Source organism: Cheilinus undulatus, linkage group 8 (genome assembly GCF_018320785.1).
Source record: "Cheilinus undulatus linkage group 8, ASM1832078v1, whole genome shotgun sequence".
Classification (NCBI taxonomy): Eukaryota; Metazoa; Chordata; class Actinopteri; order Labriformes; family Labridae; genus Cheilinus; species Cheilinus undulatus.
The window spans coordinates 5,860,386-6,004,564 of NC_054872.1; the positions used below are offsets into that span (position 1 = coordinate 5,860,386).

The 144,179-nt window shown below is 40.8% G+C and overlaps 1 protein-coding gene across 2 annotated transcripts; it reads right to left on the minus strand.

Moving 5' to 3' along the window:
- Positions 1–15,410: 15,410 nt before the first annotated feature.
- Positions 15,411–105,172, minus strand: gask1a (golgi associated kinase 1A). Of its 2 annotated transcripts, XM_041792752.1 has the most exons (6): positions 104,789–105,172; positions 55,462–56,589; positions 48,956–49,378; positions 24,534–24,656; positions 19,906–20,009; positions 15,411–16,701 (listed from the first exon to the last, which is right to left on the minus strand). In XM_041792752.1, the coding sequence occupies exons 1-6, from the start codon at positions 104,789–104,791 to the stop codon at positions 16,497–16,499; spliced, it is 1,986 nt and encodes a 661-aa protein (XP_041648686.1). In that variant the 5' UTR covers positions 104,792–105,172; the 3' UTR covers positions 15,411–16,496. The 2 variants fall into 2 exon arrangements, with proteins under 2 accessions (XP_041648686.1, XP_041648687.1); XM_041792753.1 differs by lacking the exon at positions 24,534–24,656.
- Between the last annotated feature and the right edge of the window lie 39,007 nt (positions 105,173–144,179).

Below are 144,179 nucleotides of genomic sequence, written 5' to 3' on the forward strand. Positions count from 1 at the left end.
GGTTCAGCTGCACAATATTAAATCATAAATCATATTTGGACCTTTAAGATTTAATGTTTAAAATTTTAACTCATATTTTGACCTTTAAACTCATTAATTTGAATTCAATGTAATATTCTAACTTTTAAAACACGACTCGCTTTCTATTTCATATATTTACCTTTTAAAAACATTATTTTGACTTTGTATCCCAGATTTTGAGCCTTTCAACTTCTTATTTTGATCCCTTTTAAATCTCAAAATCATTTATCATCAGTGCTGATTAAAGAAAAACCTTTTGAAAAGGAGGTTGACAGTATATGATTAAATGTTGACCTTGTAAGGCCCTCAGGTTAGACCATAAACCAGTCTGGCCCCTGCTGTGATTGAGTTTGACACCCCTGCATGAATGGATCACTTGTTTTCAAGTCTCACCCTCCTCCAGTGCACCTGTGGTGTATTCAGGTGTGAGGAGATGTTTTAAATCAGTTATCTCAGTATACAAGATCGACTGTCATGAAACGTGGCAAATGACTGGAGCGGGTAGAGCACTTTTACACCACAGGTCACACCCACCCAATCACTCCATGATCTGAACGCCATGTCCCTTGATGTTTTTAAAGCTGATCTCTGTTATGTTCTTTTGTCAATAGAATATGTACTATACTATACTCTGCTACTATCCTATTATACTATACTGTACTACTATACTTTACTATACTATACTATACTACTACTAGTACCTCAAGGTGTAGGATCCTCCAGAGGCTTGCAGTCATGTATAAACCTACTATTCAGCCACCCCTAACCAATGCTCACAAGCAGAAATGGTTGCAGTGGGCCCAGAAATACATGAAGACTCATTTTCAATGGTCTTGTTGACTGATGAGTGCCGTGCAACCCTGGATGGTCCAGATGGAGGAGTAGTGGATGGTTCTAGCAAGGCTGTGACATCAGCAAGGAGGAGGCGGAGTCATGTTTTGGGCCGGAATCATGGGGAGAGAGCTGGTAGGCCCCTTTACGGTCTCTGAAGGTGTGAAAATGACCTCGGCAAAGTATATAGAGTTTCTGACTGACCACTTTCTTCAATGGTATAAAGAGAAGAACCATGCCTTCTGTAGCAAAATTATCTTCATGCATGACAATGCACCATCTCATGCTGCAAAGACTCCCTCTGTGTCATTGGCTGCTATGGGCATAAAAGGAGAGAAACTCATGGTGTGGCCCCCATCCTCCCCTGACCTCAACCCTGTTGAGAACCTTTGGAGCATCCTCAAGCTAAAGATCTATGAGGGTGGGAGGCAGTTCACATCAAAACAGCAGCTCTGGGAGGATATTCTGACATCCTGCAAAGAAATTCAAGCAGAAACTCTCCAAAAACTCACCAGTTCAGTGGATGCAAGAATTGTGAAGGTGATATCAAAGAAGGGCTCCTATGTTAACATGGAACTTGGCCTGTTAAGGTGTTTTTGATTGAAATAGCTTTGATTTCAGTAAATATGACCTCCTAATGCTGCAACTTTAACAAATAACCATTTTCCGTTCTTTAAACCAATCCAGTTACCCAGCATGAATTTACTTTTCCCCAACTTTAGATTGCAAGGTCATACCATGCGTATAATACAATAAATACAAATGTTTGTGTGCTTGCATATCTTGTGCGACTAAATCAATAACTCACTGGTGCCCTGCATTAACTTTTATCATCCTGAAAGGTGTAAACTGTACAAAAGAGAAGACTGTAACATTCAGATAAGAACTTTGCTGTTAAAGCAGTTAATCAAAACTTGTTAGCCAGAGCCTTATCACATTGTCAGATTCTGCCAGAGGAGCCGTCATATTCAGAATCAGGGTTTAGTGCTGCATACGTGAGCTTAGAAAAGCTGAAAGGGGACAGATAAGAGAGTAGAAAGAGAGCAGATATGAGGGTGTAAAAGAAGAGAGAGAACAGCAGAGGCTTGAGGCATTGACCTATCTCTGATCCACTTTCCCCCGTGCTGTGGTTAGAAGTTGGAGAGCAGCTGAGCTCTCTGCTGCGCTCTTTATTTATGGCTGCCTGTCGCCTGCTGCGAGAACATCATTATTAGCTGATGGGCAGGAGCAGAAAGTGTGTAAATATTCTTTTAATCGCTGGCGGCTTGCAGCAGTCATCGCTACTGCAGAAAGTGTGATGCATGAATGGAGCAGTAATTGTGGAGACAGAGACTCGGGTTTGTATCAGGAGTAGCACACTGAATTCTCCATCCTGCAGCTTTACTAAAATATAAAGTTGAATAAAAGTTTCATACTGTTCTCTACTAGATGTGTTTATCTTTCTTTGTGGAAAAATCAACACGGTTAATAATTCAACTCAGAAAGTTCAAACACCAAGGCCTTTAAACATTCATTAGGAGAGGAAAGTTTGAAGAATAAAAGTATCTGAGTTGTTAAAGAGACAACAACAGTTTGTTTTTATAAGATGTCTCGCTCATTAAAGTACAAAATAAAAATACGATTCATACAACAGCACTCTAATTACAGTGACTGTCTGTAGTGTTGCTGTCATATATTTTACAGTCATGTATGGTGACAGAGTAACAGAGTAAAGGAGCCAAAAAGGAGAGTTTGACTCCCCTTAAAAGGGTGTTTTAATGAAGAGGTTTGATATTTAACCAATGATATTTTCACACCACATGGACTCGGTGTAGAAAAAGGCACATCAACATCTGTGCCTGCTTAGGAAACTCAGGGGTTCAGTGTTGAGAAGGACATTTTAACAGCTGTTCACAAATCATTCATAGAGTCATTTCCTTCAATATCACATCCTGGTTCGGTTTCATTTCCGTTAAAAAAAAATCAAAGCTTTCCCAGATCATTGACCAAGCAAGTAAAATAACTAGAGAAAGTCAAACTCAATTGTCAGAACTCCTTACCCAAGCATTTCAAAGGAAAGCCAACCATATCACAGCAGAGGCCACACACCCACTACAGGAATCTTTTCAGCTTTACCATCAGGTGGTTGCTATAGGGCAGTGGTTCTGAAATAGGGGTGTGTACCCCTGGTGGGGTATGTGAGATTTTAAAATATATGTAGGCTATTTAAAAAATAGCATTCATGCAGAAAAATGTGATAATAACTAAAAAAGTATTTCAATAAAATACCAGTTTAAAGACCTTTACACATTAAGGGCAATGCCAGTAAATGGCATGAAAATCATTGGAGCCTTTCTGTGCACATCAGCAGCCACGCGATGCTGCGAGTAAATTATGCCTATCTAAAAAAAACATTCACTCCTGTCCTCTGATGCAGTGGTTCTCAACCTGGGTCGAAACACTGAGAAGGGGGCCTTCAATGCCCTAGAAAAATTAGATTTTTTAAAATTACACTGTTGCCACTTTACAACAATTTTGTCAAATTTATACCCCTTTTCACACCAATTTTTACATTTTTACCATTTAAGACCTATTTTTGTCAGTTTTAAACTCTTTCTCGCTCTTCTGCCCCCTGCTTTGACATGACAATGTGATAGTTACGGGGAAAGGGTTAGTTGTCGTATATGGCTAATGAGTTGTTGTGTCCCAGCTAATGACTAGCTCAGTCCCGGCTGTCTTTAGCTGGGACTGAGCTGAGCAGTGCTTCTGTCTGAACCAGAAAACGTGTCTAAAGAGCAACACTGAAAGCTTTCTGTGAAAGAAAAAAATGTTCTCTCTCCACTCCCGGTCTGTTTCGGCATGGCTTTCTAGCTGTTAGCTTGGATGTCGCAGAAGGACTGCTGCTGTTTACTCTGACCTAGGCGCTGTTCTTGTTGAAATCAGGGCACAGCCACACCGACAGCCTGTCCTGTGCACAGGAGAGCTTTTTGCTCTTTTCCTGTAGTGTTGTCTTTCATTCGCGCAGTTAAAGCAAAGAATACAGAGAGCGTCAGAGTCGATGTGTGTGTGCGTTGAACCAATCAGATGCGGTAGAACAAAAGCAGGAGAGGAGGGGGACGCTGCTCAGGTTTCATCTCCTCACACACAGACGGAGCCAGACAGACAGAGAGAGAGGGCAACATGTAGCTTTTTACATTTTAGTAGCCACTTACTATACCTTTCGCTAAAAATAATAAACTACTAACAATCATGACATCACTCTGCCAGAGCACACATTTCAGTCAGGCATTTCAACAAGCATCCCAGATAGTTGTGGTCAGCCATATACGGTTTTTACCTCATCTTGTTAACATTTAAAATGTTTTTTTTTTTGGGGAAAAAAATCCAATATTTGAAATCTGAAAGTGTTTCTTAGTTACAAAGTTTGATAAAGTTACTTTGCCCTGGTTTGGGGGTGCGTGGCTGAAAAAATATTTTATTGAATGATCAATGAGCTTAAAAGTTTTTAATTTTCAGATTTTTGAAAAATACAGAACAAAAACAAACAAGAACAAAAAGAACAAAGGACTCATTTGGCTTATTTATATTTTGTGGGTTGGTAGACGCTGGGGACGCCCAAATAATGTGCAAAAAAAAAAAAAAAAACCCAACAAAAACCAAGTGGTAGGTTTTTCATGATATGCCCCTGTAATAGAAAGGATTGGCACATGAGCTGCACACAAAACTGAGCTTCAACTTGCACCTAACACATGCACCTAAATGTTAGAGGAAAAGTCTGCTTATTCACATGCCATTGCAGCTCAACGTCACTATAAATGAGGGACACCTCAGCCAGAATGGAGGCTTAGATAAACACTGATGATGATGATGATGATGATTGTTTGTTGAGAACAGGCTGACTTCCTGATAAAGAACAGTTGCTCAGCCATCAGGTGAACCCATCTACAGAGGAGTGTGTTTTTATAAACACTGTTACCTGCTGGAAAAATGTGTCCACAGTAAACCGACTGAAAACGACGCTGATGCAAAGTTTGATATCATCCTAATAAGGCAGGAAAAATGTCCTCATTACCTGGCTGTCCTCGCTGTCCCAGAGAGCCGGCCTGTGATTCACATGTTCACATCAGAGCCGGGGGCAGAACCAGACCTGTGGCTGCCTCTGCCTCTTATAATAGTCCATTCTTTCTGCTCTGCGCCAGATAATGACCTTCACCATACTGCTCCATGATGATAGCTATTACGGATGAGTCATGGGTGAGCTGCTGTTTATGTTTGCTATCTTTCTCCCTCTGTCTCCTCTGCTCCCTTCTCCCCTCTCTGACGTCTGCTCGCACTGAAAAATGTGCAAATTTATTCACAGAGTTTGGAGCATTTTTGGGGGGAACATTTGAGTTTTTGAAATAACATTTACCTTATGAGAACAACGTATTTCATACAACTGCAAACAGTTTCTCAAAGCCTCTGCTGTCACTTTTCAGAGAAAAACATCCCTTATAATTCAGATATAACACTACACAACAACAACTAATGCTGAAGGTCTAAGTTTCTCCATTGTCTGTAGATATCACTGTGAACACTGGAAATATTTTGGTATTTATTTTTAAGTTTGGTTGTTTGAAATACTTAGAGATAGTAGAGGCATTAGCCTACAGAGATTTTAGTGCAGGGGTGTCCAGACTTTCTGCACCAAGGGCCACAAACAGAAATATATGAGGATGGTGTGGCCACATTAATATCTACAAGGTGAAATTTTGTAAAACCAATTTAATGGAGGTTAAGATATGCTTAGTAAGTGAATATGTCTAAATGTCTACTTCAGTAAGAAAAAGCATGATTTTTGGTGCTGAATATTTCTTTATCAGCATTTATTGCTGTTATGTTTGGTGATGTGGTTGTGGCTGTTCCATGAGCCCGACAGGTACAGTGCACGTTCCTGCTCTTCCTATGCTGATAAGGAAAGCCTGAAGCAGGAAGAAGAGTGGCAAAAAGACCAGATCAAAGCAGACATCAATAACATCAGAATGACACTGATTAAGTCAGAAGCAGAAAGAATGAGGAGCTGGGGTGGAGGAGGGTTGCAAAAGCAGCTTGCAGAGAGAGCGACAGAGCGTGTCCAGGCAATAGCAGTTTGAATAAGGCAGCATTTCAGGCAAATCAAGTGGCCATCAGCTGATGAGGGCTTAAATTAGATCAGCTGATCTGGGCAGATCTTCTCATTTCAAGGTTTTTGGGGATGCCAGTCAGTTTTCAGGGGAAGCCATCTGGCTTTAGTTGCCACTGGCTCAGCCTCTGGAATATTATTGGCACTACTTTTTGCTGTTTAAACTCATCAGGGAGTTAGAAAACAAAATATTTTTATTTTGATTGCCAATATTTTACTATGCACAGTGTTCTCTCAGTTTAGCTAGAAAGAACACACCAGTAAATTCTTCTTGTTAAGATGTTTGTTTACAGAACTAGCATGGTAACACCATCTTGTACTGAAACAATGAAGTAGAGTACAGTCAAGCACAAGCTTCATGTTTGACTGGATTTTATTATCATTTTATTTCTAGAATTTGCAGCTGGCCAATCAACATTGGACTGCGGGCCCCCTGAGCAATAGGTAACCCTGTGAGTACACCTAAGGTGCACTCACACTAGGCCATCCGTACTGTGCCTTATTCTAACCGTGCTAAAGCCCATTTGACCCCTCCCCTGTACCCCCCTTTGGCCTGCACTCACACTGCTCAATGCATCCAGGCCTAGGCACGGATATGTCACGCGCCGACGTCATCTCACAAAGCTGTTCATAGCAGAGAATTATCGCCCACAGCATATAATCTGGAGCCGGCTCAGAGTTCTAAGCACTTCTGCTGAATGAAACCCGGACTTTTTAACTCGTATGAGCCCCTACAGTCATTCCTCTGCGTGTCTTTATACTATCTGAATCCTCTTGACATTCCTTCATGCGCCACAAACTGTGCCTTTTCTCAGCATAATCCTGGATGCCTGATGCACCAAACAAGCTCTCATGTGTCCAGAGCAGGATTAAATGTTCAGTTAAAAGTTTTTTTTTTACTGTGATAGCAATTTTAACCCTCTGATGAGAGCTGGAAGTGAAAACGCCTCAGGATTAATAAACGGTGCTCCGTTCAAATGTCAGCAATCAAGATCCCACTTTCACGGCATTATAAGTTTTTAATAAGAGAGGTTAAATCAGCCGTGTGATTAACCCCGGCACACACTTGTCTGTGTATTTGGCACTCTCCTTTACGCATGGAGGATGAAAGGTGTTTGTTATCCTGTGAGCTGCTGTTTGTGACTAAAACAAGGGAAGAAGCTTTATTTTACAAACCAAAAATCCTCTCACAGACAATACAGCCTGACTTTGCCAGAAACTGGTCAGAAATGTGGACTGGACTGGGATCCTGCTGTCTCTATCATGCAACTGCTGCCTGGTGGGCTCTCTGAGGCGGGTCCTCTTGTTGTTACTTCACGCTACGTCCCATTTCTGCGTTTGTGCTCCTTCATTTGCATACGTACCGTGCCTGGGCCCACCTCGTCCATCCGTGCCGGGGCCACGAAGCGTGCCATGCCCAAGCACAGAATGATTGCGCTCACACTGGCCAAACGTACCGGACTTTAGGCTGAAACGGGCCCAGGCACGGTGCGGATGGCCTAGTGTGAGTACACCCTTAGTGCGTTGCCCCTTTGAGCCTATAAAAAATCCAAGGGCCCACCAACAGGCTGGCAGATTTTTTTTTGTTGCAACTATTCAGTTATTTTTAACAAAATGTAAATAAGACAATTTAAACACCAGCAGAAAGCTCTGGTTCTCAGGATTCTCACCACGTAAACCATATCAGGATAAAACCACCACAGCAGTCACAGTTAGTGTTGTTGTTTTCAATAGTCCACTGTATTTACTGTTTTTATGTCTTTACTAGGGTGGTACCCTGTTATTCATTCATTCTGGTAAATAATTGTATTTATTAATATTAATATTTTCTATTGATTTTATAGATATTTTGATAATAATCAAACTCTAGCATTGAAAACCCAACAGGACAATTGTTCTGATTTGCAATCAACAAGTCATAAAAAAAACACAACAGAAGAAAAGTCAAACTTCTCTGTTGTTTTTAGCTGCATTAAAGCTAGCATTGCATGCATTACTCTAAGGGTGTATTCACACCTGGCTTGTTTGGGGCAGTTCTTCCGGAAGAGTAAGCCCCCCCCCCCCCAAAAAAAAAGTCCGGTTCGTTTGGACATATGTGAACACAGCAATCGCACTTCGATGTGGGACAAAACAAGCGGGTCGAGATCATCAAAATAGGGTGGTCTCGGCTCACTTCCATTCCAGCCCTGTAGCAGTTCCTATGCAGTGAGAACACAGTCACCTCAGAAACCGGCACAACTGACTCATAACTGTAGTACACACTGTAGTCGTGGGGGCAGTAATGCGCCCGGTTGCCAACCGTTCAGTTAAAACAATAGAAGAAGAAGGAGTAGAAGAATCAGCAACAGCAGAAGAAGAAGAGAAAGTGGAAGAACAACAGATCTGAGCGAAATGAGTCGTGGGCTCCGTGAGGCGGTACATCTTTGTTTTAACAAGTGCATCAGCACATTATTTTCCAGATGCAGTCTTGATTGTCGAAAAAAATGCATGTTTTGTTGATTTAGCGAACACTGGTACATTAGCCAGATGAACACTATAAAAACACTAGCCACATACGCTGCTGATGCTCCATGGTGTTTGTCTTTCCTGTGGAAAGCGGTTAAGAACCTGAATGAATGAATGAAGATAAGGAAACTCCCCCGCCTTCCGGGTAAGATTTCTAACCAATGAGAGATGAATTGGATTGCACGTTGCATTTGTTTACAACTTTGGACCGCAAGACTTTTGCCGTGTGAACACAAACGAACCAAGTGACAACTGAAACAAATGTATTGTTTTTGCCCCTGAATCAGAACAAAGCAAACGTGCCACAGGTGTGAATACACCCTAAGACAATGTTTCATTTGGCTTGCTGTGAAATATTCTCTAATCAAATGATGATTTAGAAAAGAAAAGAGAAATACGTCATTGTCTACTTTGCATGCAAAAACTGCCGAACAGAGAAGCAAGATTTGTCACTCCACAGGTCACGCTTCTACTGCTCTACACTTCAATGTTGGTGTGCTTTAAACCAGTGTTTCCCAACCATTTTTCCTTGGAGCCCCCCCTACACGTACCTATGAAAAGCAGAGCCCCCCCCCCAGGACCCAAGATAGGAGAAAAAAATGACACGCTGCTGCCAAAAATCAACATTGATTTTACATTTTTCCCTGATAAAACCCCCCCAAAAGGCATATGCATGCTTTTTCTTATCAAAATATCTTTGATTAAACTACTTAAAAACTGTTTTATCATGTTTTTAGTCAATATTTGCAAAACCAATTTTGGCAGCCTCAGAGATGTCAAAGCCTCGGGGTCCCCCTAAGATCTTTGGCGCCCCCCCTGGGGCGGTCCCGGACCCCAGGTTGGGAACCAATGCTTTACACCACTCCATCCGATGCTTGGTGATGTGAGGCTTGCATGCAGCAGCTCAGTCATGGAAAATCATTCATGAAGCTTCACTGCACAACTTTAGAGTTCGTATTAATGCCAGTGGAAGTTCAGAAGTCCTCATCCAAGCTTTGCAACTGTTTTTAATATAGGAGGGCAATGGATAGAGTCAGAAATAGGGATGAGGGAGTAGGGGGTTTTCCCTTAACCACTCTGAACCCACTGACCCAGCTCTGTGATTTTGCATTATCTGCTTCTTAGCTGAGTTGCTGTTGGTCCTGAACGCTTCCCAATAATATCTAATAATCTAATAATATCACTCACAATTAACTGTGGAGTTTCCAGCAGGGAGAAATTTTTATTAACCGTCTTATTGCAAAGGTGGCATCCATCACAATACCATGCTTGGAGCCACTGAGCTCTTCAGAACAATCCATTTAGGATCACAAATAGAAACTCCACGGCAAGGTGCTTGATTTTACACACCTGTGACAACAATCTGATTGAAACACCTGAATTAATTAATTAACAGGTGTGGCTAAATACTTTTGTCTACATTGTGTACTCTCTGCAGCAAGTACAAATGCAAGAGGACCAAGGAAGTTGCAGGAAGTCAACAGCCGGTAGTCAGGGCATTCATGGATGACCTTACCGTGACAACACCAACACACGTGCAGGCGGGATGGGTCGTGGCAGAACTGGATCATATGGCTACTTAAGGAAAGATGATCTTCAAGCCCAAGAAGTCAAGATGTCTGGTGATCCAAAAGGGCAAAACAACTGGAAAGTTCAAGGTACTAGTCCAAGGAGAAGAGATCCCAAACATCCTGGGGAACCCAATTAAATGCTTAGGCAAGTTGTATGACGATTCCCTATCAGACAAAAACAACATCCCCAACACTGGAAAACAAGTCAAACAATGGTTGAAGAAGGTTGATAGGTCTGGCCTGCTTGGGAAATACAAGTGCTGGATTTACCAGCATGGCCTGAAAGAATTATGTGGCTTCTTACTGTGTACGACATACCCAAAACATCAGTTGTAGGGATGGAGAGGAAGTTCAACAAGCACCATCGAAGATGGTTGGGAGTACCCCTGAGTTTTACATCCCTAGGGCTCTATAAGGTCAGGCCAGCTCCAGCTTCCCCTTTCATCAGTGGTGGAAGAGTTTAAAGTCGCCAAGTGCAGACTGTCCCTGATGTTTAGGGACTCTCATGACCAACTCACCAGGGAAGCAGGATTAACAACATGATCTGGCCGCTAGCACTGCTAGCACTGCTAGCACTGCAATCAACCAGGCAGAATCTTCACTCAGGACAAAAGACACCATTGGAAATCCTTGCATGGGAAGACAGGGTCTAGAAACATCTCATTCCCAGTAGTGGCCAAAGTCCACTCTCACTGAAAAGAGGACCATGGTCAAAGGTGAAGTCCAGAACCTTGAGGAAGAGGGAAGGTCAAGGTGCTTGGACCAGGTGGAACCTCCTGAAAAGAACCATTGCATGGAGTGAACTGTGGCGACTGGAGCCATTCTGCATTTCCTTTCTACTTTGAGCAGTGTACGACACCTTACCAACCTCTATAAACTTGCACAGATGGGGAAGGAGGGCGGTCCCATTGTGCAGGATGTGTGAGGGTAAAGGAACCATGGCGCACATTCTGGCTGGGTGCAAGGTCGCACTGACCCAGGGAAGATACAGATGGCTCCATGACAAAGTGTGGAGGAAGAAAAAGCCAGCCAAAATAAGACCGCTGCTGAGCTCCATCAACTTTACCTACTTTGTGAAGGAGGGCCAAAGACCAGCCCTCTACAGCAGAATCAAGCAGAGCCTCTGTGTTGTGGTTAAGGGTTGAAACACCCCATGAAAGTTGGGGACCACCTGATGACCTCTCTTCCAGGCCAAGGTTTCATCCAATAGAAAAGGATGTAGGTGAAGCATCGTTGATGTATACCATACTGTTGGTGTACCACCACCAGTCTTAGAAAATGGCTGACCAGTTCACACGGAATCGAAATATTCAAAATAACGATGGTGATTATTTAACCTAGGCCTACTTTTCTAAGCTTTTAACACAAATCCTGTTTTAAAGTGCTCAGCTTTGGCGGTGCAGCATGCAGACTTTTGAATGTATGTGTGGATGCATTAATCTCTTATAATCCAGATGGGGCTTAATGAGCCGGACCAAAAGGAGTAGAGGCAGAGAAATTATTCACCACTCCTGGTGTTTGACGCATGAAAAACATCAAACTGCTTGATGTAAGAGCGATGAAGAGAAGATAAAGACGCGATCACGTTTAAACCATTCCTCATTAATGCCATTTATTCAGCAGTGAAAGAGTGAGCTGCAGAACATGTCATTAATCCGTGAACTGCCAATAGAGCTGGAATTATGATTCAGAGCTGCTGAGGCATAAAACAGCTTCATGTGTTATCATCAGAGCTCCCCTCAAGAAGCAGAAACCAGAGGAATGTTTAGTGACAGTTCGGCTCAGAAATCTGTCTCTCAGCTCCGTCCGTCCCTAATGACTCGTGATTTTCATCCCTTCACTTTCATCTCCTGCTTCTGCTCTGCTGTGCATCAACAATGCACAAGGACAGTCTCTGCAAAAAGGAGAAGAAAAAAGACACACGCACGTGCACATACAAATATATGTGGTCCATTTTTATCAAAAGGCTTCCAGGACCCGGTCCAGAAGCTATTTGCTGACAGACATTTTTAATCCCTCGATTAAAAAGGAGGAAAGCTTATCTCCTAAAAACAGACATCCAACTGAATCAATCCCTCGATCTGCTGTTGGCTGGCTGTAAAATATTAAAATAGAAAAAGATAGAGCCTAAACTGTGTGTAGAAGCAGCAGCATCGTTTGTGTCACATTCCCGCTCTGTTAGGGACGTTTATTGAGAAGCTGAGATGAAAAACACGAGTGTGTTTGGAGTGACAAGCTTATCAACAGGGAGAGCTGCAGGGGCATTATTTCTTTAGAGCCGAGGATCAAACAATCAGCGTGAATGAGACACTTTGAACACAAGAGCCTGAATGCATTCGCTGCTGCATCACCTCAGTCCAAGAAACTCAGTGGTACTGTGTTTACCCTCAGGCTTGTGTTTGACTCCACAGCCGCTCTGTTTGTCCTCTGTGTGCACTCTCATGGTGGATGGAGATGTTTCAGTGACTCAGCTCTAATAGTCAGTCTTTATTTATTTCTTTTACATGGTAATGACCAGCTGGGAAGATGACTGCACATGTCTGAGTCCCCACTAGTTTCTAAAATACTCACAGCAGAATGAACTGATGCTGAATATCAATCAGTACCTCTTTATTTCAGAGTTTAATCTGAATGACTTCAGTAACTGCAGTAGTGAGCCTTATTTATAAATAAGGCCTAGAAAAGGCCTGTTCTTCCAGCTCACTCTCTGTCTCCAAAGGAGACAGTCCTTTTAATTATTTACATAAATGACATTAATCAAAATGTGTCTAATGCAAATTTTCACTTTTATGCTGATGACACCGTAATCTACTGCTCAGCCCTTACTCCAAATGAAGCTCTTTCTCAGCTACAACTTGCTTTTAATGCTGTTCAACAACATTTCTATGACCTGAAGCTCGTTTTAAATGCGGATAAAACAAAAGTCATGCTCTTACCAAATGCTGAATCTAAGCAATTGAGCCTGCCATCGACCTCCACCTCTCAGGGTTCACAGATGGAGTTTGTTTCATGTTATAGCTACCTAGACATTTTAATTGATGATTCCTTGTCTTTTCCTCACGTTCAGCAACTGGTTAAGAGGTTAAAGCTGAAACTGGGTTTTTATGTCAGGTTCAAATCCTGTCTTTCTTTTGAGTCCAAGAAAAGACTGGTTGATGCCACTTTTATGTCAGTGTTGGACTATGGAGATGTTTTGTACATGCATGCTCCGTCTCCGAGCTTACATTCTCTAGACACCATGTATCATGGAGCTCTGAGGTTCATCACTAGCTCTAAATGGGGGTTGGTCTTCTTTGTCTTTACGTAGATTTAAACACTGGTATATTCTTATCTATCAAGCTTTTCTTGGTCTTCTACCTTCCAACCTTCTGTCCAACATCAGTCCAAAGACCTCTAGAATTTATAATCTCCGATCTCAGGATCTTTTCTTACTGTCTATCCTCAGGGTCAGAACTGAGCTGGGAATAAAGGCCTTTAAATTTGCGGCTCCCTTTGCCTGGAATGACTTACAGAAAGACCTAAAACTTAGTGAACTGGTTTCATTGGAAGCTTTTAAGAGGAGGTTGGTTGACTTGGAGGCCATCAGATCTGTCTGCAAATGTTTTGAATGATGTGTTTGATTGTAGCTGGTTTTAAATCTTAAGAGCTCATTAAAAAGGAAGAAACTTCTGGAAATGTATCAATGAATCCTGCCAATTAGTGGGTGCTGCCACCTGGTGGTGGCCTCCATAACTACAGTGGTGTCGCCATAGTGGAGTCTCAAGTTGCTATGTCATCAGTCCACAATCCTTGAACCAGAAGTAGTGACCCGCCATCAGGGGTGTTGCTTGGGATTTTGGGCCCCCAGAAAGAATAAAACGCAACCCCCCCCTTAACTGGCTAGCCTAGCGACAAATGTTGAGTCCTTTTTACAGACATCTATGCATTTTAATGTATTTTTGAACCATAATTTCCCCTTTTATGAACAGTATTTTTACTATGGTTGAAATAAAATTACTTGCATTATTTCACAGCGCTGGACTACACCATTTTTTAAAATTCAGCCTTTATTTAACCAGGTTAGTCCCATTTCGATCAACAATCTCTTTTCAAGGGAGACCTGACCAAGACTGCCAGCAATACAAAGGTTTATCAAACAATACACTCAGACTCATACAACACATGACATGATAGAGAACAGATCACTGCAGATTAAAAACATTCAGAAACACCAAATTTTGCAGTTTAAATTCAGTCTGCAGATTCTTCCAAGCAACAGAAGCAGAAAACCTGGAAGCCTTCTTTCCCAATTCAGTTCAGACTTTGGGAAGAACAAACTGCACAAAGTTCAATGATCCCAGGTTGTGTACTCCATCTTTCAAGATTAAAAAGAGGAGAGATTTGGACATTTTTTAGGGAGGAGCAGGGGCTTCCTAGTTTTTCGTTCATACGCTTTTGATTTAATAATGACACTAATTACTAAGAATAAATAAATAAAACACACTTTTAATTGCAGGCTTCTCAAGGGCCCCTCCCTTCTATGGGCTGGGTAATCAGTTAAGTTTCCCCCTTGTGCTACACCCATGCCCGCTATCATAAGGCCGGCTCAGATTACACGAACTCAGCCCAACTGCATTGCCGCAGCTCATTCTCAAACATCAGTCCTGATCATCATCAATAACTTGTCCTGTAATCAGCCAGTCTGCCTATTTATAGGGTGAAAAGTAGTCACTGTGCTGTTTGGTATCATTGTGTGTACCACACTGAACATGGAGCACAGAAAGCTAAGGAGACAGTTGTCCCAGGAGATTAGAAAAACAATGACAGACCAGCATGTTAAAGGTAAAGGCTTTAGGCAATCTCCAGGCAGCTTGATGTTCCTGTGAATACAGCTGACAAGATTATTCAGGAGGATTAAGGTCCATGGGACTGTAGCCAACCTCCCTGGATGAAGAGACGGATAATACGATGGTAACCAAAGAGCCCAGAACAACTTTGGGCTGCTTTGCTGCATCTGGCATAAGGGGTCTGGAATCTGTGTGGAGTACAATGAACTCTCAAGACTATCAAGGCATTCTGGAGCCAGATGTGCTGCCGAGTGTCAGAGAGATTTCTCAGTCTCAGGTCATGGGTCCTCCAACAGAATAATGACCCCAAACACACAGAGCTAAAAACAGCTAAGAACGGCTAAGAAAAAAACACTGGAGTATTCTGAAGTGGCCTTCTATGAGCCCTAAATCCTGGTGAACATCTGTGGAAGGAGCTGAAACATTTAGTCTGGAGGAGGAACCCTTCAAACCTGAGACAGTTAGAGCAGTTTGATCATGAGGAGTGGGCCAAAATACCTGGGACAGGTACAGAAGTCTCACTGAGAGTTACAGAAATCTCCTGATTGCAGTGATTGTCTCAAAAGGTTGTGCAACAAAATTAAGTCAAGGGTAGCTTCAGTTTAGTCCAGAGCAGTTTCATTTGTCTGTTTTTTTTTTTGTTTATTCTGCTGTAAGTGTCTTAGAAGCTAGTTTTTTATTTATTACTTTGAAATAATTCCGTTATATCAGTGACCATTGTGGGTTTTTCTTTCTTTAATGGAAGGGTAACAACAACTTTGTCCATGTGAGTATTTTAGTCCAAATGACATATTATTGTATTAGTATTTGTATTTTTAAGCATCAACAGAGAGATCAGTCCCTTTCGCCTTTGGGCAACTAAAATATTTAAAAAAAATGCTTTTTTTATTTTTAGGCAAGGTAAAAATGGACACATGTCAACTTCTTGTCTTCCCCAATTATTGTTTCAGAAAGGGGCGACTAAGACCTGTAAGCCTTTCATACCAACCGCCCCTCTGAACTACAATATCATGACTATGTCGAAGACAGCAGATAAAACTCTTAAACCTCTAAAAATACCTGAAAATCCGTTTTCCTTCTTTAAAAAAATGACGTCGTTCAAATGATTTTTTTATTTGTGCTTTTACAATCACATCCATCGTCTTTAGAGCTGAATGTATCTGGTCTTCATTACACTGTACACTCAACACAGATATGTTTATTTACATTGCAGTTATCATAGCTGTTAAATCAGAAAACCATCATCCACCAGTGGAGATGGAAACTTTTGTTCAGACAGTCAGGATAAAACAAGGATCTACATAAAGTCTGTGTGCCTCTGACCATGTCGCTGCACATAAAAATGACAGAAATGAAATCTTTTAAGTCACTTCTGGAAATTTTATATCTGAAAGAAACATCAGTCATCCTTTAGAAACTTTAGTTTAAAACCAAAGTTTGTCACTGTGAATGTTATATTACTGTAAGCTCTGATAAAAGGGTTTCCTTTGACTTTCAAGCTTATCTGCTCTGCGTCAGAATGAGCTTATAAATGTCATCTTGATAATCAGAGTATTAACGTGAAGGAAGGGTGAAATTGTCTCTTTGGTCCCCTCTGCTCCATCACAGGTCCCTCTCCTGCTGCAGCCTCTGGTCCCTGATGTGTTGGAGGAGAATCTTCCCTCGCTGCTCTACAACTCGGATCAGGGGCCGGAGACCGCTGGCCCCTCCTTGGCTGTCCCAGAACTCCCGGTCCGTGTAAAGAGAGCGAAGAAGGAGACTCTCCAGACAGCCTGAGTGCAGCACAGACACTGCTCGCTCTGGGAACCTGAGGACAGAAACAGCATTTGATAGCAGACATGTTGGAAAAATTCACATATTATATTGTGTTGTAAAATGTACATAAATATAAGACACAGTCTGGTTTTGGGGAACTCCCAGATGGAGTAAAAGGTTCAACCATCTTTCTTGATGATTTCTAGTGCACTCAGTCCACATTTGAGCTCTCAGCCTGCTGTGAAAGTTGTTAATAGGGCTGGACAATTAATCAATAATTAGATTAAATCACAATATAGCCTGCTGCAGCTTGCAAATCACAGACTGCATTATTTCTTTAATGTGAGGTATCTCAAAATATCAGTTTAATACAATGTTTGGCAGTAGAGATTTTATGCTCTGCATTAATCTTTTCAGAATAGTTGACAAAAATCCAACTTTTTTGTTTTTGTATGTTTTTCTTAATCAATATGAGAATGACATAAAAAGTGATCATCCAAATTAGAAGTCTTATTAATATCAAGGTTGTGATAGGAGCCAAAATAATTGCAATCTTTTTTTTTTTTTTTTTTTTTTTTCCAAAATTTTACATCTCTAGTGTAATGTATATGATGTAGTGCTGGATAAAATATGGAATGATTAATTGCTTGTGTTTGTTGAGGAACCTTAAATGAATTGCACATTAAATTGCAATAGCAATACTGGGAATAAAAAGTGCAATTAGCTTGCAGATCGTTCAGCCCTAGTTGTAAAGTACAGACTCACTTTAGAGTGTCAAAAACCAGCCTGGTCCATGCCAACATAAATCTCAGCAGCTGTAATCAATACACACTGAACAGGGAGAAACTGTTTAAACACCACTGAGAGTGCAGAGAGTAATGGTGGGGCTCTACCTGTGGTCACGACAGTGCATGGTCAGGGTTTTAATTTGGCTGACTGATCGCGCTAGAATAAGCTTTTCATGACAGAAAACATTGTTTTTCTCATCTCCCAACCTGCTTCAACATGAGTTTGTGACAGTAGGGTAGGGTTTAGTTGTGAGTCAGTACTCAGCCAGCATGTCCACGTTGGCCCCATGTGGGTTATACGCAGGCTACAATATGTCTGTGGATTCCATGGTGGCTTCACCTGTGATTGCCCAGGTGAACTGCAAGTGTGCATATCAGAGCCATATAGGCCCCACCTAAATGTGTACCTTTGACATGTTCTAGTTTTCTGCATTAATTGGCATTAAATGTGATCTGACCTGTATGTAATAGGTCGTTTCCACCAAGCGGTCCGGTTCAGTTCAGTGCGGATCGGCACACTTTTTTTTTTTTGCGTTTCCATAGAGCAAAAATTGGAAAGGGTCCCAAAAAAAAAAAAACGACCCGTACCTTCCCACTTTTTGGTACCCTTCTGTAGAGGTACCAATCTTACCTATCTGTCTCAAAAAGGAGAAGCTACACACAACAATAGGAAGTTGCACTGACGTTACGTCAGCGTGCGACACAGCTGCCCGGCTCCAGGCTGCAAAACACGGAAATTGTTTAATGTGTATTCCCTTCTGACTTCTGTCACTCATCCTTTCTATAACTCTGCAGCTGGACCAGCTGACTCACGCTGACTGTGACTTCACATTAATAGCCTTTACAGCCCGCCCACCAAGTGAAAGCACGGGTGTCTGTGGAAACGCAAACTATTTGGGGGTTTAGCATACCAAACCGTACCGAATCAAACCGGACCCCCTGATGGAAATAGGGCTAAAGTAACAAGTATAGACAAACACAATGTGCTTAAATAATTATAATATTTCAAGTTTCTGTTCAACATAGCTATTAAACACTCAGAGCGCTGCTGGAAAAAGTAAGTAAACCCTTTTGCTAATGACTCCACAAAGAGCTAATTGAAGACAGGAGTTAGCACACCTGAAGTCCAATCAGTTAAACGAGATCTGAGCCAGATGTAGAGCTACTGTGACTTACAAAGACACTCCAACTTTTTGGAGTGTCAACTAGGGATCCTTGTGATTGCTCATGTTTACTACTAGTAGGATCTATCTTGGGTCTCTCGAGATGGGGCCTTTATGGGTCTCATATGGGCTGATCCACACCTGCTGTTCACATGGGCATTCATAGGTGGGGCCACCAAGGAATCCACGGACAAACCCACATGGGACCCATACTGTAGCCCACATGTAACCCATGCGGGACCCACAAGAACATGCTGGCTGGGTTATAAGGGCTGCTGGTGGAGCGATCCACCTGGATGTAGCCACAGTGGCAATATTATCCAAACTTGGCTACATTTCTTTATTCAAACTCAAACAAACAAATGCAGATGGCTTCACAGTTAGGGTCACGCCCGATGTGTACGGGCAGCCTGGGTTCAAGTCCGTCCTGAAGCTCCTGTCCTGCATGTCTCTCACCTACTCTCTCATCTCTGTGTCCAACTCTATCCAATGTCCTCCCCTCTAAAAATAAAGGCATTAATGGACACAAACCCTCAAGGTTTTATAATGATCATTAAAAATTCTAACTTGGCTGTTTATTTTCAGTTTTGCTACTAAATGCTTGGAATATCTTCTGCAACCTGCAGAGACTGCAGAGAACATCACAGTTGGTTTAAGTACTCAAAACATTTCCTTCAAGGAGAATCATCACTCTGAAGTTGTGCTTTAAAAGAATTCATCTGTCAGAGTCGATATCTTTGAGTGTTCACGTCCAAATGAACGTTCTTTAGATCTAATACAACAACTGAAAATGAGCTGAAGTAAAAAAAAATCTAGTAATTAGAGTGAAGGAAAACAAATGAAATGAGCAGCTCATCACTTCTGGAAAATAATAAATCATCATCTTATTTACTTTCATTCTTTTCAGATTTTAAATTCTGTTTCCATTTAGTTTCCACGCCAGTGTGAAGATATTTAAAGTATTTTTAGAGCAGCTCAGTAATCCTAAGTGACAGACAAATGGGAATTTCTCTCAGACCTGATTTATTCAGCATATTGAATAGCTGGCTAATTGAATACACACTAATCTAATCAGACAGACGTGGTAACAAAACCCTAACAAGCTCTGCAGTGGACGTTTCTGTGCTGCTGATTTGAAAGATGTTCACCAGGGAAATGTGTTGTTAGATGTGTTTTATTTTCTCTGAAACGTTTCCTGGCAGAGCTGTTTCTGCCCGCTGTGATTATTGGAGCCTGAGAGACGGGATGAAGCAGAGAAACAGAAACTAAAATCTACATGGTCCTAAAATAGAGCTGTGCACTCACTCATCGATGCCCTCCACCAGCCTGAAGTTCAGGTTGTCACTGGACTGCTCCGGACGGCCGGCATTATCTATGAACACCAGTCTGGAGGGGTCTGCCTTCCTCACCTATGGATGAAAATACACAAAAAGAGAGAAAGAGGCTGTCAGGACACAGAAGAACTGTTAATAATGTACTGTGAGCAGCACTGCAGGTACAACATGACTGTCACTGTTGGAGTGATTCACTGGGATGTTGCTTTGCAGCAGGTGTTTTTTTTTTTTTTAAGGTTTATTTTTGGGCTTTCATGTCTTTATTTGACAAAGGAAGGACAGTGGATAGAGTTGGAAATGGGAGATAGAGTTGGGAGAAGGCGGCAAAAGGCCACAGGCCAGATTCGAACTCCGGCCGCCCACATACATGGATAGCTCCTTAGACCGCCAGGCCATCTGTGCGCCCTGCAGCAGGATTTAACAGATCTGGACACCATGTCTTTATCAAAAGAGAAGCAAAGGACTGCACTGAGAGCTCTTTTGGTGCACAGGAAAAATCTGGAAAATTTCAGCCAGCTGATCTAACACATGACATCCTCAGCTGATGGTCAGCTGATTTGCTTGTAGCATGCTATTGGCCAATCGCTCTTGTGCTGCCTTATTTAAACTGCTCTTGCTATGCCTAGCTGCGTGGCCCTCAGTGGAAAAAGTTTGGACAGCCCTGTCATAGAGTAGATAATCATCGTTTAGAGTTAAAAAAAACAATTTTTAGAGGAAAAACAAATCCAAAAACATCCCTCTGCAAGCAGAGTAAGTACGTGATTTTGGGTGCTTACATTATTTTACTTTTCACACAGAAAAAAATTATTTCACTAAAATCAAAAACTACCAGGATCAAAATTATTAGCCCCTTTAGAACTGAGCTTTTGGTCGAGCCATGGCAAAAACACTGTTAGTCAATGATGTGCCTTAATTTTGCAATGCTCAAAGCTTGTAAAATCAAGTAAAAACCAAGAGTTATATTCCAGTTCACACACAGTGTAAAAGCCTCAGAAAGAGTCTGAGCTTCAGTTTAGACCTGAGTGAAAGAATTACTGATGCTCACAAAGCAGGAGGAGGATCTACAAGGTTAGCACAGTGTTTCCAAGAGCCAAGAACTGGAGTGGGAAGTAAAATCAAGAAATTCAAATAGAGCGACACAGTCCAGAACAAGCCTGGTAGAGGTAGGAAGACAAAGATTTTAAAGACCTTGGAAAGAAAACTAGTGTGAGATGTGTCCAAAGAGCCCAGAACAACTGCCAAGACTCTGGAGAAGGACTTAGCAAAGTCAGGAGTTGTAGTCTCAGAGAAGACCACCACTAGATCCCTGCACAGGAATGGAAAGAAAGAATGGAAGAAAAACTCAACTTCTGCAGAAGAGACACCTTCAAGCCAGACTGAAGTGTGCTGAGGAAAACCTGAAGAAGGATTATGAACACTGGAGGCGTGTCCTTTGCTCAGATGAAACTAAACTAGAGCTCTTTGGCCATAGAGATGTTGCTGATGTTTGGAGAAAGAAGGGAGAGATGTGTAACCAAAGAACACCCCCACAGTGAAACATGGTGGTGGGAGGATTATGCTGTGGAGAAGTTTCAGTGCATCTGGAACTGGAAACCTTGTCCAGGTGGAAGGAACCATGAAGAAAGATGAAGATGTGGAGATTTAGAAAGAAAACTTGAAGCAGTCAGCAACAAGACTGGGTCTGGATCATCGCTTGTTCTTTCAAAATGACAACGACCCAAAACATACGTCGCTCCTCGTGAAGAGCTACCTTCAGATGACGAAAGTGAGAGTTACTGAGGGGCCTGCACAAAGTCCTGACTTAAATCCCACTGAAAATCTGTGGGGTGAACTGGAGACGAAGGTCCATGCCAGGAGACAATCAAATCTGTAAGAGCTGGAGAGACTGGCCACAGAAGAATGGGCTGGGATTCCTCAGGGGACTTGATGAAAACTACAACAAACGACTGCAGGCTGTTATCCAGCAAAAAGGAGACACTTCTGACTATAAGCACCTGGGGGCTAATAATTTTGACCCTGGTAGTTTTCGGTTTTAAATGGAATATTTCATTTCTGTGTGCAAAGTAAAATAATGTAAGCATCCAAAATAAACTAGGATGTTTGGAAAGGCTGTGTTCAAAACTCTCTACTCTGCTTAACAGCACTTGAGAAATATTTGAGAATAAGAGTAATTGTCACAGGGGGGCTAATAATTTTGTACTTCAGTGTATTTCGGGGTAAAATTTTATGCGTGGAGAGGATGTTTTTACTCTCCTCCTGGCCTCGGCGTGAGTTTGATCCTCCAAAAACACTTAAAACTGACAGTTGCATTCATAATGAAGCCTGCTGGGAGATGTGCACCAAGGAGTGGCAGGCCAAGCTTTTCACTCGTGTTTTAATAAATGTCATCCATTTCTGCTTAAACTGCTACATCCAAGCAAACAGGTATAGGCAGCATGCATCTTTTCTGTCTTGAAAATCTTTCAGTGTGGCTTTTTGCTTTTTGTGAAAGTGGTCCAGTTCTGACAAACTGCCACTGTACTAACTCTATATTTGAGCTTCTCGCTGCACTAGCAGCAGCCACTGCTATCTGCTACAGTACAACTAAACCCTGCCGTTGGCTAACACGCCGTTCTTCTGAACTGACACTGATTTATCAGAACCACGTTTGGTTTGGCACAAATGTTGCAGATTGGAGCTTTCCAAGATGGATTTGCCTGATGACGGACATGGAGTCTGGCTGATCCATCTGCTCCTTCATTCACATCAACTGGGACTTTTCCATTACAAGGGGCGGCTCAGCTTGACTTAGTTTGACTCCGAAGGGCAGCCCAGCGCGGCAGGGGATTTGCTTTTCCACTTACAACTGAGCTACATGTTTGAGGATGTGTTTAGAGCCGATGATGCAGCGCTCCGAGCCCTCCTCAATCTCATCCAGTCTGATCTCTACAGTAACTTGACATCATTTTAAAGGAAAAATCAAACTGTAGACCGACAGCGCCGCGCGCTGCTCTTTTCCCATTCTAGGGTTAGGGTCTCTCTCTCTCTCTCTTTTTACAATCAATAAACAAACAATAATTCACGCTTATCATCAAAAGGAGAGAATTTTCCTGCATCTAAGTTGATGAACAGTCTTCTAAATATGGATTTATGGCTCTCTAGATAGCAGAAAATGAACAGAATCATATTTTTCGATTGCACAGTGAGAACGGCATGCTTTACTAGCGCCAGTTGATAAATTAAAGACAGACTATGCTGACATGTGCTAAATGCTTCAAACATCTCCAGCATTTTATTTTTTATTATCTAGAATGTATTTGTCTATAAGAAGGGAAAGAGTCAAACTTTTGTTATTAGTAGGTGCAGAAAAAGTTGTAATCCTCTGCCTGATTTCTCATCAGCGTGTGCAACACGTGGACAGAGCTCATAAATCTGGAGCTTGTGTTTTTTTTTTAAGTCGCACAGTGAATGCTGACATTAGACAACCACTATTAGGGAGGTGTAGTCGGCCCAAGCAGAGGCAGGGATAAAACTTCATTTTGAATCAGAGAGCGGGATATCAGGACCAGAAGTGGGGAAATCCCCCTGGAAAATCACACCCTGCGAACCGCTTTTACGTCAGCATGGCGCACTTGAAGGCGGGGCTGGCTTGCTCTGGCACGGCTCGGGTGGCCTGATGTGGCCAAACTGGAGATGGAAAGACAAATCAGCACGGCTTAGTTTGGCTCGGCACAGCCAAAAGTCACAGTGGAAAATCCCCATATGTGTCCTTGGGCACGATACTAAACTCCAGTTGGCTGCCACTGCTGCATCAGTGGCATAAACGCATATGAACGTTTATAAGTAGATATGGGTGGCTAGTATACATGTTAGCCTCTCAGTGTGGTGACTGTGGAGTGGGTGGATGTGAAAGGGTGAGTTTTACCTGTGGTGTAAAAAGCAGCTTGTGTAGTCAGACACCAGCCTGTTATTCTGGACAAACAGTTGCACATTTCCTCAGTCGTATTATTGCTTTAGTTTTATCTGTGACGTAAATTAGCTTAGTTTAGCACTGACGGCCATTACTGAAGAGTGTTCTTTATGTTAAAATGTTCTGGAAGTGTTAAAGCAGTTTGATGTTTTGAAAACTAAAAGCCTGTGTGAGTAATGGCAGACATCATTAATCTTGCTTTAAGTTGTTAATTCCTGTGCACTTGGTTAAATAGATAAACACATTTTTGAATGTGTTGTTTGTGAATATATATTGAAAGTTATTCTTTGACTTGCTGACTGAGGTTGTGTTATTCTCATCCTAGATTCACAACCGCAGTCTCACACACCATAAGGCAGCAGAGAGCTCATCCTCCGACTATTAAACATACACACATTAACACTGCTGGGATCATACTCCACACTTCTATTCTACCATTTAAATATAGATCCTTTCTCTGTGTTGCCATGGAAGAATGGCACCAACTTAAAGCTGTGCAACATGAACAAGCAGGGCAGCAGAGACGCATTTTCATTCTCCCAGAGCAGATGAAGAAAGACAAAAACAAAACATGCCCTCTGACTGAGAACAACTCCTGGTATGTTGTGGGAAAATAAGGAAAGTCTAGTTGTTGAGCTTGTGATCTGTACCAGGATGTGAACCAGCAACAGCTCCTTGGTGTGGGCACACTTGGTGTGCAGCAGATTCTCCACACAAAGCTCTGAGGGGTCAGGTGTGAAACCACAGCAGTACCTGTCCAGCCGGTCATTCACCTGGAAAAACACAAACATACACAGTCATCAGCTTTGAGTAAACCACTCTCAGGCAGGGAAAGCTCCGGCTTTGCAAGATTCAAGGTTATCTGAACGCTCGGGACAAACCAGAATCGTGACCAAGTTCAACTGCTTATTATTTCCATGCATACTTATACATACAACTACTGTATGCATGCATCTTCTGTGTTAAATTACCTACATACATATACTTATGTATGCTATCTCTGTGCAAAAATACATACATAACACCTCTGTATATGCAAATTCTGGGCTATGTGCAATCATATCAGTACTTTAAATAAACAGGGGAAAATGTGCAATACATCAGCACTATTTGCAAAAATACCATTCCCACAAAAGCTGTGGGGAACTGGGTCAAAGTTCATGTTTTGTGTCACAAGCCGCTAGGTGCCTCTGTTCTTTCTTACCAGCAGCTGGAAAAAAAATATGAGTTATCTGTTTTTGCAAATCTTCTTCTACTTATTATTTTTTAGATTTATTTAAACAGAATCTCCATGGGGACAGGCAGCTTAATAACTGCAGGAATGAAACATTAATCATAAAAACACCGCAAAACACAGATCAACCAATCCAGTCACGGATCAGAAAGTCATCAGTCAAAACATCTACATCCTGATGCATCTTCCTCCAATGCCTTCAATCTACCTTTAAAAAATTTAAAGAGACCAGCTCCCCTAGACAGACATTTTCCTGCAGAAGATTCCAGGCTGCAGGTGCAGCGTACCTGAAAATCCTTTCACCCATCTCAAGACTGAACTTGGGCAAAAATAGCCAAAGTAAATTTTGTGACTGAGTCACAGATCGAAGACCGTAGCTTCCAGAACTTTTCACATGAATAAAATCACACCAGTATGATGGAAGCAGGTTTAGTACAGCCTTATAACTGAGGAAATGCCAATGATTTAGACCAGTGGTTCTCAACTGGTGGGTTGGAACCCAAAAGTAGGTCACGGAGCAGTTTTCAGTGGGTCACGAAAAAAATGGTGGCAAAAGTCCAGAAGTCCTCATTGGACATGTATTGATACCTTCTACTTTACCCCATTTTACTGTGAAATTGGGTAAATCTAAATGTTTGATCAACTAATTTATCTCCTGTTCTTGCAATAAGTGGCTACTTTTCCAATGATAATAAAATAATTTCACAAGTTCTCTGGAAAATTGGCAACAATGACACATAATGATGGAGAAAGAGGGTAAAAAATCTTTTTAGAAACTTGGGTTGTGATCTGTCCTAAGACAGACTGGTGGGTCCTGAGGCTGGACCAGTTGAGAACCACTGATTTAGACTGTGTGTGGTCAAAGAAGGCCAACCAACTCAAACATACAAAATACAATGATGGGTTAAGGACTTCAAGTTTGTTATAAACTTCAGTGCACCATGGTACACAGTGCCCAAAGATTTAAGGCATTAAGAAGATGCATGCATGTAGAGAACATCACTGTAGTTAATCAGAGGAGTAAAAGTAGTTGCAACAAGCTTTCTCTTATGGCACTAAAGGAAAAACAAGACTTATTTCTAAAGTAAAAAGCAAGCTGAAGCTTTAACTTCTTTACGAGTTGCTTATACTTTTATTATGTGCTTGTTAAATGTACACTTTTATACATGAACCATAAACCTGGCAGGGATGCAATTTAGCCTATGGTTACAATCTGGCACATACATGTCCATGTTCACTGATATGCACTGTCCCTCACAATACATGAATAAATAAATAAACTCTGAGCCATGCACTGCAAGAACGTTAACTGGAAGACAGAATTTTCTGTTACTACAAATTTCTCCAAGAGGCAGCGGATGGCTCAGTGGTCATCTCCCTGTCAACACCTGCACAGGTTTGACTCCAGGGTGACCATGCAGCTGGTTTGACTGGAACTATCCTGCTATCCTGAGTCCCACTAACACTAATATGATCACAGACCTGTTTCACAACCCTGAGTCTGCTAACTCTGAATGATGGAAACTCTAAGAGACGGAGGAAACTCAAACCCAAGACCGAGAGGTAAGTCAATCCTGGTTCACAAGGGGAGGAAACTTCATCTCTGAGTCAGTTACTATGGTAACTGAGTCTGTGATGCTCACCTGGTCAGGGGCAGGTTTTTTCCTACCTCTTCTTTATGTAGTTGGTTCCTGTGTTGCCTGGATTGGTCTAGGTTATTCTGGGTTTTTATTCTTGTTTTTTACTTTTACTCTGGAATCTTACAAATCAGAGTTTTTATAATTTCTTGCTAACTTGACATCGTTTTTGTGTTTTTAAGGTTCTACTGGATTTATGATGTTGAGTTGCATTGCTGGCAGTCTTCCATGGGTTCTTCTGTTGCTGGGGTTTCGTCTTTCTTGTGATGTTCTGCTGTTGCTATTCTGCTTATTGTCAAAGCACTATGTAAACCTCTGTTTTTAAAGGTGCTATATAATTAAAGTTTATTATTATTATTATTATTATTATTATTGTTATTATTATTATTATTACTATCCTATAGAGCCAGAAACACAATTTCATATCTGCACTCTGAATGTAAAGGTACTAGACTGAATTCAACTTTTTTTTTTTAATCAAACAGGACTTGCTTTTGTAAAAGAGCATAGAAGAAAGAGCTGCAATACTTTATACTACTATTGGGCTGAATTAATGAACTAAACATAATAAAGGGTAAAGAGTAGGCTATGTACAGTATGTTAGAAACCAGAATAAAAACTAGGGCACAAAGTTGTACTAAAGTTGGAGACAATCTACTTTAAGCTTGGAGATTAAATTATAAGTTTAGGAGATAAATCGAGGTCTGAAACTCCCATTTCAAAACTATAACTCCGTCTCTGGTCGTTAAAGCCGAATATGATGGAAGGAAACATTCTGTTCCTGTTACGACATATTTAAGCGTTCCTGCTGATGTGGAATTAAAGACCACGTTTCATATCTGGGGATCTCATTAAAGCTCATGTGAACTGTGGCATAGATCTGTGTTATTTACATGAACATGAGTGACTTCTGAATGAATTACGTCTTTTTCTGTCTCTTTAAAAACTCTTTTGATTGCTTTTCAAAAAGAAAACATCTCAGTCCACCTCACCTGATGCTAAAACCATCATGCTATGTAAAGTGAAGCTGAGTTAGCAACAGACTAACAGGCTGCAGACAGAAACATGATTAAGTTGCTTCAGGTATGATCGTTCTTTCTTATATGAGTGTGAATGATGGAAACAGCCCTACAGTTACAGGGTTTTTAAGCCCCTCTGACCTCCTGCTTTTGATTGGACGGATTTTGACGGTAAATCATGTTGAAACAAGCAGCAGGCGTTGGCTCTGTGCACTGATGCTGGCTCTCACTCTGACAGTCTGCAGAAGTTCTCATGTGAAGGGGAGGAAATCCTCTCTGACATCTCACGCTGGTGTTAACACGAAATCACATTAAATCAAGTGAAACAAACAAACATGGATGTAATGACTTTAGATGAAGTGAAATCTGGAGCAGAGAGACGTACTGTATGCTCTTAAAAATCATAGATGATGAGTTATGAAAGAAACGTCTCAGGACGTGTCTGTGGTCGGGGAATCCCTGCCAACATGGCGTCTGTTTAAAAGATCACTGATTTATCAGTCTGATGTCTCACGGCTCAGTTTAGCATTAAATGGCTTCCTGCATCACTTCACTTCAAGCTGCGTTCACAGACTTCATCTTACTAGTTCAGCGGCTGCATTTTTCTGTACTCAATAATAAAAATGTGGAATAAGACACGATTAAGAATGAACTTATTTACTATAACTAAAGTCATATTTTAAGCATATATCAGATTCTAGATACAAAATTTATTCCAAAAAAGTTGGGGCGCTTTGTAAAATGTCAATAAAAGCAGAATGCAATGACTTTTAAATCTCATAAACCCTCATTTTAAATTTGATGGCAGCAACACATCTCAAAAAAGTAAGGTCAGGGCCATGTTTTCCATTGTGTAGCATCCCTTCTTTATGTAAAAATGTCTGGATCTTCTTTTCCTTTTATGATGCTCCAATTTCAGGCCAGTTCAGCTCCTGGACTCTCCTACTGCTGCAGTGATGGATGCAGTACGTGATTTAGCATTGTCTTGTTGAAATTTGCAATATTGTCTAAATAGGAGCATATGCTGCCCTCGAACCTCTCTCTTCTTTTCAGCATTGATAGTTTCTTTCCAGATGTGTAAGCTGCTCACACCATAGGCACTAATGCAACCCCATACCATCAGAAATGCAGGCTTTTGAACTGTGCACTGCTAACAAGCTGGATGGTCCCCCTCTTAGATATGGCGTCTGTGGTTTCCAAAAAGAATTTCAAATTTGATTCATCTGACCACAGAACAGTTTTCCATTTTGCCTCTGCCCATTTTAATGAGCTTTGACCCAGAGAAGACAGCACAATCCTTGATTGTGTCCACATTGGCTTATTCGCATGATACAGCTTTAACTGTGGATGGCATGACTGTTCAAAGACATTGTTTTCTGAAAGTGTTCCTGAGCTTTTGCAGTAATTTCCAGTATAAAATCTCGCCTGTTTTTAATGCAGTGCCAACAGATGACTTTCATCCCTGTCCCTTGTACACAGAGATTTCTTCAGATTTTCTCAATCTTTTGGTAATAATTTTGGACTGTAGATGGTGGAAAATTCAAAGTCTGCAATTTGCTGGTGTCAGGCCATATGAACTGAAAGTTATGCTAGAGTGCAAGTGCATTCTGGGACTGCTTCCAGCGTGAATGCAGAAGAGCACATTGAAGTGCAATTTTCACACATTATGAGAAATCTTTATAGACCTTATGAGGTGCCATTTTCATTGAACACAGTCCTCAATTCAAAACAAGAAGTAGTACTGGGATGGAGGCTGTGGAGCTGGGCAGCACTGGACGTCTGTACTCATCATATTGTCTTATTGTCCAAACTATGGTCCAGGGAAAAAATACCATCTGTGGTCCAGTTTTGATTGGCACACAGCAAATTCTAGAAATAGAATGAAGTATGGCCCACATTTGAATATTTGCATCAAAATAACATCTTGCTTTTAATTCCCTGATGAGTTTCGGCAGCAAATAGCAGTACCAATAATATTCCAGGGGCGGAGCCAGTGGCAGCTTTGACCTAGAAATGATTGTCTATTTGCCTTCTCAGTCATTAAACTGAGCGTTTAGCGTTAGCTCAGGTAGGCCAAGGAGTCAAGCTCTGCCCCAGTCAGCTGATCTAACACAAGCCTTCATCAGCTGACAGCCAGCTGATTCTCTCTAAGCATGCTATTGGCTGATCGCTCTCATGCTGCCTTAAGGCCGGCTCAGATTACATGAATTCAGCCAGATTTAAGCTCGACTGCAATGTCGCAGCTCATTGTCAAAACTCAGGCCCAATTTAGAGCGACAGGGACGACAAACGGTCCTGTAGTGTGACATCATTAACAACGCGTCCAAGATGATGTTCTCCTTTGGATACATCCATACTTATTATCCATGATCCAATCCATAATTACCTCCACCAAGGGGGTTATGTGATCGGCAGGGTTTGTTTGTTCGTTTGTAAGCAACATAACTCAAAAAGTTGTGGACAGGTTTTGATGAACTTTTCAGGACATGTCAGAAATGGCAAAAGGAAGAACTGATTAGATTTTGGGAGTGAGCTGGATCACCGTCTGGATGCAGGAATTTTTTGAAGGATTCTTCTCTATTGAGAGATAGGGCTAATGGTGGAGGTCTGCAACTCTCCGAGTGCTTTTCTAGTTATTTCTTATTTTCCTCTTTCTGAGCAAAAGACCACTACAATCACACAGAGCACTTCTGTTGACCTGCCCCCGACAACCTGTGAACTTGCACTCAGCCACGGAGACTGTGGTGACATCAGCATACGGTCTGGATCACTCTTGTAGTGTGGCCAGGCTGTTGGCCAAGACGGGACAAGATATTGGTTGCAGAGTCTGACATGGTGACATGTGAACGACCAAAAAAAAAAAAAAAAAAAAAAAAAAAAAATCGTAGTCTGAGCTGGCCTTTATTTAAACTGCTCTTGCCTGGCCATGCTCTGCTGCTCTCTCTGCAGGCTGCTCTTGCAACCCTCCTCCACCCCAGCGCCTCCTTTTTCTGCTTCTTACCTCATCCTATGGATATTACAGGCCTCTTTGTTCTTATTTATGTATGTATGTGGCCCTCAGTCAAAAACGTTTGGACACCCTTGTATTATTGTTTTGGTTGAGAGCCCCCTGCTGGCAAAATTTTACATATGTGAGTTTAACCTAAAGTAAACTTTCTTTTCTCCACATTTGGAAGAATCTGCATCCTAGTAGCAGCTGCTGTTACTATTATCTACAATTCAATCACAGAATGAAATCTGGTAAAAGTCCTGAGTCATTCCACTTTTTGTGCACCTTATTGCAAATGAATATTTTGGCTTCTTTTATAGCATGATTTTTTGCTGAATTCAGACCCTGAAGTGTCCACTTTAACCAACGTAACACTACCTGTCTCATTCGTTGCTCTACACCTTGGTGAAAAAGGGTGCAGGGTTGGTATTTGTGTTGCCGTATGAACCTGTGGTGAGCTCTGATATTCTGCAGCACATGAAATGATGAACAATAAGAGAGCGTCTCTTCAGAGTGAGAGCTGAGTGATTTTCTCTGCTGGTAAAGTGCGAGACTGACGCGGCGAGGAGCAAACACTTGATGAGATCTGCCCTCCGGTCCACTGCGGGGTTTTGTTTCGCATTTACTCAGCCTCTGTGTATATGCAGAGTGTGTGTATTGTGTGTCTTTTAACAAGTCTGTGCGATGCACACAACCTCCATGCCCTCAGGTCAGCAAAGTGAGTGTGCTGCTGAAGGTGTCTGTGTGTTTGCTGTGGTGTAACGCTGCACCTCCTCTTTTCCCTCTCACTTGTGTGCCGCTCTGGGGAGACTTCTCACCCTGACGCCACATTTCCATCCCACACTGGAGAACAAGGATTTTGAGTCTGGTCCAGCATCTTTGTGGAGACTGAGCCAATATTGACTTACAGAGCAGCAGCAGGCCGTGGGGAAAGGCGAGATGTGGTGCTCTGCCGTGGTCCGAGTCGACACAGAATTAAAGTGAGACCAAACTGTGAAGTGTTTTTCTCCATATTCAGCACAACTCTAATGATCAGGGCTTCAGTTGGACAGAAATGCTGTTAGCTTATCTCATTGTCTTCTCCTTCCTGCACACAACCGTTATCCTTCATTATCACTGATGTGTTTGTGTTCTCCTTGTTCCTCTGTTTGCTGCTGTTTCCTCTCACTCACTTTTCTCCACTCACCCTCACAGTGTGGGCAGTGTGTGCCGCCTTCAATTTCTTAAAGTTTTATTCTAATGAAATCTGACTTTGTGTGGGTGCTGCTCTTTTCTCTACTTCCAGCCTGGGGCTATTACACTGCCAAATTCAAACAAACTCACTCTTTAATATGTCTTAAATCTTTCACGGCGCGTGCTTGGACAGACCACAGTGGGTGCTGGAGAACCTGTCATTTTATATTTTACTCTTCCCTCCTTTAAAGAAATGAATCAGTGACGGAGATAGAGGAAGTACGTCTTATACAGTTAATCTGCTTTCTGTTTCATAATGGAAGTAATTAGTAATCTGTTAAAACCTTATCATTTTCATTGCATCTCAACAGTCATGGAGCTCATAATGCATCTGATGTTTTAAACTCCCACATTCAGGATTGTTCAGCAGTGCTGAGCAACACTGCCCTTCTAACTCCAGGCATGCATGTCTTCAATTATTTGTAAAATTTATGGCGGCCTGTCATGAATGAAGGAGGTTGTGTGTTTGGATTGGTGGCGAGGTTGGTCATTGGGATATTTCTGTCAAATAACCAGCATTTAAGCCTGCAGGGCAAAAAGAATTTAAGATAGAAGCAGCTCCCTGAGACCACAGCTTTAACCTTCTTTAAAAAATCACTTAAGGCCCTTTAAGGTCGCTGGATATATTTAAAAATATAACACTTTTTTTGGTTTTTTTTTTTTTTTTTGGTATTTAACTTCAGTCATCATCATGTATGGCAAATGTGAAATTATTTTCATAATTCAACCCCCTAAATGCCACTTTTTTACACAAAGAAATAATTATTCTCTATTTGGTGGATCCAAAGTTATTTTTTTAATGCTGGGATTATCAGTCTGGGATATGTCAATGCTAAGCAACAAAACTGATTTTGATAATCATTACTTTTGGTGCAATTACAAAAATATTTTAAAAAATCACCTTTTCCTCTTGCAGCCCTAAAAGGGATACCATGAATAAAAAGCCTTCATAAATAATAAAAAACGGTTTGAATTTTGAAATTAAATTGATTTCAAACTTGTAATTTTTTGTTTGTAGGCAGGCTTCTTAGTTCCCAAACTTTTAAAAGGTCACATATTATGCAAAATACATTTCAAAATATTTCTAGCAAAAATACACTTTATTGCCAAAAGTATTCGCTCACCTGCCTTGACTCAGATATGAACATAAGTGACACCATATTCTTAATCCATAGGGTTTAAAATGACCCTTTGCAGCTAAAACAGATTCAACTCTTCTGGGAAGGCTTTCCATAAGGTCTAGGAGTGTGTTTATGGGAATTTTTGACCATTCTTCTAGAAGTGCATTTGTGAGGTCACACATTGATGTTGGACGAGAAGGCCTGGCTCTCAGTCTCTGCTCTAATTCATCTCAAAGGTCTTCTGTCAGGTTGAGGTCAGGACTCTGTGCAGGCCAGTGAAGTTCATCCACACCAAACTCTCTCATCCATGTCTTTATGGACCTTGCTTTGTGCACTGGTGCACAGTCATGTTGGAACAGGAAGGGGCCATCCCCAAACTGTTCCCACAAAGTTGGGAGCATGGAATTGTCCAAAATCTCTTGGTATGCTGAAGCATTCAGAGTTCCTTTCACTGAAACTAAGGGGCCAAGCCCAGCTCCTGAAAAACTCGCAGTGTTTAGTGACCTACTTCTCTGATTATAATCTGATGAGTAGCGGAAACATTAAGTAGATATATTCATCTTCAACCTCTCATGATGGAGATGAGACGCTAAGGATCTAAAAATAGCTCATTGTCGTAAAAACTCCAGCGGAACTTAAGTTTCTGTTACGATACGAGACTGGATAAAAACAATAGCGCTGGACCATCATGCAGTGTTGGAAAGGTTTAATTTCTACATGAACTACTTCAAAGTTCAGTTCACAAATTTTAAAATGAACTAGTTCAGTTCTTAGTTCATAATTCAAAATTTTAAACTCACAGTTCCAAAAATGAACTAGTTCATTGTTCTGTTTTTTATTTTTTTTTATGTTGCTGTGAGATATTACCCTTACAGTACTGGCATTTCCCCATTGTTGCCACCCATTCAGTCACTTGTAAGTACCTTGAAAGGCTAGCCGGGTGCTTTAGTTCAATGTGCCGTTTCAGGTTTGCTGTTGACATTGATACACGGAGATGCTTCTTGAAACCTGGTGGGCCAAGTTTACTCAAAAAGGTAAGATTTTTCCCACCTGGATCATCACTGACCATTTCATAAAATCATTTTAAGTAATCATACGAAGATGCCGTATTAATCATGGAGGCAGAGTCTGAGATAGTGCTGCTGCCTTTATTTGTTTTTGCCTCCATGCTTGGCATTTTGATGATGCAAGCGGTGGTGCAACTCTGTGGTGGCTGTTGTTATTGTATTTTTTGTAATTGCATAAAATTAAAAAATGATTAAAATCAATGTTGTTGCTAATCACTGAAATACCCCAGACTAAAAATCACTGTAAAAGAATCTACTTTGCATAAATGTATGTAAATAAACTGGCATTTAGGGGGTCAGATAATAAAAATAAATTCACATTTGGTATACATGAAGCGGACTGAAGTTAATGACCCAAAAAAAAAAAAAAAAGTTTTTTGTCATGTTTAACATTTTTGAATGTATCCAGTGATCTTAAAGGGCCTTAAGGGGAAAAGTATGACTTTTTTTTTTAATGAAGACCTAAGGGTTAAACTGCTGTTGTCGCAGTGATTAACAGAAGCTCAATACTCACCAGAAAATATCAGCCAATATTTCTAGGATAGATAATGATTGAGATCAGGGAAGCTCCAAATGGAAGTTATAAAGTCAGGATTATTTTGACAAATAGTTGGTAGCCTGGACTTGGCACTTGATCACTGGGGGGCAAATCAGGCCAAAAATCATCTAGGCTGATTGTGAAGGCTGCCCCTGCGGGCACCGTTGTAACTTACAGCTAAAGCTAACGTTAGCAGGGTATCAGACTCTGCATGTTGTCTGACCATGATGACATTTTAACCTGATTTAATCCGAGTCCATCACAAACATGCTGATTGTGCTGCGTTCAGGTCGATTCTTCCTTTCAACGCTGGCAGGAACTGAGACTTAGCAGTGTGAAGCAGAGAGGCTTTTATTCTGAAAACCTGCACCAAAACTGTAACCTTATCCTCCGCTCCACCATGCTCCCCAGGGTGTCCTCCTCTGACTCTGTGTATTTGTGAGTCTACACAGCGTGTGACTGAGCGAGGCTGCGTCCTTCACTCTGCTCTTCTTCCTGCGCCTTTGGTGTTTGGTTCCTGCTATCGGAGCCCAGGGAGGTGTTAAGGGAGCAGGTAGGAACAAGTGTTCAGAGGCGTGCTCATCGGCTCTCAGCAGATCAATAGGAGGCTATTAGAGCTTGGCCCTGTTACAGGGATTGACTTCTGGCAGTGAGGGGGAGTGAGCTGCCTCATGGGTTATTCATATTCAGTCCCACACACACACACACTCGCTGCAGATGGTGTTAGATACACATTCACTCTCAGCGTTCGGACAGAACAAAGCAGGACAAAGTTACTCCAGGAGGTTGTAAAATCAACGGCGTGCTGCTGCCTCTGCAGTGGAAGTGGAGGATGTCAGAGTGAACACAGACAGTGAAAGTTCAACAATACTCCTGCTGAGAGACTGGACCTGACCTGAACACGTTTACAGTGTGTGATTATACGGCAGCTACACAACAGACATGAGTATCACTGTACACCTTCTTAGGGTTTGAACACTGCAGGTGCTTCTTAACCACATGGAACTTTTAGGTTCAGGGATTTCTCTTGGAGGAACTCATTAGTTTCTGCAGCCCACTGTTGTTGTCAAATCAGCTGATAAAAAAGAGAGGGTCAGTGCAAATGTCTTTAAAGTAGTTTTAAATTATTCTGCCAAAATTAACCTTTCATCCATGTACCTAATCAAACAAAACCAACACTACGTCCTGACTTCATGCAAGCCTCAGACATCGCATTGCATTGCACAGTGTTGCATGCTTTCCTTCCACTCTGCTTCTGCTGAATATCTAATTCTCTGCAAAGTAGATTGGAAGAGCAGGGCTTGGTATTTAGGATCTGTTGACAGCTTTAAATGTCTCCTTGTTCGAGCACTCAAACACATATGTAGCCTACTGTTAATTATTAATACACAGCTATGTGCACTTTGTAAAGTAAGCTATACTGAGTAAGAAGTGACAGAAAATCAAGGAAATATTCCTGTCACTATCTAACTCTCCTTGCGTCTTTGTCATCTTAACCCAACAACAGAGATGAAAATAGGAACAGAGCAAAAACGATTCTGTGCAACAGCCATGGACACAGACCGCTAAAAGCCCCCGGTTTATAATCATTAGTTAAAGTGACACAGCAATCTTATTTTAAATATTTAAAGGTATAAACTTGACTTTTAAAACAGAATTCATCTCTTATTAGCTGGTTTAAAAGACATCTTTGTACCCTTTATGGAGGGTGGAGGGGGAGGAATCACAGAGCGGTTTGAAACAACTGGGCCTAATGTGAATGCACCCTCATACTATAAATAAAAATGTGAATCAACCACCTTATTCCATGAGGAAGACAAGACTAAAGGTCTCTGACACTTCCTGTCTTTTATTTTTTGTGTCCAGAATTGCAGCGTGTTAAAAACCCCAAAAAACAATCATATGTAGGTATGGGTATCTTTGACATTTAAATCAATACCATACCAATGCCCGGTACCTGCATAATGGTACCTGTAAACAACAGTACCCATTTCCATTACTTCTGTGTGTTTAGATGTGATAATAAATGTTATTTTGTTTAAAAAAAAAATCTCAAAACTTCTGTTTTTTCATAATTTATTTCTTACTGTCAAAACGCTATCAAATATATCAAAACAACAGCAAACACTGTTTGTAATGTAACATCACAAGTGATTTTACAAATGACTCCAGCATAAAAAAACCTAAACAACTATAACTACACAGTATTTTTTTATATTGCACAAATCAAAACCCAGCCATGCTACCTCCTATTCCTCTCCTTTTCCCTCTTAGAAAATGTGTGTTAGGGTCCATGGAAAGTGAATGAGTTTAAAACAAATGAACAATAGAAATAAAGATAATTTACAAATTTAAGTATTTTACCCCTTTAAGACAAGTTTATATTGGTCTCAGAGGTCCCTAAACCATACCTGTGAAGTTTGTTGCTGAAAAAACACTCCAGTATTGAATTTTCCCCCGTCTAAAACCCCTCCATTTTATCACTGCTCGAGCCGTTTCTGTGCCTGTGGCTTTAAATGTTAACGAGCTGTCTGACTCCGCCCCTGACTACAACCTTCTCAGGAAATGGCTGTGGCTTAATGGATGTGTCTCTCCCGATCTTCTTCTCAGCTGCCAGCTGAAATGAAGAAACAGATTGGTGACCTGCCTTCCTGTTTCTCCTCCTCCTTTTGTTTGTGTTTCTTCTAGAATTTCTCTCCATTGTCTTGTTGAAATAATTCATATAGATGTAAAACTTCTAACAGGACATGGTGGGTCAACCCAGTAGATGGAGTCCAGTTTTACAAGGCCCAAACTCCTGATGATGCCAGGATAGACACTATTGATGGCTGAGTCCTGAAAGTTTAGTCCTAACTCATCCAGCACTGGACCAAAAGTAGACCACTTTCAACACAACATCAATGACATATATGTCCAAATAAATACCATCCATCCATCCATCCATCCATCCATCCATCCATCCATCAATCCATCCATCCATGTATGCATCCATCCACCCATCCATGCATCCATCAATCCATCCATCCATCCATGCATCCATCCATCCATCCATCCATCCATCCATCTGTCAATGCATTCTACCATCCATCCTTCCATCCATGGATCCTTCCATGCATCCATCTATGCATCCAACCATGCATCCATCCATTTATCCATGCATCCATCCATCCATGCATCCATCCATCCATTATGCATCCTTCCATGCATCCATCCATCCATCTATCCATGCATTCTACCATCCATCCATGCATCCATCCATCCATCCATGGATCCTTCCACGCATCCATCCATCCATCCATCCATCCATCCATCTATCCATGCATTCTACCATCCATCCATGCATCCATCCATCCATCCATGGATCCTTCCATGCATCCATCCATGCATCCATCTATGCATCCAACCATGCATCCATCCATTTATCCATGCATCCATGCATCCATCCATCCATCCATCCATCCATCCATCCATTCATCCTTCCATGCATCCATCCATGCATCCATCTATGCATCCAACCATGCATCCATCCATTTATCTATGCATCCATCCATCCATCCATCCTTCCATGCATCCATCCATCCATCCATCCATCCATCCATCCATCTATCCATGCATTCTACCATCCATCCATGCATCCATCCATCCATCCATGGATCCTTCCATGCATCCATCCATGCATCCATCCATCCATCCATCCATCCATCCATCTATCCATGCATTCTACCATCCATCCATGCATCCATCCATCCATCCATGGATCCTTCCATGCATCCATCCATGCATCCATCTATGCATCCAACCATGCATCCATCCATTTATCCATGCATCCATCCATCCATGCATCCATCCATCCATCCATCCATCCATCCATCCATCCATCCATGCATCCATCCATCCATCCATCCATCCATTCATCCTTCCATGCATCCATCCATGCATCCATCTATGCATCCAACCATGCATCCATCCATTTATCCATGCATCCATCCATCCATTCATCCATCCATCCATCCATCCTTCCATGCATCCATCCATGCATCCATCTATGCTTCCATCCATCCATCTATCCATTTTCCATACCGCTTTTCCTTTTGGGAGTTGCGTGCAACTCCGTATATGTCAAAATAAATTTTCAATGGCATGTACTGCCACCACCACTCTAAAACTCTGAATAGAAGAAAAAACATTCTCACTACCTGTTCCCCAATGTCAACCCTCCCCTCAGCAACTGCAGTACATGAGCGCTTTAAAGCCCCTGTGGCTGGCGTTACCACTTCCACATCAACTGCCATCGCTACCATTCTATTTCTGAACAATGGGTCCACCGCTCCTTCCTAAACTTTCTTTTCTGTCCAGTAACCACAGTGAATGTCTGGGTAATGTTGGGCTGGAGTTTCCTGAACGATGTGTGTGGCCTGTCCCTTTCCCTTGGCCCCCTCTACTTAATCATCTGGGCGGCAGCGCAGTCCTTGTATGACCTATCACGCAAATCAGGATGAAGATATAATACTGATATTTGTGTGCCAACCTATTAGTAAATCAAAACATTTCAAGCAGATGTTGTTTCAGTTTTTAAACACTTAATAGGAACAGGATTTAAGTCTGTGAGGTCAGTCCAGCTAGCTCTCAGACCGCAGAGATACTAGCTGGATCATAGAAACTCTAAGTTCCAAAACAAATAATAAGTGGTCTTCAAAAATCGGCAGTAAAATGATTTGGATTGTAAGCTGACACTTTTGTATTTCTTCGAGCAGAGCTCACACAGCTTTTCTCCTGGATCATCACACCAATATTTGCAGGGATGTAAATAGGATTATTGTGGGAGACTCTGAGTTTATGCTTTGAAGTAAAAAGCCTGTTATTGCCTCTCTTACAGCACTGGTGGCTTCATGGCGTGCCTGTAAACATACCAAGAAATGAAAAGATGACTGCAACTCCCATGACTCCACTAGCATAAATAAGATGAAAAGCATGTTCAAAGTAATCATATACAATATTTATGACCACAAGATGACATTCTAAGTACAGTGGGAAAGCTACAGTAAAAAATGGTTTGTTTTCTGAAGAGCAGACTCTAAAGCGTGTTTTTTCTAACGTGCTGTATGATGCAGCGCTTCCGCAGTGTTTTCATGCTGCTGCCTCTGCATCATCATCCATGTAGGAGAAGAAACTGAGCAAATCAGCCTGTAATAACTGATAAAATCAGTGGTGGGATATTTTGTCTCTGAGGAAATGCCTAACCCTAAAAGTTAACAAAACCTTTTTGGCCTAATTTCAATGGATGGTTCATCTTAACTCTCCTAAAAGCTTTCTAATGTCATTTCTTTGTTCTGAGCTCAAGGTCCTGCTGCTTTTTGAATCACTGGAGGATAAATAAATGGCTAATTCTTGTTGGTATCACAATAAATGGTTAGTTCTAGTGTCCTGAATGTACTTGTACTCAGCTTTTACAGCCTGGAAAACAAAACATTCAAAAACTAAAAAAGTAAAGCTACTTTATGAGCCCATGCAAATGCGTGCACAAATCTGCAAATGCGTGCACAGATCTGTAAATACATGCACAGAATTGCAAATAAGTGTACAGATCTGCAAATGCATGCAGGATTTTTAAATTTGCAACAAGTTCAACATATGTGACAACAAATCTGCAAATGTGTAGACCAATTTGAACGTGTGAACTTAGTTTATTTAGGTGAGGTTCACTTTTTTGCTTTAAGTTGTCAAAATTCTCAAGAAATCATTTGCAACTGAAATCTGTCTCTCAAATGGCTGTCATACACACATGACTTTTGTAAAACTTCTGCCGCGCACAACCTGCTAATGTGTACTCAGGCCTGTAAGTGTAAGCACTGGATTTGTTTCCCTCAGCGCAGGCTCACAGGCGAGGCAATTCTGTGCATGCATTTGCAGATTTGTGCAAACATTTGCAGAGCTGCACACACATTGGTGGATTTATGCATGCATTTGCAAATCGATCTGCACATTTGTGTACTGATCTTTGTACACATTTTCAGACAGTTTTGCAACAATAATAGCTCAATAGTCAGCCATGCAGTCCAGTTTTAATGTGATCCAAAAACCTTTCTCTAATTGTACCAAAATTATAAATAAAGTAAATCTTTAAGACTGTTAAAATGGTGCCTCAAACTGCAAACAGGAAGCCAGAAGTGTAAATATGAAGACATGGAGGAAAGTCTTTGTGCTGAGCTGAAACGGGTCGACAGACCCAGGAGAAAAACACATTAATCCACCTCAGTAAACATTCATGTCCAGTTAGATATTTCATGTAGAGCCTTTTATCATAGATTTCCATATTTTGGCTGCTTACATAAATAAATTGGGGTCACTTGACAAAACTCTTCAAAGACTTTGGCTGAATATAGAAGAACTTTCATGGTGAGTAATCTACTTCCAGTGGATGCTCTTCTGAGTGCTTTGTCTGGATGTTTACAGCTACTGCTTCTTAAAAGGAGAGTTAACTGTTCTTCTAGTTGGTATAAGGAAGGTCGAACTGGTCCGCAGCATATTGATGAGAGCTTTGAATTTGTTTTAGTCACACAGTTGGGATCTCTCTGATCTGTGGATACCGCTACCTCTCCAACTTCCCACATATAAATCAACAGCCTCAAACAAGCCGCTGTGTGAAGATGAATAGGCGGCGAGCTCGGACAACTGGCATGTTTCCCAGAGACTGGATCTTTTTGCTGTCAGCGGTGAGCTTGCTAATTGGGGCTAATATCTGTGTTTACTTTGGAACTCTGGAGGCAAGTGTTTGGGAGATTTCTGAGGTGGGGATGCTTCCTTCAAACGCAATTTCTCTCAGCAAAATAGGGTGGCAATGGTCACAGTAAAAGCAAAGTTTCCCCTTTAACTGTAGGTATATTTTGAAACCATCTACTATAGTGTGCATCCTCAATCATGCCAAATCAACTCCTTCATAGTGTTCAATAAAAATATATAGAGATATATATGTAAGGGGCTATCTATTACAAAATGAAAGACTGATTCCATAGCCCAAATACCAAAAAGTTGGGGTGCTGTGTAAAATGAAAGTGAATACAGAATGCAGTAGTTTATAAATCTCACAACCAAAGATTTTATTCACAAAAGAAGCCACATATCAGATGTTGAACCACAGACATTTTAGCTGTTCATGAAAAATATTAGCTCATATTGAATTTGATGGCAGCAACACATCCCACAAAAGGAGAGAGGCAGAGTCACTCAGAAGTAAAGATGGGTAGAAGTTCACCAATTTGAGAAAAACTGCGTCTACAAATTTTGGAACAACTTCAGAAAAAATATTTATTAATGTAAAAATAAGAATATCATAATATATTTTGACTATCCCAGCATCTACATGTCATAGTATCATCAAAAGATTTAGAATCTGGAGGATCTCTGTGTGCAGGAGACGAGGCTGAAGGTCAATATTGGATATTGTGATCTTAGATAGGGCTGTCAGAGCAGCATACACTCCATCCAGGCAGTGTTTCTTTGAGGAAGGCCTTGACCATGCTAAACCACATACCACATCCCAACAGCGTGGCTTCACAGTCGCAGAGTCCAGATACCGAACTGGCCTCTCTGCAGACCCAGGGCAGTTCAGCAGCTAGAATCTGACATCCTTTTTAATCACTGCTTTTTTGGGGGAAAGTACATTTTAGCGTTGTTTGCCATGCTTGTTATGCTTCTGCATGTGAACTGCAAGTGCGTCGCAGTTGTGTGCATGACGGTCACACAGATAGACGTCATAAACTAGGGTTTAGCATTTTTATTGTAAAATGTTGTATTCAGAATGTGGATTTTTTTTCTCAGTTTATCACAAATGGTACAATTTTGCCCACAAGTTCTCTGAAAGGCAGCGGTATTTCTGGAAGGAAACAGTACTCTGGGACACACTGATTGTGTGAAATGTTAGTGTTACTCCTCTGGTTTTATAAGCAAAAAGAATTATTGCGTTATCTCATTTGGAAGCAATTCTACCCGCGGTTAAAGATAAGTATATAATGGAAGCCACGTTTCTCCCGCAGGTCTTAAAGGGATACGAGGAGGAACTGTGATGCAGTTCTGATCATTGTCAGTAATATACTGCAACACTACAGTATGTGGTCCATTTATTGTTGCAGTAAGTCTATCTTTCTGTCAGTCCGTCAGTCTGTGCAGTCTAGGGTGGCCATATGCCCAGCTTTTGGCTGGACAGTCCATAATTTAAATGCCTTGTCTGGTGTCTGGTGCCGCCTCAATCTGGGTGCTTATTTGTCCTCTTTTTGGAGTCTGAAAGTAACGCAGCATATTGTCCAATGCTGTAACAAAGTCTAACGAAAGATTGGCCAACAAATATGATTGGCTGAAAGTGGTGTCAAATGATTATCTGATATACCACTGGTTGAAAAAGTAAACAAGCCCCCATGTGCTAGCTACCTACGTCATGTCATCACGTAAACAGAATGCTTGCATGCCGCAAAGACAGACCTCACTCAATCTAAAATGGTCAAAAGAACACTCATTTATTGCTAAATGCAGCAAAGATGACTTACATTCAAATCGTAGTCTTTATCATGTGATGTGGGCGTTAGTACCAAAGGAAAGGGGCCAGTGATAGGCATGCTAGCGCAGACCAATGTAAGAACAACAGATGAGCCACGGGTACCTCTTCCTTGAAGTCTTTTCGTGAGAAGCATCGCCCAAGATAACAAGATATCAGCTGCAGAGTTTAGTCTATCATGCAGTCAAACATCACCATAGTGTAGACTGTGGAGTGAAAGCTGACCCTGACATCTTCAGTGACTCATACTACATCATATCATAGATTAAATTGTCCTTCAATGAATAGAGTATCTCAGAACTATTGTATCATGATAGCATCGGTATCATGGACAAAATTGCATCGTAGCAGGAATACACTAGAGTCCTATTTGTTGCGATTATTCTTGCTTCACTAAGTGCTGCAGTGTCTTCTTTTTTGGTGCTGTGGAAATGGCCACCCTAGTCCCGGTGTAAAGGCTCTTTCTATTTCTCTCCTCTCTCCGCTCTGTCATTTAGCCCAGAAACAACTGTGGCACCATCATTAGGAGCTGACACCTTCCAAACGAGCTCCACTCAAAATGTAAATCCAAAGGCACACAGATACACGCTCATACTTGGAGAGACAATGCAGGCACGTGCGTATCCAGGCCAAAGCTGTATTGGATTTTTAATTGAACTGACATCACCACATCCATACCCACAGACACTGACACGTCAATACCCCCCAGAAACACACTCCTCCACTCTACACAAAAAAGCACCCATCTGCAGCTCATCTTCACAGGTATTTGCTCATTAAGTTGAATCTTTATAAAGAAAGAAGGCGACAGGTTTGGTCTGCTGTGACGTCTTTACCTTCCGCCAGTTGGAAATTAATGATCTGATCACTAATTATACTCAGAGACTCTGACTAAAGCTACTGTTCATTATCATGGAGAGATAAGCAGAGCTTCTGTGGCCTGTAAATATTTATTTTGTTTACATGGCTGATGTATGAATGCAAGGCTGACTGTTTTCATTCACAGAGGCACATTTTTATTCTGTAAAATGCCAGAATTATATTTTATGGCCTTGTTTTTACATATTCATGGGTATTTCAGTCAGATGACTCATACTGTAATCATTGAAATATTTATCAAAGCTGTTAAACACAGTTTGTGTTTGAAGAGTTGTGTTTGACAAGGCTCCAGTTTCATCAATTCCTTGCAAATTTATTTTGCATGATGACGGATGGATGCTGCACAGTAGTGGGGATAGAAGTGCGCACAAGATTGCAGTGGTAATGACGGAGAAGAGAGGTGGACCAGACATCATGCAGCTTAGATAGACTGCAGAATTGTCAGGGTACAACTGATAGGTTATTCTGAGAATGAAACATTATCAGCCTGGAAATTAACAGGATGAAAGAAGAATATGACGACCGTTTTAGCCTTGGTGCATGGCAGCTGCGTCATGGCTAAAATTTGATTTCCTAATGTATTTAGACAGTGAAAGACTTAGAAACTGCCTGGGTACACATCATGCCTGTAGGGAGATTTACAAAGGTAAAACTTGTGAGAAAAGACAGGGATGTGGCAGCAGCGATACGAAGCCAACATACAGCAGACATGCAGCGGGTATAAAGGTCAAGGCGTTGTAAGCCTGAGCTGAAACGAATCCATCACACAGCTTGCATGCACCCAGTCTGAAATAGGAGTCTCAGCTGTGTCATAGCCTCGTTTTCATTTGGTGTTCATGTAAACGAGTCAGAGAGAAAGGATATAGAAGCACCTTTTAACTCACTCTCTCACTCTTTGTATAACCACCAGTTTTTTGCCTTTTTTTTTTTTACATTTTTGCTTCTTTAAACCCATTTTTTTCAATTTTAAACCAATTTCACCTCTTTGTTTCTTCCTGTTTTTGCCACTTCTCAAACACCTCTTGCCTCTTTCTGCCTGTTGTTGCCTCGGTTGACCCACGGTTGCTACTGTTAACCCCTTATTACCTCTTTTAACACTCATTTTAACCACATTTGACTGTTTTTTAAGCCTCTTTTCTGCCCATTTCTGCCTATTTTTCTGCCTCAGTTAACCCTTTTTGCCAGCTTGAACTACTTTTTTCACTTTAAAATCCCTTTTACCAAATTGGCAACCAACTTTTACCACTTTAAATGAATTTCTGCCCCCTTTAAATCCCCTTTTACCACTTTGTATGCCCATTTGTGCCATTTTTTTCCAATATTTTGCCATTTCTTAATTTTTGCCTCTGTGAACCAATTTCTCCTACTTTTGAACTACCATTTCACCACCTTCTCCAGCATTTTTTGCATTTTTTAACACTATTTTAATTCTGTTTCAAAGAAAGGGGATTTACATTTTTAAGAAGGCTTTTTACTAAAGCATGAATGAATATATAAAAATATTTGTTGCTTTAATAAGATTGCTTATTATTCACATTACATATAAATTATGGATATCACAGCTTAACTTCATATTGGACCATGATTTTTCTGACTTCAATTGACCCCCAGGCCCTTGGCTGGGCCCCGAAAAGCTCTCCCCTTACCCATTTTTGCCAATTTAATCACATTTCACTATTTGTAATGCCTATTTTTTCCAGTTTAAACTAAATTTTCCAACTTTTTAATCCCATTTTACCATATTTTCCCCCATTTCTGCCACTTTTAAGCCACTATTGACACTTTGAACCCTTTTACCACTTTTGTTGCCTATTTTTCCCACCCTAATCCTTTTATGCCAATTTTTTTCCTATTTTTTGCTACTTTTGTTGAATTTTTGCCACTTTAACACATTTCTGTAATTTTAAAACCTTATTTCACCACCTTTTCCACCATTTTTTGGTCATTTTTAACCTGTTTTATTTCTGATTAATAAAAAGATTTACATTTTTAAGATGACTAAAAAATCCCTTGATAACAGCGGCTATTATTCAGGTAAAAAAGTTAAATGTGGTTATCACAGATTAATAGAGCAATAGACCATAATTTTGCTGCCTTCATGGCTCTCCCCTTTATCCCCCTTATGTACAGCCTTGTCTCCACATGACTATTCGTGTGCATGGCTGTGTTCAGCCACCTTCAGCTACAGTGGGGTCCCCGGTCTCTGGCACCTTTATTTTGGGGGTCGCGGGCTGAAAAGCTTGAGAACCCCTACTCTAGGAATCCTCCTCTGTCTTACCCTTACCTCTCTGTCCATATGGGAGCATAAATTTTTTTTCTCATGCACCTGGATCACGAGTAAAATTGTGCTGTATAATTAACATGATGTGAAAGTTGTTCAGTCTGCTACATGCTGGTAAAAGCATCGCTACAGGAGCTGTGGGTCTGAATGTGCTGAGCACAGAACATCTGTTGCACAACATGTCATCAAGCCTATTAGCTGCCATGACAACTGGACAAAACCTGCACACAACGCAATAAACTCCAGAGCTATAATCACATCGGTGGTTAGAGCAGCAGTGGAATTCATTCTGAGCCATGTTGCATTCAATGCCCACCTGGATTTAACACTGAGGAAGAAGAAAACTTAGTTTTACTCTCCTCCTGTCTTAAAATGAACAGTGGTCCACACAGGACATGAACTCCCCCCCAGCATTCATCTCATCTGCACATAAAGGAGGCTTTGCACACACATTTATTGATAATCAATGCTCTGAGCCTCATACATATTTAACATTCAATCCACCCTCTTAAACACACAACCTATAAAACACAGTTAAGAGTTTGCAGATAGTGCTGATGCTTTTATCAGTGTAGATTCATGGACAGGATGGTGTTTACTGCTGCACATGATAATTAGAGCCACATACTGTCTAGATGAACTGTAGATGATCTCTTGTGTAATCCTCGCAGGGACCAGGGAAACTTTCGGCAGTGTGGGAGGATTTCTACAAACAGCTTTATACTTCTAATGTGTGAGATCAGATGCCATCTTATCTCAATTACACTTAAAGCTGAATCTTTGATCACAGACTAAATTAAATGACTGGGCCAGCGAGGACATCTGCTGTGAGTTTATGTGAGAGAGAGCGTGAGCAGACGTGAGTCATTCCCATTCAGCCTCTTCCTGTTCTCTTGCCATTCACACAGCAAATCAAAGAACAGGAACTCGGAGCTTTTGTGTTTTGATGGTCTGAGTAAAATTCATGTCAAGTGTCAAGGCACAGACAGTTTCACTTATTTTGATGTGTTTGGATCAATAATGCTGCTGTTTGAGAGCTAAAGGGCAAGAAACCCTTCATCATTAATAACTGTAATTTTAACTCCAGTGTAAGTTCTGCTCACTGCCATTTCAAATCTGGAGGGCAGAGTGCTCCCATCATGCCCTAGGACAGTGTTTAGATGTGTTTGGATGTGTTTAAATGTGAACTTGTTGTACAGGGATTCCTATGCTCATGTTTCTGCTTAATTATTGTTGTTTCTTATGTTAGACATTCTGTCCCATGAGTGAAATTATCTCACTTCCTGTCTGTGGCGAAGCGTGGTCTGCAGAAAAAGGAGAGTGTGCTGGGGTTTTCCAGCTCTCTTTGCTCAGTCTTTACCAGAAAAAACCTGACTTTGCCACAGAACAACTACCTCTATTAACTATGAAAAGTGCATTGCAATAAGTTAATGGGGGTTGAAAAACTTTGATTGCAATTGTAGACATTATAAAAGAGACAGTATGAGCTCTGACAGTGTTAATTTCACTTTATAGATTTTGCTGGAGACTGGAGCATCAAACAGCATTATACCACGTTCCAAATTATTATGCAAATTAGATTTCAGTGTCATAAACATTCAATTTTTTGTGTTTCAGTGAAACTCATGGATAGTATCATGTCTCAAGGCTCTTTGGATCACTGAAATCAATCTCAGACACCTGTGATAATTAGTTTGCCAGGTGAGCCCAATTAAAGAAAACTAATTAAGAAGGACGTTCCACATTGTTAAGCAGGCCACAGATTTCAGCAATATGGGAAAGAAAAGGGATCTCTGCAGCAAAAAGCCTCAAATAGTGTAAGGCCTTAGACAAGGTATGAAAACATGAGATATTTAACAAAAAATTTAAGTGTGATCATCCTACTGTAAAGAAATTTGTGGCTGATTCAGAGCACAGATGGGTTGTGCAGATAAAGGCATAATGAGGAAGGTTTCTGCCAGACAAATTCATCGGATTAAGAGAGCAGATGCTAAAATGTCATTACAAGGCAGCAAACAGGTATTTGAAGCTGCTGGTGCCTCTGGAGTCCCACCAACCTCAAGGTGTAGGATCCTCCAGAGGCTTGCAGTCGTGCATAATCCCACTATTCAGCCACCCCTAACCAATGCTCACAAGCAGAAATGGTTGTAGTGGGCCCAGAAATACATGAAGACTAATTTTCAAACAGTGTTGTTGACTGACAAGTGCCATGCAACCCTGGATGGTCCAGATGGAGGAGTAGTGGATGGTTGGTGGATGGCCACAATGACAAGGCTACGATGTCAGCAAGGAGGAGGCAGAGTCATGTATCGGGCCAGAATTATGGGGAGAGAGCTGGTAGGCCCCTTTAGGGTCCCTGAAGGTGTGAAAATGACCTCGGCAAAGTATATAGAGTTTCTGACTGACCACTTTCTTTCATGGTACAAAAAGAAGAACTGTGCCTTCCGTAGCAAAATTATCTGCATGCATGACAATGCACCATCTCATGCTGCAAAGAACACATTTATGTGTACAAACTAAACTTACCTGCAGTAAGAAGTCGAAGAGAGCCAGTCCGCCCCACTCTGAATGCTGAACTCCCACACAGGGTGCTGATCTCAGGCCTTTTCCACTCCCACAGTGGGCCTTCAGCAGCTCCTGGTACTGAGTCCAGCTGAGTGGTATAGAGTTCTGGTCGTTGTCTCCATCAGAGAGGTGCTGAATGTCAGGATCCCACCAAACCACGGGCCTGGGGACGCCGCTGATGTAACGATACGGTAAGACCTCACTGTGGAAAGTCCTCAGGACTGCGGGGAGGCTTCTGTTTAGTCCCAGCACCCGATCCAGGTGGAAGGCAAAGACCTCGAACCAGTCATCGGTGCGTTTGATCAGGGAGCAGCGTCCTCGCTGGCATCGCTCATCGTGGGATTCTGGATGTCTGAGGGGAGCTCCTGGTTGAAGAGAATCCTCCTAATAGAGAAAGATAGATAATTATTAACGGTTTTATTACTCAGCTAATTTCATCTAAAAAGGATCAACTTGTTTCAGACGTCACCCTCAGTATTTAGAGCCTGGGGCTGCAGTCAGGAACATTTTGCTCCGCTAAGTTAATTATAGCAGCCGTTAAGCCAGCAGTAATTAATAACATCATTTATTTCATTCTCATTTTCACAGAAGGTGTGCTCTTTCTTGATTAAACCCTCATATCGGGATGATCAAAACCTCTTAAAGGACCTTATAATATGGAGAATGAGGCCTTAAACTACAAATAATGAACACTTTGTACACCATGTGGACACTTCATGATTTTTTTATCTTTTAATTTCTGCACAAATTAAAAAGAATCTGAAGAGCCTGTGATAAAAACCTCATACTGAGAAGAGAGAAGCATGTGTAATACCAACCACAGTGTGACTTCACATGAATCATTACATCTGAAATGTGCATTTAAGCAAAAAACTACTTTCTTTAATCCAATGTTGGCTTATGGCTAGCTTTAATGTGAATAGCTATTTACATTAGGGCTGGGGAATTAATGAAATTGCAATATGGACTAATGCAATTTTCAAATCACAGAAGTAGTGGTGTTTTTTCAACCTGAAATGTGTTTTCAAAATACAATTTATTACTTTTTTGCAGCATAGATGTCATGCTCTACACCAGTGGTTCTCAACTGAGGGGTTTGGACCCAAAAGTGGGTCGCGAAGCTCTTACTAGTGGGTAAAGGCGCGGCAGTAGCTCAGTCTGGAAGGACTTGGGTTACGAATCAGAGGGTTGCCATTCAAGTCCCAGTCAGACCTTATCTGGACATTGGCCTGGTAGCTGGAGAGGCACTGAACCCCCAACAGTTCACAGCAGCGCTCCAACAAGGGCGGCAAGGTCATCACTCTGACATCTCTCCATTAATGCATGTCCATGGGGATCTTGTTTGTGCATGTGTATTTGCATGTATTTCAGCCTATGTGTGTGCAGCATGTATAACAATAGAGTGTTAACTGTGAATTTCCCTTCAGGGATTAATAAAGTATGACTTAACTTAAGAATGTGTGCCAGGCAAAAAACAATGACAAAACTTTATCTACAGACCCATGACATTAAAATGATAATCCCCTTCAATAAAGCAATCGGTATCAAATTTGCAATCTGAGCACAAAAAACTAGTTAATTCTGTCTAATGTTGATGAAGCTTAGCATCAGTGCATACCCCCAGTCAGCTAATAGCCAGCTTCACCTCCCCCACCCCAGCTGCCTCCTTTATAGCTTAAAGCTTGTTGCACCCTCATACTCGGATTCATGTAACTATGGATTAATTCTGAAATAATTTCATTGTCTCCAATACACATTGTCATTTATGTATTCATCCATATGGGGGTTTCTTGCCATGCGCTCCCTGAAAAGTCAAAGCATAACCCAGGGAGTATCTTTAAAGCAGAGCATTCTCCACCAGGTAAACCTGTATATGCATTTGTCGATAAAATGGTTAAATGTACAAGTGTTCCTTACTAACTATAGGTTAGAATGTAGAAGGATTTGCAGCTTGAATTTGCTGAAAAATGCATGAAATGAGGAACCTAATAATAATCGCTTATCAAATATCAATATCAGGGGAAAAAAATCGCAATTAACTTATTTATGAAAATTGTTCAGACTTAATTATAAATGCAATAAATAATCAGTTATAACAATGACATTCAGAAAGTTTACATTCAAGAGACTTGACTAAAGATTTAAAACATTCATCGGCCCCGTGGCAGTTTTCCAAACCTATTTGTGAACCAGCTGGTGGGTCAAAACTGAAAGAAAAAAAAAAAAAAAAAAAAAAGGTCTAGAACCCAAAAAGTTGGTTCTTAGCTGCAACCCAAAAATAGCTGGTTCTTCCTAACAGACCATGACATCACCGGTGGGCGTGTCATTTTCTAGGTTGTGAAGACGAGTGGATAATGGAGAAGAAATGGTCTGCTGAGGAGATGGTGAAGGCAAGGTTCACCTGAACACCAGACCGAATAATCAACAAACTCAAGAAACTGAAGAAGGAATGGGACAGCAAGAAGAACTTGGGCAAAATTGGAGCTGGATGTGGCGATACATGTCCATCATGTCCTCCCACCTTGGTTCTGCTTAACCTGGTGTGAACGGAGGCTGGTTCGAGATAGCACCAAGAGCAGAGCCGGAGCTGGAGCCAGAACTAGAACCATCTCTCTCTCAGAGCACTATCAGAGTCAGATAACCTAAAAGCCTTCTGTACCACACAGTTCTGAACAAACAATATGAGGGTGTGCAATCCATTCTTTAATATAAAGATAGATAAAAAGAGAGGAAGATCAATCTCAGAGCTCCATGATACACGCTGTCATACACATGAAGTCTCTGAGCAGGAGCCTTCTGGTGCAAAACACCACCAAAGTCAAGGAAAGGTTAAAAAATGGACTCAACACGTCTCTTTTAGACATAGAAGGAAAGACAGGACTTTTTTCTGTAGCCAAATCCAAGCAAAACCTTTAAACAAACCAAAAGCACACTATAGATTTGCATTGTTATAAAGGACAAAATAGACTACAAATAAATACAACTTCCTGAAGACAGAAGATGTATTAGAGAAATAAGGTTTTGATCGGGTTTTTGTTGTAAGTTTTGTAAATCAAGGCAGCCATGTTTGAAAGTCCTCAGGAAAAGCTTGGTATTTGAGCTTTACAAACAAAATAATTTAACCTGACAGCACAGGGCAAATCTTGGGGATGCTTTGAGTCATAAATGACTTGTTGTGACACTTCTGATATCAAACAGCAGCTCAACAAACAGCTAAAGGTCAGCTCAGGCAGAGTTAGGGGAAATGCATTGCAAAAAATAAATGGTTAAGCTCTTTTTTTACTCATGCAATGTTGGATTTTCTCGTAAAATGTTAAGGTCAACCTACCCAGAAAAATGACTAACTTTCTTGCAAACAAGAAAAAAGTTTTCCTGCAGTTTGCCTGTCAGTCAGTGGAGGAGTGGAGGAGGAGAAATACCCGGATAAAATGAGGGTGAAAAACTCTGCTGTGTGAGTTCACATATGCAGCTCAACAAGGGAAATTTGGGACATTTTTAGGAGTTTCTTGGAAGCGTTAAATTGGTTTTAGAGTACTTAGATTATTTCTTTGAAGGAACGAGAGTACGGAACAAGAGAGTATTTACTTTGAGGTATTATCCTCATCATGTTGAGTTTCTGAACCAGTATTTTGCTTTGTGTACCAGGCTTAAGATGGCTAAAGCTTCTTTTATTTAATCATGAATAAACATGTTCAGTATTTATGATCAGAAATCCCGGGATGTTGATTTAACTTTCACAGCACTACACATCATGCAGACATTTTTCTAGAATATTTTGCAAAAAATTCCTACTTTCCTTATGTTTGAATTAGGCCTATTACTATGAACGCGTTAATGCTCGGGATTAATCTGGAAAGCCTAACGCGTGAAAAACAAACAAACAAACAAACAAACAAAAAAAAGAATTAAGGCAATTTAATCATATGACTAAGTTTGACCACAACTTCCTCTCGTAGTCCTTCTGTGCGGATGTTTACATCCCTGGGGTGAAAAGGTTAAAGGCGGGTCAAGCGCAGCCAGCGGTGACGAGTGAGGAGACAGACCCAGGTCTGCTTCACAACAAATTTAGATTTAAAAAGCTGCCTAATGGAAGTCTGGATGAAACAGAAGTTATGTGTACATACTGCGGCGATGAACTGTCTTTACACTGAAGTACAACAAGTCTGAAGTACCACAAATCTTTCCTATGTTAGCAAAGACGCTAACAACAACACGGGATCAAGCCATGAAAGCGTCTGTTGCTAATGGGATAAGCAGTATAGAAAATGGATGGATGTTCAACACCTGTGAGAAGGTGGGATGCCCTCTAGATTGGCCAAAGTAAAGGAACAAACTCAAACCTGCGATTTCCAAAAACTCATGTTAAATTGTACTGCAGAGAAAAATCACTTCCTGTCAGAGCAGTTCTATTGTCCTGGAGCCGCCACTCTGATGCACTCCATTGTGGATACACTGCAGGTCTATTTTCAGCACCGGCTGCTGCCATATCTGTCAATTTCCATCAATCAGAAAGCTCCAAGCAGGAAATCACAAGCATAGAGTATCTAGTACTTTCAAAATGAAACACAATGGATGGAATACAAATTGCAAATCATCACTATAACAACATTATGTCTCATCCTGCAGCAAGAGTAAAGGGTCACTGGGAGGTCAGATGGGTCACAGAGCTACAACAGCACCAATGGAGAGGAAAAAGTTAACTTTTGAGGGCATTTAGCCAAAGAATTTTATATAAAACCACAGATCCTTGAAGTAAACAAACTTTTAACTTCCTAATGTACTCACCCAATGGCTGAAGTAATAATGTCATGGACTCATGCCGGAATGGATGATAAATTAACCCAAAATGGTACAACAATCCTCTCTTGACATACTATTCCTGCGTGAACTTGCAGTTCTTCCATGAACTCTGCCCGCTGCGTGCTGTTGCGCAGCACTCTAGACACTCTTCCAGTGGGCGAAGGTTTTCACCTTTGGTCAGAGCAAAAGCATGGTGCTGTGGATCATGATGCAGCTGTTGTATGTGGAAATTGTGGGTAAGCCAGGCAATGCTCTGCTTAAAAGATGTTAGATTCAACAGTCATGAAGTGATAGACTCAGTGGATAACTTCACTCTCACATAAAAAATAACATTCCATCAAGAACACGAGCAAAGGAATCCTAGAAGAGATCACTGACAACAATCAGCATCTAAACACATGTAAACATTCTGCCAAAAAGCATGATGGGAAAGCCTCCGACATATCCCCTCCATCTCTCTCTTCAATTACATTATTCTAGCTAATACTGAAATTAGAGGGACCATTGCTTCATCTTTTAACATCACACTTAAACTGCTGTGAAAAACTATTTTCCCTGTTTCTGATTCTTGACTTTTTTGCATATTTATCACACTTAAATGTTTTGGATCATCAAACCAATTTTAAATATTTCACAAAGACAACCTAAGTAAATGCAAAATGCAGTAATTATTTAATTTCTTAAGAGGGGAAAAAAGATCCAAACATATCTGGCCCTAACTGAAAAAATAATTGCCCCCCCCCCGTTTCCCCTATTAAATAAAATCATCATTTAGAAACTGCATTTTCCATTTACTTAGGTTGTCTTTGTGAGATATTAAAATTGGTTTGATTATCCAAAAATTTAAATGTGATAAATATGCAAAAAAGTCAGGAATCAGAAAGGGGGCAAATAGTTTTTTAGGGCACTGTAGATCTCTAACCATTACTAGAGCAGTTTAATTGAATTCAAGTGCAATACTACTTCACTGCTAGATTTTTGTTGTTGATGTCAAATTAACATTGTTTTTTATTATAACATCAATAGTTAATGTTGGTGTATTATAATAGGCCATAACAGACAGTACATCTAGACCTGCCCTCTTTGTAAAGGGTCTTGAGATAACTTCGGTTATGAATCGGCGCTATAGAAACTGAGTCAGTGGGCGGAGCTTTGGTCAGTTGATTCTACAGGGTTGAACTTACACTGGTGGATCAAATAACTCCAACACTGAAGGCCATTTAATTCTGAGTAGAGTTAAAATTACACTTTCTGAAGTTTTAACACTCCAGTTTTTACTGCAGGAAACAAAATGGCTGAAGGAGGAGGTGCAACAAGCCCAGCATGGTACAGCAGTAAATGCAAAGCATCAAATCTGATGGATCTCAGGACTGAAGGACCAACATGGCAACAGCGTGAGTGTTTGTACAAGAGGAGCTGGATTGGAACTGCTGCCTAGGTATGAAGCAGGTATCAGGTTTGTAGCAGGAGTTTTTGCGTTTAAAAATCAGTTAAGATTTTAAAAATCTTTCCCTGTCTGCCAGGCTTCACAAATTATGTTTTAATGGTAGTATTATTGTAAAGTAACCAGTTATTTTAAAGTATCATTACCAAACACAGAGCTCATAGGGTTACATTGATTTAAAAATGTTGAAATGCCCCTTTATTAACACAGTTGGAGTATGTACCTTCTGGTGTGCAGGAGGCTCCAGTGCCACCTGCATCACCTGTCCATGTGCGGGTACCCGGGCTTTACTGACCACCTCTCCTTCAGCCAGGAGCTCCATCTTCTGGACGTCATCCTCACTGAACCAGAGGAGAGGTCGTAGACCTGAACTAATCCTGATTCTCCTGTGGTCGCTGGGTGGGAAGTCCTGCTCTGTAAAGCTCTGACACCAGCTGCTGTCATCTTTCTTCATGGCTGCCTCGGGTTTGGACAGAGCCTCTCTGCGCTCCGATGACCCAGGATTCTTCTTTGCTTGGGAGGAATCCTCTGAGAGATTATGGTGTTTCTTCAGATCTCTGGAGGGCTTTTTCACAGCCTGCTGCTCCTTATTGACTCTGTCAGTTTTCCCAGAGAGCTGTCTGTGTGTTTTCAGAGCCTGGTGATGTTCTGATTGCTCTGCAGTTGCATGGCTGCCATGTTTTGGTGTCTCTGCATTTGTGTTTGTTTGATTTTCCTCCCATCTGTCTGTCTGTCTGTTTGCAGCTCGTCTGTCACTTACTCTGGAGTCTGCAGGAGCAGATATATGTGCGGCTGTGGATTTCCTCTCTTCCACATGAATGTATGTCTGTGCAGCCGGCTTTACCACAGAGCTGTGGTTGCTTGGCTTAATTCTATGCTTTGGGCCTGTAAATGCTGGGAGATGTGGATGCTGATGACTGGCTGAATGCTGGCTGGCGCCTTTTCTTTTAGATGCAATGCCTTTGCTTTTGTGTTTATTTCTGAGTGAGTCTGCGTGACTTCTCTCTCTGATGCTGCTTCCGTCATTGCCAGCAGCGTCTCTGAAACGTTTAGGTGCTGCTGAATGTTTACGCGCCCCTTTTTCAGAGCTAGATTTCCAGGCCCCGCTGTGGATGTGAGTAAGCGGCTGCTGGAAGGCAACGGCGGGGGGAAGCTCCACATTTCTGGACTTAGATCTGAACTCTCCAGCAGAGCTGAGGGCTCGGGACGCCCGCCGGTCCATGTCGGTGGTCGGCAAAGGAAGAGGGAGAGTCATCGTCATGACAGCGATTGTGAGGAAGAGGAGGAGGAGCGGGGACAGGAGGAGAAGCCATTTTTGACCACAGCAGACTTTTGACCACACTCGCCAGGCCTGGAAAGAAATAAAAAAACACAAGTTAAAGGATGATCCAAGAACTATAATTATACAGAGTGGCTCTGTAATTCTCAACTGTAGCTTTTTTGCACTGAAGAGCGTGGGGCGCTCTGAACTCTGAGAGGTTAACTTCAGGCTACGCTGAACTCTCTTGGCTCCAGGCATGAGAAAACAAACGTGTTCGTGATTCACACTCTGAGAGGGGAAGGGAGCAGAAAAACAAACAGTGTTCTGGCACGTTCTGCTGTTCTCTTCTGTGATATCACAATAGTGATGTGTGACCTTTTCACTGTTTATTTCCCAAAATGGAAATGAAAGAGAAAAGCAGGGATCCAGAGGCAGAGAAGGAGCAGAGCTGTTTATGCTGCACAAATCTGAATATGTAAGCAGCAGAATATGAAGCGTGTTTCAGCCCCCTCTGTTTCCAGTAGCTTTCAGCAGAATTGGACTTATCCAGCTGAGACCAATATGATTTTGGCATGCCCATAATTCAGCGCTGCCTCCTGCACGCAATGCACAGGAAAAGAAAAAGCTATATTTCACATAATACTCTGCTGCTGCCTCAGTATGGCTTAGAGTTCTCTAATCTAAGGCTTTGAACGGATTCTGCTGTGCGCTGCTCCTTTATTTAGAATCAGGCTGTGGATCTGAACTTCTTTATTTGATGCCTTCAAACAAAGCTGGCTTTGATTTTAATGAACTCACATCCAGATCATGAAACCAAATGAAGATTTCTTCACTATTTCATGGTTGGTGTCAGGAGCAGAAACTGCAAATAAAGATGATAAACACTGGATTGTTGACTTTTTACTTAAAGTCTTAAATTTGGACTTATGGTTTTGGATTCTCTTTAAACTTAACATAGAAAAGCATGCAGACCCCTATGCTTTGAGAATAATTTCCTACTGGTGGTGTACTGACAATGATTTAATTGCAGGGGTGTCCAAACTTTTTCCACTGAGGGCCACATCCAGAAATACAGTATATCAGGACATTTTGGCCTTTAATATCCACAGGACGAGATGTACAGTATGACATTGATTAAGTCCAAAACTGGAAAAAGGAGGAGCTGGGGTGGAGGAGGGTTGTGGGAGCAGTGCACAGAGAGAGCAGCAGAGTGTAGCCAGGCAACAGCAGCATGAGAGCGAGTAGCCAAAAGTGCTTAGAACAATTCAGCTGGCCATCAGCTGATGCATTAGATCAGCTGACTAGGGCAGAGCTTGGAAATCACGTCCTGCCTGACCTGAAGCTAAATGCTCAATTTAATGGCTTACAAGGCAAAAAGACAGTCATTTCCAGGTTTTAGTGAATGCCAGTCAGATTTCAAGATATTATTATTATGATTGCCAATATTCAAATGTGGGCCATATTTAATTTTATTTCTAAAATTTGTTTCTGACCAACCAAAATTGGACCCTGGTCACATTTGGCCCCTGGGCCAAAGTTTGGACACCCTTAAAATACAGTGTCACAGTAACTTTGTTACTTTTTATGGTAACTAGTGGTGTGACGCCTTTCCTTTTTTTTTTAAAGATTTATTTTTGGCCTTTTTGTGCCTTTATTAGATAGAGGAAGGACAGTGGATAGACTCAGAAACAGGGAAGAGAGTGGGGAGAGACCTGCGCTAAAGGGCCTCAGGCCAGATTTGAACCCAGGCAACCTGCAGACATGGGTAGCACCTTAATCCACTTGACCATCTGCGCGCCCGCCGCGTTTCTTTTTAAAATCATCAACGGCGTTACAATTAGAGATATTTTAAATCACTCCTTCCTCCTTTCCACCACCAAAAATAGTTACTCTAACCTCACGAAGTATCGAGTTAAACACGCTTCAGTTAAACTAGTTCCCAGACGCTAAAACCGCTAACCCAGGTACAGCTCACGTTAGCTCAGACCAAGGAAGAGCCAATCCAAACAACCAAGGCTGGCCGAGAAATAATGAGAAAACAGATCTCTCGTAAGAGGAGAGATAGGACTGCCATGCAGACCGACATTTAGAGAGCAGCTGGGATTTAATCTGTACTCTGTAAGTGGAGTGTATCTATTTTAGACTTCTTCATTAGTGTAAAATGCTTTAACAGTGTCAAAAATTGAGAAGCATTTCTACTGTCTTCTATTGTTTCGCCACTTTCTAACAATATAATGTTCTATAAAATTAGAGTTATTTCCTCTCACACTGCCACAACAACACAAATGAATGTGATTTGTACAACAATGAGAACTGAAGCAAAAAAGTAATGCTTGAATCACTTTTCAAAGTAACTAGTTACTTTTACAACGCAGTAACTAGTAACTGTAACTAGTTACTATTTTATAACTTGCCCAGCTCTTATATATAAACAGATATCTGCATAAATGGCGCTCATTTCATATGGATCTGCTCATCTATAGGGCACAACTAAAAAGGTTGCATGTTGACTTTATATAAATCTGATCATTAACTACAATTAAAATTGTATTTATAGCAAATAATGTAATACAATCTAAGTCAGGGGTGTCCAAACTATGGCCCGTGGGCCAAATGCAGCCCACGGTCAAATTTTGATTAGCCTGCAGCAAGTTCTAGAAATAAAGTGAAATATAGCCCCATTTTGAACATGAAGCTTGAATGTACGCTACTTCAAGGCAGCACTACCATGCTAATTCTGTAAACAAACATCCTGACAAGAATGATTTATTGATGTATTATTGTGACTAAACTGAGACAACACTGTGTATAGGCAATCAAAACAATAATATCTTGATGAGACCCCTAATGAGGTTCAGCAGCAAATAGCAGCACCAATAATGTTCCAGGGGCGGAGCCAGTGGTAGCTAGGGCCAAACAGCACCCCCTGAAATTCGATTGGCATCCCCAGAAACCTGTAAATGATCGTCTATTTGCCTTCTCAGCCATTAAATCCGTTTAGCGTTAGCTCAGGCAAGCCATGGAGTCAAGCTCTGCCCAGATCTAACACAAGACTGACCTGGCTATGCTCTGCTGCTCTCTCTGCATGCTGCTTTTGCAACCCTCCTCCACCCCAGCTCCTCCCTTATTCTGCCTCTGACTAAATCCATGTCATTCTGTTGTCATGTTCTGGTGTTTTCCCTGCTACTCTCCCTGCCTTAGGCTTTCTTTACCCGCATAGGAAGAACAGGAACATGTGCTGTTCCTGCTTGATACTTTCCATGTAGGCCCATTGGAGGATGAGGGCATCCCAGAACAGCCACACTCCCAAACATAAATAACAGCAATAAGTGCTAAATAATAATTGCTGATGAAGAAATAGTTATAAAGCACAAATCATGTGTTTCCTGACTGAGCGAGCTATTTAGGCATACTCTGTCACTGAGCAAATCTAAACCTACATTATATTGGTTTAAAAAACTTTCATAAACCTCACCTTGTGGATATTAAAGGTCCTGTGAAGTGAAATCTAAAGTTTTTGTCTTAACACACTTGATACACAATATTGCCAAAAGTATTCGCTCACCCGCCTTGACTCGCATATAAACTCAAGTGACATCCCATTCTTAATCCATAGGGTTTAATATGATGTCAGTCCACCCTTTGCAGCTATAACAGCTTCAACTCTTCTGGGAAGGCTTTCCACAAGGTTTAGGAGTGTGTTTATGGGAATTTTTCACCATTCTTCCAGAAGCACATTTGTGAGGTCACACACTGATGTTGGACAAGAAGGCCTGGCTCTCAGTCTCCGCTCTAATTCATCCCAAAGGTGTTCTGTCGGGCTGAGGTCAGGACTCTGTGCAGGCCAGTCAAGTTCATCCACACCAAACTCTCTCATCCATGTCTTTATGGACCTTGCTTTGTGCACTGGTGCACAGTCATGTTGGAACAGGAAGGGGCCATCCCCAAACTGTTCCCGCAAAGTTAGGAGCATGAAATTGTCCAAAATCTCTTGGTATGCTGAAGCATTCAGAGTTCCTTTCACTGGAACTAAGGGGCCAAGCCCAGCTCCTGAAAAACAAGCCCACACCATAATCCCCCCTCCACCAAACTTTACACTTGGCACAATGCAGTCAGACAAGTACCGTTCTCCTGGCAACCACCAAACCCAGACTCATCCATCAGATTACCAGATGGAGAAGCGCAATTTGTCACTCCAGAGAACGTGTCTCCACTGCTCTAGAGTCCAGTGGCGGCGTGCTTTACACCACTGCATCCAACGCTTTGCGTAGCACTTGGTGATATGTGGCTTGGATGCAGCTCCTCGGCCATGGAGACCCTTTCCATGAAGCTCTCTACACACTGTTCTTGAGCTAATCTGAAGGCCACATGAAGTTTGGAGGTCTGTAGCAAATGACTCCGCCGAAAGTTGGCGAACTCTGCGCACTATGCGCCTCAGCATCCTCTGACCCCACTCTGTCATTTTCCGTGGCCTACTACTACATGGCTGAGTTGCTGTCATTCCCAATGGCTTCCACTTTGTTATAATACCACTGACAGTTGACTGTGGAATATTTAGGAGTGAGGAAATTTCACCACTGGACTTGTTGCACAGGCGGCATCCTATCACAGAACCACACTGGAATTCACTGAGCTCCTGAGAGCGACCCATTCTTTCACAAATGTTTGTAGAAACAGTCTGCATGCCTAGGTGCTTGATTTTATACACCTGTGGACATGGAAGTGATTGGAACACCTGATTTCAATGATTTGGATGGGTGAGTGAAAACTTTTGGCAATGAAGTTTATGTTGGAATATGGTTGCTGTAAATGTGTAAACACTGAGATCTATGTGTGACTGAATTCTGGATTTAGACTGTTTTCACCCCTTTCCTGGCTAGGTTTAATGTGGGCGGGGCTAATATGTGGGCTGATGATGTCACAAGCCCACAGTGGGGAATAACCCCACCCCTCTAACTCTACAATATAAAATCACTGATTCACAGTTCATCTCAGTACAGTCTGTTGTTAGTATACTTATAATAAGTTATAATGCATTATAGAGAGTTACTGCAGTTTTTTATAGCCATAATAAAATTACTTCTAAATCAACATTTGGTCTCATATGTTGATTTCTTTACATGGTTGTGTTACAAGCCTAATTTTGTGTAGTAAATTTGTTGTGTTATAACTAACTGTTTAGAGGATAATGGCCCTTAAATACAGTCTATGGTCAGAAACATTAAAACATTTATTTGTCATTAAAGCAACAATCAGCAGTCAGAGTCAGATCACCTACAGAGTGGGTGGTCTTCTTCTCCTGCTCAGTGGAAAGACAAACATCACAGCTGTAAGCTCAGACCATCTCTCCTAATAAAGAGGCTGTCTTTCATTCCCAAATATTGGAATAATGCCCAGAAGACATGAGCACCTGAAACCTGAGCTGAATGCCAACGACTCCCTTCAGTCTCACCTATAGGTGCAGATATAGGTGAAAGGCTGCTGTTTTTATTTCTCTGCAGGTTGACCCAGATATCTGCCTTCTCTCCTCTCTCACCGCTCCCTCTCTCTCTCCTTCTATCCATCCTCTTCATTTCCCTGAGCGGAGGAATGTTTCAGACCCTTGGGACGTCTTCACCATGTGAGAGCCGTTAACGACATTCCCAGATCCCTCCACCTGTGAAAGGATCCCATTATTCCTCGCCTGGACTGGAATGCCCTGAACTCGGCTCACACTGAGGAGTCTGACATATTACACAGACTTTATATAAGCGGTGGGACCCCAGTGTGACCACCATTGTGTGTTTTTACTCTAACACCATCATATTTAAAGTTTTAAACAGCAGCAGGGATACAGTAGCACCCATGCTATGAAATCTGAACAGAAGCAACAGGATGAATACAAATCAGTCTAGCATCGACCTCAAAGCTGCACAGAGAAATATAAAGTCACTGAAAAGACTCGGGGTGAGACTGTTAAATCACTAAATAAATGTAATCACCGCTGAGACTCTACTGACCTCTGACTGGATCTGATATTTCACACCTCTAGGTTAGATATCACAGCAATCTGCAAAATTATCCACCTCTGCCTCACTGCGCTGGCACAAAAGACTTACTTAAAGTCAAATTCAATACATGAAAAGCTTCGCATAGCACTTTTAAAAAGCTACTTACAGGCCAGTGTCAACACAGGCTCATTCAAGCTCACTTCCCTTCATATATAACAAAAGATCCTTGAAATTCAAAACACATAGTTGCCCTTATATCTACAACCAGGCCAGCCCACAGAGATGGCCTAAAAAACCCAGACAATGGGCCGTCCCTAAGTTTTGATGTACTGAGGATATCAATGGACGTGGGTTGGATCAGTAGCATTGGCGCTAGCATCATGGCTAACAGTTTCTTCATTTTGGAACTAAAGAGGGTGTCAAACCATTACTGAGTTCTAGCACTGAAGGACCTCCTTTCATTACTGTTTCTGTCCATTTTTTTGTCAGTGTTAACACATTTTTGCAACTCTTTAACCTCTTTTCATCGTTTTTCCCACTCATTTTTTGACATTCGTAACCTTTTTTTTCTGCTGTTATTCCATTTCTGTCTCTTTTAATCAAACTTCTGCCACTTTCTACTGCTTTTTGCAATTTTCCTTGTTTTGACCCTCTTGTCTCTTTAAATCTATTTTTTGCTGTTGTTGGCCCCCTTTTTTTTTTTTTTTTAGCCATTTTAAACCTTTTTTTTCACTCATCAAATTCTTATCATCATTGTTTTCCATTCATTTTTTTTTTTACTTTTTAGCCCATTTTTTGCTGCTCGTATTCCATTTTGTCTCTTTTAGTCAATTATCTGCCACTTCACACAACTTTTCCCCTCCCTTTTTAACCTTTTGTTACCTCTCTTAGCCCTTTTTTGCTGTTGGACCATTTTGCAACTTTTAACCCATTTGAGTCACTCTGTAACAACTTTTCAACTATTTTTCTGCCAATTTTTTTGCCACTTTTAAGTCATTCTTTTGAATGTTCCCACAGATTTTCCCCCTTTCACAATTGTCAAATTAAATATTTCCAAATTATTTGGTTCAACGTGCCCATCCACGTGCTTAACAAATGTATTAGACCACCCTAACCCTAACCAAAGTAAGATTTATGCCACATCTGCCCTAAATTAACAGCATTGTTAATGACCAAAATCATTTTTTAGGTTTCTGCAATGGTTAATACACCAGTATGTAGAAGCTCTTTAACCCAAATGATATTTTTAATACTAAAATATTATTATTATTGTTATCCATGAATTTTCAAATTTACTGATTTACAAAAAAACTGAAAAAAATAGTAAAGCACATTAATATTTCTTGATTCATATGTCAAATTATAGTTATTTACTTGCATTCCTGAACAGAAAAATGAGTTTTAGTGGTTGAATGTTATGCTCAATTAATTTCTGACTTCTCAGAGAAGCCCAGTAAGCTGGCTCAAATTTGGGTGAATTCAGTTTGAAATTCCTCATTCCTGTTCAATTGGTAAAACGTGGAGAGCTCACTGAAAATGAAAGAGTCCGCATTAAAGCACTTCATGATGCTGGATGGTCTTTGAGACAAAATTGACAAGTGGTCTAATAAATTTGTTAAGCACTGTATATATATATATATATATATATATATATATATATATATATATATATATATATATAGTGTATACTGTACTACAGCATAAATCTACAGCATTAATAAATCAAATAATTAAAATTCATTTAATTAAAAATAAAATATGGATATCACAGCTTAACTTTATAATGGACCATTACATTCCTGACCCCATGGGCCCCCCATTTGGCTGGGCCTCAGAAAGCTCTTCCCTTTATCCCCCCTTATCTGTGGCCTTATCTTCAATCCCACTTTCAAAAAAGTAGGGGCTGGAAAGTGATTAGTACTATTAATAAAAAAAAAACAGCTGGAACATTTTGCAACTAATTAGGGGAACTTGTGACAAGTCAGTAACATGACTGGGTGTAAAAGAAGCATTTCAGAGAGGCAGAGTGTCTCAGAGGTAAAGATTGGCAGAGGTTCACCTATCTGTAAAAAACCAACTCTGCAAATCATGCAACAATTTCAGATAGATTTTACTCAATATAAAATTGTGAATACTCTGAATATCCCACCATCAACAGTCCATGATATCATCAAAAGATTCAGAGAATCTGGAGAAATCTCTGTAAGCAAAGGCTGAGGCCAAAGGTCCAAATTGGATTTTCGTGATCTTCAGGCCCTCAGGCGTCACTGCATTAAAAACAGCCATGATTATCTTGTGGAAATCACTGCATGAGCTCAGGAACACTTCCAGATGTCATCGTCTGGCCATGCCATCCACAAGTACAACTTAAACTGTACCATGCCAAGTAGAAGAGATATGAATGTGATACTGAAAGGCTGTTGGCTTCTCTGTGCCAAAACTCAGTTAAAATAGACTGAGGCTAAATGGAAAATTGTTCTTTGGTCAGATGTATCAAAAATTTTTAATTCTTTTTGCAGGGTACTATGAGCAACATATGCTCACACCCAGACATCTCTTTCAGGAAAGGCCTTGCATATTTCAGCAAGACAATGCTAAACATACTACATCCATCACAACAGCATGGCTTCACAGTAGAAGAGTCCGGGTGCTGAACTGGCCTGCCTGCTGTCCAGACCTTTCACCAACAGAAAACATTTAGATCATCATAAAAGAAAAAAAAAATCCTTCAAAGAAGATCTGGGACTCCTCAGTAGCAGAATCAGGCGAGAATGGGACAACATTCCTCATCCAAGACTCCAACAACTGGTCTCCTGACTTCCCCACATCTACAGACTAGAGGAAATAGGAGAGGAGATGCTACACAATGGTAAACATGGCCCTGTCCCAACTTTTTTGAGATGTGTTGCTGCCATCAAATTCAACATGAGCTCATATTTTTAATGAAATGGCAAAACGTCTGAATAAAATATGGGTTTATGAGTTTTGACAATCATTGCTTCCTGTTTAGACAGTGCCCAAACCTTTTTGGAGCTAGGGTCTTATTATAGAAGCAGATGAAACAGGTCACATTTCACTAAAGCAACGATGAATAAAAAATGCATTTGCTGCTCAAATTCAGGCTAAAAATAGGATTTAACATAAACATTGGATGGACCATAATTGTACTAACTTCTATCGGCCCCTTCATAAGAGCAGGACCCCAGAAAGCCTCCCCCTTTCCCTCCTTATGGCTGGCTTTGACTGTAGATGCAGAGCCAGTCTAATCACCTGGCTGCCGTGTATTTAGCTCCACACTGTTAGTTTCCCCTAGCTCTGAGGCTCACAAAGATTCATCATTAATAAAATTCACATTCAAACACTGGAACATAAACCATCATGCTGAGACCTGACATGCAGAAAATGCTGCTATTGTTTATAAAAAGGTAGACTGTCACAGCATGTTAACGTGTTTGCTCACGCCTTCTTAGCCTGCGTGAGCCGTCTCTTCCTTTAAACCCACATCTCCCTGTTCATTAACACTTGTTTTGGCAGAGCATCGCTAATTAGCGTCCAAGGGCTGTGACTCAGTGCTGCTTGGTGTGAAAGTGTCAACAGGAGTGTGGGCTGATGATACTCTGTTGGGTTTTCACACACTTGTGCAGCGTGCACACACAGAAAGGCCACAACAAAGGTCAGAGAGAGGAGAAGGATGGGGAAACACAGGGTGACTTTACATTACTGTAGGTTTTTTACTACCCTGTCACACACCTGAAGACTAACACTGTAAACCCCCATGGAATACCTGTTTTTAAAGGATTAATGCAACAGAACCAGAGCAATCACACAAATACGCAGGAACACCCACGCCCGGCTTTGTGCTGTGCCAGCTTGTTCCCACTTTTAACTCGTCAAGTGTGGCAGTTTGTTGGCCGAAATTCAGTTCAGTAATGTTCCCCTCTGGCTGCAGTTTAAACATGCAATGTCAAAAAAAGGAATCATGCAGTTATTAGACTTTCAAAATAAAAGCTTAACACAGTGTTAATTTTTCTCATTTGAAATACAAGTATATTATTGTATTTTAAATATAATCTGTGTCTCCAGATTAAAAGTCCTTTTAGTTGTTTTTTTGTCATTTTCGATCTCGAAAGAGCCCTTGTTATTTCCATCGACTACAACTCTGCCAAAAATGTTTGTTGACAGCCTTTTCTCCATGGCAAAAACCAGACTAAAACTAAAACTTACCAAACAGAGATCTGTGATGACTAACAAGAACAAAAATGTAATTTAGTTTTCATCAAGATGACTAAAACTAGACTAAAATGTAATTTAGTTTTCATCTGACATTCAAAATCAATGATAATTCTCTACTGCGGGTAACCTTGCAAAGCAGATGGATGCACCTGTTTCCGTGTTTCTCACTGGCGAATCCATCTTGCAAAGCTCCCGTCTGAACCATTTGAGCCCGGTTAGAAAGTGACAGGACCAATCAGTGACGTGGGGCAGTGCTTTTGGGCGTGGCAGATTTGCGACGTAAGCAAGCAACAACAAGAGGCTGGTGCAATTATGGCAGAAGACATTAGCGTGGATGCTGCAAAAGCATACATTTAATCCAAACACTTCTTCTTTGAAAGACGCACAAAGAACAGCAGTGAGCTGTTTTCTTTTCAGAAATGACAAAAGTTGTGTACTTACATGTCCACAATGGTTCGCGTTATGCAGTTCTCTATGGAGTTTACTCCACGGTAGTGGCTACGTCACGTGTTTTGTTGCTCTGATTGGCCCGTAAAGGTGTGACAGACAGAACATTCATCCAATCACCCTCTGAGTTTTTTCAAACTCTCTTTCCTTTCCCAAATGCTGTGTAGAGAAGGTTCCCAGATGGATTTGTAAGAAAAAAATTCATCTGGCGTGTCAGGTTACACTGTGGGTAAACCAGTCAAAATACACTGCATTTAACCAGGCATGTCAGATGGATGTGTGTGAAACACACTCATAGACAGTTGTTGGGAAAGGGCAGAGCCTTTGAAAAAAACTCGGAGGGTGATTGGATGGAACTTCTGTCTGTCAAGTCTTTATGGGCCAATCAGAGCAACAAAACATGTGAAGCAGCTGCTACCGAGCTGCGTGCCTGCACCCCTACCAAAGGAGTAAACTTTATAACACCACGAACCATGGCGACTGTAGACATGTCCGTAGACGACTTTTGTCGTTTCTGAAAAGCAAACAACTCACTGCTGTTCTTTGTTCTTTCTTCCATGCTAAAGTCTTCCACCATATTTGCACCAGCCTCTTCTCGCTGCTTGAATACGTCACGACTTAGCCGAGCCTGAGAGTACAGCTCCTTGATGCTGATTGGTCCTGTCACTTTCTAACCAGGCCCAAATGGTTCAGATGGGAGCTATGCAAGACGGATTCACCAGTGAGAAACACAGACACAGGTGTATCATCTGCTTTGCAAGGTTACCTACGGCATGGGTCTATGCTGCGTGAGCTCTATGGGTTAAGTAAAAGTACAATTATTGGTTTTAAAACCCACTTATAAAAGTATAAATACACAAAAAAGCTAGTCAGTTACAGTAACATGAAAATGTAGTTTATTACTTTCCACCTCTGTGTTAAAGAGGCTGTAAATATCTAAAGACAGAGAATAATGTTTGACTGATTTATGGAGTTAGACCAGTGGATCCCAAGTTGGGGCCCGTGGCCCCAGGAGGGCCCTTAGGCTAATACAGATGGGCTCAACAAGACCACATAAAAACAATGCATTCTGTTTTGCACTTTGATTAAGGTTGGCAAAAAAATTCAGGAAATGAAAAGCTAGGAATGTATCAATGCAGATGTCATGACTACTAAAACAAAAACTAGAAATTTGGATGAGTCATACCTCACCACTGGCTTCACCTGTGAAAAGGTGGGCAGTAAAGAGAGCAACACACTTTTTCTCACTGCCAAAAGGGGCCCAAAGGAGAAAGTCTGGGAACTATGAAATTAGACTACGAGCAGCACAGGGAGTTATAATTAAGAATACGCACCAATATCGGATGTCTTGGTAGCAGGCAACCAAAATCAGAAGGGTGCTTTCACATTAGGCCCAGTTGTTTCGAACCACGCCACAGCGCGATTCCTCCCCCTCCTTCTTCCCCCCACTGGTTTGCTTACTAGCAACATCGAACCGTGCCCGGGCCCACTTGCATATTTACTCAGTCTGAAACAACAGGTGGCGGTATGCACTTAGCTGGTTTACAACCCCGACAAGGAGGAGAAAGAAGAAGAAGCTACCATGGCAACCACTGGGGTCATGTCCTGAGTGAAGACTGTTTTTGTTTTGATCCGGCAAAAAGTCCATCCTGCAGCCATGGATGATTAAAATCACTTTTAGGATGCCAGCAACTTCGCTCTTCGTATCTGCACATCTACTAGAGCTCAGAGGATTAAATGGGCTTGCACCGTGCAGATACAGCGGTTTTTGAGGTGACAGGAGACTTTTATTGCCTTTGCATCTCCTCTCACTGACTCCAACTTGCGTTCATCTGTTAGGTGAGTCACAACAGACCGTTTACTGGATTCTGATGATTTCCGCTTTTCATTGGGGAAAAATGGGAAAAGCTTAGCTTTGACGCTGACGTCATAGAGCTGATTCAACTCTCTGTCCCGTATCCAGGCGCGGTTGCATTCACATCTCATCCAGAGTCCACTTGAATCACGCCCGAGACTACCTCCCCAAGTGGGCCCGGGCCCAGTGCCTGGGTGTGGTTTGTTTGCATTCACACTACCCAAATAAACCGGCCTTTGGGCTCAAGTGCACTTGGATCTGGGATCAGGCCCCTAATGTGAAAGCACCCTAATTCTTTGTTCTACTTTTTTTCATCAGGCCCATAATCCCAGTCAGACACTTGATTCAAACTGTAATCCAGCAGCCACTAGTAGCCACTTCTGTTAGCCTTAATAGCTACTACCTTGCTGCCACAATGTTATCAAATCTGATGTAAACAGCTACTTACTGATAGCATTGGTAGCATCTTGTGGAAAAGGCCTGTTTTAGCACTATTCTGACCTAAAAATGTGGTAAAGTTTTATGTAGGCTGTTTCAGATTATTCTCACATTGAAGTGAAGCATAAAGTGACGATATTTCTTTATCTATCTTTTTCTATGGTGTATCTCGTCCTACTTTCTCTGCGAACACCCGTGGGCCACCAGCTCCTTACTCACATACCGGTACGTATGAAACATATTCACATGTCTTCCTCTAATAACCTCCAGCCTGCTCTGACAAGCCAGCTGTCTGACTGTCTGACAGCGTCTCCCCTTTTTCTGTCCTTTCTCTTTTAATTCTGTCTCCTTTTCTTCTCTTCCAGCTGAGGCTGCAGGTGAGCTCTGCAGCACGAGGTCAGGACGCTCAACAGGTGCTGCAGCCTCAGGAGAGGATACAGAGGAGGAGGAGGAGGGGGGAGAATGTCTGGGGCGAACACTCGCCTCATTACACTGTCTCATCTATGAGACCTGAAGTGTAGGAGGACAGAGGATCCTTTGTTAAAACTAAAACCACACTCTAAAATATTCATACGAGGGGAAACTAGATGAAAATCTAATTCAAGGTCCAAAAGTAGATGTGTGAAATATCATAACTTTTAAACAAGGCATATGTTTTGTTTGTCAAAAAATAAGTAAGACAGGTAAATGTTGTGAGCAGCTGAACCATAGGAACAATAAAAGAGATAAATACATTTATTTCTTCCTTATAAATTAACATGATTATGTCGAAAAATTGGTATGAAATCATGCATTGCCACCGCATCCTTTCATTCAGAACTGAAATTTCAAAACTGCTCTTCTACAGACATGCAGAAGTACAACTCCTATTCCAAAAAAGTTGGGGCGCTGTGTAAAATGTAAATAAAAACAGAAAGCAATGATTGTCAGGTCTCATATTTTATTCAGAATAGATCGTAAACAACATATCAGATGTTCAAACTGAGACATTTTAACACATCAATAAAAATATGAGCTGCTTTTTCATTTGATGGCACCAACATATCTCAAAAAAGTAGGGACAGGGCCATGTTTACCACAATGTAGCATCTTCTCTTAATTTAATAATAGTCTGTAAATGCCTGGCAGGAGAGGAGACCAGTTGCTGAAGTTTTGGGAGAGGAATGTTGTCCCATTCTTGTCTGATGTAGGGTTTTTCTGCTCAGAAGTCCTTGGTCTTGTCCAGGATTTTTGTTTTTTGATGCTCTGAATATTTTCTGTTGGTGAATGGTCTGGACCGCAGCCAGGCCGGTTCAGCACCCGGACTCTTCTCCTGTGAAGCCATGCTGTTGTGTGGTTTAACATTTTCTTGCTGAAATATGCAACGCCTTTCCTGAAAGAGACGTCATCTGGATTAGGGCATATGTTGCTCCAAATCCTCTCTCCACTTTCCAGCATCAATAGTTCCTTTTCAGATGTGTAAGCTGACTATGCCAGCGGCACTAATGCAACCCCACACCATCAGAGATGCAGGCTTCTAAACTGTGGGCTGATAGAAAGCTTGATGGTCCCTCTCCTATTTAGACCACAGGACACAGCGTCAGTAGTTTCCAAAAATATTTTCAAATTCCGATTCATCTGAGGGCTGCAGGGGTTAGCACTGTTGCCTCAGAGCTAGAAGGTTCCTGCTCCGGTTCCCTGTCAGGACCTTTCTGTGCGGAGTTTGCATGTTCTCCCCGTTCTACCTGGGTTTCTCTCCAGGGAATTCCAGCTTCCTCCCACCACCAAAGACATGCTTGTTAGCTTAGTTGGTGACTGTCAGCCCTGTGATTGATTGGCGGCCAGTCCAGGATGTATCCTGCCCCCGCCAAATGACAGCTGGGATAGGCGACCCCCAATGCAGTGTTAATTTTAGCAGCTATTTTTAATTTTATTCTCAGTCTTAGTCTTTAGATGAAATTTCTTTTAGTTTTAGTCACTTAGTCATTTCTAATCTTTTTAGCGTTAATCTAGTTTTAGTCAACAAAAACTCAAAAACATTTAAGTCGAGTTTTCATCTATAAAAAGTCCTCATGTTTTAGTCTTTACTTTTAGTCCAAGCATTTATTCTCTTGCCTAAATCTGGTACCAGATCATGGTAGTGTGTTCTCTGCATCCTGCCAAACCTGGGGTCCCTGTTTTCTACAGCTGAGAGGCAGAATAGATACAGCTGCATTGTTTTTGACAGATTTACCCACAGTGGAGAAATTTAATGGACACCAACAGGCTAAGTGGTGTAGAAAATGGATGGATTCATCTGACCACAGAACAGTTTTCCATTTAGCCTCAGTCCATTTTAAATGATCTTTGGCCCAGAGGAGACAGCTGCATTTATGATTTTTCCTTTGCATGATACAGCTTTAACTGTGTTGACAGACAATGATTTCTGAAAGTGTTCCTGAGCCCACGCAGCGCTTTCCAGTACAGAATCATGCCTTTTTTAACACAGTGCTGCCTGAGGGCCTAAAGATCACAAGAATCCAGTACTGATCTTCAGCCTTGTTCATTGCGCAGAGATTTCTCCAGATTCTCTGAATCTTTTCATGATATTATGGACTGTAGATGGTGGGATATTCAAAGTCTTTGTGATTTTATGTTTAGGAACATTTTTCTCTGCCCATCTTTACTTCTGAGAGACTCCGCCTCTGCTCCCCTCATAACCATGTAAAGAGAACCACATTCTTGTCAAAGCCTTTGATGCCATGTCCCAACTTTTTTGAGATTTGTTGCCACCATCAAATTCAAAATGAGCCAATATTGTGGTAAAATGTCCCAGTTTCAACAGCTGATATGTTGTTAATGTTCAATTGTGAAGAAAAATGGGTTTATGAAAATGAAAACCATTACACACAGTGCCCAAACTTTTTTGGAATTGGGGTTTTCTGACAAATTTTTCATGGTAAAAAAATACAGGCTTTTCAGATAATTAATGACTCATTTATATGGGAGAGAACTTGTACGTCCATCCCAACCTTGGACAGATGTGGGGTGCTTCATTTGAGTAGAATTTCTCAATTCCAAGTGTTTTGTTCTGCAGTCTGTAACTCTAAACATGAACACAGTATAAACAATAAAATGTTAAAGAGTTAAATGGTTTAGTGATGAACACATACACATGCTATGAGAGCTTTAACAGCGAGTGGATGATGAGATGTTGATGTGACGACCACAGGGAGTTGTTGTTACACACGGCAATTTGAATGGGAATGGTTTAATAGAGCCATCAAAGCTGCAATGATGTTTGAAATTTATGAGGTCAGAAGGTCTCTGTCTGCACTCGTTTCAATTAGCCAGCAAACACATACGCATGAATACAGAAATAAGACTCACTAACAAACACAGCCACTGCATGAGCGCTGAATCTCCCCAACTGGATCAAAGAGGACTCACAGACTCTGAATAATCAGTTAACACAGTTTGGCTTAATTCAATCTGAGAGATACTCAATCCCCTGAGAGAGAGAAATCATGCATGTGTTAATGGGCATCAACTGTTCACTAATGGGCATGCTTCAATGCGGAGGATACTGATGGATCCGTGTTTGTGGGAGATTATCTGAGAGTGTAACAGAGACATAAAGAGGAAGACATCAACCATAGATGTTTAAGACTTAAATCTAGTTAACTAGGTTTGTTTGAGAAGACTGAACACGTCCACTCAGAGCAGAGAAATCTCCTTTGGTAATTTTTAGCAGCTGTGAACTGTCCTGACAGGGCTGCTCTTTAAAAGACGAGATCTGGAAAGTCCTAAATAAAAGAGTGAACATACCACATTGATGTCAAGCTTCACTGATGATCACATAATTTATGAGAAGCCAAGATAAATGAGCTTTTAGAACCCTTTATGACCCAAAACAGCCAGCTACGGCTAGTAACAGCAACAGGCTACCTTATATCTGAAGATGCTAATGATAAGCTAAGTGCTGCTGTTGTTTGTGTAAACCTTGGCATACATTAAAACAAAGACAAACAAGAGACAGTCTTTAAGTCATTTCTAAGGTCCGGTCATGTGTAGTATTTGAGGACAACAATTGCTCAGGTTTACTATCGGCTCAGTTTCTACTGTCTCCGTTTTGGGTCAGGTTTGGAAAGAAAAAAGTGTCCCCAGTTCTGTTTTAGCGCTGCATTGAAGCCAGAGATGGGCACTCGAGTCTGCGACTTGGACTTGAGTCACACTTAAGTTGCACACATCAGTGACTTGAGACTTAACTCGGACTTGTGCGCAAAAGACTTGAGACTTCACTCGGACTCGTGATTTGGGAATCTTCGGTTTATAATTTTTCCATCATGATCTCTTGTCCCCGTTATTTTTTGCCTCTTTCCTCCCTTTACGTTTGATGGTTTGTGCGTCTTTTACGCAGCACCAACAGCCGCTCTCCTCTCTTCCTCATCTTCGTTCATGCTGCATATGACACACGACCACGACTTTCACGCACACACCTACGCTGAAACGTACGCTGACATGTTGGTAGACTGCAGACTTCAGACTTCAGTCTGTTGAGGGTAAAAGTTTCAGAATACCTAAACTCTTTTCTCCTGCATTAAAGCTCCCCTCTGACCTCTGAGGATCAGTGTCAGTGCTGTGTGTGTGTGTGCAATCCAGTTGTGTGTGTCTCTGTGTCGCCCGCGTGAGCCATGGGTGTGTGCAATGTTAATATATGATTTGGTTAATAATTCCCTTAATATCATGTGATTAATGTTAGAATCTCTGCATTGCTGCTTATTGATAATGAACGGACATAAAAGACGACAAGAACATTAAAACTTTAGATACGGTTCATGGAGGCAGTGAGAAACAGACAGACGGATAAGAGGCTGTAACAGAAAAATCAGTAACTAAGGAGTCCAGGAGATTTCAGCTGAATAAAGTCAAATTTAGCCTGATTTTAACCAAATAAAGAAATTTACACCATAGATGATGATAGAAGTTTCTTAAGGTGGAGTGAAAAAAGTTAATGTCAAGCTCTGTTCATATGTAAGTGGACACATGCACATACCACGGCGAGCGGGCCACAGACAATACCCCACCCTACTGATGGTGATAAACCTACAGGATTTAAATTCCTCAGATAGAAAAATGCAGTGGTCTAAGCAGACTGGCAGATTATAGAACGCTCATTACAACCATCAGAGACTTGAGACTTGACTTGGACTCATGACCAAAGACTTGAGACCTGACTTGGACTTGCAAAAAATAACTTGTGTGCATCTCTGATTGAAGCTGTATCAGAGTTTCACATTTAAGCGTTTTGCTGCTGTTAAATGCAGCAAGACAATGTTAAAGCAAATGTCCTTTTTGACCAGAGACAAAAAAGTCTAGCGGAAATTCTGGCTCACTGTACAACTAACCCGTCCATAGCCAGTGTTACCAGATACAGCTGATAGTTTCCAGCCCAAAACCTGTCCAAAAAACACCAAAATGCACAAAAAAATGTCCAATAATCAACACATGGTGCTTTCTTTTTCTTTTCGGCAAACGTGCGATACTCAATAAAAGTCCACTGACAGCTTAAGCACACCAAAAATATCTCCTATAATGACAAGCAACAACAACAGTTCACCATCACAGCACACTGATTTCAGGTGCATGACCACTACCTACATCTATATTCCTCCACGTTCAGAGAGATAAATAAGCTTGTTATCACAATTATTAAAATTTACAGGTAACAGACAAGATTGTATTTGATATCTCACCTTTGGATTTTGGGGTTGCTCATTTAACACACCGCTGAAGAGCACAGAAACAACTGATCATAACAAATTAAGTTAAAACAACATTATGTGGATTTAAATGAATCATTTAATATAAATGATCCATATTAAAATAATAACTGATAGTGAAAAGTAAAAGCAGAATCTGCTTGCTTGTATTTTCTCAGTTGAATTAAAAGATGTACTCCATGAATTAAAATAAATCATTTTTTATATAATACAGTTTCATATATGTATAGATATTTTTTTATTTTTAATTCAAATATTTATATATATACAAATCTGATTGAGCTTTTTATTCAGAAAACTTGCACAATCCTCATCTACTGTATTGAATGACGTGGCAGATTTGCCTCTGGCAATATGGCGGCGACATCGGCGTCCAGCCAGCCAGCCAATCTCCCGTCACATATTATGTCTGTGCTCAGTGATACGTGAATTTGGACCATAAATCAATTTATTAAAATTAATGTTATGTAATCTATGTTCTTGTTAGTCTTAAGCTCACTTATTTTTGTCTACTTGTATTTCCTTAGGTGGCAGACCTAAGGAATATACTACCTATATTAGTACGAGGGTAACACACGAAGAAAACAACAAAGACGACATTCAGTTCAAGTGACTTGGATTATTATTAGGAGACGAGATATGGCGGCGCTTATCCGACTTTCGGTGTGAAGTGGAGGTCCTCGGCTGCATCCAGGTCCCTCTCCATTTTACTGTCAAATATGGGACGATTACGTATTTTAAAGGACGGGTGGCAACCTTACACACATAAAATCACACCCATCTCACCCATCTCTCTCTCTCGCATGCTGTTGCACTCTCTCCCAATCACAACACGGCTCCCTCTATTGAACTCTACAGGATACTCAGAGTGACTGACAGGCTTCAGGAGCGCTACTGTCAGTTTGATACGTTCACTGACATCAAGGAGAACTCCCTCACTGTCATAACTGCCATTTCACTTAACTAAAAAAACACTTAAGAATGTAAACAAGTCTGTCAGTTCATAAACTCACCAGGAGACCGCCATGTTTTGATCCCCGTCACGTTAGTGTGACGTCACGGTTCCGCAGCGCTCCTCTCCGTTGCTAAGCGTAACCATTTTTCAGACAGTTTTGTTGCTGCCATGAGTTTGCTGCATGTTGGTTTTGTCTCCCTGCTGTCAAAGCTCCGTCATTCTTCTATGTTTTACATCAGCAAAGCTCACTACAAGTGACTGAATTCAGTGTATAGTGGAAGCGTGCCGAGAGCTTTTCAAAATAAAAGTATTATGTATAAACGAATAGAGCTTCTCCAAAGAAATGCTACAGTGGACTTTTACTTTGAAAGGTGCAATCCGGAAGTCCTTTTGTTCTGTGTTTATCTTTACCTGAACCGTGTGGAAACAGAAAGCTTGATAAAGAGTTTTGGGAACAACTTTATTAAACAGATGCATTTTAGCTCGTGGCCTTCATCTGGTTCATCAAGAAACAGATTTCAAACTTTTTCTACCTATGTGGACGTAAATATTTGCTACAAGGTAAATATGGCTCTGTATTCATCATTTTCCTGTCTAGATGGACAGATAACCGCTCATGGTGCAAATATAAAATAGAAGAGACCTCAAATTTTAGAATCCACCATGTGTGAGACGTGCTGTGTTTCTGAGATGCAGCCCTAACACTGGCTGTCAGTCTGAAACAGGTTACTGCATAGGAACGGTGAGGATCACACCACGGAACTGTGATGTCACGGCGCCAGCGCCGACCAAAACATGGCGGTCTCCTGGTGAATTTATAAACTCAAATGACTCAAAATACAGATATCTTGTGAGTTTTTCAGTTCAATAAGTATATGAGGCATACAAATATCTATCCAACAAGATGAACTTGTCCGATCGTGCAGGGTCGGGTTCCTTTTAAGGGAAACCAGCCCAAATTATATCAACCCGCCCAAGCCAATTTTTAACTGCACAACAAGTTGTAAAACTGTCCAATCTGGCAACACTGCCCATAGCTGCCACCTCATTCTCTTCAAATGACGCCGGTAAGTATGAACCGTTTTTCAGTTTAACGTGAAGTTCAAACTTTGCAAGATGGATTCCTCTGACTCCAGTCTGGTAAATTCATCTGCTTTTGCATGGTTAAGAAAATAATGCCGCACCTATAAATTAGTTCACAAACCCCTTTAATAAAAGCCTTTGTTGATTTTTTAAAACACCTGAAGCATTTTTTAAAAGGATTGAATGTAAAGCATGTAGAAACACACTGATCACTGTGCTTGAACATGCATGCCAGCAAGAGCTTGATGAAACCTGCTCCTTGTACTGTATTATGTGTTTTTTAAAAAAAAACTGGCAGTATTCCGCAGGAACGTTTTGGGAAGATTTAATGGAATTAAAAAAGGTGACCACCAAATCTCAACGTAACAGAACTGAGTTTAAGTCTAGCCTGGCCCCAAAAATGGTTTGAAATATGTGGAGAGAAAAAGATCGACAGTTTTGCTTTATTGTTACTTTTGTGTGGCGTCACAAGGATACCACAGAGAATATTCCAGTACTTTAAATAATGAAAGAAATGAGGAAAACTAAAGAACAGCCAAATATGAAGAAATGCTAATTTAATGTTGTTCCTCTCACAGTAAACTGGGCTTATCTTCAGAGAAAAAAACTCTGAATTTCATTGACTTTCAGTCAGCACACAACTGAGAGGTGTTTATTTTTCTACAAACAAATACGAGACTGGAGCGAAGGGTTCAAGAGGAGAGAGATGAGAGGAAACGAGGGCAAGGAACATGGAAGGAGATTCAGAGAGAAAAATGGAGCATGTGTGTCCCTCAGCTGTCAACGCTACCCTGTCAGCTGAGAGTGGACCGTAATGAAAGCAGTCAGATCCTCTCTCTCTCTCTCTCTCTTTCTCTCTCTCTCTCTCTCTCTCAGTGCGGCACAGGAGAAAGGCTGAGAGAGATTAAAGAAATGCAAAAGCAAACTGCTGTTGTGAGATGTAGAATAGATTCAGTCACTGGTTGGTTTCCTCTCAGCTCCAGTCGGGATGATGACAACACATGAAAGATGAAAAATAAATGAGCGGAGCCTCTCTGTTCAATGTTTCTTCACAGAAAGAAACAGGAGCAAGGATAAAGGAACACGAAGATTATACATCTGCTCTAACTCTATTTTACATGTTTTTATTTCAGTTTAGGCTCTGCAGAAATGAGGGGAATGGGTTTAGTATGCCAGGCAATCATTCCTTAAAGCTCAGATAAAAAATGGTATTATGAATTATTTCTCCTTTTTAACATTTTGAATATTTTATAGATCAGTCAGCTGGCGAATACTAAAACTGATCCACCATAATTTCCCACAATGCTATGGGTGATTCTGGAGCTCTTGAGATGTAAATATAGAGTATATTTTGTGTCAGATAGAACCGATTCCACCTGGAACCAACTCAATTAAATATCAGGGCCCAGGAATTTAAGGTGGGACTGTAAAACTTACAAGTTTTCAAATTAATTCTAATAGTTAGAAATGACTATCCACATTTCTAAAGATGTGGAAATATTTGGGAGTTTTTGCATTTTGAAGCACTAATTTTAACACCTGCTAGAGTTCTGTTGATTAGTTGGTCAATGAGCTATAGTCTCACTAAAATCTTATTGGTTCAGCAATCACAGAGAGAGAGTGGGTGAGTGCTGTGTATTATAAACAAAGCTGTGAAATAGAAGTCGATGTTTAAAAATCTTTTATTTGAAATTTGTATCAAATTACCAGTTCAAAACTGTTTTTGCAGCAGAGAAGTTTTGCATTACATATCATGCAATAATTCTAGTGGCATATTTTTAGCATAGTGTACAAAAGAATCCTATTTCTTCATTTTGTATGTTTTTCTTTTATTATATCTATTAGAATTATATTAAAATTATAATTCCCTGTAATACAACAGTTCATATCCAATTTGCAAAATGTGTCAAAATCATCACAATTATATATTTTTTAAAAATTGTCCGGCCCTAGTTTAATTTACTACTGTTGGTTATAGTATAGAATGAATAACTGCTTGTCTTTTTTTGAAAATACATGAATACATGGGAAACTTAAGATATAATCACATTTTAAATCACAAGCACAATATTGGGTTAAAAAAATCGCAATTAGATTATTTTTCCAAATTGTTTAGCCCTAGTTTTAACCTTGCAATTGGGTTTAATATGCAATTATTTTCAGCTTCCTAGTTTTATATATTTTTCAATCAATACAAGCAACAAATCATTCTATGTTGTAATTTACACAATGATAGAATATACTGGGGCAAAATGATTTAAAACAAATATCCAGCCAATTATGATTATTTTGGCTCATATTGCAAATTTGATATCAATTGCTATAGTAAAAGGGATGATCATTTTTATGTTAATTTTATTTATTTATTTATTTTAATGTCATTTGTAAAGCAGAATTTTTATTCTACAAAACTTGAATGTTTGAATAATGTGCATAAAATCTCTGCTGCAGAAAAGTATAAAACTGGTATTTTGACACATGTAGGGTTAAAGAAATGTTGGAACTATTGCAATATGTAAATTTCATGAAGCTATATTGCGATTTCATCTAATTTGTGATAAAATGCCCAGCCCTAGTTTAAAGTATGTTAAATCAACTTTATACATGTTTGTGATGTACTTCTTTATTAGAAGATGACCAACCAGTACTAAACCCTTCACAATTCTATAGAAACTTTTGAAGGTGTGTTTTAAAAAAAAAAAAATCAAATATAAATTGAGAATTTTTAACTCCCCACAAATCCCCTTACATTCCTGTGTTTGGACTGTGACAAAGACTACAGTGTCATTTTTCATTCGTATTGTTCTCACTCCTAACAGCTCTGCCTTTTTCCCGGTGCAGAGATGAACCTCGAAGTCTGAAAGCCTTTAGTAGGTTTCAGGAAATATGCATCAGTGCGAGCTAATCATCAGTCTGAGAAAGCTAAGTACACGGTGCAGAAGCAGATAGTTAGCCTGCATCACTTTGGAGAATCCTGTTCTGTCCCACCCCTGTACTTACAGCTTAATTATGATTCAGCCACTGAATTCCCAAAGAGTGGCCTTTTTCTTCTGTCCATTAGTATGAACTAAACACATGCAGCTTTAAGCTATCAGAAATGTTAATGTGCTCTTCAAACAAACAGAATGTATACTCTCCAGGCCAAATCTGAATGCAGACCTTTAACTGCAGAGGGGAGAACAATGAAGTGAAGTTTGCATTTTAACTGATTAACTGGCTGTGAAGCTTTGAAAAAGTCAGATTCATAAACATAATCTCTTGAACACTTTCATTCTCAGCTAACGTATGGAATCAAATAAAGAATCTAATGAACTTAAAAACAGACCTGGTGACAGGAACAACATCATTTCTACAAAGGAAAAGGCTCCAGCTACTGCCTGGCTGTTTTACCCCTGAAACATTTACAACTGTCAGGCAGTCAGAGAACAGTGGAGCCTCAAGGTGGTTTCTGTGGTCATGTGATTTGTAGAATTTAGAATCAAGAGCTAACCTTGAGGCTGCAGAGTTTTGACCTTTGACTTTTGACCTCCACAATGTATTTGGTTCAGCCTTGAGTCAGAGTCGAAATGAGTGCAAAGTCTGCAGAAAATATCTCAAGAGCTCTTGAGTCCACACAAGCAAAAGATGTGCTTCATAACCTTGACCATTGACCTATGACCTTAAAAATCTAATCTGTTTATCTTTGAGCCAGGATAAATGTGATAAACCTAAAATATAGGAGACCACTGGCCTGAAGACGGGTTTATATTAATTTTCATGTTATGATCATGAGAAAGCACGATCAAGATCAGTCAGCCAGAGACCACAAACCTACCTGTTAAATTATTATTATTATTATTATTATTATTATTATTATTTATTACAGTGATAATAATAATCATACTGATAATAATAATGATAATAATAATAAAAATAATAATAATTAGAAAAGCACTCATAGAGCACAGACCTCCACCATTAGCCCTACCTCCTAATAGTGAAGAATCCTTTAAAAAAATTCTTGGATCATCCCCATGTGCCCCCCACCACGGCATTCGCCGAGTCGCACGGCATTACTCCCTCCTCAGTGGGATGGAAACACGGTGAGGCAAAGCACTGGCTTTCATGGCATATATTGGCTCTCATGGTGGAAGCGTTGCCTGCTGGTCCCAACAGATGCACTGACAGTCTCACCCATGGTCTCACTGGACGACTGGAAGTCATGGCAGAGGGTGAATATTCCTCTGTTCCTCCCAGCATTGTGAGTATTCTCACTACAATTCGCTGTCTTTCTCTCTGTTACGCTCCGACTTGTCTCCTCGACTGGGCTTGTATTTTTCAAACTCTATAAACTCCAAGACGTTGAATAGAAACACACCCACAAATGCTGCTGGGATTGAAGTTACTCATCTCCTGGCGTAAAGTGGTAACAGCGCAGACCTCCACCATTAGCCCTATCTCCCAATAGTACAGAATCCTTAAAAAAACCCTGAATCCAAACGGTGATGCTGACAAACAAACTAACAAATAAACAAACCCACCTGATCACATAACCTCCTTGGCGGAGGTAATGATGAAAATAAAGACAAAAAAAAAACAATATTATTATTTTTAAAATAATTATTATAATATTATTATTATCATTATGATTATGATGATGACAATGATAATTATTATGATAATTATAATACTAAAAATAATACTAGCAATAATAACAATATTATTATTATTATAATCTTCATATTTAATTGATACATCCATTATCTACACTTCCTATCCCGTATGCCGTAGCTTACATTAGGCGGGATACACCCTGGACTGGTCGCCAGTCAATCACAGGGCCGACATACAGAGACAGACAACCAGGCACACTCCCACTCACACCTATGGCCACTTGAGAGTCACCACTGAACCTAATGAGCAAGTCTTTGGTGGTGGGGGGGAAGCCTCAGTACCTGAAGAGAACCCACACATGCACAGGAGAAAATGCAAACTCTGGAACCTTTAAACTGTGAGGCAAAAGCACTGACTCCTGCACTGCTGTGCAGCCCATAATAATAATAATAATAATAATAATAATAATAATAATAATAATAATAAAATAATAATAATAATATAACTGTCATGTATTCATATTTACTAAAAATTTATACAAAATGTGTTGATCTGTTACAGAGTTATTGAGATATCATGTTCACAATAATGTCCCAGATAGATGGATGAAGGATGGATTGACAACAAAAGGACTTGTGCCTCTGGCCTCAGCTATCGCTGCAAAGGCATGAAACTATCACATTTTTATGCCTTGTCTCATTTGCATGTAAACTCCAGTGGATCAGCTCATAACTTTTTCAGCCATGAAATACAAGAAAATGTGACTTTAAAAGTAAGATTGTGTGCAGAAAGGATGGAAGTAAGCAATAATGTAGAAGCCCATTGCCTCATGCCTGAGGCAGCTGAATAGATACATGCATAACTGAGTACAGCTGAAATCATATGAAGAAATAAATGCTCACAGCTGGAAATGATGCTTGTGGGAGGTTACATGCGTGGACAAGCTAGTGCATCAGAGAGCTTACAGTATAAAAGCCAACATTATATCCTCAGGTGTGAATGTGAATCAAGATTTTATTTGCCCGTATAGGGCACACTGATTTATGCATTCAATGCTGCCCTGGGGGAGGGATGTGTAATGATTTTATAGCAAGAAACTGTACAGCTCCATGAACCATGAAACGTGAGCTGTTTTAGAGCTCCACACTAGCAATAGCAAGAGGCTACAGGTATCACGTTTCCATGATGTCTGTCTGTGTTCAGTGTCCAAAAATCAGTGTGTTAATCCAAGCCCTGTTTGTTAATGAGATATATCAAGAACACTTTACATTAAATTCTACAAACTTTACACAGCTCATTATTCTAACTCATTAATGAGCTGATTTGAATTTGGATATTTCAGGTCAAAGGTCAAAAACCACCTCAGCCTTTCCTCTTGACCCACCACTGTGCTTTCACAGGAGCCAGGCAGTAGTTTAGTGAAAGACAGTTAAATGTTTATTATGACAGACAATCTTTAAAACAGGAGCTAAATCTTTCAGAGAAAAAGTCATCTTTGCACAAAATTAGATTAGACGAGACAGGAAGTTTATTTCCACTGTATGAAATCTAAAGGAGCAGGAAAAAAGCAATTATCATCATGATGTTAAATGAATTTACTGCTGCTAATCCCTGTGCAATCTCAGTGGAGAAACAGTACCACAACAGTCTGCAGTGAAAGTAGGAAGACAATCCAGTCGTTCAAAAATATATTCAGAAAAGCTTCTCAACAGGAGAAGCAAGCAGCAACAAATATTAAATGTCCTCACCTCTGACTGGTGTCAGCCTGTCACTGCCAGCTTGTGTCTGACATGATGAGCTCCACTGTATATGTCAGAAAAACCTGCTTCCTGTAGTCTTCTCACCACAGATTCCATAAGCTGGATCAGCATTTCAATGCCTTTCACAATACTAATAACTTCTTTAAAATTATGAAATGTAAAATAAGTGACTGCATGAATATTCGACCCCTTTGAGTCATAGAGTCACCTTTGGCTGCAATCACAGCACTGTGTCTGTGTGGATAGGTCTCAATCAGGCTCGCATATCTGGAAACTGGAATTTTACTTTATTCTTCTTTGCATAACTGCTCAAGCTGTGTCAGGTTGCATGGGGATCAGACATGAACAGGGTCAGTCCAGACCCTAATTCTCTATTGAACTGAGGTCTGGGCTTTGAGTTGCCACTCCAAAACATTCACCTTGTTGTATTTGACAATTTGTGTAGCTTGCTAGACAATGAATCTTCTAAGCCATACTTCTCTTGCAGACTGAATAAGATTGTCCTCCAGGATTTTCCTATATTTTGCTGGATTAATTTTATCTTCTCTCTTTACAAGCCTCCCAGGGCCAGCTGCCGAGAAACATCCCCACGGCATGATGCTGTCACCACCATGCTTCTCAGTAGGGATGGTGTGTTGTGGTAATGTGCAGTGTAAAGCGTCTTGTCCATGGAGTCTCTCTCAACTCCAGAGGAGATTTAATATGAGCTTCCTTCAACAGTGTCTTTCTCTCTCTGCCACTCTCCCATAAAGCTCTGACTGGTGAAGAACCCGGCCAACAGTTGTTGTCTGCAGAATCTCTCCATCTCAGGTGCTGAAACTTGGAACTCCTTCAGAGTCGTCAAAGGTGTCTGGGTGGACTCTCACTAGTCTCCTTCTTGCATGCTCACTCAGATGTGAGGTCTGATTTAGGCAGTTTTATACATGTGCTATATTACATCCATCTCCTGACTTATACTTTTCAATAACCTTTTCTCTGAGTTGCTTGGAGTGTTCTTTTGTTTTCATGGAGTAATGGTAGCCAGGAATACTGATAAAGCAGTGACTGGACCTTTCAGACACTGGTGTCTTTACTAATTTTAATTTTGGACTGGGCTTTGGGGCCTCAGCTGGAGGATAACTGGAGAGACTGGGCATTGACACATTTAACGTCCAGCACGGCAAATGCTTTATAAGAATCATTCTGAATATCGCCGATGTCTGAAGTTGGTGAATTTGCACTAATAAATGTTGCTAAATGTCATATTGGGCCCTGTTGGTGACATTTGGGATATCTCAGACCCCTGTATTAGAGTTAATAACCAAATAAAATCAATGAAATGAAAATAAAAGTTACTTCAATTTTATTTTCAGTTGATTCAGATGGGACGGAGCCTGCTAGCAGGAGAATTTGTTCAACCCTGCAACAGAAATCCAAGGAGTTCAGGGTTTGAAAATGGTCAGTGCATCCCTCTCCTCATCCTCACTGGAGTGTATCCGTGTATTTATTGATGTGCTAATGTTTATATCAAAGCTGATGTCATATCCTGATGGATCTGGCGCACCTGGGCCAATCGTAAAAGCAACTTTTTCTCCCCCTCCATCTCAGCCAGGCTGTTTTCTGAACCACTGCATTTCTTTGTTAGCTCGCTCTTCAGCTCCTCTCACCACACTAAGCTCTCACACTCACAAACATAAACAACAGTGATCATACAGACCAAACACTTCTCTTAATCATTATTTTAATAACTATTTTTTGTAAAACGTTATCAAATTATTCTTAGCAGCTCCTTATTCCCTCTAACTTTTTGTCATAGCCCATGAGTAAGGTTGTTTGACTTTTCTCTGTTCATCTCACTGAGTCTGTATTTGTGATGCATCTTAATCAGCTGTTTTAACATCAATTAAAAAATTCAAATATTTACAAATTTCTAAATCTTACAAATTCTGTATTCTGTTGTTGTAAACTTAAATGGTTATAGATCTTTGAGCCTTTTTAAGATATAAATCATGGCCCATATAAATTGACTTTTTGACAAAAAGCACCAACAAAATATAATGAAAATAGATTTCTACAGAGTAATGACAAGTGAATAAAAGTATGTAATGTAGAATAAGTGACTTCATAAATATTCACCCCTGATAAAGTGACTGACCTCATTCAGCAGTGCCAATTGGTGCAAGTAGTCTCACAATTAGTGAAAAGGGGATCACCTGAGTGCAATGAACGTGTCCCAATTTATTGTAGTATAAAGACACCTGTGTCTGGAAGGTCTAGTCACAGGTAAATCAGTATTCCTGGCTACCATTACACCATGAAAACAAAAGAACACTCAGAGAACCACCTCAGAGAAAAGGTTATTGAAACGTACAAGTCGGGATGGGAAGTAAAATCCATCTTCAAGGCATGGAAGAGTTATGGCACATGTGTAAATGTGCCTGGATCAGGCACATTTACAAACTGAGTGAGCATGCAAGAAGGAGACTAGTGAGAGGCCACCAGGACACCTATGACTACTCTGAAGGAGTTCCAAGCTTCAGCAGCTGAGATGGGAGAGACTCTGCAGACAACAACTGCTGGCTGGGTTCTTCACCAGTCAGAGCTTTATGGGACAGAGGCAAAGATAAAGTCCCAGTTGAAGAAAACTCAGATTCAGTCTGGACTAGAGTTCACTAAAAGGCATGTGGGAGACTCCATGGTCAAATGGAAGAAGGTTCTTTGGTCTGATGAGACCAAAATTGAGCTTTTTTTGACAGGCTGGCAGACACCAAACACCAAACATCACCATAAACACACCATTCCCACTGCGAAGCACAGTGGTGGCAGCATCATGCTGCAGGGATGTTTCTTGGCAGCCAGCCCTGGGAGGCTTGTAAAGGTAGAGTGTAAAATGAATGCGGTAAAATAAAAAGAACTCCTGGAGGACGATCGTATTCAGTCTGCATTAGAAGTATGGCTTAGGAGAAGGCTCATTTTCCAGCAAGACAATGACCAGAGGCATACAGCGAAAGCTACACAGAAATAGTTTAAAGACAAAAGGTGAATGTTTTGGAGTGGTCAAGTCAAAGCACAGACCTGAATCCAACAGAAGATTTGTGGATGGACTTCAAAAGAATCTACTATAAACAACTTCAAGGGGGTAAATATTTATGTAGTGACTTATTTTACATCACGTTTTCATTTAATTGACCACTTTATAGAAATCGGTTTTGACTTTGACATTAAGATGTTTTTTTTTATTGTTGAAAAAGCCAAATTATATCAGCCATGACTGATTCAAAAAAATCAATAAAGGGTTCAAACATTTCTTCAAGCATAAAAAGAATAAAAATAGGTGACAGAGCCTGTGAGACTCAAAGGTAGTATTATTAAGCAAACACTGTTAATTTGTGGGTCTTGTGGTGCGGCCACCACCATGTTGTTGGGATGCTTCTTGGTGGGTAGATGGTCAAATGAATGTGGCAAAAATACAGAACTAGGATTTAACTAACTGGGTTTTGACCTTTACCCCTAAACACAACTACACCTTCATCTCACAGAATTTCACACAATTTTTCCTCACGTCTGCTGCACTTATAACGCAGGCCAGCAGAGTATTTCTATTCTGTTTGCTCTTCCTCTGATGTCACATGAGATTCTGAGACCTTGTGTGTGTGGGATTTGTATTGTAAGATTGTTCCTACAAACAGCGGGTTTGTGGTCTCATGGTCTGGGTGCCTCAATTTGTGTTCATGATTCTAAGATGAAAATGTATTTTTAACTGTCATGTTTTCTAAGATTACACGTGAGCATGTGTGACCAGCCTTAAGTTACAGTGACACACATGCATCCACTAAATGAGCAGTGTATGTTTTTATCAGAGCTTCAAGGGGGAAAAAAATGAAGAATAAAATATAAAAAGACTACAAAAATATTTCCAGCCTTTTATGAAATTCTGTGCTGATTTATCTTCAACTTTGGCCTGCTTCTTTATTTCTTTTGGGGACCATTTTTTGGTTATTTCAAACATGTTCTCCAATAAAAAATACAATCTATCACTTTTCTCTGGCCTCGGCTCTTTCCAATTTTGCGAAAGCTAGCTCATAATAAAAAATGCATCATAGACAGCCAGAAAAATGTCTTTGAGTTCAGAGAGCTGAACCAATCTCACCTTGGAATGAAACGGTTTTGTTAAACAGCTTTGTTGTGGGTGAACCGACTTGATGTTATTTCTTCTTTGGCAAAGGGATAAAGGATTCAAAGCTTTATGTTCCTCATCACTGCCTGTAGAATGAGACCCAGACATCAGGTCACAGCTCTGAAAGTCATTACTTTGTAGCAGAAAAATGCTCGCTCCATATGGCTGCAAAAGGAAGCATGTGTGGCTGAATCTGTTTCCTATTCCACATTCTTTCTCTTTAGAGGAAGGTAAGCATGAGAGGGGAGACGACCAGGCCGACATTTCAGGACCAGTGGCTAACAAACGAGGAACAAAGGCTGGCCAAATGCTCAGGAGCTTCTTCTGTTGCTATAGTAATCAACATCCAGATCCGTTCTTGCTTTTTCTGTTGTGTTTTCACATTTATCACTCCAAAAGACAACATGCAGAGCTCCACCTGCCTCTCCACAGCTCCATATTTACCATGCGGTATGGGTTGTGCTGTTTTTCAGTGTTTGTGCTGCTAATCAATCTTTTACTGGGGACACCTGCAGAGAACTGAATGGACTGTTAGGTGTGGATTTTACCTTCAGTTTTGGTACAAAGTTTAATGCTGTGACACTTTTCACAAGATTTCTGTGTTGAGTGCGAAGATGCAAGGCCCCGGTGATATTCTTTATAATATCCAAAAAAAAAAAAAAAAAAAAAAAGAATATGGCAGCAGAAGCATGATCTTAATACACAAAAAACATAACAAAATGTCCAAGTGTCTGTTACATTTTGTTTTTTACAGATTGGCTATATGATGACTCAGGATGTGCATTCAAAGGGTCACTGGGCCTGATTCAACAATATCTACCTGAGATTTTCTTAAATTTGGCCTTCAGAAAGTCTCTAAGAGCAACCTACCTTGTCTGTGTTCTCAAGTTAAAGCATGTGCACACTTTTCCTAATTAGCAGACAGGAATGCTCCTTGTATACCCATATAAGGACATGAGACTGCAGGGTAGTGTGCAAACACAGAAGGCTCACTGCAGTGAGGAGAAGAAGTGAGATATCAGTTCTGTCCACATTAAAATAAACTGTAAAAAAGACGTCAATAGTTCTGAGGTGGCTGTAGTGCTGCTCCAAACGACACATGAAGGCCACATGAAGTTTGGAGGTCTGTAGAGATAGGCTCTGCAGAAAGTTGGTTACCTCTGCGCACTATGCCCCCTTTAGCATCTGCTGACCCCGCTCCATCATTTTACGTGGCCTACCACTTCATGGCTGAGTTGCTGTCGTTCCCAGTTGCTTCCACTTTGTTATAATACCACTGACAGTTGACTGTGGAATATTTAGGAGTGAGGAAATTTCACCACTGGACTTGTTGCACAGGCGGCATCCTATTACAGTACCACAGTGGAATTCACTGAGCCCCTGAAAGCGACCCATTCTTTCACAGATGTTTGCAGAAACAGTCTGCATGCCTAGGTGCTTGATTTTATACACCTGTGGCCATGGAAGTGATTGGAACACCTGATTTCAATTATTTGGATGGGTGAGTGAATACTTTTGGCAATATAGTGTATTTCTGATACTAGTATGGGAATCGGAACAACTTTAAGGAAAACTGATGACAAATTGAACAGATGGATTTCAGGAATGGTAATCAAAAAGCACAGAACAACTTCCAACGAGATTACAGGTCAACTCCAAGGTCAAGGTGCATCAGAGTCAGAACGTACCATCCATTGTTGTTTGTGCCAAAGTGGATTTAAGTCTCTGCTGCTCTGCCCATTCATGGTCTGTTCTTGACAATGTAACAATAGATTATTTTGCCTTTCTGGGTTTGATTTGTCATTCTTTTCAATATGATTTTATAATATTTTTCTTCCACCATGGATGAGTACTTTATAAAGCTAAAAAAAATTATGTTTGCTAAAGGATGTGTGTTTTCATATAAAATTCTGTGGCTTCCCATCTCATAAGTCAATTTATCCTCATCAGTGGCGGTGGAGTAGCTCTGTGTCCAACTGAAGCTTAGCTCTGTGACCTCCTGATGACCTTTTTGTGCAACATAATGAGATGAAATGTTCATACCATTTGGGAGTCTGTGCATTGTGTTGTATTTTGAAGTTGATTTGAAACTTTGCAGATTTAACAGCTGATTGGATCGACCTGCTCTCCCTGGATTTAACGTGGTTCAGAACTGAGAACAGATCCGGCACATATCTCTGGCAGAGCGGAGCGCTTCTGGGACACGCTGGAGACAGACTGAAGCAAGTGCAGTGGAATCACAAAGATTTGACTAGAAAGGGACAGTTTGCTCTGCAGCGGGCTTCACCATCAGATCACAGCGCTGGTGGAGTATGTGGAAATTAGAGGTGAGGAAGAAAACCTCAGTTTTCATGCATGCCTAAACGTGGACTAGATGTGCACAGCTTCTTTCTTTTTTTCATGCCCTATCATCATCATGTCTGCAAAGTTGACAGAAGATTCTAATAAATTCTGAACATTTTAACACTGGTTCGTCATAAAAGGCTTTATTTTATGCTATTTTGATGCATTGATTATAGACATGGTTTGGTTTGGATGGCCAAGAAAATCAAAACGCCTTCAGCCTCAGCTATCACCAGCCCAAAAGCATAAAAGGTTTTTAAAAATGACTGATGAATAGACTCGTTCCTTCTCTTTACAGCAATTAAGGAAACTAATTAGCTCACTCTCGAGCACTGACGTCCAAACTATTTGATTTTAAAGGCATCTCAAACATGTTTCCTCCCACTGTTTCTTTTCTATTTGTTCCGTTTTGGCTCTCTTTCTTTGGCTCCACTCCCCATAACTCCTCTCTGTCCTCCTTTGACTTTCTCGAGATTCATTGCCACAAAACCACCTGCAGAAACAAACCCTTACTGATGTAATTTTTATGATGTGGCATCCAACCTAGCAGTTTCATTTTAAAAGCGAGCCGTGGGGATCTACCTGCGCGCAGAAACCCAGTAAGTGCCGTGTGTGTGCCCGAGAGGAAGATGGATGGATAGTGTGAAGAGAGAGAGTGACACTGTTACTCAGCAGTGTTTTTTAAAGACTACCTCGCCTTGTCTAACTGCTCTGAGGAAGAACACAGCCAGTGAAAACCCATCAGGGATCATAAAGTAAATGTCTTTCAGCACTGAGCTGTGTAAGACCTCCAGAATAAAAACCACAGCAGCCTATAAACAGCGCTGTGTTTCCATACTTACTCCAGCCTTTATGTGTCACTCTGTTTATTCCCTGTTAACACCCCCCTCTCTACATTCCCCTTACCTCTGTCTGTCTTCCTCTTTCACCACCCACTACTCGGTTTACTTAAACAAGTCACACCGCACATCATGAGTGTTCAAAGATACACAAGCCGCCTCCTCGCAGAGACGAGCAGCAGATGGTTGTTTGGACAGCGTCCCTCCTGGAGTTGTACTCACAGCAGACTGAGTGGGAGGTAAAGTGTCTCTGAAACACTGTCACTGCACTAAAATCCCTCCTATTGTTCTCTGTCCAGTTGATCTTTACCGTACAAAGACACAAAGCTTCATTCATTCTGCACCACCACTCATACTCCGTTAAGGCCACAGGTTATAGAAGAGCATGTTTACATCGTCAGTCCTCTGCTGCTTCGCCCTTCTTCCACGCTGTTCCTTATTCACTCTGCACATTTGCATATCCTGTAGAAGAGTGATGAGACAGATGGTTTCATATTACAGCTTTCAATCACAACTGTGATGTGTGCACGTGCAATAGTTTCACAATGTTAGTCACATGACCTGCAGTACAATATGCCTAAGCTTCAGAGTCCTTTAAATCCCAATCTGGCAGTTTTCTTGTTTCTATAATGTGAATAAAAGTCTGTCTCATATCACCATCAGAGGTCAGAGGACTGAGCACTACAGAGTCTGAATCCCTTACATGAAGACGAACTCTAAAACGATAAAATATAGTAGAAAAAGTTTTTTTTTTTTTGTGATTTAATCATAGACTGTAGAAAAAACTGGACAAAGCCTGTGTGACATCAACCGCCTGCAATAGACGAACTCAAACAGCTCTTGAAGCCAATCTGCGGCGGCTTCCATATTGAGGTTGCTGTCTCAACCGAACTTTGGATCAATCTTATGGCCCGTCCTCTAAGCTTGACTTCCCGTCAGCTAGCTAGCTAGCATCCTAGTTGACAGAAGCGTAGCTTTTGTCTGTCAGTCAAATGAGACGCGCCAATCAGTCCGCAGTGAGGTTTTTTCTAAATATCATCTAAACCATTGTGGTACAAAAAAATTCACCCCCCTACAGTGAGAGCACATGAAGACATTAGCTAATGAGACACGTTTGGTTTTCTGAACCAGGCTGTAAACGGCTTTTAACATGTTTTCAGATGGGACTTCCTGTGTTTTGCAGCCAGCCTCAAGTGGACACTCGCTGTATTGCAATATTTTTACTTCCACATTGGCTTCATTTTTCAGGACTGGAGGTTGCCACTTGGATTTAATTAAAGAAGTTCAACTTGCATGTATTCTAGGTTTATTACACACAAAGTGACTTGATGATTATGCCTTACAGTTCACAAAAATAATGATAAAACTGTGTATCATGATAATAGAATATGTGAAAAGGGCTCTAATCAGCGAATGAACTCAGAACACCTGCAGAGGTTTCCTGAGCCTCCAGTCTCTCACCCCTGTTCTTTACACACAACCACAACCATAAAGAAGACTGTTAACTTGACTTTTGTTTAGAACAGGAGTTCTCAACTTTTTCAGCCTGTGACCCCCAAAATAAAGCTGCCAGAGACTGGGGACCCCCACTGTACCTGAAGGTGGTTGAACACAGCCATGCACAGTCAATAATGGGGGGGGTTCTGGGACCCAGCCAAAGTTGGAGCCAGCAAAATCATGGTCCATTGTAAAGTTAAGCTGCGGTATTTATATTTATCCTGAATAATAACAACTCTTATCAAAGAAACACATTTTAATTCATTTGTGTAGTAAGTAGCCCTCTTTAAAAAATGTAAATCCCTTTGTTGAAAACAGAGTTAAAATAAATTTAAAAATAGCTAAAATGGGATAATAATGGCAAGAAATGGTGGGAAAAGTGGTGAAATTGGATTTTAAAAGTAGCAGAAATGGGTTAGAAATTGCCAAAAAAGAAAAGATAAAAGTGGCAAAATAACAACCAAAAAAAAGGCAAAAATGGGTTGAAGTGGCAAAAATGGGCATATTAAGTGGTAAAAGGGGATTCAAAAGTAGCAGAAATGGTGCTAAAGTAGCAAAAATAGTTGGAAATTAGGTGAAATGGGATGAAAATTGATATAAACTGGCAAAAAAAAGGCTTTGCTAATGCAGAAAAAGTCAGAGACTGGCAAAAATGGGCATAACAAATTGTGAAATGTGGCTTAAAAAGTGGTAAAAGGGGTTAATAGTGGCAATAATGTGCCAACAGAGCCAACAATAGTCAGAGAGTTGCAAGATTTGGTTCAGAAGTGGCAAAAAACAGGCAGAAAAATAGTGGTGGAAAGGGTTTAAAATTCACAAAAAGTGGGTTTTAAGTTGAAAAAATTTGCTAAAATTTATAAAATTGGTGGGAAAAGTGATGAAAACAGGTTAAAATTTAGTAAAATTGATGCAAGTGGCAACAGTGTAATTTAAAGGTTCTTAGTCTTTTTAAGCCATCTTGGAGACCCCCTCTCAGTGTCTTGTGACCCCAAATGGGGTCCCAACCCAAACATTGAGAACCCCTGGTCTAAAAGACAATCACTGACACCCCCCATAAGAAGGGCAAGCCACAGAAGGTCATTGCTGAAAGGGAAGGCTGTTTTTGTAGCTAAGAGAGAAAGAACTGGATCATTGCTCAAATCAAGGTCCCAGAGTCCTCAAGGTTACAACACGGCTACACTGAATTCATCCAAGCCATGTGAGCAGCATGCATGTGCCCTCCACTGCCTGCTAGCTCTATGAAACACATGGTCTTTTAATAGAGACTGCACTTAAAACACCTCAGCTACTTCAATGCAGACCACTCTTTCTGGATGACTTTTATAAAATGAGTTAGAGCAGTTGTCTTAAAAGTGATGACCTCATCCAGCTACAGACCACAAGTGAATCAAAAAGCATTCTGGGTACTCCTGAAGCATAAAGCTAGTTAACTGTAGCTTTTCTCCCTCAGAATGACTAATTCATCCACGAAACATAGATGGTGGTTTCCTGTTTTCATTATGAAAATGAGAAACTATTCATGTTTCAATGTAATATTTTCTTATGAACTGTGTTTAAGGAACTTTGGGTATTTCATGGCTGTAATGAACAACTTGAATGCAAATGAGTGCAGTCCGGTCACATCAGTTTGTCTCAGAGCCCTATTGTTGTACATTCATGCTCCAGGGATCACTTACTGAGACTGAGTCATCATTAGTGTCATTAATTACCCATGTGCCTCTGCTGCTGTGACACACTTAAACGTCTGCTGTGGAAAATCTCTATCAGGTCTGGAAAAACGTCAGACATCCCTGCAGATACTGACCGTGATCTTTGATTATGAATTTGAGCTAGATTTGTTGATTCTTATAATTCTTACAGACCCACTGACAACGTGGAATAGAGTTTCAGGTTAACAATAATTACAGATGTATTCTGCTGGTGGCAGCATGTCCTAAACAGATGAAGAGCTCCAATCAGCTGTTTCTGATCAGCTGTTGTCAGGCTGATCTCATCAGGTCATCCAGCAGCAGCTGTCCACTTATTCTGCTGCCAAATGAGAGAGTGAAAACACTTTCTACCCATGTCATTAAAGCATTAATGTTATAAATGCAACTACATAGAAAACTTTAAGTCATCCTGCAGCTAACACTCAGTACAGAACAACGCACAAACACAGTAAGGCAGGAAAGACAATCAGAGGCCGGAGAAGATGCCTTTTCTAATTTATTCAGACATTTAGGAGGAAAATGATAGCTCTTAATTGTCTTTGCTAATATTAATAATCCCAAGTAAAAAATGACAATTCTAAAAAAAACAAAATCAAATTAAATTAATTTGAAATGTTGACAACACTTTGAGCTCAATAACTTTTATAGAAGACTTTAATACCTATTATTCATCACAACAGATGGCTGTGATTTTATACATATGAAACCATGTTACCAGTACAAAACCCTGAGCAGAGCTGGAACCCACTGCAGACAACCTCACATGACTGAAACTTACAGCAGGGGTGTCAAACTTGAGGCCCGAGGGCCAAATCTGGCCCTTATACAGTTACAGATCATATCATATCATATTTTCATTATTACTGGCCCACCGGTATCAGGTCTGCAGATTTCCTCCAGTATAAAAATGTAAACTAGCCATGAAGATTTAAAATATCCTTGATGATTCATAAAAATGAGAAAAGTAAAGAGTAAATAAGATAAAAAGTCAGGGATGTAGGAAAAGGAATCTGTGTTTTCATATTTTCAATTGAGCATCTCACAATAATGACTTAAAGTTATGGTTTTGACTTTTGTTTCATATTTTGACCTTTCAGAGTCACAGTTTTAAATCTAAAGTCATATTTGACCTTTAAAATGCATTATTTTAAATTTTATCTCAGTTTTTTTACCTTTTAAACTCATGATTTGGACTTTTACTTCATATGTTATTCCTGCCAACTCCTAACTTTAACTTTTATCAGAAATGGATGGATGGATGGATGAATGATGGATGGATGAGGGATGGATGGATGGATGGATGGATCCATAATGGATGCATGGATGGATGCATGGATGGATGGATGGATGGATGCTTGGATGAATGATGGATGGATGAATGAGGGATGGATGGGGGATGGATGGATGGATGGATCCATAATGGATGCATGGATGGATGCATGGATGGATGCATGGTTGGATGGATGGATGGATGCATGGATGGATGCATGGATGGATGCATGGATGGCTGGATGGATGGATGGATGGTTGGATACATGGATGGATGCATTGATGGCTGGATGGATGGATGGATGGATGCATGGATGGATGGTGTTAAAATAGAACCAGTTTAAGTAAGACAGCTGGGGTATAATGATCTCGGTTTAAAATGGGGAACAAAATATATTTTTACATGCAGATTTAAAAACTACATGGTGATCTTTAGACAGATTAGCTGAAGGAAGACACTCTAAACAAAATACTGGCATACAGAAAAACAACGGATCTAATATAAACAAAGTTTTTCCATGTTTATTCTATTTCACAACCATCACTGATGAACCAGGCTGATGTGAACCTTCAGGCTTAAACCCAGGTCTACATAGCATCAGGAAACTTGATCTCTGACTACAGTTTCAAAGGTCCACTGTGTCTTTCAGATCTCTGTCTACTCCAAATATCCCTAATTTAGGTGGATATGGTGAGGTTTCTCCTATTTTCATCTGCTTCCCATGGGGAAGACATTTCCAAGTCCTGCAAAACAGTCTTGTTACAGACTGAGTGATGTCAGTGCATTCCCTCTATTTTTGGTGCAATTATGAATCATCAATACAAGCTGTAAGCTCCGGAGAGGACTGGAAACGGTACTGGCAGCCGGTGGGCTACAAAAAAATCCAGATTTGCCAAAGAGAAGAATTTAGAAGTGGCAGTACTGCATGCAGAGCGTACCAGCCCACTTAAAGCTCTGATTTAGGCAACGGTTTATGGTGGAATTCAGTCATGGAGAGAAAAATAAAGTAATTTATTATTATTAACAAAACTGTTTCAGTTATTTCATGCAAAAGCTCCTTCTGTTGCATGATTTAATCAGTTATTTTCACACGGCCATTTTGAAATTATGTGGTTTAATGAGAAGGAAAATTGTATGGGTTAATGGTGTTGCTGATTTAATCATTAAAGAACATTTTTGAGAGAGATGAATGAGAGACAAGGAGTTTTATTTTCATGTTTATGTTGCAAAGAGAAATTCTGTTCTAAAAATACTTCACTTTACCTTAATGCACTGTTGAAATAAATCTTAAAACTTGCAGGAAAAGCAGGTCAAAATTTGTTGGTCATGAATTTATTAAGTCAGCAACCGGAGAAAAGAAGGTTGCAGAAATGAAGTAAGCAGTCAGCTGTTTGGCTGGTCTGTGTGCAAACCTTGATTCAGTCATTATTTTATATTTTTATCATAGATTTATGTGAATAACTTCACATTCCTCTTATAACATACTTAGCTCTTGATCATACTCTCTAATGTATACATAAGGCCAATGCCCTCTAGCCTGTGTGCGTCCCATAAATCCCAGCAGTGACTGTGTTAGGGTCACGGCTCTAAAGTAAATCTGCTTGAGAGTCTTTCTGCAGGACTCTGCAGATTTTCAGGGGACACACGCTGAGATTTCATGAGTCATTCATAATGTAAGAAGGCCAGGAGTGCTGAGCCCTGGGTCAGAGTAGATCCAGGCTGTAGATGTGGAGAGTCTGCTCATGTATTATGGTTGTCTCAAGTCTATGTGCTGCCTTGGGCAGAATTGTTAATTATAGCCCTAAACCTGAGTCAATAACTAGGCTGACACTTCCTGTGATGTAGCTTGGTTTATGTAACTGGAATGAATGTCGGTATGATTGCTTTTGCACAGATAATTTCCAGAATAAATAACGATGCAGCTGCTGGCAGCCTCTGTGTGATTGTTCAGAGTAATTTCAGGTATTAATCAACTCAATCAGAAGCCTCTAGAATCACAAATCCACTGTATTTCTAACCATGTTCATGTAGTAAACATCTTCTGAATACCAGAATACCTTCCTTTACATTCCAATGCAAAGATTCACACAGCGTAGCACTCTAGCTAATATTAATGAGGTCATTTTCATCTGTTGTCCTTGCTCGTTGTGAAATGTGTGGCTTTGTCACCTCCCTGTGCGTGATGGTGTTCATTCATGAGAATATGTCTGTGTCTGTGAATCAGTGTGAATCTGTGAATCAGTCTGATTAGATGATTCAGACGGAGCTAGATCTGGACCAGGACTGACGTCAGAACTTTTAAATCTCTGCTAACAACAGAACAAACATCAGTCTGTGGATCTGAGCATCAGAGTCTTTAGTTACCTGTTTAGACCAGACGTTGGATTGTGGGTGTGTTTATTTAGTTACGTCAGTTACATACATAGAGAGCATCTTTGTAAGCTAAGCCAGACTGAGAATCAGAGTTTGTATATTCCCTTTCATGGGGAGATCAGTGTCTTAACATCAGGGCTTAAAAAAGATTAAAAAGTTTCATCCTGATTAATCTCAGGATTTCTGTAGTTAATTGTAATTGATGCACCCTTTTTAGACCCTTTAAAAATTCCACTTTTGCATTTAAAAGTGGGTTGTGTAATTTTGACTTTTCTACTGTATTAAATTTAGGGTTTGGATGCAGGCCTGCTTTTATAGGGAGAGTAAGATTTAGGCTGAATCCCAATTCTCCCCTAAACCCTCAATCTTAACCCTCAGTCTCAAAATGCAGGTTTTCCTGAGAGTTGAGTTAAGGGGCGAGTTTGAGGGCTCTATCTCCCTCAGTTTTGAGATGTTCCTGGAGCTTCCTTGGTATTGAGGGTTATCGCTCAAAGAAAGATGGCGGGGAACGCGGGGCAGAAATCGAGCTACAAATGTAAATTCTTTAACAGAGATCTAAAAATTACGAAAACCACTCCAATATCTTAGTTAAATGTTATTTTATGGATTATTTGCCTTTTTGTAGCGTAACATTTACTTTTATTTTATGATCGTAAGCCGGTAACCATGCTGTCGTGGACAAGCCTACGAGTTACAACTGCTGTTTTGCATCAGCTACTGGCCGTGTTATACGGTGACTTTCAGCTGAATATGTCGTGGTTGTGGTGTTTATACATTATTTGGTTGAATATTAACATGCTCTCATTCTTCTTCTTCCTCTGAATTGACAGACTAAGCAGCTTTGGTACATTACTGCCCTCTACAATCTGAAATGGTAACTGCTATTAAGGGGTGTCCCATTTCTAAGTCACGAGATGGTCCTTACACTTGGTTTTGAGGGACGAGTTAAGACTGAGGGCTGAGCTTGAGGGTAAGATTGAGAGTTAAGGGGAGAATTGGGATTCAGCCTTAATGTGTGATTATTATTAGGTCCCTCATCTTATGTATTTTTCAAATTTAAGCAATAAACCTTTCTATATTATAACCTACAATCAGTCAGGAACACTGTCATCATAAATTCACCATTTTAGTGGTTAATGGATGTTCAGTTTTACTTGCTAGTGAAGGCTCTGCTCATAAGATGCTCTCTGGGTTGGTCAAGCAGATACATGTGTGAATATGTGTACTGAAAACATTGAAATTATTTCAAAAGCAATTACTCCATAGTAGTAGTGGGGGGGGGGGGGTGGTTTCCATATTCTAATGCTAAGCTTCATCAATATTCGATAGAATTAACAAGGGCAGGTCATTAAAAAAACAACTTAATGCAGTTATTTTTGGTCATATTGTAAATTTGTTATCAGATGCTATATTGAAGGAGATTCTAATTTTTATGTCTCTTAGTTTGATTAAAAAAACCTACATAAAACACAAAAGGAGGATTTTTGTAAACCATTCTATAAAAACAGACACTTGAATGTTTGCATAGTGTGCATAAAATCTCTGCTGCTGCTGCTGCTGCAAAAAAGTATTAAAGTGGAATTTTCACTCATTTCAAGTTAATGAAATATTGCATCTTCTGTGGTTTGTAAACTGCAGCAGGCCATACTGCGATTTAATCTAATTTGCAATTAATTGCCCAGCCCTATTATGGACTAAAAAGGATATAAGTGAACAGTAAAAAGGTAAATGTTTGAAAACAGATGTTTCAGATGGCTTTTGTCTCATCCACTAGGTTCTATGTGAGTTTTAAAGTGGAATAAGACATTAAAGAGCTGTGGTGGACTTATTTTACATCACTGTGTCTGCAGGGAGACGCTGCCAACGCCAATATGACGTTCTTTCAGAACTGAGACTTTTCTCACACGTGCATTACCCTTCCAGTGAATTGATAATTACTGTGCTTAATTACAATGTGAGTCTCTTTAGATTTTTTACCAGTGATGCACAATAAGTCTTTTTTCCATTAGTCTTTCAGACATGCTCTACGTGTGCACTACAAGACGATGCACACATTTAAAGCAGTGATGATGGTGCAAAATTCAGCTGGTTGTGGATTACAATGCCAAGATTTTTTTGAGTCTGTCCAACAGATGATGACTTCTACCCTGTAGAACACGGGTGTCAAACTCAAGGCCCTTTAATTAGTGCTAGTTTCTTTTCCCAACAATTTATTACTAGCAAAAATGAGGTTAATAGTTTGGTTAGGCCCTCAGGTTAGACCCTGATTCAGAATCCGGCCCCTGCTGCGATTGAGTTTGACACCCCTGCTGTAGAAAAGCTCTTTTGGACCAGTAGTTAGGCGTACCAGGTGCCAACATGAACTCACTGACACCTCAGGTAAACACTGCTAACAACTGGTTCATGCTACAATCTCTGCTTCTGTCAGAGCAGATACTGACTGATACCAAAGTTGGTGCATCCCTAATTTTTCTGAACAGTGTTATGTAAACGCAGCCTTAGTGAGTAGATGTATAAAAGAGAAGAGAGATAAAGGAAACCAAACAATCTTATAAAACTTGAGGCGGTGTGTAGAGGCACCTGGTACAGATTCAGTGAATCCACTCAGTGAAAGCACCTCTACCCTCTGCACACAGATGTAGACGTGCAGGAACAGAAACGTCCAGCTGAAAACACAATGAGTGGCAGATGGGCAGCAGAAAGACCAGCTATGTGAAAGCTGTGTGTGCTGAATTCCAGCATGGACCTGTAACTGAGGAGGGAGATAAACCTGAGCTGTGCTTTGCTGGAGTGGTTATGAGTTAAACAAATGATCCACAGTTAAAGTGGATGTGCAAACAACTGTAGAGCTCCTGTCTTTGTCACCCTCACACATTACAGTTTCCAACAACAGTCTAAATCAGTGCAGTCATATGTTTTTCATTTCAATTAGCCTCCACAGGAAGTGAAGAACATTCAGCAGCTTTTTAGAAATGTCCCAAAACTAAGTTTCAGCATGACAAAGAAGAAAAAAAGAAGAGCAACTGGAGAGGAAGTAGAAAAAAGAGAAGACAAGGAGACAAAAATAAGGAGAAGTGAAGAAAAAGAGAGGAATGGGCAGAGTTTTTCTCCATGTGGCAGTTCAAACCGGCACTCTGTCTGCTCTGCATATGGAACCAATTTGAAACGTGAGACTGCAGACGGCATGAAAGACGGACCATCGGCAGATAGGAAGCACTGTTTTTACTTTAAAGCACAACATTTCTGAAAGTTTACTTCATCAAGGAAAAAGAAAACCTGGAAGAATGCATAAATTAGCATGGACTGAGCTGTTAGTTAAGGATCAGATTTCTACGTTGTTAGTGAAGAGTCACATTGTGGTCGCATTTTCTTCTTCTCTGTGTTTCTATTTATTCCCTGGATAATTGCACTCTGCAGACCAACAGACTGACAGATGGATGTTTGTATATTTTTATCTGTTAAACTCCTAGAAATTCAGTTCTTTGGTATTTTCAAACATAACTTCTTAAATTAATCATTTTAACATAAAATGAACACAGCTATGATGATTTACAAACAGGAATTTTCAAAATAAAAAAAATATCATTGGGCTTCTATGGCCCTAGCTGAGATTTATCAGTACTGCAAACAGATATCCATCCATCCATCCATCCATCCATCCAGCATCCATCCATCCATCCTGGTCACCGGTCAGTGCAGCCAGGACTGACATAGAGAGACAAACAACCAGTGATACTCACACCAACAGACAATTTAGACAAACCAATCCACAAAACAAGCATGTCTTGTTTTATAGAGAGAGCCAAATCATGCACCTGGAAAACCATAGACTGTAGAAAGAATTGGACAAAGCCTGTGTGATGTCAGCCGTCTGCTTACAACAGGTGGACTCAAACAACTTTTGAAGCCAATCCCATATTAAAATCGCCGTCTCAACTGAATTTTGGATCAACCTAACGGCAGACAAGAGACCAACCACTGAGCTAGACTTCCTGTCGGCTAAGCCAGCACTAAAGCTAGCCTAGTGGTAGCGTCTGCCTGCCTAGCTACCTGTCAATTAAATAAGACACGCCAGCATGCAGTTAGATTTGTCCTAAATATGATTTTTAAACCCCGCTGTAAACCAGTTTATCTCTAGTGTAAAAAACTGCTTTTTAACATGTGTTGTGTAGGGGACTTCAGGGGTTTCTGCAGCCAGCTTCAAGTGGACACTTGTGGTATTGCAATTCACATCTGCAAAAGCCCACTCTAAACCAGGAACCTTCTTGTTAGCTGACAGTAGGGCTGCAACAACGATAAAATCGATAAAAATTGATAATTTAAACAGGAGAAAAGAGGAAAAGCTTGAGCTGCAGTCACATGGCGACAGGAGCTGTTGGGTGTGTGTGTCTGTGTATGTGTGACAGAGAGAGTTTGTGTGACCGTCCATGAGTGTGGGTCGGTCTGACAACAGGCATCGACGAACTAACGGTAGCTTGTTGAATACGAGAGTGATAAATGTTTATAAGTTATCATAATATCGATAACTTTAAGAGGCTAAGGCTTACCCGTGGCTTCTCTGAGATAAATAACTGCAGGAGGACGTAATAAAAGCAGAATCCCACTATAAGAGTCTGTCATTCTAATCATATCCTCAGGCTGTTGTCATTAGTATGATCTTAAAGTGTTTATGTATGTTTGTAAGGAGGGAGGCAAAGTTTTATCATTTTAATTTTTAAAAATAATTTAGTCTATTTTTTGTGTTTATTCTGTGGATGTATGTTAATGTTGTGCTTTGACATCTGGCTTCTTTTCACTTCGGTTGAGTATTTAAATGTAAATTGAACCCTTGACAGCTTAGGTACCAATTCATTTCCTTTTATTGCTTGAAAAGCTGTCATACCGAGCTGCTCCTACTTCATGCTAACTGCCAACTAGTGGTGGACGTATCGATCCCAAAGTATCAATATATCAATATTTACAAAGTACTAACTGTCCACAAAAATGCAAAGGTGAGTCACCATTTCCAGTGTTGAACATCTTTTCATCTGAAAGTTATAAAAAACTGATAAAAGGAGAGGATGTTATATTCATGTCTAATCTGCACCGCTCACTTTCCATCTAAAGACATTTTTCATTGAGCTAAAGACACAGCTACCGCTGTTAGTCATTAAAACCAGGAAAGAAATGAGTTCAGTATCTGACTCTGATGCATGTGCGATTTATTTTGATTTACTTTGAGAGTGTACTTCTAAATCTGTTCCCCTTCATTTCTGTTTACTAGTTTTTCACCAATAATTTGACTGCCTTTTCCAAAAATGTAGATTGTTGCTTGTAGCATTTTCCAAACCACACGTTGAATAGTACACAGATTAATTCACTAATTTAAAAGTCCAACCATTAGGTACAGTGGGGAAACAAAATAGATAAAAACAAGTCCCATATTACTAAAAAATATATATAAATTAAGTTAAAATCCTGCTTTGACATGTTTTACTCTGGGTACTTAGTTAATACTTAAAGATAGCTCAAAAAAAAAATTAGTTTGATTCATTAAGACTGATACATAAATGATACATTATGTTTTCTGAGTTTTTATTGGCCTTATTTATATCAATTAAATAATAATGTGTACTGCTGCTTTTATAAGTAAAAAGTATCATATGGAGTATCGGTGATACTGCTCCTGTCTTTACTTGGTATCAGATTTAAATTTTGCAGTATCCCCCACCATTACTGCTAACCCTCTCATACTGAGTTTCCGTTAGCCGCCATTTGCCGGTCATTGGCCGGTTTCAAGAGCAGATGTCCGCCAGATAAAAATATAACCGGTCAAAATGTCTGGCAGAAAACATGCCAATGACCAGATAAGTAAATACTGACTGCTTGCATATTATATTTTGTGTAACCTAGAAGATATGTTGCGAGAATCCTTTAATATAAACTAAAACTAGCCTAATCTTACTACATCTACTGTCCTGCAGTGCTGGGGTTGTCTATCTCCTCAAACAGCAAACACATGGCTAATTACGTTGTGTATGTATGCAAGATGACGTGAATGACATCAAACCAAGCCTATCTCTGAGCGTGCTCAGTACTGCTGGAGGCTATGCAGGGAAAATTTGACCAGAGCTTTCTCGTAATGTAAGTGAGATTTTCCTGGTTAACCAAAGGCTTAAAACCATCAGCGGCATGGAAGGATTATGAGTTAGTCATCGCTGCGAGTAATGGAGAGGCTGAAACAAAGGGAACTGAATAGCAGAGCGTCGTAAACACCGATGCAGCAGCAGAGAGAGAGAAAGAGGCCTACGTCAAGCAGAGCTGTAGTGGACTTCGATAAACTACCTCTGACCAATCCTCAGATAAAGTTGGATTGTAGTCAACACAGAATCACATTGTGCAGAACGGCATGGACCGCTCTATCTCTCTTCCCTGTAGCTGGTTGTTAATGCTACATAAGACAAACTTTACACTTCATGCATAGTACAATCAAATACAAAATTATTCTTTTGCTTCTCTTAATAGAAAATACTTTCCAGAAACTACATAGTACACTTCTAAAGACAAGTTTAGAGTTTACTCTTTAGACCCAGGAGTGAAATTCAGATCAATTTGTTGAGTGTGACTTATACACAGCCACAGACAGACAGATAATAATTGTTATGATGCTGACAGGCTACAGTTAAGAGAAAATAAGATTTATAATAAACAGAATAAAAACATGATTTGAGACAGTTTGTGAACCTTGTCTGAGAACTTCACAGGTAGCAGTCTATTTTTAGTTAATATTATCTTAACATGCTGGACTTGTTGATTTGAAGCTCACACCTATGATAGGTCATTTATAACAGCAGCAGCAGCACTAACAGCTGTAGGAGAAAGACTCTTTGTTCTAATTGCCTAGGATAGAAAATAAACTCCTCCAGTTTGACTCATAAGTGAACTCAGTCCTTCTGCTGACTCAGCACTCTGCGGAGCTCCAACTTTTCTCTCAGCGAGGATGAAACGGTAACACGACAAAGACTCACCATCCGCGGTCGAGTTCATTCCTCAGCAGCCTCCCAGAATCCGACCTTTATCTCACAAACATCCTGAAGTTTGATGGATCTCCACGCGGACAGCCGGTGGTCCTGAAGCTGCACACGCGCGCGCTCACCCCACAACTTTAGTTTGGGGAAAAAAACAGAAAAACAGAAAGTTTCCTCGGATAACTAAACACTCTGTGTCGTTCTGACAACGCTCCTCTGTGACAAAGGTAACATCCACACACGGTCGTTTTCTCCGCTTCCAGCTAAAAGTTTGATCTCCAGGCTGTCGCGAGCCCAGCCTCTTCTCCTCAGGGAACGCGCTGCTCCACGCGAGCGTCTGGGAAAGCTGCTTTTCAAAGTAAAAGCCCCAGTGTTTACACAGGAACAAAGTCTGCTTGGAGTGAAATGTGAGTCTTCCTCTCCTTTATGAAAACGGTTCAGCTCACAGCCAGAAAAAAAGACAGAGATAGTGAATAACCCCGCCTAGAAACTAAGAAGGAGATTTCAATATTTAACGTTATTGACGGAAAATCACATAAAACCACAGTTTTCAAGAAGCGTGTGTCATTCTGATCGAGTTTTATGTTCTTAGCTTTGTAACGGGAAGAAAAACATCTCAGTATTAGGCTAGAGTTTGGTCGTTTGGTTAAATGACTGTTTCAGTGTGGAAAATACATTTTTATTATGTTTACATCATTAAAGTAGGAAGACAGCAGCTATCTTAAACACAGAGGCAAATACACAACACATTAAACCTCAAAATGAGACAGTATGACTGTTCTGATGAATTTATTGTTATTATTATTATTATTTATTAAGTGTATGGAAGCCCATTCCCGCCAAATTAAAAAGAAATGTGAAAGTGAGGCAATAATTGAAGAAACTCCTAAAGAATCCTAAATTGAAATGATGACATAAAAGTCGTAATTGACTTTTTTTTAACAAATGTCATGGTTTTGACTTTTTATCTCATAATTTCAAACTTTAATCTCATAAATATGACTTTTCATATCAAAATTTCGACTTTTAATCCCAAAATTATTAATTTTTACCTCAAATTATGACCTTTTATCTCAAATTTCAACTGTTTATCTCGTAAATGGGACTTTTTATCTCATAATTTCAAACTTATATCTCATAATTATGACTTTTTATCTCAAAATTTCAACTTTTTATCTCATAAATGTGACTTTTAACTCATTATTTCAAACTTTAATCTCATACATATGACTTGTGATCTCAAAATTTCGACTTTTTATCTTAATTATGACTTTTTTTTAAAATTTCAATTTTCTTTATCTCATAAGTATGACTTTTTATCTCAAAATTTCATCTTTTTTATCTTAATTATGACTTTTTACCTCAAAATTTCGACTTTTTATCTCAATTATGACTTTTACGTCAAAATTTTGACTTTTTATTTCAAATTGACTTTTTATCTCAAAATTTCAACTTTTTATCTTAATTATGACTTTTTACCTCAAAATTTCGACTTTTTATCTCAATTATGACTTTTACGTCAAAATTTTGACTTTTTATTTCAAATTGACTTTTTATCTCAAAATTTCAACTTTTTATCTCTCAAATGTGACTGTTAACTCTTAATTTCAAACTTTAATCTCACAAATATGACTTCTCATATCAAAATGTTGACTTATATCTCATATTTATGCCTTTTTATCTCAAAATTTCAACTTTTGAATCTCAATTATGACTTTTCATGTCAAAATTTTGATTTTATCTCATAAATATGACTTCATCAAAATTTAAACTTTTTATCTCCTACATGTGACTTTTTACTCATTATATCAAACTTTAATCTCATAAATATGACTTTTCATATCACAATTTCAACTTTTTATCTCATATTTATGACTTTTTTCTCAAAATTTCCACTTTTTACTTCAATTATGACTTTTCATGTCAACATTTTGGCTTTTTATGTCAAATTATGATTTTTTATTTCATAATTCTGACTGTTTATCTCAAAATTTTAACTTTTTATCCCAAAAATGACTTCTAACTCATAATTTCAAACTTGAATTTCATAATTATGACTTTCCATATCAAAATGGACTTTGATCTCATAATTATGACTTTTTATCTCAAATTTCAAATGTTTATCTCATGAGTGTGACTTTTTCCCAAAAATTCAACTGTTTATCTCATAAATATGACTTTCAATCTCATAATTTCAAACTTTTATCTCATAATTATGACGTTTTAAATCATAATTATGACTTTTATCTCAAAATTTCAACTTTCTATCTCATAATATGACTTTATCTCATAATTATGGCTTTTTATTTCATAATTATAACTTTTTATATCATAAATATGACTTTTTATAGCATAATTCTGACTTTTTATCTCATAATTGTGATTTTTTTTTTAAATCTAATAGTTATGACTTAGGATATTTTTTTCAACTGCCTAACTTCCACATTTTTCTTTTGTAAGTGGTGGATATGGGCTTCCATAGAAGTGAAACATACTTATACAGCATTTTTGATAACACTTTACATGTACCTGCATAAAATAGTACATTTAATAGATGCAAAGAAATAAGAAAGACACTTAAAAAATCAAATGATTCATTCATTTTCTCTGGCATTGATACATTATAGATCAGTGGTTCTCCACTGATCTGTACCTACTTTGGCATCAATCTGCTGACTGTAAGGCTGAGATCAACCGTGGACTTGGACTTGCACATGGGGCTGTGGGTTTGCTGGGCAAAGTGCATGTTTGGGTCTTGTTGGCAAGGCGGTGAGTCTCATGCTGAAGAAAGGAGAACAAGGATGGAGAGAGAAGGCTGCGGGATACAGGAGCAGAAGCTGTGCTTCTATGGACACCTGGTGCTCTTCTTTGATCCAGCTCACAGCATCCAGATATCAGGGGCAGCTGCGTGCAATGTAGAGGGGTCAGCTGGAGAGATGGTGTATAGACCTGGAGGATGGCCACCAGGAGGAGTACAGGACCAGTACAAGGCCGAGGTTGAAGTGCCAAACCAGCATGCTCCCATACCTGATGATCTGGCACACATTCATGACCCATGAAAACAACTTCATTTATGGGTCCTGTAGAGTAAATCAGGGCTGGCATCCATTAAGTGCAGCCTTTATCCTATTCATTATTATGAATATGAACTGTTGCTTTCAGGTTGAATTCAGCTGATACTGTTATTACAGGTGTACTTTATCATTGTTTGTGCTGTTCCTTTTTATCTATTTATCTTTTGCTGACATTTTAAAAACAAAGATATAAATCAATCAATGCATTACTGCAGAGATTACATCAGTTTAGGCTTTATTGAAAGGTAGCATCACCTGGACTAAAAGCTTCTGCTACTAATGTAGACAAAAAACACAGTTCTTGTCTTCACCAAGATAATCTTCACACTTAAACACTGCTTTCATATTTGAGCAAATGCTAGGCTGTAAAGAACTACTGTTCACAGTCTGCTTCTCTGAGTTGCAGAAGACATGAAAATAATCTAAAACGAGTTAAAATCTGTCTAAATTTTCCTCTCTAGAACAGATTCTGTGTGAAGTCTTGAGGAATACATCTTTCACTTTATCTAACTTTATTTACATTGTTTATTAAAAACACAACATGCCTGTAGTCCAGTGCAGATCTCCAGTGAAGGAAGAAAAAATGAACTTTGCTGCAGGAGGAGTCCAGCCCACAACACACCAGTGCCGTGCAAACGATTGGCCTCATTATTTTCTATATTCAAACCCACACAGACGGCAGCCAGACGCTTGTGGGTGCACTGTGGCTCTTAATGCCACTGGTCTATTCCCAGTACAGCCAGCTGTGGCAGGGGAAGTGTTTTCCTTAAAGAAAAGCTGTTTTGTCCATCTTAGCTGCCGTAGTAGCAGCTCTGTTTAAGAGCACAGATAAACAAAGTTTGTGCCATCTTCTGTTTGAGGTTTTGAATAAGTGGGAGGGCTCAGCCAGCAGTGAAATACCTCTGCTCTTATTGTTTTTCACCTACCCAGTGAGGCAGTGAGGTGAGCTCTGAGATCTGGCTCTCAGCTCTTGTATTAAGCTCCTGGTCCAGCAGTGGCTGATGGGAAGTTTGACCATTTACATGCTGCCAACGTGTGCCAGGGATGGCAATTTAGGCACACCACATGACATGATGCGACACAGTAACACTGGTGTGTGTTTTGGGCTAAACAAAGTTCAAAGCAATCCTAATGCGTCGATTTCTGCATGGCTTATTCCTCATTTAAATATCTGCAATTAAAATTTTAAACTCTTGTGTTGTTGCCACAAATCTATGAGTTAGTCCATCTTAAAAAAGAGGACTGCTGTAATAACATACTGTTAAAACCAACCATCATTGCTCCCTTACCATCTGCAACCCCAGTTCCAAAAAAGTTGGTGCAGAAAAGAATGCAATGATTTTGAATTTGATGGCAGCAACACTCAAAAAAGTAGGGACAGGGTCATGTTTACAAATGTGTGAATGTCTGGGAATGAGGAGACCAGTGGCTGGGCTTTTGAAAGAGGAATGTTGTCCCATTCTTGTCTGATGTAGGAGTCTAGCAGCTCAACAGTGCTGGGTCTTCTCTGCAGGGTTTTCCATCTTAAGATGCCCCGAATGTTTTCTATTGTTAAAAGGTCTGGACTGCAGGCACTGTGAAGCCATGCTGTTGTGATGGATGTGGTGTAGCATTGTCTTGAGTAAATATACAAGGCCTTCCCTGAGAGAGACGTTGTCCGGATTGGAGCATATGTTGCTCTAAAACCTCTCTCTACTTTTCAGCATTGATAGTTCCTTTCCTGATGTGTAAGCTGTCCACACCATAGGCACTAATGCAACCCCATACCATCAGAGATGCAGGCTTTAGAACTGAGCCAGGATAGCAAGCTGGATGGTCCCTCTCCTCTTTAGACCACAGGACATGGCGTCTGTGGCTTCCAAAAATAATTTCAATTTTTGTTCATCTGACCACAGAACAGTTTTCCATTTCTCCTAACACCATTTTACATGAGCTTTGCCCCAGAGAAGATGACAGTGTTTCTGAGTTATGTTCACATATGGCTTCTTCTTTGCAGTTGTGGTTGGGCACATCCAACTGTGTTGACAGACCATGATTTCTGGAAGGGTTCCCAATCCCAGAAGTGTTTCAGAAGGACTCTGCTTCTTTAAAATACTCCTTTTATGCCTGCTGCCAATTAACTTTAAAATGCTCCTCCAGCTGTTCTCCATTAGTACCACCTACTTCCAGCCCTTTGTTGCCCTGTCTCTACTTTTTTTGAGATGTGTTGCTGCCATCTAAGTTAAAATGAGTGAAAATGTCTCAGTTTAAACATCTCATATGCTGTTTATGTTCTTTTGTGAATAAGATTTGGATTTCTGTTTTCTTTACATTTTTACATGGTGCCCCAACTTTTTTGGAATTGGGGTTTTAGAGTTGTAGTTTATCTACTAATGAAGCTGATGAAGCTCAGTTTTAAAAAAAGGCCAGTTAATGAAGGTGTCTTATGAGAATAAACTGCCACACTTCTGTCCTAAATACTGTAGTCAATATTACAGAAGGTATAGGGCGCCCTCTTGTGTTCAAGACTATTTTTGTGGCTATTCTTTCTCTGTATTCATAAGCAAAGTGGATGACATAATCAGAAAGCATCACACCCATTTCTGTCATAGATTTCAGATATATGATTGACAGTGAACAAGAATGAGATTCTGGCTTTTTTTTAACTCTTCCTTCTAAGGTGGAAATTTTATTGTGAATTTATTTGGAAGGCCATCTGTATGCATAGTACATCCTAATTGATTTTTAGAGTGCTATTGATCTCCTCCAATGCCTGCTCTGCAATGCTCAAAGAAAGGTCAAAGAGGTGGTCAAATGAAGAAGCCACATTTCACCAAAATGAAGGAATAAATCAAATGTCAGTGATGACAAACATGAAAACAAAGGATGCATGTTAAGAAAGCTTTGCTGTAACCAAGGCTGCCCATAATGCAGGGAAAAACTGTATGTACCATTAACATTATTTAATAGCAATGTTAGAATAGTATTTTATATTATATATTATATATTGCCGCGTTCTCTCTCCTGATGTGCATAGAAATACTACAAATACGTTCCTCCTATAGCAGGGCTTATCAAGGGCATTTGCACAAGGGCCAGATTTAGTCTTGACAGAGACTCTGGGGGCTGGACTCTCAAAGAAACAAAATAAAAAAGATAACATATTATTGTATGAGTATTTAACCTGACATGCCACTTCTTCATTTGGCCATTTCTGCAACATTTTTCAACACAGTCTAGCTGCAGACCTGCACTGTCAGGACCCTATGTTGCAGACCTGCACTACAAGGTCCGCTCCGCTGCGAGGACTGGAAGTTGATTCTTAGACTTTCAAAATAAAAGCAAGTGTACTGGACAGTAAACAAAATTTATCAGCATAATTAGTAGATATTGAAAAATAGGGTTAAGGTTGGCAGAAGTGCTGCAAAAATGACCAGATACAGTGGTGAGAAGTGGTTAAAATGTGGCAAAAAAGGGTTAAAGAGGGAAAAAAGAGTTAAAAAGTATCATTAATTGGTTACAAATGACAGAAAAACTTCAAACAAGAAATGAAAATGGGTTAAAAATAGCCAAAAATAGAAGAAATGTGGCAAAAATGGATAAAAGAGTGGCACAAAGCAGATAAAAAGTGAAAATCGTGGTTTAAAGGGGTTAGAGAATAGGAAAAAATTGTGTTAAGGAAGCAAAAAGGGACAAAAAGTATCAAAAATGAGTTAAAAGTGGCAAAAAAAAGAGGAAAAATTAGTGGGAAGATGTTCAAGAGTAGCACACAAGTGAAATAATTGGCAGGAAAGTTGCCAAAGGGGGTTAAAGAAGAAAGAAGAATGGCAAAAAATTGTTAAAAGTTCCCACTATTGTTGAAAAAATGTAGAGAAAAGAGGTTGAAAAGTGGCAGAAATGGATGAGTGGCACAAAGGGGATAAAACATGCAGGAAAAGTGGTTTAAAGGGGTTAAAGAATGACAAAAATTGGGTTAAAGAGGCAAAATGAGGGTAAAATGAGTTAATACTTGTGCTAAATCACAATTGTGGAGGGCCCATTCTCTAGGATTTTCAGGGCCCAGCCAAATCTGTTGTCTCTTTGTAGCCTGATGCATGATAAATATTAGGGACAGTTCTCACTGGTGATGACTAATGTCCTGTGTTTTGAAAGAAAATACAAAACCTACTACAATAATATGTTAATCATACCAAAATATTTATTCAATTTTTGTGTGTTTGAAAGTCCCCAGAGTTTCTGCTGAGACTAAATCTGGCCCTTGTGCAAATGTACTTGATGACCCCAATAAAGGTCTTTCAGACCGGCAGGGCTCCTGAACCTGATTTTGAACCGGCCGGGATGTTCAAACCGGAAAAAATCTGGTTTGGAACCTGAAAAGTTGGTTCTCAGCTGGAATCAAAAAACAGTGGTTCTTTCTTGGGAACCATGACTTCATTAGTGGGCGTGTCGTATTCTCCGTTGTGAAAACAGAAAATGGAGAACAGGAAGTCTGCTGGGGAGACAAAATGTTTGGTTGTGATCTGGGCATTGACAGTATTCAAGGTGAAGCTGAAGAATAGTACAAGGAAGAGGAAGTTAAATGCTGAACCTTTGGTAGATGGTGAAGTCAGGGTTAATCTAACTCCCATAGTGTGAGTTTATGATTGTCACATGCTCTGATTTAAAACAAGACTTTGAAAAGTGTTCATATTTTAGCACATACTGTATTATTTTTTTTATCACTCACAGTGTTGGTTTTTTTTACACACTTAAGTGTACTTTAAACAAAATAATGTGTTATTTACATACGTTTTCTGTTATTTTAAGACATTTACAACTTAATTGTTGAAACAAAAAAATGCACTCTTAATACTTTATAATTCCATTTCACAGCATATATGTGTGCCAAGTCAGCTGTCTTATGACTAATTTTCAGCCTTTACTTTAGTGTTATCCCTTGCCACAACAAAAACCTGACTGATGTAGTGAGCACTTCACTCATGGTGCAGAAGTGTTTGTCATCAAAAACAATAATCCACCAGAAACAAAGCAAAGGAATCCCAACAATGATTGCTGTTCAACACGCAACATCTTTACACATCCAAACACATTTCAAATACATCTGAACACTCAAAAACTCAAGGAAAAGTGGAGCTGGGCGTGGTGATAACATGCCCATCATGTCCTCCCACTTTGGTTCAGCTCACACTGGTGTGAACTGGTTCCGAGCTGGTTCACCAGTAAGCATTAAGGTTCTGAGAGTCCAGAACGGAACCGGAGCCAGAACCAGAGCTGTGTCTGTCTGAAAACACCTATAGAGCACTGAAGCAAAACTTAGGACAAATAATCAGAAAACAAAATCAAAAAGAAAGAAGAAAAAAAATGTTGACCTTCTTAATACAACTTGATTGTCTTAGTTTGATCTACCGTGATGGTGCTCGGACTTAACACCACTTTTACCAAATTTAAACCCCTTTTCATACTTTTTAACACCAAATTTGCCAATTATTCTCCACTTAAAACCCATTTTTGTCCATTTTAAACCCTTTCCACCACTTTTTCGCCTGTTTTTGTCATTTCAAAACCAATTCTTGCCACTTTCTGCCTAATGTTGCCTCATTATTGCCACTATTAACCACTTACAACCCTTGTTGCCCATTTTAACCACTTTGCCAGTTTTTATTTTATTTTATGCCAGTTTATACCATCTCTCTGATACCCATGTAGTAGCTTCACATGGTTTACAGCTCAAAAAACTGACACTGGCGTCCTGAAAAACCCTTATTTTAACCTCCGTCTGAAACGCTTCGTTTTTGCTGCTGTCTCTTTAACACCCCCCCCCCAATTCCACAGACCTGCTTTCCTCCGATTGGCCGATTTTCTGGAGGCTGGCCGGCGGCACGACTCAGTGTTTTGTGCCCCCCCACTTCAATGTAGCTAATGTTGTTATGCTAGTAGTTGAAAACTTTGAATGAACCGATCCGACTGAGTAAAATATGGCGAATTTTGATGTACGTCCGTACGTGTTAGACCCAGAGTCTGATCCTGATAGTTTGAAGAGAGAGGGGGAGAAAACCAGCAGCAGCGAAGGATAGAGCAGGAAGTGTCTGTTTGGTGTTTAATTACTGTGTTCCTATGACTAAATGGCTAAAAGGCCTTGTGGGGGCGGTCTGTTCCGCTTTGCCAGAACCACGAACCAGTCAGGAGAGCCTATTGTGATGACCTCATCAGTTTGCTCCAACGAAATCTCGTCTCGGGAGAATCTCAGAGAGATTTTCAACGAACCGTTTTCATCAGTTCACACGCTAATTCCAAGATTACTGCCACTTACGTTTATCTTGCAGTTTGAAAATTTGTATACGTGGAGTATGGACACCCAACATTGTGACTTTATATTTATGTTTTAAAAACCAGAAGAGTATAATATCCCCTCTTTAAGACGTCTTGAGGGTCTCTGGTGTTGGCCTTGTGGAACTTGTCATAAAGCACATAATGGTCTGAGGAACCAGTTAGCGGACGACCATCTTCCTCAGGACTCTACTTCTACTTCTCAGTTAGCCATGGCAGAAAAAGATAAGTTTATTCTGCTGTAATATTCTCTTGACTAGATGCAGCCAGTCTCCCCTCATGAGGTTTAAAAGTGAGTGCGGCTAGGAGGCGGAGGTTTGCATGAGTTGCCAAGCCCCTTGCAAAATCATATACAGACACATTTGGTAGATGCTTCCAGGACAACAGAAGGACAGTAAAATCCCTTGGTTACTCAGCCCTTAAGTTAAATTTTAAACTGTAAACAACTCCATGGGGACACAAGATCACTGACCATCCACCTTTAAATGAAAAAAAATGTTGTTAGTAGAAATAAATATAGAAATAATTCATCTCAAAGTTAATATCATCTACTGTATGGGTAACCATTACCAGATGCTCCCCAAATCTTCTGGAAGATCTTGTCCTAGGAATGCCTCGTCTTCATTTCCTCCCTTAGTCGGACAACAAGGCCCATCCGTGATCCTTTACCGTCCAGATTTCATGCCTTGCACAGCTTGCGCACTGTCAAGATAATAAATAAAATAAAAATTGTAAATACATACAATAAAACCTGAAAAGGGACCTGTCTCCATGTATCATCTATCTCTTGAATAAAAACCTGTAAGTGAGCTGAAAAGCATTTCCTGTCAGTACATTGTCATTGAATGTTACGAGTGTCTCTCTGACAAGAGTGTTATGCTACTTTTATTTTTATAACAACAAAAACAGCAGGATTACACATAATATAAATATTCAACAATTTTCACAGGGTTCTTACACATTTGGAATTTCAAAATTCCATACTTTTTCCAAACCCCAATTTCCAGACTTCTCTGTAAAAAAATTCAAATAATATGTGACATTTGATTAAATAGATGTGTATTAATCTGAATAGTCTGAGTATACTAGCATATCTCAAAAAATTAGAATATCATGAAAAAGTTCAATATTTTCCATCACTCGTTTCACCTGTATATTATATAGACTTGTTACACATAGAGTGAAATATTTCAAGCCTTTATTTCTTGAAATTTTGATGATTATGGCTTACAGAAGCGAAAATTAGAATACTACATGAGATCAATAAAAAAGGATATTTTAAACAGAAATGTCAAGCTTCTGAAAAGTATGTTCATTTCCATGAACTCAATACTTGGTTGGGCCTCCTTTTGCATGAATTACTGCATCACTGTGGCGTGGCATGGAGGCGATCAGCCTGCGGTACTGCTCGGGTGTAATAGGAGCCCAGGTTGCTTTGATAGCAGCCTTCAGGTCATCTGCATTGTTGGGCTCTCATCTTCCTTTTGACAATACCTCATAGTGTCTCTATGGGGTTCAGGTCAGACCAGTCTGCTGGACAATCAAGACCAGTAACACCATGGTCATTGAACCAGCTTTTAGTACCTTTGGCAGTGTGGGCAGGTGCCAAGTCCTGCTGGAAAATGAAATCAGCATCTCCATGGTGCTTGTCAGCAGGAGGAAGCATGAAAGTCTCTAAAATGTCCTGGTAGATGGCTGCGTTGACTGTGAACTAGGGCTGTCACCTTTTATTCGAAATTCGAACATTCATTTGAACCTGAAAGTTCATATTCAAACTGAATTGAGACGTTCGAAGTCAAAATACACCCTCTATCAGTGCATCATGCAGTCTAAAGTAGTTTGACAGTCGACCCAGCAGAGGGCGCCTTCAGAGAAACTTGTCTGTTGCATGCCCTCTTGACCTCCGTTAAGACTCTATTTGCTGTTTGCTATGCTATTTTACAATGGAAGGCGTTAGCAAGCGGAGCAACAGGCGGACAATTGCAATGCCAAAACATCTTAGAAGCGCTGTGTGGAAGTGTTTTGGATTTTACTGTGTAGATGGTAAAATAACAAACAAAGATAGAGCCGTATGTCGCCTCTGTACCAAGCAGCTCTCATACTCGTCAATGACTACAAATCTGCGGGCACACCTGCAGGCTAGTAGATACCTGCAGCTCTCTGAGCTGGCTCGTAAATATTTGTGTGTACCAGGGACCTCTGTGCGCTCTGAGCAGGTGTTCTCGTTAGCAGGTAATATTGTAAATAAAAAGAGAGCAGCACTCGATCCAGATCAAGTTGACAGGCTTGTCTTCTTAGCAAATAACCTAAAAAAAAAAATAACTACAACCATACGGGATGGCACCAAGTTGAACGTTTAATGCCTAAATAGCAGACACATCGGTTTTGTTCTCAAACTTTAGAAATTGACCCTGTCCTCTTCCATTTGACATTTTGAACACTGGTAAATGTTTTCATTTAAACTGTTACAAGGAGGACACTGACGTTGTGCACTGTAGGTGTTGCACCATAAAAGTTGGGACACGGAAAAGAAATGGGTGTGGTGGCTTCTTGCAAGGCAGTCACACTCACACACTTTCCACAGACTGAATAAAACCACTGGGCATGCACACACATACACACACACATACATACCTTCTGTTTCAATAGCTCATCAACAAGCCTGTCTGACATCATGCTGACTTCAGCTTCAGAGGAGGACTTAGAAGCTGAGTTTTTCAAACTCCGTGTTCAACACAAGGTCTTGGGTTACGTGTATTTTTCCCTAACTATGGGCTCCAATGCTCAAAGCTAGGATTAACAGCAAAGAGGTTTTTAGCTGTTAGCTAGGAAAAAAACAAACAAACAAAGTATTAATAAAGTGGCATGTTGCATCATCACATAAAGGTAACTTCAAGTATAGAGAGAGTCCGAGCATAGCAGTACTTGGGAAAAATCCACGAGCAATCATTTGCAGCTGAACTGAATCCCAGACCTTTTCGATGTCCACCTCACCAGTGAAGTTCTCAGAGGGTTCTTTTATGTCACTAACAGAAAAACAAGGTGAAGCCACAGCAAACATAGGAGTAAGAGTAGTTGTGACTTGTTAATGCCTCAAAGTGGCAGTAGCAATGAAGGACAGTGTCTCTGGCTCGAAATTTTACTTTCTTCAGGCTTTCAAGTGAGTTTATCACTTTTGACACAGAGACATTGTTCTGGAAGAAAGAAAGACAGGGAGCGAAACAAAAAAATATATTTTTGATGAATAAAACATCACTCATAATTATGAAGCCCTTTTTCTCGACGGAAATTTTGCTGTGCATACCTGCAAGTTGTGTCTTAAATACAGACATAACTCAAGGGTCAATATGGTATGGTCTTCAAAGTTGTGGAGGCTGTCCTTCCACTCCTGGTACCTATACACCATTCAGCAGTGTGGACAACACCGGTAACAGGTTGAAACATCTAGAAAAAAAGAAACATGAATAAACAAGAACTGCAAGTAGTTACAAATGGGACCTGAGCCACCACACGCACAAGTTTGCCCCGGGCTTGTATCCTTAATAATCAACATAATGCATTATTCAAGAATTAAAAACATATTATAAAGATAAAATAAAAATATCTTACTTTCAAGTACACCATTCATGGTGATGATCTTGGCCTTTTTGGTGATTTTTGTAGAGTTTTGAAGATGCACTGTTTCTGGACAGTTTGTGCAAATAGTCTCTGTTGGGTACAACTCTGTCAGATGATCAATCAGAGCCTTTGGCTTCACAAGGTCAGCTAGTAGGTCAGCTGGGATTTTTGTGTGACTATACAAATATTTCACAAGCTGCTCCAAATTACCATCCAGTGGTGGATAGCCAGTGTCCTGGTGCTTTTCTGGAGTTGTACTGGCTGCCGACCCAAATGGAGAAGATTGGTGAACCTGATTGGCTCTGCGCATGGCGTCGCCTCCATCACCGAGCAAGAGACTTGATGATGATGATGATGATGACTGGCTGCCTCAGTTTTAAAGATGTCCCAGTTTGTCTGGAATAAGTGCCACTTACATTTTTGTCCTTCTCAATACAGTTTTACTGCACACAGGGCAATGACAGTGTCCCTCATCTCTGCAGTTCAACCCGCATCTGCAGATAATTTTATCTAGAATCAAATCATGCAAAAAAAAAAAAAAAAGTGTTAGTCAGGGACAAACCACAAATAACTGCACACTATGAATACTGTTTATACTCTCTGAGTGCAAGCACATGCACACACACACCCCCTCACACTCACCCACATGCTCTCCACCATATCGACACCATTCTAAAATTTTCAACTTTTCACTGAACTTTTCATTTTCTGCTATTGATTTGGCTGTTAAGGAAAAACTCACATAAATTTTGACTAGCAGAGCAGAGAATCTGATTCTAAACTTTTCGTTTTTTTTCTTTTTCAGAAATCATGTTTGCATTTTTCCATCCCCATTTTGACAATTGATTTTTCTTTTTTGAAAGTGGGTGTCTAAAACTGTTTACATCATAAACATCATTTCAGAACAATAAGACACACAGAAAGGTGAGGTGTCAGCTGATTTTCACTGCAACTTACATTCCCTTACTTTTCCTTTTACCAGCCAAATCACAAGCTGCCAGACGTTAGTAGCATTGGCTCATACTTGAGAGTACAAACACATTAAGCTTACCTTTAAATGAAATTCCACCTTTCATATGTGCCTCTAAGTGGCTCTGCAGCTTGGACGATTTTGTTGGTTTAAGTTTTAGGCACAGAGGGCAGTGAAGCTGGTTGCAGCATGATGTGCAGCGTTCAACTTTGGGCTTAGTTCCCAGAGTTAAGATTGATATATGCATCTGTAAGAGACAAATAAAAAATGCACATCATGTGGTAATAAGTAAAACTAAATTATATGATATAACTTAGTTTTCTTAGTCTTTGAGCAGGAAAATGGCACATTTAAGTGAACACTTTTGCATGCACAAAACGGCTTCAACAACAGGTTATTGTGCCGTGGAAACTGCTTATAGTGATCATGGATAGTGATCAACCGTTTTTATGGATCGAAATGCCTGGGGCAGTGAAAGCGCTCATCCTGTAGCTAAACACTGGCCAGACAATGATGAAACGTACTGATGTTTCATGAAGCTTTTAATTTCCTTACAGCTTTTCTTTTTGGTTATTCAGAAACACCGTAAAAGCTAAGAGACAAATAAAATACAGCTCTTGTAATAAAAGACAAAAACATACAAAAAGATACAAAAATCCTTCAGCTGCATTAAAATTCAAATCAGTGCTTTAAGTGGAAAACACAATCCCAGAACTAACTTCAGCTGTATGATGCAAAAATCATTTTTTAGTAGTAATTTAGCTGAATGGCAACACATGATTCATACTTGAATATGTTTAACAAAAAAATAACACAAACAGTCACCTCTAAATAAATCCACATGGATCAAATGTCCCACTGTCACTTTCTTTAACATAAGCTGATCATTGTCAGCATAGAAATAGAAAATTTCTACAGAATAAACTACTATTAAAAATAAAACTCCTTAAATAAAATAAGCCAAATGAAATGCTATTTCCCCATTTGACTCAGAATTTCAAAAAGATTATTTTGTGGTCAGTAAGCCAATTACTGTTAGTGATTCATTCATTCCTAGTACTCCTGACTTTCTCCCATGATTCCCTACACATTCACTGTCCTGTATTCTCCAAATAAAGCCAACAAACCCTAAATCTTAAAAAAAAAAAAAATATGAAAAACAACTTAAAAAATAAAACAAAGTTACATACTGTACATAAAGAGTAAAAAGGCTCTTTAAATAAATATAATTATCAAATGCAGTGAATTTAATAGTTGTTCTTTGTCATCAAATGTAGAGATTAATCAGCCCCTCTGAGTCTCTGCTCCGTCTGTGAGCTGACTTTGCCTCCTTATATCCAGACTTTCGGCCTCTGTCAGTGAGTCAGCTGTTCTTTAAGCACAACTACTGCCCTGATCCTTTCACCAACAGTCTGTTCAATCATTTTGAATATTGTTATTGAATGTTGTTGCTGTTGATGTATCGTTCAGCAGCAGTACAAAAAGGTGTTAGTGGAGCATCAAGCTCCTTGGTGGAGGAGGTGCTGCGCTCGTGCTCTGCGTCACTGTCCAGTAGAGGTGAACGATTTAATCTGAGGTTTCCCTCCAGCAGTGCCAGTTCACCAGGATGCGTGTACAGATAAAAACGTCACGGTACACAGCAGGGAGAGCGCTGTGCGTCACAGAGTGCATCAATTTAGATGCTGTCATGATGCTGTCATCCATTAAAGCTGTCTGCTATGGAGAGAGGACAGGAGAGCGTACCAGCAACAAGTGAGAAAGTGCTGGTATGCTGGAATAAGCCCTGGTACGCCAAGGGGCAAAATTTATAAGTACCGGCGCACCAGCCTCTTAAAGAACTTAGATTCTGAATTTAGAGGTTCTGCGGTCAGACCATACGAAGAACAGGGCTCCAGACTAACTTTTTTTACCGTTGGCTTAATTAGGTGACTGAGAGCTCATGTGTAATTCGAATTTGAATTTTTACTGTTTTCTTGGCTAAGATTCTCTTTTTTACCTTTAACCTTTTCCTGAAATGGCTTACTCAGGATTTACAGAGGACGATATTCCTCAAATTATAGCAAAATTTAAGGAGGCTGACGCAGACGGAAGTGGGGCGTTAGATTCAGAGGAATTCCGTGATGTTATGAAGCCATTTTTGAATGTTCCGGATGAGGATTTGGAGGCGCTACATATGGAAATTGATGCAAATCGCGATTTGACAGTGGATTTGCACGAGCTAATTGACTTCTTACTGCTTCAGGACGAGGCATCATCAGACCTGGAAAAGCCTTTTCCAAAAGGTTTTGATGTAATTGCCACAGATGAGCGCAGTAAAATTGCAGAGATGGAACGATCAACATCTGGAGAGATGGGTTTAAAAAAAACGGAGAATGTGTTACGCATGAGATGAGAGTTTTATACCGTACACGCTTAAAAAGAGAACATACGTGAACGACATGGTGTTCATTCCAGAATTAGATCAGATAGCTGTCTGCACAAATAGCAGAGAACTGCTCTTCTACCGTTTCTCAATCATCCATGCTTTATACAGTGAGAAGGATGACATGCCTCTGAGTTGATCTGAAGACAAGAATGTACGCGTTTGGAAGGGTCCTTCATGGAAATGAGTGCAAAGCTTGGAAGTCCAGGGATTGGCCTCGTCAACAATCAGCAGCATTTGTTTCACAGTTAACAATGAGCTGGTTGTAGCTCACTCTGACATTGCAAAAACGGTTGGTAGAGGAACAGATGTGTTTCAGATGTGTAATAGTACTTTAGATAGCAACATTATTTATTTTTTATCGTATTTATTCCTCTTTACATTTTAACTTTTATTTGCTTATTCTTTTATAGATTTATTTTTGTAATTTGGCGCTCTCACTACTCTATTCTGATCAGTTTACTGTTTTGATAAAAAATGGAAATGAGAAGAAATAAAATCGTGATCATAGGGCCTTATGATTTCCACGTTAACTGAATCGCAGAATTGGTCAATAAAAACAGAATTTACAATTTAACGCAGAAATCGTGGAAATTGAATGAATTTGACTGATGCTGTTTTTTTTTTAGAAAGAGGAAAGTATATCTGAGGAGTATGTTCCTCAGGTATACTTTATTTATACTAAAAAATAAATAATGTGGCTATATAAAGCAATATTAATCAAAAATAAATCCATAAAAGAAAAAGTAAAAAGTAGAAATATAAAGACAAATAAATAAAAAGATTTTTAAAAATGTGCTTTTATAAAGCACCTTAATTTAACGTTGTGATCAGTAAATTGCCATTGCTTTTTAGATGCACTTTATTGTTGCTTTTACTGTGCACATTAAACGCCACATTGTCGTTGCTTTAACTGCTTACATCAAATGAACATTATAATGTCACTTTAAAAGTAAAGGAAATATGCGCAGAAAATTGTGCGCAGTAGGAATCTCGCTAGAGGAGAAACATGGCGGCGGCACATTTGACAAGAAAACTTTTAAGACTTGCTGAAGTTTGTGTGCGAAACTTGAAACTGCGAAAACAATGGCTTCTGGGCCAATTGTGGCCCTTTTTCAAAAAAATTAAGGTTATTTCTATTTAATTAGTGAATATTTGATTCATTTACATAAACAAGAAACTCTTTTTTATGGTAAAATTAGTGGAAAAGTTAAAAAACAGAATTCCAAAAAATTAAAACGGAATTTGGCAAAAAATAAAACGGATTTCGTAGGGCCCTATAAATGTGACCTGGAACGGTGTTACGGCGCTCAGATCACACCGAGAATCCATCATTCACCAGCAGGGGATTCACGCACGGGGGGGAGCAGCTCCCTATTTGGTTTTTTGGTGCGACACAGAGCAGAGCAACTGCAAACACAAGCTCAGCTACAAGCACAAGAATTGTGTGTTGGTAGTAAAAAATATTGTAGAGGTAGTAAAAAGTAAATCCAACTCTAGGATTCCTGTATCAACCCTGGATATGGATTTCTGTTTTCTTTACATTTTACACAGTGTCCCAACTTTTTTGGAATTGGGGTTTTAGAGTTGTAGTTTATCTACTAATGAAGCTGATGACGCTCAGTTTTAAAACAAGGCCAGTTAATGAAGGTTATCTAATGAGAATAAACTGCCACACTTCTGTCCTAAATACTGTAGTCAATATTACAGAAGGTAGAGGGCGCCCTCTTGTGTTCAAGACTATTTTGTGGCTATTCTTTCTCCGTGTTCACTCTGGATGTTATAAGCACAGTGGATGACATAATCAGAAAGCATCACACCCATTTCTGTCATGGAGTTCAGATATATGATTGACAGTGAACAAGAATGAGGTTCTGGCTTTTTTTCTTTTTTAACTCTTCCTTCTAAAGTGGAAATTTTAATTGTGAATTTATTTGGAAGGCCATCTGTATGCATAGTACATACTGATTGATTTTTAGAGTGCTATGGATCTCCTCCAATGCCTGCTCTGCAATGCTCAAAGAAAGGTCAAAGAGGTGGTCAAATGAAGAAGCCACATTTCACCAAAATAAAGGAATAAATCAAATGTCAGTGACGACAAACATGCAAGCAACGGATGCATGTTAAGAAAGCTTTGCTGTAATCAAGGCTGCCCATAATGCAGGGAAAAACTGTATGTACCATTAACATTATTTCATAGTTATGTTAATATAGTAACTGAATTAAAAACTGAGTAATTTATGAACTTAACAGTTTTATAACCTTTAGGTGAAGAGTAGTAAAAGCTTCTTTTCCCTACTTCATGAATTAGACTGTCTACCTTCTTAGATGCTTTCCTCACTCACCTACATGATGACAAACCAATGAAAGCATGCCGTTTTCATCATGCTGTATTTCAGCCTGTGCTCAGAGAGAGAGAGAAAAGAAATGTCTCTAATTTCTAATCTGCATGTTCAAAAGTGAACCACTAGAGTGCACCAGCATCCATCCCTTCAAAATAAAAGTTTGTCTTAAAAAAACAGCCTGAATCTATGTAAGTGTCCAATAAAAGAGGTTTTAGTGTTAGATGCCGACACAGAGGACAGATGTGAAGAGTTTGTATGAAACGTTGTGAAAGCACAAAGCTGGGCTGATTCTGCTCATCTGGTTTGTGACCTCTCCGCCTCGCTGCTGCCTAACCGCCCACTCATTCATTCCCCATGTTCAGCACCACTGTCCTGCTATACAATCAGCTGCTTCATCTGAAGCCGCTGACCTCTGACCCCTCACCCTGACACCACAGCCATGTAACCTCTACGGCTAACAGTGAGTGACATTTCAGACGGACAAAAGACTCATCAGAGGGGACGCTCTGGTTTAACACAAGCACTGATTTGTATGGCTTTGCCAATTAAGATTTCAAGAGTCTGAATGTACAGAACACTACATGTGTGCTCACTGACTGCATTATGTCATTCTGTTAGGCTGCTTAGACTAATGGAAATAGGATATTTCCAAACCACAGAGAAGATAGGAAAGATGTTTCCCTGCCACACAGAGAGAGCTTTGTTCCCTGGCAGCATTCCTCTGGATTTACTCTGCTGTACATTATCAGCACTTTGGAATCACACCAATAAACTGCATCTTCAGCCCTGCTCGTGTCCCACCTTTAAATCTGTCATCTCCGTTCAGATGTCTGATCATCTGGGACTGTAACAACATGAATCAAGTTTTTTTTTAGAGTTTAGAGAGAAATCAATACAACAAGCACTGTGTGGGGAACTACTGACAGGCCAGTCACTGCTTCACTCTGTCAGGTTGCTGTCAAGTGTTTTCAAAGCATGCATAAGAACCACTGACTTTTTATTAGCACGGACGGTGCTTCTCGGTGTCCTTCCACTGTATTAAATTGAAGCCAGAAAACCCCTGATCAACCTTGCATAGCCGATGGATTGGCTTGACTCCACGTCTGTCATCAGGCAGATTTGTCTTGCAGCACCTCAGTTTGAAACGTTAGTGCCTGGACTGAGAATGACCAGACCCGTCAGCATAATTTGACAACAAGGCAGTAGCAGCGGCGGGGTTTAGAGGTACAAGCCAGCGAAAAGGGCTGCTGAAGCAATCACCTCAGGTGAAGTTGCAAAAACAACCTGTTTATTAGATCTGGACATTTCTTTTTGAAAAGAAGTGCAAAGAACTACAATGACAGCTTTTCCTGGCATCAGTAAGTGCATAATACTTGCTCTGCCTCGCTCTCTCTCCTGATGTGCACAGAAATACTACAAATACGTTCCTCCTATAGCAGGGCTCATCAAGTACATTTGCACAAGGGCCAGCTTTAGTCTTGACAGAGAGTCTGGGGGTCGGACTCTCAAAGAAACAAAATAAGATAAGTATTTTGGTCAGATTAACATATTATTGTATGAGTATTTGTATTACTTTTAAAAACACAGGAACTTTTTAGGCATAACCAGTGAGATCTATCCCTATTATCTGTAACGCAAGTAGACAGGCCAGCCCACAGAATTGGCTGGGCCCTGAAAATCCCAGCGAATGGGCCCTCCTAAATCGTGATTTAGCACCAATGTGAAGTAATCTTTGACACTTTTTAACCCCTTTTCACTTCTTCATTTGCATTTCTGCAACATTTTTGCAACTCTTAACTCATTCTTGATATGTTTGCCACCACTTTAAAACCAATTTTTGAGTTGTTTTGCCCATTTTGGCACTCTTTGACCCATTTTCACTGCCTGCCAGGCAAGTTTTGCCACTTTTGACCTATTTTTGATACTTTTTGCCTCTTTAACTCATATTTTCAATTATATAAGTCCTTCAAACCACTTTTCCTGCATGTTTTATTCCGTTGTGCCACTCTTTTATCCAGTTTTGGCACTTTTCATTACTTTTTTTGCACCATTTTTGCCACTTTTAAACCTTTTACTTTTTGCCCCTTTATTCCGAATTTCTGCCACATTTTAACCTTTTTTTTGCCATTTTTCCTGCCAATTTTTTGTCCCTTTGTGCCCCTCCACAGCCCATTTTTACTGCTTTCAACACTTACTCTAGACATTTTTGAACATTTATGCCAGTCTTAACACACAAAATATTTATTGATAATGGCCGACAAGTGAATTTCTGTAAAAACAGACCAAAGGTTCAGTCATTCTAAAACGGTTTCTAAATTAAGTGTTTTTGTGGTGGATTTAACAGCTGCAGACGTTTAAAGCCAAAACTTTATAAACCATACCATCTTCTTTTCCTTATTTCCTGAATGATCTTCTGGGGGCCGGACAGGAAGCTTTGGGAGGCCTGATATGGCCCTCAGGCCGCCACTTGATGATCAGTGTCCTGTAGCTTTTTTGAAATCAGGTCGAAGAGAGACAGGAACAACGACAACTTTTGTTTTAAGGTGAGAAAATGAAAGATAGTGCTGATAAAGCAAAGCGAGGGAAGTTAGTGTCACCAACTTAAGGCTCTCATGAACCGACCTCCCTCATCCGACTGTCAGTTTATGAAAGCAGAATCCATGGGAAAGAGGATGTTGATCTATTGCTGAAAAGAAAATCCCAAGATGGTAAATAATGATGACATCAAACATTGTGAAACGTGCAGTCAGCACTCTACAGGAACAATAGCAAAATCAAACAAAAGTTATGAAACAATTGTCATACTGTCCTGTTCTGTTTCCTCCAGAGGCTGTTAGTGTGGGGCTCTGAGATCTGGATCTTTGAGTAACAAATCAAACACTTCTTTGTCAACACCACACCGTTATATAACCATCTTGTTGACAGATCCACAGCTGGTCAGGGCCAGTTTGATCTGAATCTGCAGAAAGTTCCAAAGCTGGCTCTTGGAGACACCCACCTTAAACCGACAGGAGCATGAGTCACAGTGGCTGATAACAAATGAGGCCTTGTTTTACCAAGGCATATTTGCACCATTATCAGATTAGTTCCTTTCAGGGGGGTAAAGATGGTTTAATGCTTTGATAGCTCTGGGGAAATCCCAGCCAACATTTTTACAACCACGACAGTTTGGACATACTTAGCCTTTCTCTGACTTGTCTACAGATTTATTGTGTGTACTCGGCAGTGAGATAAATGGCTGCAAACAGCATTACAAATGCATCCATGTGTCACTCTCAGTGGCTGACAAGTGCAAAAAAATCCCTCTAAACTGATTCAGTAGCTGTATTTCCTCTATTTCCTTCCCCGTAATACCTGCAGTATAATCAACTGCTGCCCAAGGACCATCGTATCCACTGCCAAAGCAATATGCCTGGTTTCAGTTGGTTTTCTGGAAATAAACGAGCAAGAAATGAGACGTTGTGACTGAGAACTGGCACAAAAGTTGCACTGCCACGTAGCGCACCAGTGCGCTAGTATGTGGTACTCACACTGGGCATAGACCACTATGGTGCAAGAGATGCAGGAGTAAAACCAGCCTTAGAACAGTTCCTTGTAGGCACAGTTCTCAAATACCAGGGGTCCCCTAAATCTAACACTACATAGAATCCAGGCTAAAAAGTGCATGTGCCCAAATCCTGAAAATGATGTAAATAACTGAAATAATTCTGATCTATAAACCTCCACGCTCTTCATAAATCCTGATTCACCTGGAAATGCATGCATGTAGATTTGCCTCTTAGTCCATCCTTTACACATCCACATTCGACCTTTAAAGGTGAATGCAAAGCCCCTTATGAATGAACATAAATAGCAATGAGCCAGCACATTAACGTTTCTCAGTGGTGAATTGCTACGGCAAGTAGAAGGAGGTGGAATGAATCCAGTGGTCAGATAATACTGGTTAACTTGCTCCAGCTGGAACGGTCATACACAAAAAAGAAACAGACTGACACCATGTTGATGCTGCATTCATGTGCTCCTCTTACATAACCAAAGAAATTCATCATCCACTATCATGCATGAGTTTCACAGCAGTTTTTATTTGTCCATGAACCTGAGCTGATGTCTTCACATAATATCAGATTTGTCCCCAGGATATAATTTAAAGAAGTTTTTATTCTGGTGTGCTCAGCACGAATTGACTGATCATAAGAAAATTCTCTGATTGTGTCAGAGCTGTCCAGGCTTCATTTACACACTTTGTCCATTTATATGTTTTGATACATGGAGGAGATAAAGATGTGCTGTTTGAATAGAGGTTAAAGATGAATCCAGGTGGAGCAGACACCGCTGAGCCCATGTTTAATCTGTCCACTAGTTTCAACCTACAATCTGCCAGCTAAACGCACTGCTTCTATTGTCATCAGAGCAGTTCCACTGCCTGCAGCCGGTCTATTTTTTAGCACGAAACCAAGTCAGTCCACGTAGAGCAGATCGATTCAAACAGCTGGGAGAATGAGCAAAGAAAAGTTTGATATAATGCACTGACTTCCGATCATAAATCATCACCATATCAACATTATGTCTCATCCTGCAGCACAAGCAAAAGGTCAACAGGAGGTCAGCGGGTCAGAGCTACAACGCTGCCATTAATGAGGAAAAGTTCATTTTTGTGGTTGAAAACCACAGAATTTTACATGAAACCACACAAGTTAAAAAAAAACTTTAACTTCATGATGTATATACCCAAGGTAGAAGCAAAAAAAAAAAAAAACTAACTAAAATCAGGTTAAGATTAACAGCAAATCAACCCCAAAAAGGAAAAAAGAAATTGGCAGTTGACATACTACTCCTGTGTGGACTGGTAGTTCTTTTGTGAGCTTTTGTCCTCTCTTTTGTTTCTAGCTGATCAGGGCTGAACTCCAGACATGCTCCCTGTATGTGAGGTCACTCACCTTTGGTCAGAGCAAAACTGCTGCACTGCATGGTGCATCATGTGCAAATTACAGGTGTGTATTACAGCACAGTAACCTTGCAAAGCAGATGGATATGCCTGTCCGTGTTTCTCACTGGCAAATCCATCTTGCAAAGCTCCCATCTGATCTGTTTGGGCCTGGTTAGAAAGTGGCAAGGCCAATCAGCGACAAGGGGCAGTACTTTCAGGCGTGCCAGAATCGTGACGTAAGCAAGCAGCGACAAGAGGCCGGTGCAATATGGAGGAAGAGATTAGCGTGGATGCTGCTAAAGTGCCAGTTTCATCAGAAGTTGACAAAATTTCTTCGTTAAAGGAAGAACATAGAACAGCAGTGAGTTGTTTTCTTTTCAAAACTACAAAAGTCATGTGCAGAAATGTCTACAGTCACCATGTTTGGTGTTATGCAGTTCCCTATGGAGTTTAGTCCTCAGTAGCAGTTATGTCACGTTTTTTGTTGCTCTGATTGGCCCGTAATGATTTGACAGACAGAACATTCATCCAATCACCCTCCGAAGTTTTTTTTTTTCAAAGGCTCTGCCCTTTCCCAAACACTGTCTATGAGAGGTTTTCCAGATGGATGTGTGAAACAAATTCACACTCTGTGAAGACAAGGAAAATATTTTCAGACAGGAACTGAGGCTATAGTCTGAAAAGTCTGGGAGGTTTTTTTGTTTGTTTGTTTGTTTTTTCAGATCAAATGCTTTTCATGGAAAATGCCAACTTCGGGCTTTGTTTTGTGTTTATGCAAAGTTTGTAAATGAGACCCATATAAATTAAAGCCAAAATATGTTGGAATTTATAAATGAACAATTATACTGTACATGATCTGAACCCAGACTGGGACGTTGTCTAGGAAATCTGGACACTGACTCTTCAAAGAGACTGCTGAAAGATTTTGTAAAGACTGGAAGTGCAGATTCTTGTGACCAATCTTTGTCAAATTTCTACATGAATATAAACAGTATTGTTTTTCTGAAATACTGAACACTGAGTACTTTGATTCCTAATCTTTAGTAATTTAGTTAAGCTCTGGAGGAAAGCTCTCAGCCATCCTGACTGATTCATCGGCGCTGGTATACAACGTCCAGCTCTGTGTTCATAGATAATCCATGGATTTAGACCAAGCCGTTTCCTCTTATCCCACGTTAAAGTCAGGATGACTAATGTAGCTGAAGAAAAAAATCAATCTCCTGCCTTGGTTTCTAAAAGGTGAGTCAGGGTCGTACATTAAGCTTGGGGAAATATTTAGGATGGATAATAGAGTCAGATTTATGTTTTCAATTAGACCACGATGAGAGAACATCCAGGATGAGATGAAACTAATGTTCCACCATGTGGGATTAAGAGGATTCAGGCTGAAATACTGGAAGGAAACTGACGGTAATTTACACGTTTTTATTGTCCTCATAAAGGGACAGTGGTGCCATTGCTAGCTTGAATAAGATCTACAGAGCTTCTCCTCTTTCTTGGGGCTGCAGTGTTTCTATTGAAGCAAGGCCCTTACAAGTCTCACATTAAGTTTTATCACACACTTTGGCATCACTGCTGTTTCAGTTTTAATCTCACTGAACATTAAATTGGTCTTTAAATAAGAACACCAAGTTTCCTTGTACATGTGATCATGTTCTCTAAAAAGATCTGTGAACAAGACGAAAACATTTGGAGAGGATCTGCAAACAGGTCTGAGTCATAGAGACACAAAGCTCTGATATTTTCCATTTTAACAATTACCTCTGGAGCTCTGGAGAGCATCACATCACAGCTACAAATAAATAAGGAGAAAACTCAGCTTTCTGGAATCTGCTGCAGTGTGAGAGCTGTGATTAGTCAGAGCTCGGTTGAGTTTGTGAACATTCATGTGGGGAACAGAGTGAGAGGAACTCAGGGCATGTTCTTGGAAGACAGAAAACCAAAATACGCTAAAACTTACTACAGCTGTTTTTAATACTATCAGAGTGTAGACTCAGACATGCAGCAGTCATGACAGAGAAATTAGTTTTTACAGGGACAGTTTTAGATGAGGAGGTCCTCTTTACATGACAGTCGTAACAGCTGAAAATGCTAACCTTTAGTCAGGTTTTGGTTGGTTGTTTACATGATAAAGCATTAATAGCATCACAATTAAAGCACTGTCAACCCTCATACCTTACAACAGGGGAGTCTGGCTGTGTGTTTCCCTCCATGTCTACAACAGGAGTCCCATCCATACTGTGTTAGGACAGGGTTTCTAATCTGGAGAACGGGGAAGTTTCCAGGTTGGACAGAGCAATGTTAATATCCCATACTTCTTTGCAGATGACGTCACCCTGCACTAGAAAACTTCCCTTGGAAGGCAAGTTGTGATTTCTGCATAGAGAAACGCTACCAAAAGGCCAAGTTTTATTTAACCCTTTATGACTATGTCAAGCGTTCAAAGTCCACCCATACTTCCATTTTCTACACTGCTTATCCTGTTGGGGGTCACAGGGGACTGGAGCCTATCCCAGCTGTCATTTTGCGAGAGGTGGGGTACACCTTGAACTGGTCGCCAGTCAATTGCAGGGACATATAGAGACGGACAACCAGACACCTACGGGCAATTTAGAGTCACCAGTTAACCTAATGAGCATGTCCTTCATAGTCAGAGGAAGCCAGAGTACCCAGAGAGAATCCACGCATGCACAGGAAGCTAGCCAGGAACCTTCTTGCAGTGAGGTGGTAATTTGTCTCTTTAAAAGATCCAGATCATTTGGCTCAGCTCAGTACAACTGGATGTTAGGCTTTCAAACAGCTCTTCATTTGGTACCAGTTTGACTTTTTAAATGTGGATTAAATGACAGGTAAGGATTTAGACAAGACAACTGCCACTCAAACAGGAACTAGCTACTGTGGCTCACATTTTGTAGCACAGGCACATTTGTGAATGGCACATTTACTCAGACCTTGTCCACACGGACACCAAACGTTATATTTCTATTTTGAAAAAGTTTTCCGTAAACATGGGATCATTTCAGGAAGTGTCTGCGTAAGCAGGGAACCACTGACAACGACTGGAAACGCTGTAGTTTATATGCCAAGTGAAAGGTTTCATGTACCAAATAGACTCAGATGCAGAAATGAGCTGACACAGTAGTAGTTCAAAAGTTCTCTTGGTCCTTTACTTTCAAAACTGGGTAGATGACAAAAGGCAGTCTGGTGAAACAATCCAACTCAAATACATAGGCCAAGGTAACTAAGGAGATCCAACAACTAACATAAGGCTTGAGGGCAAAGAATTTACTGAGTTAACAGAGATAATCTAGCAACTGAGGAGGGGAAACAAAGGAGTATATATAGAGGCTGGCTAGCGAGCTGATTAAAGGCAGGTGAGTACTGAGAGCAGCTGCTGGTAATCAGGGAGCTGAGACACACCTGACGGCAGGCACTGAAATGACAGGATAGTTTAGATTACAAAATAAAACAGGAAATGCAAAAAACTACTGAAAGAAATGCAATCTAACTGGATGTTACAGTACCCCCCCTCCCACGGACGGCTCCAGACGTCCCAGGTTGGTCTGAGTTGCGCTGGTGAAAGTCTCTGATGAGGGAGCGATCCAGAATGTTCTTAGAGGACACCCATGACCTCTCTTCTGGGCCGTATCCCTCCCAGTCCACTAGGTACTGCCGGCCCCTGCCCTTGTTGCGAACAGCCAAAAGGCGCTTCACTGTAAAAGCTGGCTCACCATCAATGACACGGGGGGGTGGAGGGGGTCTGGAGGTGGGAACCAAAGGGCTCGTCTTGACAGGCTTGATCTTGGAGACATGGAACGTTGGGTGCACTCTCATGTTCTTGGGGAGCTGTAGTTGCACTGCTGCTGGGTTGATCACCCTGGAGATGGTGAAGGGCCCGACGAACTTTGGCGCCAGCTTCCGAGATTCCACTCTGAGGGGGAGATCCTGAGTTGAAGCCAGACCCTCTGTCCCACTTGATAGCGAGGAGCTGGGTTGCGACGCTTGTTGGCAACCTTCTTGTAGCGTTCAGAAGTCTTAAGTAGAGCAGCCCGAGCTTTCTTCCAGATAAGGTGGCAGCGGCGCACCAGCGCCTGTGCTGACGGTACAGTTACCTCCCCCTCCAGCTCTTGAAACAGGGGTGGTTGATAACCATAAACACACTCAAAAGGGGAAATACCTGTAGCAGAGACAGGGAGAGAATTATGAGCATATTCAATCCATACCAGATTCTTGCTCCAGAGGGATGGATCCTGTGAGACCAGACAGCGCATTCCTGTCTCCAGCTCCTGGTTGTAACGTTCTGTTTGGCCATTGGACTGGGGATGGAAGCCTGAGGAAAGGCTGGCAGTGGCCCCAATTAATTTGCAGAACTCCCTCCAAAACTGAGATGCAAACTGAGGTCCTCGATCCGAAACCACATCCTGTGGAAGGCCATGTAGACGAAAAACGTGAGACAGCATAACCTCTGCCGTCTCCTTGGCAGAGGGGAGTTTGGGCAGGGGAACAAAATGTGCCATCTTAGAAAAACGGTCAATGATTGTGAGAATAACCGTGTTACCTTGGGATGGAGGCAGACCTGAGATAAAGTCCACTGAGATGTGTGACCAAGGCCGTCTGGGCACAGGCAAAGGATTCAGGAACCCAGAGGGCCGCTGACGAGAAGACTTGTTCTGGGCACAAATAGAGCAGGCGGCAATAAATTCCTCAGTGTCCTTATCCAGAGAAGGCCACCAGAAGCGCTGCTTGAGAAGGCTGATTGTCCTACGAACTCCCGGGTGACAGCTCAGTTTAGACGTGTGCCCCCACTGTAAGACCTGTGAGCGAAGAACAGCAGGAACAAAAGGGCGGTTCTGAGGACAATCATCAGGTACCTGTATTCCTTCCAAGGCTCGTTTGATTGTACTCTCAATCCCCCAGGTAACAGCTCCAATGACATGTTCAGGAGGCAGGATAGTAGTGGATGACCTGGGAGTGATGGCTTCATCAAACTGGCGGGAGAGGGCATCCGGTTTTATATTCCTGGATCCTGGGCGGTAAGACAAGGTAAAGTTAAAACGGTTGAAAAATAATGCCCACCTTGCTTGTCTGGAATTTAACCTCTTAGCTGTTCTGATATACTCCAGGTTTTTGTGGTCGGTCCAGGCAAGAAATGGCTGCTCAGCCCCCTCCAACCAGTGTCTCCATTCTTCCAAGGCCAATTTGAGGGCCAGTAACTCCCTGTTTCCCACATCATAGTTCCTCTCCGCCTGAGATAACTTCCTGGAAAAGAAAGCACATGGGTGTACCTTGTTGTCCTTGGGAGATCGCTGGGAGAGGACAGCCCCTACTCCAACCTCAGAGGCATCCACTTCAATGATGAACTGTAGTTTAGGGTCAGGCAGGGTGAGAATAGGAGCAGAGGTGAACTGATGTTTAAGAGACCGGAATGCTTCATCTGCTTTGGGGTTCCATTGAAACCTAGCACTAGGGGAAGTGAGGGCATGTAGAGGTGCAGCCACAGAGCTATAGTTTCTGATAAACCTTCTATAAAAGTTTGAAAACCCCAAAAATCTTTGCAGCTGTTTGCGATTGGAGGGTACAGGCCAGTCAGTAACAGCACTAACCTTGGCTGGGTCCATCTGGATATTTCCTGGAGACACAATGAACCCTAAGAAGGAGACCACCTGTTTGTGAAATTCACACTTCTCAGCTTTCACGTACAACTGATTCTCCAAGAGTCGCTGGAGAACTTGTCGGACGTGATGAACATGCTCCTTCTCATCCTTGGAAAAAATGAGAATATCATCCAAGTACACAAAAACATAGTGGTTAAGCATGTCCCTCAGCACATCATTCACCAGAGTCTGGAAAACAGCTGGAGCGTTTGTTAGACCAAATGGCATAACTAGGTATTCATAATGGCCGCTAGGGGTGTTAAATGCCGTTTTCCATTCATCCCCTTCCCTAACACGAACCAGGTGGTAGGCATTACGGAGATCTAATTTTGTGAAAACAGAGGCTCCCTGCAACAGTTCAAAAGCGGTGGAGATGAGTGGAAGGGGGTACCTGTTCTTGACTGTGATGTCATTGAGTCCACGGTAGTCGATGCAGGGGCGAAGCGTTTTATCTTTTTTTTCTACAAAAAAGAAGCCAGCTCCAGCAGGGGACGAGGAGGGACGGATGATGCCAGCAGCCAGAGAGTCTTGTATGTACCGATCCATAGCCTCCATTTCCGGAGCGGACAGGGAATACAGGCGGCCCTTCGGTGGTGAAGTCCCAGGAAGGAGGTTGATGGCGCAATCATATGGTCGGTGGGGTGGAAGAGAGGTAGCTTGAGCCTTGTTAAACACCTGCCTCAGGTCCTGGTAGGCAGGGGGAACTCCGCAGAGATCAGGGAAATCTCTGGGAACATCTGAAAACTTGGTGCTCACATGAGAAGAGGCAGACAGGAGACAAGATGAATGACACTGATTGCTCCATCCCAAAACCAGCCCAGTGACCCAGTCTATGTGTGGATTATGCCTTTTCAGCCAGGGATAACCGAGTATCAATGGCAAATTAGGTGAGTCAATTACGTGGAAAATGATTTGCTCAGAGTGGTTACCTGACATAAAGAGGTCCAATGGGGGAGTGCAATGGGTTACATGGCACAGCAAGCGACCGTCCACCGCCTTGGCCACCAGGGGTTGTGGAAGCAGTTCCAACTTCAGTTGGAGCTGTGTAGCCAGGACTTGATCAATGAAGTTTTCATCTGCTCCAGAATCCACAAATACAGCCAACTCCAAGGAAGCAGTGGGAGAGCTCAATCGTGCATGAGTTGAAGGTCTGGAGGGGCCAGAGGAAGCAGAGGTGGTATGGCTCACCAGTAACCCTCCTTTTACTGATGAGCCTGACCTTTTACTGGACATCCTGCCAGGAAGTGACCAAGTTGCCCACAGTATATGCATCTCCCCTCCCTTAGGCGGCGTTGTCGTTCCTCAGGCGAGATGCGGGTGCGACCGAGCTGCATTGGCTCCTCCCCCCCCCCCACGGATCCTGTCTCAGAGCCTTCTCCTGTGCTGGAATTCTGGGCTGGTGCTGTAGAGGAAGGTAGCTGCTTCCATAGGTGGGGTGTTCTGCTGACAGACCTGGCCTTCTCACTTCTTCGCTCATGCAGTCTGTTATCAATCTTAATGGCAAGGGACACAAGGGCATCAAAGTCACTGGGTATGTCAAGAGGTGCTAGCTGGTCTTTGATGTCATCAGACAGACTGTGCAAAAAGGTGTCACATAATGAGCTGTTATTCCACTCACTGTCAGCTGCTAGGGTGCGGAAGCGAATAGCATGATCCGCCACCCGCTTGTTACCTTGCCGAAGGGCCAAAAGCCCTCTGGCTGCCTCTCTGCCTGGCATAGTGTGGTCAAAAACTCTTCTCAATGCCCCCGAAAAATCTGCAACTGAGTGGCAAGCTGGAGACTGCTTCTCCCACTCGGCTGCGGCCCACTCTCTGGCTCTCCCTGTGAGGTTTGTGATCATATAGGCCACACGAGATCGTTCAGTAGGAAAAGACAGGGGCTGTAGTTCAAATGTTAGCGAGCAGAGTGTCAAAAAAGAACGGCAGGTGGATGGGTTGCCATCATACCTCTCAATAGGGGGTGCTCGAGGCTCTGGATGAGGTGAAGCATGGTGGCTCTCTGGTCTGGCAGGAGAAGCAGGGGTTGAAGCAGGCGGCTGAGGATTGAGGCTGGTAAGCACTTGTTGTGTCTGTGTCTTGATCTCTTGTAGTTGGTCCGTCATGGTGGTTTGAAAAGCTCCTTGTCTGTTGTGCAGCTCCTGAACTCCATTTAGCAGGTTGGTTAACACCTGTTCGTGATCATGTAGTCTCTTGGCCTGGACCTGGAGAACTGATCGGAGGGCGTCATTTTCCGCTGAGTCACTCATGGCTAGATTATACTGAAAGGTTTCATGTACCAAATAGACTCAGATGCAGAAATGAGCTGACACAGTAGTAGTTCAAAAGTTCTCTTGGTCCTTTACTTTCAAAACTGGGTAGATGACAAAAGGCAGTCTGGTGAAACAATCCAACTCAAATACATAGGCCAAGGTAACTAAGGAGATCCAACAACTAACATAAGGCTTGAGGGCAAAGAATTTACTGAGTTAACAGAGATAATCTAGCAACTGAGGAGGGGAAACAAAGGAGTATATATAGAGGCTGGCTAGCGAGCTGATTAAAGGCAGGTGAGTACTGAGAGCAGCTGCTGGTAATCAGGGAGCTGAGACACACCTGACGGCAGGCACTGAAATGACAGGATAGTTTAGATTACAAAATAAAACAGGAAATGCAAAAAACTACTGAAAGAAATGCAATCTAACTGGATGTTACACCAAGCCTGTACATAGCACTGTAACACTGCCACTGAAATGCACCAAAAGAGAAGAAGATTACAGGAAACCGCTGCAAACTTTCTCCTAGTTGCCCTCCTGGTTGTTCTCTGCGTTGTATTTAAGAACATCTTGTGTATGCTGTTCGCCATGGTGGTAAAGGAGCATCAGATTTTGCTGTAAAAGCCATAATGAGCTCAGTAGCTTCTGCAGCATGAACACAACCCTGTAATACGCCATTGTTGTTTTGGTTCAACATGCACGTGCAGCGTAAGTGGGCTACTCTATGTGTGATGTAATTGTTTCAAGAAAGATGCAGTGGGCTGTCAACACGGAGACGAAACGGAAAGTGTTTACAGATTTGTTCACTCTGGGACCTGGTTCAAAAAGTAGTTTTTACGGGCTCCCAAAACGCCGTTTCCATGCGGATGAAATACCAATATGACAAAAACTTTTGTGTATACTCCTGAATTAGTCTCCATGTGGACAGGCCCTCAGTCACTCACCCCAAGAGGTTTTTCAGTTGATAGTATATCACCGTTCAATTAAAAGTATGTTTGTGACAAAATGAAATATTTTTGGGCTGGCTGTAGGTCAGCCCTACACATGAGTCTGTATGTGACTGACTGAGTGACTTTACTGTCAGGGCTGTACAGAGCCAAGTTTCACTATGAGTGGGGTTTAGTTGTACTCAAAGCCATTTGTAAAGGCTGCCTCTAGAGCAGTAGACAGGTACAGGTAGGGTTTGCTGGTAGATCCAGTGGCTACTGCCAAGGTAGCTTTAGCTTGGATGTAGCCGTAGGAAAGTGGCAGTTCAGTCTGAACTGGACCACATTTCCTTTTAAAACAAGAACAGTGAGCCACAGCGAAAGCTTGTCTTTGCAGAGAAGATGTTTATGCACATGTCCCAACTGGCCTTGGCATCAGTTTACTCACCAAGAAGCTTATTAACAATCTACAACAGCAGTAGCCTGTCAGTTCAAGAATTGCACATGCATAGAAGGTCATTTTGTCTTGTCACTCTGATTGGCCCGCCCTAAATGTGACAGAGAGAATGTTCCTCCAATCCAATCAAGTCCTGCCCTTCCCAAATACTTTCTGTGGGAGCTTTCCCAGATGAATGCAGTGGATATACAAAACAGTCTATCTGACGTGTCAGGTTAGTGCTCTGTCTATAGCGCTGTGGATACCTTGTTGAGAGGAGTAGGAGGAGCTACTCCTCTCCCCTGTCCGGCATTTCAACAGGCATCCCAGACAGTTGCGGTCCACCATATACTTGGTTTTAACCTAGTCTTGTTGTATGTATAAGTGTCTCAGTTGTCCTCTTACCTCAGAACAAGACTCCTCTAGGCTCTTGTCTCCCTTCATTTGGCTAGACAGCACTAGATGCTTGGTGGTCTGCAGGACTGAGAAATTTGTGAGTCATCGCCTCTTTCCAAGGTAAATCTGTTAAACTGAGGGGAAACAGTATCTTTTTTGTAAAGTGATTGTAATCATCAATCCATCCATCTTCTTCTGCTTTTCCGAGATCGGGTCGCAGGGGCTACAGCTTAAGCAGGGAAGCCCAGACTTCCCTCTCCCTGGCCACTTCGTCCAGCTCTTCCCAGGGGATCCCAAGCCAGCAGAGAGACATAGTCTCTCCAGTGTGCCCTGGGTTTTCCCCAGGGCCTCCTCCTGGTGGGACCATCCTGGAACACCTCACCAGGGAGGTGTCCAGGAGGTATCCGGACCAGATGCCCGAGCCACCTCACCGGGCTTCTCTCGACACAGAGGAGCAGTGGCTCTTCTCTGAGTCCCTCCCGGATGGCTGAGCACCCCCACACCCCCCATCTCTAAGGGAGAGCCCAGACACCCTGGGGAGGAAACTCATTTCGGCCGCTTGTATCCGTGATCATGTTCTTTTGGTCACTACCCACAGGTCGTGACCATAGGTGAGGGTAGGAACGTAGATCGACTGGTAAATTGAGAGCTTCGCCTTTCGACGCAGCTCTTTCTTCACCATGAAAGACCGATGCAGAGACCACAGCACTGCCGACGCTGCACCGATCTGCCTGTCGATCTCCCACTCCATTCTTCCCTCAGTCGTGAACAAGACCCCAAGATACTTGAACTCCTCCACTTGGGACAATCTCATTCCCAACCTGGAGAGGGCATTCCACCCTTTTCTGACTTAGGGACATGGCAGATGGAGGTGCTGATTCTCATTCCAGCCGGTTCACACTCGGTTGCGAACCGTTCGAGTGAGAGCTGAAGGTTGTGGCCTGATGAAGTCAACAGAACCACATCATCTGCAAAAAGCAGAGACCTGATCCTGAGGCCACCAAACTGGAACCCCTTAGCGTCCCTGGAAATTATGTCCATAAGTACAGAACCGGTGATAAAGGGCAGCCCTGGTGGAGTTCAACCCTCACCGGAAACGAGTCCGACTTACTTCCGACAATGCGGATTAAGCCCTTACACCAGTCGTACAGGGACTGAACAGCCCTTATCAGGGGGTCCAGTACCCCATACTCCTGGAGCACCCTCCGCAGGACTCCCTGAGGGACATGGTCGAATGCCTTCTCCAGGTCTGATTGTACTGTATGTATGTAAAAATAGTTGTAACTTTAATTGTAGTGTAAAGGTCCGTGTAGAGCTGGAAAGTTCTACCTTTTCTCTGTTTCCATCTACTTCTAATGACTATCCCCAACTTCCTTCCTGACCTCCAATGGGCATTTCCATGTCTTTAGAATCACGTGACTGCAAAGAACGGACTGATACTAAAACCACCTCTGGATGGTGTTGAGCTTTAGGATGGATAAAATACCTCAAATCAAGATCACACAGGATTTTAGCATGTTTTCATCTGTTTTACAAAGCTGGGTGAATGAACGTTGAGTTATTAAGCCCCATTTTGCCCCTGTGCTGTGTACAGTATATCATGGAGGTGCAGGTGTGCACAGACAAACTCTTGCTTTTTGCTCGTCAAACCAATCCTACATCATGACAGCGGTTATCAAACCTCTGGAATTGTTTATGATCTACGTTGCATCTCTCTCCTGTATCATGCTCTCTGGTGTATTATCTCATAGAGGAGAAATTACTCTGGAAAAGTACTGTAAAGTCCTACATGGACCCACCACAGTGGAGCCCTGCTGCTGGAGCTCGGCGAGCTCTGTGGAACAACAATGATCTCAGTGTTGGTCTGGTCCAGGGTGGAGGCTCCGTTTCTCCCTGGCAAACAGATGCCGATCTGCACAGCAGGTTCATTTAAGGCCTCACATCTCTAACTGGTACACTGACGTAAAAGCCCTTCTTTTTAGTATGTCTTTTCCACATGCAGGCTCTTACTTTTCATTCACCTGTTAATCATTTTATTCCTCTTTGTAGGCTCTTCTACTTACTCCTGTCTGCTTTAAAGAATTAGAGGAATCTGCACCATGATTGTCCCTGGCTCCTCCGCTTGTCCCTACATTTTTGAATCCTTCACTTTCCCCGTGAGTCTTAAAAGATAATTAAGCTTGAGACTTCCCAGACAGATGTCGTTTTCTCTGCCATGTCTCGAGATTCTTTTAGATTTCTTTCTGTCATCCCTCTCCGTTTCCACTCTCTCTCTCTGATATGTTTTGGAGCCCAGACGTAGGCCTGAGAGCCCAGAGTGGTTTCCATGGGGACAGACGCAACAACAGTCATAAACAGAGATGAGAGGAGGGGAATGGTGGAGAGGAGGTGAGATAGAAGGAGAACTGAGGTGAAAAAGGCCCAGGGGGATTAAGAGAGGGAGTCTGACATCAAAGGGGTCCAGGAGTGAAGGGGTAGAGTGGATAGATTCAGGCCTGGTGGGCTTCTTGTCTAAACATGGACATCATCAAGACGAAACCAGTGAGGAGATGAAGACTCTCTGTGCATTTCCAGCTCCTCTGCAAGAAGAAATGTTCAAAAATTATATTAGTAGTAAAAAATCTTGGAACAGTAATTATCTGGCTCAACAGGCTACGCCACAGAGATTAAAAATGAAACTAAGATATTAGCTAGCAAAGCATAGCAGCATAGTGAGCTTGATATTCTCGATATCAAATAAGCACAGTTAGGGCTGGGTGATATATCGAGTATACTCGATGTATCCTGGGTTTTGCCATGCATGATGTATAAAATGACTATATCGCGAATATCCGAGTGTAAATTATGTGGAAGTTTTGAGCCGTCAGCGTGCATTTCTCGCCGGAGTTTTGCGTCTCCCATTGACCCTGAACGCATCTCTCACAGCAGAGAGCCCTCCCTCTCCCCCGCCCATCCAGAAAACTCCTGTACATGCGCGTTTTTGTATCAGCGGCGAGAGAAGCATGGGAGAGAAAGGTAAACAGAGCAGCATGGCGAGTTAGCAGCTAGTTAGCTGCCTTTTGAGACAGACAACGAGAAATCACTGGATCCGCAGCGCTGAACAGTCGTTCAACTTTGAAAAGGAAAAGGTCAGACTCATGCAGTATTTGTTAAAATATGCCACAAGATGACTCCAAGATAACGGCGGCAGTAACACAACACGTCGCTAAAGACATGAGTCCAGTGTTGTTGAAAAGCCAGGATTTAAAAATCTCATAAACACACTTAACCCAGAACACAAGATTTGCCAGGGCACAAGCATTTTACTGAAAACTCCCTGCCAGAGTTGTACACGTCTGAGAGAAGACGGCCCAGCAGCGTACAAATGTGATCCACTTCTCCACAACAACGGAGCCTTATCTCAGTCTAATAGTTCAAAACACCGACTGCGAGGAGTTAAAATGTTCCTGCCTCCAGACAAGCCCCCCTCCCATGATCACACAGGAGAGCTTCTTGAATAAGGTCTAAAGATGCTCCCATGTGATGAACCTGTCAAACTGGTCCAGCTTTCATCAGCACAGATAACGGACTAATATAATCACAGCTGTGAGCCTGAATGGTGGGCCAGACTGCAGGGTTTTGGCTTGAATGGAGGACTAGACTGCAGGGGTTTGGCCATCGGCTGCATGCAGGATTGGTGAGTTTTGTGTTGGTTTGCTTCATCCTTAATGAGGAAAATAATCATTTTATAAACAGCAATAGTAAACATAAAGAAAAAAAATTCTGGATTTTCCATACACTGTAAAAGACAGAGTATTTCATGTTTATGTATTTTTGATTTATTAGTAAAAGTTTGAATGAAGTCCTTTTCAAAATAGAACTGCTAAATTTGACTTTATATTGATTTTTACTTTCTGCACACAATTTTATTCAAAATCCAATAGAACAGTCTATTTTAATCACCAAACTGGTGTCATTTAGGGCTGAATTAAATACAGCTGCTGAAAGGCCATTTCAAAATATCGTGATATATATAAGGATATGGTAAAAATATATCGGCATATCAATTTTAGGCCATATTGCCCAGCCCTGAGCACAGTCGCATTAATATCTGATTACTTACGGGGATTCACACAAATATAGACCCCAATTCCCCGAAAAGTTAAATGTGTGAAATATGAGTGCACTGATCCTTCTCAACCTATGTTCAATTGAAAATAGCCCCAAAAAATTATATAATATTAAAACTGATCAGCTTTGTTTTGTTTTGTTTTTTCAAGAAAATGTCATAGTTTTAAAGTATAATGAAATCTAGGGCTGTCACCCTGACTGCATTAATGGAGGATAATCCAAGTCCACAATTAGTCCATTAATTTTTAAAATCACAAATAATTGCATGTTTTTACAGTTATGGACAAAAATATTGGTCTGGATGTCAGTTTAACATTATTTCTCCCAGAAATTGTTGCAATCAACAAATACTTTTGGTATACGTGTGTTTATTTCCTTTATGTGCATTTGAACAACACAAAAAATCTGAAGAAAAAAGACAAAAATGACATAATTTTACACAAAACTCAAAAAATGGGCCGGACAAAATTATTGGCATCCTTAACTTAATATTTGGTTGTACATCCTCGGAAAAAAATAACTGAAACCAATTGCTTCCTATAATCATCAACAAGCTTCTTCTCTCAACTGGAATTTTGGACCACTCTTCTTTTGCAAACTGCTCCAGGTCTCTCAGATTTGAAGGGTGCTTCTTGCAACAGCAGTTTTGAGATCTCTTCATAGGTGTTCAATGGGATTTAGATCCAGACTCATTGCTGCCCACTTCAGAACTCTCCAGCTTTGTCTCCAACCATTTCTTGGTGTTTTTTTAAGGTTTCTTTAGGGTCATTGTCCTGCTGGATTACCCATGCCCTCTGATGCAGACCCAGCTTTCTGACACTAGACCCTACATTGTGGCCCAAAATTTTTTGATAGTCTCAGATTTCACAATTCCTTGCACACAGTCAAGGCAGGTTTTTTTCTTTGTAGGCCTCATTCCGTTTTCTGTAAACAGTAGAATGACCTGCTTTTCCAAAAAGCTCTACCTTAGTCTCATCTGTCCAAAAAATGTTCTCCCAGAAGGATTGAGGCTTACTCAGGTACATTTTTACAAACTCCAGTCTGGCTTTTTTATGTCTCTTTGTCAGCAGTGGGGTTCTCCTCGGTCTCCTGCCATAGCACTTCATCTCATTCAGATTACCACGTATGGTCCCAGCTGACACTTTTGCACCCTAAGTCTGCAGGACAGCCTGAATTTGTGTGGAAGTTGGCTGAGGATGTTTATCCACCATTCCAACTATCCTGCGTTGCATTCTTTTGTCAATTTTTCTCTTCCATCCACGTCCAGGGAGATCAGCCACAGCTCCATGGGTTATAAACCTCTTGATTATATTACACACAGTGGACAAAGGAATTTCAAGATCTTGAAACCTTGAGATTGTTCATATTTTTCCACAATTTTGCTTCCTAAGTCCTCAGATGATTCTCGGCTCCTCTTTCTCTTTTCCATGACACACACAGGCACACAACACAAAGGCTGAGTCAACTTTTATTCATTCTAACTGGCTTCAGGTGTGATTTCTAGATTGCCAGCACCTGTTACTGCCACAGGTGAATTTAAATGAGCATCACATGCTTGAAATAAAATGATTTATCCACAGTTTTAAAAGGGTGCCAATAATTTTGTCCAGCCCATTTTTTGAGTTTTGTGTCAAATTATGTCAATTTTGTCTTTTTTCTTCTGATTTTTTGTCTTGTTCCAGTGCACATGAAGGAAATAAACATGTGTATACCAAAAACATTTGTGATTGCAACAAATTTCTGGGAGAAAGGGTGTATTTTCTAGAAAAATTCCAGGGGTGCCAATATTTTCGTCCATGACTGTATATTCCCTTTCAGCAAACTCCTGGCAGCCACAGTGATGTAAAATAAGTCCACCACTGCTCCTTAAAGTCTCATTTCCCTCTAAAACCTCATAGCTCAGTGAAGCATTTCAAAACTCATCTGCACCTTCTGTTATCAAACATTTACAGTAC

Excerpts from the sequence above, each read along its gene's own strand:
- gask1a (XM_041792752.1), bottom strand. Across the intron at positions 49,379-55,461 it reads AGCCTCCTGCACACCAGAAG|GAGGATTCTCTTCAACCAGG; the intron begins GTACATACTCCA and ends TTTCTCTATTAG. Across the intron at positions 20,010-24,533 it reads TGTTGCTGGTTCACATCCTG|GTGAGGAAGGCAGACCCCTC; the intron begins GTACAGATCACA and ends TTTCATCCATAG.